Source organism: Homo sapiens, chromosome 6, assembly GCF_000001405.40.
Source record: "Homo sapiens chromosome 6, GRCh38.p14 Primary Assembly".
NCBI lineage: Eukaryota > Metazoa > Chordata > Mammalia > Primates > Hominidae > Homo > Homo sapiens.
The window spans coordinates 22641724-22785902 of record NC_000006.12 but is presented as its reverse complement, the minus strand read 5'-3'; the positions used below and the strand labels follow the sequence as shown (position 1 = coordinate 22785902).

Here is a 144179-nt window from a genome sequence, read left to right as displayed (position 1 = left end):
AGAATCTACTCAGAATTTATATGATTCTTTGTTCCTTGCTAGTTGATTTATAAAATCATTATACTTAATGCAATGTTTATATTTTTAGAACACCCCCTGAATGATGTATATACTCTGTGTGTGTGTGTGGTGGGGGGTGGTATATACACCCCTCTATCTAAACACATATAATTATAAGCAAACTGTAATAAAATGGAGATGTCCAGCTTTTCATGCCCAGCACCCTGTCCAGGAAAAAACAGGTTACCAATTAAAAAAAAAAAAAAAAAAAAAACCTTCACACTTCCCATTGTACCTCTGCCATCAATATCTGTTCCTGTAAGAAATGCTAATCAGGATACAAATGAAGAGGAAAATGGAGACAAAAGCTCATTTTATTTTTTGTGAGTAAATAACACTATTACTTCCTTTCCCTAAATCTCATCTAAGAGGAGTGAAAGATGAAGAGAGACAAATATGTTTTCATATATCAGAACCACTGAAAACACAGGAGCAAGGATAAAATCTGTTTTTATCTTTTCAGCACACTTGTGTGTAAAATCCTGGGCTTCCGTGACTGGAGGTTTTTCTTTCTCTCTAGCGGAGGGTGACGGCCCCTTTTCTCCAGGCCTTTTCTGTCTTCCTCCAGGGTCTGCTGACTTCCCTCCATACCATTGGTACCCAGAGAAGAATAGCTCCTCTGTTTTCCTGCCTGCCTGCAGATTCATCCTGTGCTCCATTCAGCTGGCGTTAAGGTCTGCTAACTGCTGCTGTACAACTTAGCTTTTATGCTCTACTGACGGGTTTTCTGAAGCCAGACGGTTTCTGAAAAGAGGGCCTATTTGCATAAACAATGCCATGTGAAGAGGTCTACTGGAAACAAAATCAAAATTCACTCAAGCAAATCTTCCCGATCAACTCATTTTTTTTTTTTTTTGCAACTAACACCTCCTATAGTTACCATCTGTATGTTAAAATGTGACTGAGAGTTGGAACAATTTTTTTCCCTCCATTTCCTTTGTGTCCGGTTTTATGAAACAAGCCAAAAACATATTTTATTTTCTGACTTAGTCCGAGCAGAATCCATAAATAGGCTGTGGTATGTGGAATGAGGAATGCGTTGTGTGTTAAAGGAGGGCAGGGGGCCAGCTATGCATCAGCTAGCCAGAGCCTTCCATTAGATTTGCCATAGGAGCTGCATCAAAATGCACATCCCAGCCAGGAGCCACCCATCCACAGGCTCTGTGATTTCAGGTCACCAAATGCAGAGCTGCGTCAGCACTGGGGATCACAGTGGGGAACGCACATCTCTGCTCCTTCCAGTACTTTCCTTAGTTTCCGATCCACAGAAATAGACCAAAAGATGGTAGCAAGCTTAAAACAGGCTAGAGCGGGCATTTTGAACGAGGCTGCATAAACAAACTAAAGAGGAACATTATTAAACCAGTCACATCCATAGAAAACCATGAATGATTTCTTAAACATCTTAAAGCACATTCAGTTTTAAAGGGGGTGCTTAATGGCAATACTAAGAATTTTTCACTTAATAAACATCCTCAGGTTAAAAGCATGTGCTTAATCAAGCAGGAACTGCTAGACTCTCCTATCTGAAACAATGGATGTAATTTGATTTAAATCTTTCTTTTGCCTTTTGGAGAGGGTTAATATTATGACTTGGTGGATACAGAGAAAAAGCAGAAATTCTTCCAGCATCTTTTTTCCTTTTGTTTTCCCTTGTCTAGTATCAAACATAATCCATTTGGCTTCCTGGATTGCCCAATCTAGAGTGCTTCGTTTCTCTCCTTAAAAATGTCATGATTGTGGCCTATTAATAGTACTTCCCATAAAAAAGATACGACTTCTTCGAAAAACGGCTGACTCCAGGTCTAGGGCAGGAAGCATACAAAATGAACATGGATATCTTGTCACACAAAAAGATTTAGCAGCCAAACTGGGTAAACTCTCTCAAGCCAAAGATGAAATAAATTTCACCATCAGTAAAGCCAAAATCTACCTTGGCATAAAGATCAAATATGCTTAAATTTGTGCATTTATAATGATACTTAAAAAAAACTAATTGATCACCTTTGGAGGATGCTAAGAAACCATTTCATCCTTATGAGAACTAACTAGTAAGTAAAAAGAAAGATGAAAACAATTTTCTCACCTTTTCTATATAATCGGTAACCCAGGGGAACTGAAGAGTTGAAGAGCGGAAGTTCTCGTTACGGAAATAATGAATTTAAAATGTGTTGCCCTTATGAAACAAGAAGTCTGGCACAGATCTGGAGTTGTTGATGTATTACCTCCTAATGACACTCTTGAGTGAAAGCACCTTTGAGGGTCATCTAGTCAAAACAAACCAACGAATAAAAAGCAAACCTGAAAGTGAATCTTCCCAGGTCTTTAGATGTAAGAGATGCAAGGGACCGAGGAATATGACAAATTACACCATAGGGATAAAATGAGGAAAATCTGGGCTATGCAAAACTCCATAGGGCAAATGATCTAAGTTTTCAACCAAAAAAGTTGCAATTAGGGCCAAATGTATCCAAAAGAGGCTTAAGAGACATAGGTTCCTATCTCCACACAGGGACCTTACTTGGATCTCAACTGACATGTGTCTGTTAATGAATTAATTGGTCAAATGGAACTAAATGAAAATAAAAATTAAAGTAAATTAATAATAAGACAATCAGGCAAATGTGAACTTGACTCGATATTTGGTGATATTAAGAAATTATAAGTGTGATTAAGATATTGTGGCTATGAATTTAAACAATGATCCTTAAGTTTTGGAAAAATTTACTGAAATATATACAGATGAAATAATATTCTGTCTGGGCTTGGCTGAAAAATAATCAGGGAGGCAGCAGGATGTTTGCATGAACAGGGTTGAAACAAGGTGAGCCATGAATTGATAATTATTGAAGTTGAGTGATGAAAAAACCAACTTCATCATACTATTTGCTCTACTTGTGTGTATGTTTAAATTTTTACTTAATGAAAACTATTTTCAAAAATGGATAGTAAGGTTCACTTACAAAGTGGTCCTACAAAAACAGGTACTGTTTTCCCCACCAAAAATTTAGAAAACATTAAGTCCCCATGACTAAGATATGGAATTGGGTTAGAAATGGGGGAAGCAGATGGTCTAGACAAATAATTGCCAAACTTGGGGCCGGGCGCGGTGGCTCACGCCTGTAATCCCAGCACTTTGGGAGGCCGAGGCGGGCGGATCACGAGGTCAGGAGATCGAGACCATCCCGGCTAAAAACGGTGAAACCCCGTCTCTACTAAAAATACAAAAAATTAGCCGGGCGTAGTGGCGGGCGCCTGTAGTCCCAGCTACTTGGGAGGCTGAGGCAGGAGAATGGCGTGAACCCGGGAGGCGGAGCTTGCAGTGAGCCGAGATCCCGCCACTGCACTCCAGCCTGGGCGACAGAGCGAGACTCCGTCTCAAAAAAAAAAAAAAAAAAAAAAAAAATAATTGCCAAACTTGGAAAAACCACATATTTATAACATATACAAAAGACTAATACATACAAGGCCATTAAAAACACCACTTAGGCTCTGGAAACAAAAAGCATATTTATCTGCTCTCTTAAGCAAAACATTTGTTAATTATTATATTAATTATCTATTTATTAACTTAAAGCATTCAATTGGAACTGTTATGACTGTGGCAAAACTTAACCATATTAAAATGCATAAACCCATTTAGTATAAGATTTCAGGAACTGCTTTTTATTTATTTAGATCATGTTTAGAATTTTCTGTGTACTAGGACATGAATCTTATTTTTGTATTTTTAGGCATATATAGTTCTTTTGGCTTTCACAACATTGCATGTGTGCATAGTCATATTTCTTTTACGAAAGACTATAGAACAGTAAATTAATATATGTTTAAATCAACTCCATTTTTTAAAGTAAATCTTCCTCTATAAAAATAACATCAGTTAGAATGATAACTAATATTAATTAATTAAATGTTTCATAATCATCTTATCTCATTTAATCGTCCCAATAGCACTATGAATTAGATATAAAGGAGACAATTCTCCATGGATCACTTATATATCTGCACATCTTGAGGGCAGAGTAACTGTATTCGTCCATTTTCATGCCACTGATAAACGCATACCTGAGACTGGGCAATTTACAAAGGAAAGAGGTTTAATGAATAACTCCCAGTTTCATGTGGCTGGGGAAGCCTCACAATCAAGACGGAAGGCAAGGAGGAGCAAGTCGCATCTTAGGTGGATGGTGTCAGGCAAAGAGAGAGCTTGTGCATGGAAACTCCCGTTTTTAAAAACTATCAGATCTCATGAGACCCATTCACTATCTCAAGAATAGCACAGGAAAGACCTGCCCCCATGATTCAGTCATCTCCCACCAGGTCCCTCCCACAACACATGGGAATTATGCGAGCTACATGATGAGATTTGGGGGGGACACAGAGCCAAACAATATTAGTAACCGATAGTGCTTTTACAATGATCTATTTTAACAAAGCTATTTGTATAATGAACAATTTTGGAAGACAGAGGTTGTGTTTCCCTTTGCAACAGAGAGTAAGTTTGCACTCCAGCATAATAAAGATAATGTCTCTTTCTTGAGCAATGATTGCACAGTTTCGCTTGCACCTCCTTATAAGAGATTGGAGTTTCCTAAATCCTGGGTCCCTCAGCTGTGACACAAACCCACTGTATGCACAGCAATCACCTGGGCCCCTCTGTGTCACTTCCGTGGGACACCAGGGGCATAAGGCACCAATGTGAACATGAAGCTTATGCTAACTGCTGTGCCATGAGTAATAAAGTTGTTTTCTCTGACCTAGGAGTCTCATGTCTCCTGCTAATATTGATAAAACTATACTAGGCTAAATTGTTTAAAATGATAAAATTTCAGACCCTTTAGAGTGTGTGAATGTTTCTGGCAACACGGACAGGATGTGGCAAATGCATAACCTTTGGGAAAGGGGAAAGTGCTTTGTAGGTAAGGTTGGGAGATAAGAGAAGACTCTGTGGAATCCAGAAGCAAATGCTTTTGTCCAAGTAGTGAGCCAAGGGGTTGAAGGAGTAAGGATCCCCTGCTACCCTATTGTTGATAAATGGTTAAAATTTGAGCAATAAGAGTTGGATTAAAAATTAAAAAAACAAAAACTGAATGATGCTGTAGTTGTTGCCCCTCTCTTCCAAGCAGAAGGAGGAAGGGTCAAGAAATCCTCAAAACCCAAATCAGGCTTTGGGAGGACGAAACACATGGCAGCTCCTTGGGTTGAGCCATAAGCAGCCATTGTGCCTTGCTTCCTGGCCTGGATCTGGTCTCCCCCTCAGTACCTCTGATCACCTTCTTCCCTTTCCCCTGACTTTAGCTTTTTAAGGAAAAAGATGATTAGGGATTTGTATTAGTCTGTTTTCATGCTGCTGACAGAGACATACCCAAAACTGGGTAATTTATAAAGAAGAATAGGTTTAATGAACTCACAGTTCTATGTGGCTGGGGAGGCCTCACAATCATGGCAGAAGGTGAAAAGCACATCTTATGTGGCAGCAGGTTAGAGAGCCAAGCAAAAAGGAAAACCCCTTATTAAAACATCAGGTCTTGTGAGACTTATTCACTACCATGGGAACAGTATGAGGGAAATCACCCCCATGGTTCAGTTCTCTCCCACCACATTCCTGCACAACATGTGGGAATTATGGGAGATACAATTTGAGATGAAAGATAAGATTTGGGTGGGGACACAGCCAAACCATACCATTCTGCCCCCGGCGCCTCCCAAATCTCATTTCAAATCATATTTCATTTGAAATTACATTTCAAAACCAATCACGCCTTCCCAACAGTACGCTAAAGTCTTAACTCATTTCAGCATTAACTCAAAAGTACACAGTCCAAAGACAAGGCAAGTCCATCCTGCCTATGATCCTGTAAAATCAAAAGCAAGTCAGTTACTTCCAAGATACAATGGGGATACAGGCATTGGGGAAATACTCCCATTAAAAATGGGAGAAATTGTCCAAAACAAAAGGGCTACAGGACCCATGGAAGTACAAAATCCAACAGGGCAGTCATTAAACCTTCCAAAATGATCTCCTTTGACTTCATGTCTCACCTCCAGGTTACGCTGATGCAAAAGGTAGGCTCCCACAGCCTTGGGCAACTCTGCCTCTGTAGCTTTCCAGGGTACAGGCCCCCTCTCAGCTGCTTTCACAGCCTGGCATTGAGTGTCTGTGGATTTTCTAGGTGCATGGTGCAAGCTGTCAGTGAATCTACCATTCTTGGGTGTAGAGAATGGTAGCCCTCCTCTCACAGTTTCACTAGGCAGTGCCCCAGTGGGGACTCTGTAAGGAGGCTTCAACTCCACATTTCCCTTTCGCACTGCCCTAGCAGAGGCACCCTGCAGCAAATTTCTGCCTGGACATCCAAGTGTTTCCATACATCCTCTGAAATCTAGGTGGAGGTTCCCAAACCTAATTCTTGACTTCTGTGTACCCACAAGCTCAATACCACAAGAAAACTGCCAAGGTGTGGGGCTTACACCCTCTGGAGCCACAGTCTGAGCTGTTCCTTGACCCTTTTAGCCACAGCTGGAGGAACTGGGATGCAGGGCACCAAGTCCCTAGACTGCACACAGTAGCGGGGCCCTGGGCCTGGCCCACAAAACCATTTTTCCTCCTAGACCCCCCAGGCCTGTGGTGAGAGGGGCTGCTGCAAAAGTCTCTGACATGCCCGGGAGACATTTTCCCCACTTTCTTGGTGATTAACACTGGGCTCCTCATTACTTATGCAAATTTCTGCAGCAAGCTTGAATTTCTTCCCAAAAAATGGGTTTTTCTTTTATATTGCCTCAGTAGGCTGCAAATTTTCCAAACTTTTATGCTCTTCTTCCTCTTGAAAAGTTTACCAATAAGAAATTTCTTCCACAAGATACACTAAATTATCTCACAGATATCTAGGACAGGGGCAAAATGCCACCAGTCTCGTTATATAGCAAGAGCGACCTTTACTCCAGTTCTCAACAAGTTCCTCATCTCTGTCTGAGACCACCTCAGCCTGGATCTTATTGTCCAAATCACCATCAACATTTTGGTCAAAGCCATTCAACAAGTCATTAGGAAGTTCCAAACTTTCCCACATCTTCCTATCTTCTGAGCCCTCCAAGTCTCTAGGAAGTTCCAAACGTTCCCACATTTTCCTACCTTCTTCTGAGCCTTCCAAACTGTTCCAAACTCTACCTGTAACCCAGTTGCAAAGTCACTTTCACATTTTTGGCTATCTTTACAGCAGCACCCCACTTCTGGTACCAATTTACTGTATTAGTCTGTTTTCACACTGCTGATAAAGACATACTGGAGACTGGGTAATTTATAAAGCAAAAGAAGTGTAATAAACTCACAGTTCCACATGTCTGGGGAGGCCTCATGATCATGGCAGAAGGTGGAAAGGCATGTCTTACATGGCAGCAGGCAAGAGAGAATGAGAGCTAAGTGATAACGGAAACCTCTTATAAAAACATCAGTTCTCATGAGACTTATTCACTACCACGAGAACAGTATGGGGGAAACTGCCCCTCATGATTCATTTATCTCCCTCCAGTTCCCTCCCACAACACACGGGAATTATGGGACCTACAATTCAAGATGAGATTTGAGAGGGGACACAGCCAAACCATATCAGGATTGGACCAAGGTTTCCTTGTCTCCAATGGGGACTGAAAAAAAAATCTTTCTGAGTATGCAGGGAAACTCTAAGAAGTACAGAGAATCAAAGTTATATGGATCCATCAGATACAGGCACTGAAATTAAAATCAGCTATGTGCCCTAATCCCTGAGAGAAGAACTATTCTGATTACCTTGTGGGGGTTTAGGTGTTGAGTGTTGAGAGGCTAATGTGACCTTATGAGTGAGTCCTTTGTGTCCATTCAATATGCCTTTAAAATTGCTTCACTGTATAAATGTATAGATGAATTGATGAGTTAAAAGCTTGTACTTCCTTGCCCTGTAAGGGTCATAGGAGATTCTTCTAATGGGGAAGAGAAGCATGTAGAGGAGCGAGTATAAGGTCAACATCCCTGCCATTTGCCACCAGTAGCTGGTTCAGAATTTAGCACAATTGCCTCTACTCTGTAATGTCCAGAACTTCCACTGTGTACATATAATGTCCTGTTGAGTGGCAATCCAGAAGCCTCAGCCTCTATGGCTTAACTACAGTGTTGTCACAAATGTAGGGAGCTGCTCACCCAGTAAAGATTCTTGGAACTATGTGATTGGCTTCACAATGCTCATTCTCTTCAGCAAGCAAAGCATCCTCTACTAGCCCGAGCACCATGAAGCAGGCCCAGCTTATTGGAATCATAGAGCAGTGTATTCCTCACCTGTGCATGCTACTTGGTCCCTCATACTGGCTAACCCATAAATTAGCATCCTTGAGTGGGAACCAAACCAATAGGCTGCACTGGAAACTGTCCAACAAGATGGAGTATGCTCTCTACCTTTGAGGTCCCACAACCCTAATGATTTCTTTGAGATTCAAGTCTCTGTGACTAATGAATTTTTCTAACAGAGCCCCTGGAAAAGGAAGGCAACCTCCATCTGGAGGGCCACTTGGGGTTTTGGACTTGTCACCTTCCCAACATGGCTACCAGCTACACTGCTTAAAAAGCAGATCTTGTTTTGCTGCTGGGCTCTTGTTGAAATGAAATGTCTGACCCATGGAGATCTTGTGGCTCCGCAGTCTGTTATTCCCATTTGGGGTTTGGTTAACTCAGACTCCATGACTAATGAGATGGAAAAGGCCAAATAAAACTTTATTTGTCCAATAAAAATGGTGTATTCGAGGATATATATGGTCTGTCACAGATGCATTTTTGCTTTATGTGACAATGTAACAGCTGTTCCAATGGGGGGAATTTTCTCCTCTACTCTGCAACTGAGGAAAAGCTGGAAGCTCCACAGGGCCCTTTCCTTGAAGAAACCAACCGGAATCAAGATGCTGATTAAGCCTGTTGCCTCCATGGTTGTCTTTATCCATTGTCATGCCAGATATGCTACATAGCCACCATCATAGACTGGCTATGGAGTAAAGGACACTACATTTCTGATGCAGAGGCATGCACTGAATGACAAACTTGTGATTCCTGCCAAAAGTTGACCCATCTCTTTTATAGTGAGTAAGGCTAAATCACATTGGCCATTGTTCATGCCTACATCTGACTTCCAGCCCCTTCTGAAAGCTATGGATGGTGCCTGACCACTGTTGAACTTTTTCGGGTTATAGTTTTGCCATTCCAGTCCAATAAGCTAGCTCCCACTACAACACTGTGGCTGTCAAAATGAATCTGTGTTTTGTTTTTGGCTTTGTGGGCCATTTGCAATCTGACAGTGAAGTACCCTTCATTACAAGATCAGCTCAACAGTCAGCTGAGAGTTAAGGTATGTAATGGACTTTCAATGCTCCCTACCACTTAGAGGCATCTGGTATTATTGAGTAGTAAATCAGCCTCCTTGAAAATTGGCTTGAAAAGATTTCTCTCTGCCTCCCTCATCACACTCTGGCCCATACAAAATAGGAAGACAATTTGGTCACTGACCTCATGAAAGGATCACCCTTTCTCAGCTGCTTCTTAGGTAATGATCAAGATGAAAGGAGTTAGAAATTACATAGACATATTTTGAAAATTCAGGATTCCGCCTTGACCATGCTAAGCATTATGTGTCTTTCTTTCCCCAAAGAGCAACCCTAGCTCAGGCTGGTTGATACATTCTCCAAGTGGAAGCCTGGCCAAAAGAGGGCCAGCCTAGAGGATTCAAAATGAATCCTAGTTAAGTTTTATAAAAATACCTTTGTTCTTCTTGTAACTAACCCTTCCAGACAAAAGGTTTGTGTGTGGGTTGGGGATAATCAGAAATAAAGGCAATGTGATAGATACTGGAATAGAACACTCCCATTCTGTGGCAATGGAAAGACAGCAACAAGGAGCATTTTAGATTTCGGACATATAGAAGATAGAGGATCATTAATAATATGTTGTCTTTCAAAATTATCCCCGGGCCCTTTCTCCTGCAGGAAGATGCCCTCATGTGGAGCTCCCAAACTTCTACAAGTGCCTCACGTTTAACCCACGTACAGTCTGTCATCCCCTACCAGAGGATTCTGATCATGATTTGATTGCCTTTTTTCTTAACCTTGCTGAGAGTCTATTGGAAAAAGCAGATGGCCTCAGTTCCTGCTCCTCCCATGCAAGAGACCTCCACATGTCCCCCACCCCCCGCCTAGCCATTCTCAGTCATTCCAAGGGACAGATGAATGCCACCTGGATAGTGGTGTGGATAAACAGGACAGATGGGACCAAGCGCCTTCAAAATGCAAGGACTAGACTCAATTATTTGAACAGAACTAGGAATCCCAAAGCCTACCAACCAGCCAGGAAGCTACCTCAGAGGCTCTGCCAACCTCTGCCCTTTGAATAATGTAGGTCCCACTTGGGAGACCCCAACATTTGTAAACAATACTTTCTTTTCAGAGTCACCGTGTGTGTGCTTGGAATTGTACCTCTTGTGTGGGAGTGAGGCATTAATTTACTACCTTCCCCCAAACTGTGATGCTATCCTTCTGGTTACAAAAGGTGGTACAAAATCTGTCCTTCCTTGACTTTAGTTAAATTGATCAATTATACTACATTGGCCCTGGAAGGAATCCAGGTCAGCCTCAATTTACTGGCCAAGCTGTTTATAAGTAATGCATAGACTTCTTCCTTGCAGGCAAAGGCAGTCTATGCGATCACTAATATATCATGCTGTACTTAGATTATTGCCTTGGATCTAAAGGAAAAGTTAATATAGGAACTTATAAAGAAAGTTACCTGGCTTTATAAGGTAGACCTTAATGGTCCCTGGGATTTGTTCAGATGGTTGAGTCCAGGACCAGGACTAAGGGCCATCGTTCAGGTCATTCTTGAATAGGCTTCATTCTGCTGCTTGGACCCTGTTGACAGTAGCCTCATTCAATGTTGTATAGACAAATTGAACAGATTTGATCCCAAACATTGTCAATCAGACTAATCAGAATGACTGATCAAGTAGAATACTCATGGGAAAATATGCTAGAAATCAAAACTGTGTAAAAATGAAAGGTGGATATTGGGGGGTAGGAGCAGGGGTGCACTGGCAGAAAGCATTGAAGAGTATCTGCTGAAACATAGGTTTATGTGAAGGGATCGCCCTGCTTTCAGAAAGTTTGTGTTTTAAACATTTATTGGTAAGTTGATGATTTGAACAACAAAATGCCTTTGCTTATAGAAAATGTGACAAATAAAGGGTTAGATTCCTAGACTAGAACACGAATGCTTATTTAACCCTGGCTATGATTTCAATAGGACATTCCTATTTGATTTTAAGTAGTTTTCTGACTTTTTTTTTCATGTGTTTCTACATATAAACACATGCTTTTTTATTTCAGTGACATTATGTGCTAAATAGACTGAAAAATGACTGTTGGGAGCTGACCACAATTTACCTCATTTTTTTTTCTGTGAAATTGTATGCACCAAGGCATGCACTGTATAGCTTTATCACAACTACAGAACTCAAACCACAGATGAGACAGTGCATAGGCTTAAGAAACACTCACGGCCCCCACCATGGTTCTGGGCATCAGGGAAGTGTCAAAGAGAAAAAGAAAACTCAACTCAGAGGAATACTTCTCCCATTAGCATTTTGGAAAGCTCTCTTCCAGCATGTACCAGCCATTGACACGCTCAAATGCACAAGTCTGGTTATTATTGGTGGGAAGTGCTCTGTATTTTAGAGTTCATAGAAGGTTACCAGAGTTGGAATTCAGTAGAAAATTCTATTAAACCCTCAACAGACAGAACCTTTTTAAAAAGCCATAATTGCTTTAACTGAAGATTATTTCAAAAATTCTATTTAAACTAACTATAATTTTTTTCTCCTTCATGATAGATAATTCTATGTCGGAAGTAGATTTCAAGGTTAAGTCATTTTTTACTATTTTTACTGGAACAAAATCTTTAATATGACACTGAAAAAAATTAATAACAAAAGAAAGTAAGAAGTTAGCAGTAGTGATTCCAAAACAAGGTCAGAATACTGAATATATCATCAGAGAGGAAATAACATGCAGATTGATATGTTAATTACCTCGACAGGTTAGTCTATTGCCACTTTAAAAGATAATCCTTCCTGTGGTACTCAGTCTTTTTTTTTATTTTCTTTTTTTCTTTTTCTTTTTTTTTTTTTTAACTTTCTTTATTGGAATGAAGGGTAAGGGGGTTTTGCACGGACTTTCTTCCCAGAAACATTCACGTAATGACAAGCGATACTTACACAGTATGCTTTTTATGTTCCAGAAACTGTACTATATGCTTTTCTATGCATTGAATCATTTAAGCATCAAAACAATTCTATCAGGTAGGTAATATTATTATATCCATTTTTCAAAAGAAGTGATACCGGTACAGATAAGAAACTTGTCAAAGGTCACATGCTAAGGAGAGGAAGAGCAGAGGGATCTGGACCCAGGCAGTGTGGCTCCAGCATCTACCGGAATCTACAGCCCACTACACTCTAGTGTTTCACACTCACAGATGCACAGGGATGTACAGAATCGTATATGCAATCTCAGAAGGTTTCACTAACTCTCAAAGCCTAGATTTAAAAATCCTTATTCTAAAAGCTTTTTGGCAACATTCACTCTTTTAGAATATTTAAAAAATATGAGGTCATAATCATATGTCCCTTCTACCTAAAGAGAAAGAGGTGGGAGAAATAAGATGAACAGACTTCTGGTTGACATTCTGTTTCTGTTTCAGAAAATTCTAGAACCTCATTTTCCCTCTGCTCTTAACACCATAACAATCAACATGGAAGACTCCTATAACCAAATGTAGGTTTGTTTGTTTTTCCCACCAAGAAGCACTGGATGCTGGCTGGGTGTCCTTGGATTCAATTCCAACACCGTCTACCGGGAGATAGCTTTAGATCCCACAGGTTGATGGCTCAGACCCCAAGATTGGCCCCCTCCCTTCAAATGCCAGTCACAAGTCCAGGCCTCCAGAGCTTCTGGCCAAATGTTTTCAAGTTGGAGTTTCCATAATTTCCTCTTTACATTTGATTAACTTGCTGGAGCAGTTCACAGAACTCAGGGAAACACTTAACTGTGTTTATGGGTTTCTTATAAAGGACATTGCAAAGGATACAGATGAAGAAATGCATAGGGTGAGGTATGGGGAAAGGGGCATGGAGTTTCCATGCCCTCCCTGGGCGTGCCATCCTCCAGTAACCTCCACGTGGTGAGCTATGAGGAAACGCTCTGAGCCTAGTCAGTCCTCTTGGCTATTTTGGAGACCTCGTTATGTAGGCATGATTGACAACTGTGTAGAACAGTGATTGGACAAAAAGGGTATGATCTCATACTAATAGTCGGAATGGGGAAACCCAGCAAGGAGCGGCCATTCAGATTCTTCTTGGCACCTCTGAGCAGCGTTTCTTCCTCCAGAATACAAGGCAGGACCCCATCTGGAATGAGGTTCTTTTGACCCACAATCAGATTAGATTCCTGCCTTGGGTGGGTAAGAGGAGGAGGAGAAAGTCAGAGAGATTCTGTTTCCTGAGTCCTGCTCTTGAGGCCTAAAGTGCCCCAGCATCACGACAGAGGACTATAACAAGGGTTGTAGGCATTGTGAGCTCTTAGCCATGGATGAAAACCCATATATGTAATAATAATACCACAGTCTCTGACACAGACAATTTTTTAGATGAATGAAGTGGTTTCTCCCTAAGACCTAAATCTAGATATCTAGTTTCTCCCTAAGAACGAAATCTAGATACCATTTATTTCTGCTGTGTTAGAGGACATAAAATTTTTAATTTCCCTTTATGTTAGAATGTTTGCAATATTTTTGGCCTGCAGATCAGGTGACCCTTCTTTCCTTAAGTTTCATCAATCATCCAGCAGAATAGTGTCTATCAGGCAGGGTCATGCTACTCCTTTGTTCATTTTCATCTTCGGGTAATGTCAGACTAGCTGGTCAAAGCATGCTGGTAATATACTTGTGACATCATGAGTTGTTCATCGTTTTAAATTTTTACTATTTTTTTCACGTGTATTTTTAAAGTGCAAAAACAACTAGACTGACGCTCAGTTCTCTCTGACCTCATCTTATGCCACTCTCCCCCTTACTCTCATACTTCGGCCGTGGCCAGGTTGGCTTTCGTTTAGTATCTCAAATATGCCAACCTCATTTCTTCCTCTCGGACTTTGTACTTGTTGATCTCTCTGCCCAGCAACTCCTCCTTCTTATTGTCCAGGATTCAGTTCCCATGTCGCCTCCCCAGAGAAAGTTTTCTTTACTGTCTGCATAGTAAATGTAAGTCCCATTACAACAGGGACTTTGGGAACTGTGCTTGTCTCCCAAATTCCACATCACCTGTGTGTAGAACAGAGCCTGATACACAGTATTTGCTGAATAAATATCTTTTTTTTTTTTTTGAGACAGAGTCTCGCTTTGTCGCCTAGGCTAGGGTGCAGTGGTGCAATCTCAGCTCACCCCAACCTCTGCCCCGCCAGGTTCAAGCGATTCTCCTGCCTTAGCCTCCTGAGTAACTGGGATTACAGGTACCTGCCACCTTGCCCGGCTAATTTTTTTTTTTTTTTTTTGTATTTTTAGTAGAGATGGTGTTTCACCATGTTGGTCAGGCTGGTCTTGAACTCCTGACCCCAGGTGATCCACCTGCCCTCGCCTCCCAAAGTGTTGGGATTACAGGCATGAGCCAAGGTGCCTGTTCAAATTTATCTGTTGAACAAATAAAGAATCTTCATGCTTTGCCAGATCTCTAGTTCCAAACCTAAGTGGTCCAAATAGGCAGCTTGAATTTCAGAGGAGGATAAATAAATACATAAATAAATAATCAACAACATTCTTCACTTCTTTGTGGCACCTTCAAGCAAAAAGTTTGGGAATTAGACTATAGGATAGTATAACATACCTTTCTCCATCATTTCTCTTTCTCAAAAAAGTCAATAATGCACACACTGGCACCTAATGATCTAATTTTATTGGCCAAAACTATAAAATGTTCATATCTGTGGACAGCTTGAACTGTTGAAAATTAAAGGCACATCAGTTAGGTAACTTTTTCTTCCTCAAGAGCAGCTTTTCCTCAGGCACGGTTTTTCGAAAACAGCCTCAGAAATTTCTCTATTGTTATAAAACAGCAGCAAATTATAAAACTTAGATTTGTGTTGATTACAACCAGTTGTGGGGAAAAGAAGATTGTTTGCAGCCTGATTATTAGGACCTATGCAGGAGCAAAAGTGAACTTTGCATCACTGCCACCTAATCTTCATAACTTGGAAATCAATAAGAGACATGAAGGAGAACTGAAAAGTCAATGGGCACAGCCATTAAGTTTAAATCACATGTCCCTGGATGCAAAAATACACTTTTAAAAATTATAACATGCAGACTTTTTTCAGTTTGCAACTGGTCAATTGCCATAATTGTTTTTATTCTGTTTTATTTTAAATAGTAGTCTCATCACCTAATGCATCTGGCATCCAACAGCAAGCTGACAAAGTATACATAATGACTCTTAAAATGGCTCTCAAGAAAAATTCTGTCATCCTATAATCACCTTATTCATGCTGAAGGCATACTACTGTCTTTCGGGAATATTCAAATTTGTGAAACATGCAAAAAAGGGAATGAAATGACACCTTTGAGAAGCTGCTACTCAGAGAACAATTACTTATTACAGCATTTATCCTGATGGCAAATGACAAAGGATTTTACTTTTTTTTTTTAATTAACCAAGCAGAGTGTTTTCCCAGCAATAATATTCCCAGCCTTGTTACTCTATCAAAATAGGAATTTGACAAGGGTCGACTTGCTTGGATAATTTATATTTTTCCAGATTGCAACAAGAGTTTGTGAGTTCTTGATTTCAACATTCTAAAAATTCATTTATAGCTTTCATTTATGTTTTTACTAAAAATTCCATAACCATGCCTTAAGATTAGAAACATCTCAAGAATCATTAAAATAGATATGCAATCTTGTAACATCTGAGAGGTTATTAAAAAAATAGATCTGCGATCTATAAAATTGCTCACTTTCCTAACCCATTTCTTCCTAATTATCACAATTCAATCTTAGACATCTATTAACAGGATTATACTTCCCTCTCCTGCTTGTTTTACTTCCTGAAGTCTCAGGTCTTAAATCTCTAAGCACATGATGAGTCTTCAGAAAAACATGACCACAAATTAGAAATGTTGCCACCAACCAGACAGGACTCTAAATAGGGTTTTTCTTTGTTTACCCTTATCACTAAAAGAGTTGGAGAGAAGATGAAAATGATGATCTGTTTTAAATCCATCATTTGTTCAAGAGTGGCCATGAGATCTAGCAAAACTGGAAGAAAAACTGATAGTGATGCCTTTCATTTATGCACCAGCACATTAGAATGTACAAAGTCCTTGGCATACCTTTGTGTATTTAAATATTATGACATTCCCATAAGATACGCAGGGCACACATTATTATCACCATTTCAAGGACAGAGAAATTGAAGTATGAAATGTTTAAATACTCTGCAAACGGCCACACATCTTAAAACACTGTGAAGCCTGCGCTAGGACCCAAGAGTTCTCTTTCAAATTCTCATGTGGTTTCCGCTCAGTAACTCTGGTACCACATACGTAAGGCATTTTTTTCTATTTATAAACTTTAATAAGTTAAATACCAATAAGTACCTTATTTTCTACAAAATTTAATAAAAATCTATACAATCAAATCTATGCAATCAAATAATACTAGAGGTCCAGTTTTAGTAATAATTTTAGTTTTAGTTTTTTGCAATTTTGTTGCTTATAAATTTGATGATCTTTCTAAGACAAAGAATTGAAAATGACCTTTAAAAATGTTAAACCTTTTGGAATATATGGTTAGTCATTTACAAATGTATTGATTTAAAGTTATGAGATTCATTAGCATTGCTTAATTTATCTATATTGCAATATGGATAGCGTTCGAACTGCAAAATATTATGTGCTGGATAAGATATCTTTTTAAAACATCTTACTGAGATTCTATTGGGACTGGCAAATAATTGAAAACACTTAGTAGAATATTTCAGGGAATGTTGCCAAGGAGTGAATAAGAGAATCGCATTTCATTTTTAAATGCCAGACAAAAGTCACCTAAAATGATGGTAACAGTGGTTAGAAGAAGGAAGGAAATTGGGCTGGGGGAAGGCCTAATTTACATAAGGTGCTTTATCTAAAATTTTCTTTCTTTTGTTGAATTTGACAATTTACCAGAGCCTTTTCAGAAGTGTCTGACATCCCTTTTAATTAAGCAGCAAGCAGTAAGAAGTGACAGGCAATGTGTTTCTAGAGTATTAATGCATACCTTGAGTGAATTCGCCACCTCAAGAAGAGCTCTAATTCTGAAGAAAGCATTTAGTCTGTCTCATATAGAATGTTAACGTTGAATAAAACCACAAAGGTGTATTTATTCATTTAGGTTAAATCTCTCTCATTTCCTGCTTATATAAGCAATGTATTTTTTTATTTGTATCTTTTAATTGAAACAGAGTCTTACTGTGTCACCCATGCTGGAGTGCAGTGGCACAGTCTTGGCTCACTGCAATCTCCACCTCCCAGGTTCAAGTGACCCTCCGCCCTCAGCCTCCCGAGTAACTGGGACTACAGGCGTGCGCCACCATGCCCGGCTAATTTTTGTATTTTTAGTAGAGATGGAGTTTAACCATGTTAGGCAGGCTGGTCTCAAACTCCTGACCTCAAGTGATCCACCTGCCTCAGCCTCCCAAAGTGCTGGGATTACAGCTGTGAGCCACTGTGCCCAGCCACATAAGCAATTTATTTTTATGCTGCAGGAGAGTCTGATATTTTTTTAAAAGTTAGGGGGAATGTCATGTGGTTTCTACTACAATTACTTGGAAGGAGCACTCAGTCATTTTATGAAGACCAGCAAATTCTTATGCCTAAATAGGAATGTCAACTCTGAAAAGTGAGACTGCATTGCTAAGGTTATATATGGGACTGGAAAAGTTTTCTCTGGGTTCGGTAAAGTATGCTAGGTTATATGTGGAAGGAAAACCCCATGGATTTTCTATGCTTGTGTAATTTGTTATAGAACTGCCCCTGTCGTAGCTCATTCTATCTCTTAACCAGGCCATTGACAGTTCTCATTTGTTCATAGGGTTCTTCTCAGTGTCCACTGCTCCCAGATTATCACTTCAATTGGCTTCCCCTGGCTCTTGCCTTTGAGCTTTGTTTTCTACACACAGATCAATATCTCTTTCCACTGGTATATTCAGAGAGAAGGAAAAAAGAAGCATAGTGGAGAGAAAGCATCAGAACCCCAATGAACAGACAGGGAGCAAAACATTTAGTCCTGAAATTCGGAAAGAAAAGTAGTTGTTTCAGTGTCTTCTCATATTAAGTTCCCATGTTGACTCCCCATATATAATTATTTTCCATGTCTTTTTTATTATTATAATATCCTCCCCTAGTGGTGGTATTTTGAGTGGATTTCTTGTCACCAGAAAATATTGACTAAGAGACGATACTGGCTATTTCAAACAGGTTTGTTAAGTGATCGACCTAGATGTTGGGAACTATCTCAACGTGGTCAAGCTAGAGTAGCCACTGCCTTTGAAGTTATTCACTGACCTATCACTATTTTGGTTATTCTTCAAGCTTCAGAGGACAGAGGTTTTCTGATGAGTGAGACCATGAATCATTATTGACATTGGGTAATTCCATTGAGTAGTAGTTCATCCAGAAGTTTGAAATATACTCTAATTTAAATGAACTCCACTAGTTTAGACTTTGTGGAAAAAGGCCGCCATTTATAGAGCCCTGTCCCAATTTGTCAAATTGTCATTGTCCTCGACCACAATGAATCCCAGTTCTAATATGAAGCCCATGACACAAAAGTGGCAAGAATTTCTGAGCAGAAGCCTTCACCTCTGCCTATTCCTATGGACATTTGCCAGGGATATTTTGGCCGCTACACGGCTTCATGTATTGGTTTCACAATGGCTCACAAAATTTGTAGCTTTCCTGAATATAATGCAGACACAAGAGTTAAATAAGTTGCACTGCTCCCTGTCCTTAAGTGAGTCATTCCTCTCATAATAAGGATAACAGGTATATGCCTGATCAAAGCCATATACCCAGCCATTCTAGGTACATATAGGAAGAACCTAGGGGTTCACCCATTTGTCAGAGTCTGCAGCAGAGATCCTTCTTGCTATTTGTAGAGAAAAGTCAAAAACACAATGTCTTTCATTTAGTCATTTTAGTTCTTTATGTCACGTATTCCTTAAGTGGAAAACCATCAAGCCCTACTTTTCATATCTGTTGCAGAATTCACCCACCAACTTATTGTCATTAATGAAAATTTAGGTTGCATGTGGCAAAGAAAGGGATAAACTTTTCAAGGAAAAGAGACTTACAAAATGAGATATAACTGGTGATGGGTAAACAAAATGTGGTATATGCATAAGCTGGAATGCCATTCAGCAATGGAAGGAATGAATTGCTGCTCATCCCACACTACAACATGAAGGAGGCCAAATCTGGGAGACCACATGCTTATGAAATGTACAAACAAAGCAAATTTAAAGAACAGTAAGTAGATTAGTGGTTGTCTATGGCTGGGATGGGAAGAAGAATTAACTGTAAAAGGGCATGGAGGATCTTGTGGGGGGATGATAATGCCCTAAAGCTTGCTATGGTGACTGCTGCACCACTTAGTAGAGATATTAAATACCACTGAATTGTAGATCTAAAATGGGTGAATTTTGTGATGTGGAAAACATACTTCAATAGTTATTTAAAAATGAAAAAATCAAAAGAAGAGGCTTCTTTAAGCATGACACAGAATGAAGCACTAAGAATCTAAGCACTGAGAATAGAAATGATTTTTTTAAAACACCTACTATGTACCCACAAAAATTAAAAATAAAAAAAAACTTTTTAAATAATTTAAGCACTCAGAATCTAAGTACTGAGAATGACCTGCTAAGTGCTAACATCATGGTTGCTGCTGTTTTTCTGATTGTCATTGCCAGGACATACGAGGAAGCTAATGGCTAAAGTGCAATATTATCTTGCCAAAAGTTTGTCTAATCTTTCTGCCCACATAAGAGAAGGCCTAACTACAGACCAACTCCTGAGAACTCCTGAGGCAAAGGGAAAATTCTGCCTTCTCCTGGATGTGGCAGTAATGCCACAGGGTCACCCTTGGATGGTGAGGAAAGGCCAGGTTGGTCCCTGACTTTATCCCAACTCTGCTTTGGGCATGTGACATGTTGAGATTGTGGAGGGTCTATGTTTCTGGTCGGGGATGGAGAATTCCCTAACCTGGTTGAGTTACCTGTAACCTGCTTATCTCAAACTGATGGGTTTTTTGAAAAGATTATTTTACAATTGGAGAATAGACTGAGGAGAATCAAAAATGGAAATACAAAATCTTTCTAGGACTCTTGCAATATTCTAGGTTGGAAACTAGGACCTTGACCAAGATGGTGACCATGATGACATACATTTCAGACACAAAATCAAGAGAACTTGACGATATGGTGAAAGAAGAACGGCTAAGGGAAATAGAAATCAAATCTGCCATGTTCTGAAACAGGGAAGCATTGTTTAGGCAGATATTTTACTGATGAATCACATCTACCACAGTAGATATTCTTAAGAATTATTATTCAGTTTACCAGAATATACTTTACTTGAAAAAGAAAAGTGTGTGTGTGCATAGATATACATAAAATATGTACTTTAAAATCTATATTAATATATAATGATGTATGTAATATTGTTATATACGTAAACTTACGTAGACTAAAATATATAATACTAACACATATGGTGCATATATATTAATACATATACTAAATACATATATTTACAACTGAACTGGTGAAGTGTCAGATCATTCTTTGTCATTAGTTCCTTTACCAGCCTGGATAATGTTTTGACTCAACCAAAGTCTTTCAGACACCACTAAAATGGCCTCACCCTAAGAGTCAGTTCTTTTTAGGGAATTGCAGCTGGAAGGTGGTTTGGTATTTGATCTTTCTGTAGTTGTGTCAAGCTACAAAGAAATGGTAGTCTGACTCAGTTGGCTGTGCACTTAATGGGGAGGAAGTGCTTGGTATGTTCTTGTTTATTTAGATAATTCTGCATAATCCAGTAAAGATCAAGTACACAGTGTAGCAGATGTACAAACTTCCTGCCTTTGAAGAGAAATACCACAATTCTCCAATGATCAAAGACAAGGAAAGAAAGGTAAGAGGGAAGAGCTGATGGTGGGCTGGCTCCTGGCCTTGGACCTCCTGAATTTGTCCTAGTTAAGGACAGGTGTTCCACTCAGAGTGGGCAAGTTATTTACATCAGATCCCAACTGCTTTAAAAGAGTAATGCTTCTACTTGCCATTTACAACTGAAAGGGAAAGATGAATTAATAGTTATTGCATTTCTATGCACTAAATGATATAGTAGAATTATCAGACGTGTGTTACCTATTTCTTGTAATATCCTTCCTAATAAATTATTTCCATACCAAATTTACAAATATGAATGCCAAGCTTCTGATTAAGAAGTTTACCTAATTTCATATAGCTAGTAAGTGGAAGAAATGGAAATTAAGATCCGTCAGCTCTACAGATTACTTTTCCCTCCCAATTACACTACGCAGCAAGGAAACGATTAGCCACAGTGTCAGAGGGTAGGAGGAGAGAGAGTGATTTGGAAACATTAGAAATTTCTATTGTTTTAAAGCTATATCTTTAATGATCTGAAAGCTTTATATTCAGATGCTTTTGCTTAAATCCTTAAAAGCTACAAAGAAGTAGTAATATAGAAGGCACAACTCTTCTGGGGTATCTTACCTATTCTTAAAGACATGAATTTCTCTGAATTGTAGGTGACCACCTTTGTTATATTTATGCTTTCTAAATATCTTACTGTACAAATAAGGAAAGCATGGAAGATGGGCACTAGTCTGACCCCAGGAAACAGCTTAAATATTATCACTCAGCATGTTACTACACTTATGGGCCAGAAAACGTATCTGGAAGCAAGACATGCATTATAGATCAATGATGAATTTGATGAATATACGTTTGGTCCTTTTACTGAACCTTTGAAGAAATCTACTTCAATAGAGACTTGAAGACACAGATTTCCACTGATACTCTTTGCCTACTGAAATTCTGTCAAGGCAAGCATCTTCCTTTTCCAAGTACTTATATTTTAGCTTGAGAAAGAATTTTGGCTTTGCAGTAGGAGCTAGGAGTTGTGTTCCACAAAGCTTGTTATTTTGCCACATATTTTAGTGGCTTTGCATATATGCTGTATTTAATAGGTTGCTAATCTAAGAGTTCAAGTATCTACAGGGACAAAGACTAAGAATGACACCAACCCTCAAAGTGGCTGAGTACAAAGCTAAGTGACTCTATAGTCTAGAATGGCGCAAAAGTGACTCACTGGAAACCCATCTGAGACAAAGGAGCCAATCTCCCTTTAAGATCAAAGAAGGTCCTGGAGTGTAGTCAACCATAAGTCAAATTAGTGAGTTTGGTTTCATAAAACTCATGTATGAAGCATCAGAAAAGATGCAGGACACAAAGAAGTGTCTATGTTGCTGACAAAGACAACTTCTTTTGTAATAATATTTTGATCTTGATGAGAGTAAAATCATTTGGGTAGTGGCTGAGAGAATGTTGGTGAAATCGCATAGATTTCTCCCTCACATGAAGAAAATGCCCAATCAATTCCAATTGGCTTTGAAAGAAGTTACACTTGCTCTATGTAACAGAAAATTTTTCAGTCCTGGAAATAGTTAGGATACTCACATAATACTTTAATCATATACAGACACAGATAAAAGATAAACATCATCTCTCATTTCTCAGGATCTTTAATTAGATTAGGGTTTAAGATAGCTTCTCAAAAAAAAGTTTAAGAAACATTTCTTTGTGATACAAGAAATCACCATGGCACATTTTACCTATGTAACACAACCACATCCTGCACATGTGCCCCGGATTTTGAAATTTAAAAAAAAAAAAAAGAAAGAAAGAAAACTTCAGGCCAATATCCCTGATGAACATCAGTGCAAAATTCTCAGTAAAATACAGGCAAACCAGATCCCACGGCAAATCAAAGAGCTTATCCGATCAAGTCGGCTTCATCACCAGGATGCAAGACTGGTTCAACATATGAAAATCAATAAATGTAACTCATCACATAAACAGAACTGAAGACAAAAACCACATAATTATCTCAATAGATGCAGAAAAAGCCTTCGATAAAATTCTACATCCCTTCATGCTAAAAACTCTCAATAAACTACGTAATGAAGGAACATACCTCAAAATAATAAGAGCCATTTATGACAAACCCACAGGCAATATCAGACTGAATGGGCAAAAGCTGGAAGCATTCCCCTTGAAAACTAGCACAAGACAACGATGCCCTCTTTCACCACTCCTATTCAACATAGTATTAGAATTTCTGGCTAGGGCAATCAGGCAAGAGAAAGAAATAAAGGGCATTAAAATAGGAAGAGATGGAATCAAATTGTCTCTGCAGATGACATGATCCTATATTTAGAAAACCCGATTGTCTCAGCCCAAAGGTTTCTTAAGATGACAAACAACTTCAGCAAAGTCTCAGGATACAAAATTAATGTGCACAAATCTCAAGCATTCCTATACACCAACAACAGACAAGCAGAGAGCCAAATCATGAATGAACTCCCATTCACAATTGCTACAAAAAGAATAGAATGCCTAGGAATTACAGCTAACAAGGGAAGTGAAGGCACTCTTCAAAAAGAACCACAAACCACTGCTCAAGGAAATCCAACAGGACACAAACAAATGGAAAAACATTCCATTTTCATGGATAGGAAAAATCAATATCGTGAAAATGGCCATACTGCCCAAAGCAATTTATAGATTCAATGCTATTCCCATTAAACTACCATTAACATTCTTCACAGAATTAGAAAAAACTGGCCAGGTGTGGTGGCTCGAGCCTATAATCCCAGCCTTTGGGAGGCCGAGGCAGGCGGATCCCTTGAGGTCAGGAGTTCGAGACCAACTTGGCCAACATGGTGAAACCATGTCTCTAAATTGGCCAGGCATGGGGGTGCATGCCTGTAAACCCAGCTACTCAGGAGGCTAGGGCATGAGAATTGCCTGAACCTGAGAGTTGGATATTGCAGTGAGCCAAGATAGCACCACTGCACTCCAGCGTGGGTGATAAATCGAGACTCTGTCTCAAAAAGAAAAAAAAAAAGAATTAGAAAAAAGCTATTTCAAACTTCATATGGAACCAGAAAAAGAGCCTGTATAGCCAAGAAAATTCTAAGCAAAGAGAACAAAGCTGGAAGCATCATGGTCCCCGACTTCAAACTATGCTGTAAGGCTACAGTAACCAAAACAGCATGGTACTGGTATAAAAACAGACACACAGACCAATGGAACAGAAGAGAGAACTCAGAAATAAGACCACACATCTATAACCATTTGATCTTCAACAAACCCGACAAAAACAAGCAATGGGAAAAGATTCCCTAGTTAATAATTGATGCTGGGAAACCTAGCTGGCTATATGCAGAAAGTTGAAACTGGACCCCTTCCTTATACCTTATACAAAAATTAACTCAAGATGTATTAAAGACTTAAATGTAAAACCTAAAACTATAAAAACTCCAGAAGAAAATCCAGGCAATACCGTTCAGGACATAGGCACAGGCAAAGATTTCATGATGAAAATGTCAAAAGCAACTGCAACAAAAGCAAGAAGTGACAAATAGGATCTAATTTCACTAAAGAGCTTCTGCACAGCAAAAGAAACTATCATCAAGTGAACAGACAACCTACAGAATGGAAGAAAAGTTTTGCAATCTATCCATCTGACAAAGGTCTAATATCCAAAGTCTACAAGAAACTTAACAAGAAAAAAACAAACAACCCCATTAAAAAGTGGTCAAAGGACATGGATATACACTTCTGAAAAGAAGACATTTTCATGCGTCCCACAAACATATCTTTAAAAAGCACAACCTGACTGATCATTAGAGCAATGCAAGTCAAAACAACAAAGAGATACCATCTCACACCAGTTAGAATGGCAATGATTAAAAATTCAAGAAACAACAGATGCTGGCAAGGATGCGGAGAAAGGGGAACAGTTTTACACTGTTTTGGGGAATGTAAATTAGTTCAACCATTGTGGAAGACAATTTAGTGATTCCTTAAAGATCTAGAAGCAGAAATACCATTTGACCCAGCAATCCCATTACTGGGTATATACCCAAAGGAATATAAATCATTCTATTATAAAGATACATGCACTCATACATTCATTGCAGCCCTATTCACAATAACAAAGACATGGAACCAACCCAAATGCCCATCACTGATAGACTGGCTAAAGAAAATGTGGTACATATAAACCATGGAATACAATGCAGCCATAAAAAGGAATGTGATCATATCCTTTGCAGAAACATGGAAGGAGCTGGAAGTCATTATCTTCAGCAAACTAACACAGGAACAGAAAACCAAACACCGCATGTTCTCACTTATAAGTGGGAGTGGAACAATGTGAACATATAGACACAGAGAGGGGAACATCATACACTGGGGCCTGTCAGGGGGCATGGAGGGAGGGAGAGCATCAGGAAAAATAGCTAATGCATGCTGGGCTTAATACCTGGGTGATGGTTTGATACAGGCAGCAAATCACCATGGCACACATTTACCTACGTAACAAACCTGCACATCCTGCACATGTACCCAGGAACTTAAAATAAAATTAAAAAAGAAAATTGGTGAAAAACCACTAGCCCTTTCATCTCTATTAGTACAGCCACTGAATTCATAAGTAATATATCAATCAAAAAGTAACTCACCAAATTGTCTGGATCACTTTCCTAGTGCTTCTCTTATCCTTTTTTTTTTTCTTTATTTTCCTCACCCTGGAGAAGAATCAAAGGTGAATGGCATGGCAGGTAAGTAAGGCAGGAATGCTGCAGAAAATGTTCTAGTGCTATAAAAAATTAATCAGCTGCTTCTTTAATTAATATCAACACTGTGCACAATTTATGCTGTGTATTCCCAGGATATCTCACTACTTTCACTCTGGATAAGTCCATTATCCATGGGGTTAAGAGCAGGGCATGAGGAGACAGAGGTTGGAATCCAGCCTCACAGCTTACTAGCTGTGTGACTCTATACAAATTACTTAACCTCTTTGGGCTGCAGTGAAAGGGGGCTAACCATAGTCCTACCACACAGGGTAGTTAGGATAATAAAATGAGTTTATATTCATAAAGTTGTTAGAACAATGTCAGAAATACAGTAAGCACTAAGCAAACATTTCTCTCTTTTTTTTGGTATAAATTTAAAGGGTACAAAGGCAGTCTTGTCACATGAATATTTTGTGTAGTGGTGAAGTCTGGACTGTTAGTGTAACCTATATAAAATAAATAAGGTTTACTTATTTGTATATTTTCCAACTATTGGATTTTGGCAATTGTTCCTATAATTTGACTTTCTTTACCCTATTCTTCTCCATCCAACTTTCAATACATACACACGTATAAGTGATACATATTATTCCAGTGAAAATCATGCCACTGTATCTCACATTCGTTGTCCATGTCTATGAAAACATATAAATAATAATCCCTGTTATAGTTTCCTTTAGCCCTTATTTTATCACTCCAGTTTCATGGAACACAGCTCTTTCCATAGAATTAGAGGGGGAAAAAGAGCCCTGGAAAGGTCATTAATTTTTTTTCTTTACCTTTGCCACCCACTTTCAAGCCAAACCACACACATAAATCACCTCAGACTCTTTCTTCATCACAGTGTGGTTTCCATTCACGTCTACTCTGCCCTAAGGAAAAAATTTTTGTTACAGGTGGGCAAATTCAGCACTAATGGCATTACCCTATGTTTTCAGGAAAACTTTTGAGGACAAAATAGCCCCATTAAAGTTGCCAGTTTCACTGGTTTCTTGTCACTGATCAAGTTTAATTATTTCCATTGTTGAAAACCCAGAAACCAATTTCTCACTCACAATTCATAATCAGACTCAATAAATTCATGGCAAAACTCTTAAACTGCTCCCATAATGGACTCCCTCAATTTCTTTTTTTAGACAGTAACTACAAGGTGAAAATCTGCTATTTCATTGTTACTAGGTCATAAGTTCTCATTAAACCCTATGATTTCATGAGAATAACATAGCTAGTCGATCCAGTTTAAAAAAAAAAAGATGTGTGGAAGCTGGTTGTGTGAAATTTTCACTATTAATTGATTGATTTAACCACTACACATAGAGACAAAACCTCTTGTTAAATATTAAAAATCCTATAGGTTCAAAATACTGGCTTGAGACTGGCTATCTGCTTTTTAAACACTATATTTTCAGCACCTTGTGGGTGCAGGATTAAAAAGAATGAGGCATTGTGCTTTATTTTAGACAGCCTCCCAAACTATTCTTGAAAAACCTTTCTGCTTATATCTGACATCTGCTGTTTCTTCAGAGTTCATATAAATGAGGCTGTGTAACCTTATAGATTCTCCAGTAATCTTCCTCAATTTGTCACTCTATCCATACGGAATAGAGAACAGAGACTTCTCAGTTGCCATAGGACATGGTTGAATACAAATAATACTAGAAAAGCTGCTGCCCCAAAACACTTCTCCTACTGAAGAATCAAATGACATCATTTGGGAATTTATTTATTTAAAGTAAGGTTCTTCATCTCTCAATGTTTTGAGAGACATAGAATTCAACTCGTGACTCTCGGCTGTGAGTGAAGCTTCTTCCCTGTTTTACTGTTTGGGAGGAGAAGATATAGCGGAGTTAAACATCAATGTTTTCTCTGACTTGTTGAAATAGCAAAAAGAGATTCAGTCATTCAGCAAGTAATTATTTGGCACCCACTAGATGACAGGTGGAGTCCCAGGCACTATAAATGTAAAGAAGAAGGAAAAAAAAAAAACATTTGAGGTCCTCTAGGTGGAAGACAATATGGTAATCAAATATTGTGCACACAGGTTATAAGGGAAGGGTGTGGGGTTCTACAGGGTATTTGGGGAGAACAGGGAAGGATGTGTATAACTCTGTCTGGAGAGATCAGAAAAGGCTTCCCTTGAATACGAGTTGTCTAAGCCCAATCTTGAAGGATAAATAGGAGTCCATCAAGCTGAGGAAGAGCATCACAGGCAGAGGAAGCAGCAGGCCAAGTACAGAGTGGTAAAGTCTAAGGGACAGCAAGGAACCACCGTAAATCATCACAGGCAGAAGGACTCTGTGATGAATTGATGGGAGATTCCATGGAGAAGGTTGTCATGGGTGTCAGATCATTACAGTCTCAGACTCTATGCCTTCTCCTGCAGATCACCAATTCTCATAAAAACATTATGTTTCCACATGTTCCGCTCTTCCGTGGATGTATCCAGATTCATGCATAATTCCAGGTGAACTTCCTCCAACTTTATCCCATTCTCTCCTTCTTTAGAAAAATGTGTCGGAATCCCAAGGAGAAAAGGTAAATAGAAGGATAATTGTAATGTTTATATTTTCATTTTCTCTATATTATGATGTCTTGATACTTAAATTTTGTTCTGGGTTGGGAGCGACTGCTTTCCCTGAGCCAGCCAGTCCTTAGAGACAGCACAGGGCTCAGCCAGGAGCTTATGTTTGATAATTCAAACTAACCAATCCAGAGTCATATCTCTGGTCAGTATGCTCCAGGAGATAATATTTCTCTGCCTCAGTCATCCCAGTGCCAGGTACCAGGCAACCAGGGACCAGCCCGTATCATAGAGCCCACCAAAATTATTTAAACTAGCCAGTCCTAAGATGTTCACCCTGCCCTGCCTTTTCTTTCTCTCCAAAACCCCAATAAAGGCTCTCACCTAGACCTTTCGAACTCCTGCTTTCTGCCCCCTGACCACAGTGAGACCTCCCCATGTGTCTGTGAGGAGTGTCATGTCTCCTATTTTTAGGACTGATGAGGATAATAAACTTTGTTTTCCTGAGCCTCTCCTGTGTCTCCTCTTGTGGCTACACCTGACTGATCATCCCATAAAAGAATGCAGAACAATAACCTATCCCGTCTTATTCATCAAAACACAACCACCTCAAAATCCAGTTCTTTTATTTCAGTTAGGGGTGTGTGTGTGTGTGTGTGTGTGCACATTGTGTGTGTGTGTGTGTGTGTAAAACTGTCATATAGCAGCTCTCCTCATACCAATGTTCTGTGATCACAAGGTTAAGATGTACTCTTAGAGATGATGAAAAACAATAAAGTGGTTGCATAAAGAGAGTGACACATTCAATTTGCATTCTGGCAAGATTGCTCTATTTATAATGAGGGAAATGGATTGAAGAAGCAAAGAATGGAAGTAGCGTGTATTGGAGGTTATTTCAATCGTCTAGAAAAGGAGTGGAAGTTGTGCCAGTTTTAATGGAGAAGACTTGTTCATCAAGGAGTGTGGGTGGTGAAGGAGAGGGAGGGAATGAGGATGCTTAGATGTCCAGACAGGCGGCAAGAGAGGAGGATCAGAAATGGAATGAAAGGGAATGCATCATTGCAGAAATGTTGAGACTTGGAAAGACATACATTTATATGTTCCCATTTTTGGTTCTTTGAAGACTAGTGAGAGAAGGGAGTATAAAATTTAGAGGTCAAATAATATAATTAAAAATACTTGATTTATATAGAGCAGGGTTCTGCAAACTTTTTCTGCAAAGGGTAAAGGAGTAAATATTTTAGCATTTGAAATCTGCCACGGTAGTATGACAGCAGCATAGATAGTATGTAAACAAATGAGCCTGGCTGTGTTCCAATAAAACTTTATTTACAGGCAGAGGGCCAGATTTGGTCCACCAACCATCGTATGCCAACCCCTCATATAGAGACAGCCTTGGTGCAGAAAGGATACCATAAAAAATATTTTCTCTGGGATTTCGCAGGAAGCTCAGATTTACTATCATTAAATTAGATATTTTTCAGTTGTCTGAATACCAAGGACATGTTCAAAGCTTCCTTCAATTGTTACTTTTTTTTCTACTGCAGATTCTTATCATACATGTATATTTTTTTCATAATCGAAGGCGCTGGCAAGTTTCAAATACAAAGCAGTTGCCAATTTGCATTAAGCATGTATTAAGAAACATCAGAGTAAGGAGGAATAATTGTTTTCAGTTAAGTGTGTTTGTGTGTGTGTAAAGTAATAAGCTCTTAGAAAATATAAAAGACTCATCTACCAATTCTGGTGGAAAATATCTGTAGGTTAGCTGGCTCATCTCTTCTAAGATTTAGAGGCCACAAATATTATAAAGTTTTAATGTCTTATAAAAGTGATTTCCAATGAAAAGAAATGTTGCTAACAAAATCTCCAGAGATGGTAGTCAAAACTGTGATCTCTCTGTAGTATATTTGAAAGCCAGGAAAGCATTTCTTATGTACCAGGTAGGAAAACTGTGATTTTTGTCCTTACAACATTGCATTAGGCAACACTTCTTAACAAGCAGCCAAAAATAAGTTACCTAATGGAATATCATGCTGCAATTCTATTGCCACTAGTTATATCATTAACGGGTTCCTGTCAAAAGATGGAATAAAAATAATGAGCAGATACTTATACTTCTTTTCTCATCCTTACATAGCTTTATACTTTTTTATAACCAAAACAAGTGCCACGTAAAGAAAGGAACGTAGAACTGTATGAAGAGGTCATTTGAGCCCACCTTTCCAAATGTCACATGATCTATTGAAAATTATTAGAGCGGAGTGAAGGAAAATGCCAAATAGACTTATAGTTATCTTTCTTTCCCTGAGATACAGTTTGGGTTCAAAGATATAATTTTGATCTGTTCTTGGTATCTGTCTCCATGGCAATGATATTTGTTCATAAATATTCTTGCTGCAGGTTGACCTGATTTTAGTTTACGCAATTAAAAAGTTCCTCTTGACCATTTATCATTTTTCCCTGGTGTAAAACTTTTTGTTTCATTTTGTTTTCTTTAGCCTTGGGAATGTGGCAATTCCAGGGTCTGGTTGATTTGCTGACTCTTTAGGGAGGTCCTTCCCATCTATGATTGTTTTCTTTGTTTTCACTTTCGCAGTGTGTGTTTTGCAGTTCTCTTATTTGTCAATTTTTTGTTAATTTGTGAATCTTTCACGTTATATCAGTGTGAAAACAGAAGCTTCACCTGGTTATTTGAAAAGAGAATTTAATATTTTAAAACACAGTTAACCAGATATGAAGTTTTTAACTAGGTAACTGAAAGCGTAAAAAGAGAACTCTTAGTTAGAGATCAGGAAATTTTTTCTGCAAAGGGCCAGATAGAAATACTTTTAGTTTTGTGAGCCATCATGCTACTCAGTTCCACATGGAAGCAAGAAAACAGCGACCTCAGACATAAGAAGTGGGCCTGAGTGTGTTCCAATAAGTCTTTATTTACAAAAACACAGGCAGCAGGGAAGATTCAGCCTACAAACTGTAGTTTGCTGTATTAGTCAGCATTCCCCCAGATAAACAGAACCAATAGGATATATGTAGATCTGGAATTTATTATGGGAGTTGAAACATGAGATTATAAAGGCCAAGAAGTCTCATGATCTGCCGTCTGCAAGCTGGGGACCCAGAAAAGGCAGAGGTGTAATTCAATCTGAGTCCAAAGGCCTGAGGACCAGGGGGAACACTGGTATAAGTCCTGCAGTCTGAAGATTCAAGAACCAGGAGCTCAGATTCCCAAGGGCAGGAGAAATTGAATGATCCAGTTCAAGGATGGAGAATTTGCCCTTCCTCTATCTTTTTGCTTTATTTGGGCCCTAAATGGTTTGGATGACATTCACATTGGTGAGAACAGATCTTCTTTATTCAGCCCACTGATCCAAATGCTAATCTCTTCTGGAAGCACTTTCCTAGATACACCCAGAAGTAATGTTCTACCAGCTATCTGGGCATCCCTTAGCCCAGTCAACAAATAAAATTACTCATTTGCCAACCCTTGCTCTAAATTATCACTGAGGTAGCAACTGCAGAAAGCAACTTCCATCCTTAGGGCCAAGGGAACAAAAAGAAAAGATTGGATTTATAAAATTTGGAAACTTGAAAGCATTGTTTCATGAGCCTGGGATCTAGACCTTTGAGGAAAGGGCACTAGTTGGCTAGTGCTGAGATCTTTGCAGGGTATGAACAAGTTGGTTTTACAAATGTTGGAGAAAGTTCCCACTGGATTCCACTAAAAGGTGCTACCACTTCCCAGTGAAAATGCATTGCTAGGCTGATATTCTGGCAGGCAGTCAGCAAACAGGCTCTAAACTCATGAAAGAATCAATAAGAAGGCACTAGTTTTTTTTTTTTTTCTTCTACTTCTTCTTCTGTAGCCTTGCAGTCTTCCCTTATCATCCTCTATTGACTAAGCAAACTGGCAAATCAGAAATGCAGTTTGCAGAGACTCAGCATCAGCATCACAAAGGGTAGACGGGCAGGTTTGGAGCTGAAAGACAGTAAATTAATAATTGATGTCTACATCAAAATCCAAGATTCTCTTTCAGCTAATGTTTTAGAATTAAATTATGACTGGAAATTCTTCCTATTACTAAGATTATCTGCCAATGATCATATAAAAGACTATGCCAGTTTGGAGTTATGCTAAGGCCTCCCTCTTTGCCCAAAATCTACCAAATGTTGATAAAATAAAGAAAAATTTGTAGTTTAAATTAATAAAATAAAAGGACAATTACATATATGTATGCATGTATGTTTGTAACTCTGTGTGTATGGATATACATATATATCAGGAAGGTTCTAGCTCTTTATTTATGAAAAGAGCTATACCTTGTTCTAAAATATATTTTTATTTCTTTTTGATGTTAAAATATAATATCTCTTTTTAAACACTGTGATAGCATATGGTACTGATAGTTTCTGTTATTTAAGTTCTTATCTGGAAAATAAAATGTTTGCAACAACATGTCAATTCCTATTTTCCCCCCCTAAACTTCACTGGTTGATGAAATGAAAAAGCTCTAGAATGGTTGTTTATGAGAATACTTAGTTTTGATGGATTGATTGATTGATTGGATGACTTATTGATTGACAAGTGATGAAGGATGATGGAGTGAATCAGGCTGGGCTATTTTGAGAAACATCCTTTGAAGATATTTTAAAAGTTAGACAGTGTGTCGCTCAAGAAAAAAATCCTCTAGGTTGGCGCACTGAATTTTAGTGCTCTGGACTGTCAGAATGGCTTTATTTGTAGATGACCCTAAGTGTGTGTATATAGTAGATAATAAATAATATATGACATATAAACTACTTTGATTTCAGTATGTAAATACCTGCTAGCCTTGCATAAGAGCACATCTTCCTGTCAGCTCTACCACCTGCCTATACTTTATATTTTTGAAATTCTTTTCCTAAATAGTTCGTTATTTCAGTGTCTTGCACACTACTTGGACTTTAGCCCTTTTGTGAATAATGTTTTCTTGATGCAGAAAAACTGTACAGCACAATTAGCAGTCTAACTGTCACTACAGCAGGGAAAAAGCCAGAGATGGACTAAAACAAATTTTCCGGCCATCTACAATATTATGTGCCTAGTGATGGCTTACAGGTACCTATTTATATCTCCCTCTAAATATTTCATATCCTCTCTATTACTGATAAGAGTTAATCTACAAGTCTCCTGAGGGCTTTTTATAAGTGTACTTAGGATATCATTTCTGGTGTTTGGAATCACCACACATTATTTTTATTATATAAGTTAGTTGGATTCTCAAGAAATGTTACCTGGTGAAAAAAACAATCAAGAAGATTCATAATGAGTCATTGAGTACAATTCTGCACAAGGTACTTTATCATGGCAGCCACTGTGCCCTCATGTTGTGCATGGTCCTAGTACATTGACTCTGAGTTTTTGAAATAGAATGCTTCCAACTTGCTGGCCCTGAGGAGACTGAAGACATTAATGGCTTAATATTTGCAAATCACTATATATTCTCACAGCAAAGAATAGTGTGTCTCATTTGTAAAAACATAACCCCAGGCAATAGAGCTATATGTAAAATAAGCCATGCCAAAATTACATTTCACTCGGTACTATAAGAAACCAATTTGCATTATTAACCAGCATCCAAATTGTTGATTTTCATTAACTCTTTTATTGCTTGGCCACAGAAAGCATTAAGAAGACATTTTGATCACAATGTCTTCTGTCAAGAAAAGCCAAGGGCTTCTTCCATGGGTAAGTGGTTTTAAAATCCCACAAAACTGACACATTTTTAGATGTCTGCTCTGCAAACATAAGTGCTCAAAATTAAGATTTTGAAGGCCATAATTTTCCCAGCTGGGTGAAGTGGATAGCGCTAAGAGGCCTCATAGATCATACCATGTTGTCATTTATTATAATGTTTTAACATACTACAGAATTTGTGTTGTCAAGAACATTGGGTGAGGTGATTTATTAGCTAGGATTGATTATGTTGCTAATAGCCCAGATGGCTTGAATTTTGGAAGGGGGAAATTTCATGTTGCTGAGCGTGAAGAAATAAATGCTAAGTTGCCAAGAGACAAAGGGTCCTTGGCTTAGAAAAGACTCATTTACCTGCCACGTGCAGACATACAAGAGGCAGTTTTTGTTTTCCTTCAGACACATACTTTAAACTCTATTTTTTTTTTTTTGCCTCGGGGAACAGTGGACATTTTATGTGTGTTGAATGTTTTTCTGCAGTGGAGCAAACTTTTGTCAACTCTCCCTCTGGGACAATGTGGGCAGTGCTTTCAGAATTTCTCTTCGGTTCCTGCTACAAGTACCAAAAACATGACCTTGCCTGCATGGCTTTTGCAACTCAATGTCTAGAGCTTTGACATTTGCATTGACTTTCAGCAATTTTCATGGGCTAACACCTGGAGCCATCATCTGCAGATGCCCAGCTGACGTACTCTTGTACCTTGCACAGCAGCACAGGCATTTGCTAAGAGGCACTGATCTACCAGGTGACATGAACGAGACAGACACCAGATTGTCTCATGCAAAAATGACACTGCCTGTCCAGATCTGATCATCATGATTATTCAAAAATTCAAATGAGAGTGTAGGAATAAAAGGAGCAAAAAATAATTCATGAATAATAAATAACTCTTAATTTTACTTTTTCCTTCTAGGTGATATATATTTAAGCTGACATTTTTCCTCAGAACCCAATAATAAGTCACTCTTTACCTCTTTGGACCTGCATCCTGCCAATCCAAAGGCAGGGTTTTAGAAGCCAGGACTTCGGGCTTTACCATGCTCTAACAATCACCATGATATGTTGGGTCTTTTACTCTTATTCTCTGCTCTCACATTACAATTAGAACATCTAAATACAAAGTAGCAGTGATAATGCTTCGGGAGAGCAGGATAGGAACCCTACTTTGAAGAAGGCTTGATATGTTCTCAAGTTCAAGGTTGGCTTCATGAAATATTTTGTTTATAGCACTGAGTCACCTATAGACTAGAGATTTATCCTTCAAGTTCATTAACAGAAATATAATGAAGGCCTCATTGTCTAAAAACCTTAAGTGCTGATTAATTAAAAATGGATATGTCACTTGGAGTGTCTCCTCACCAGAACAAGAGCACTCATCCCTAAGGAGAGATACAGAACTGGAGAAATTTCTATAATTGAGAGCACCTGCCTTTAAACAAATGGGATTTTACAGATCTGTTCTTGTACACAATCAGTCTTCTATACAATGATATGTAGTCTCTGTAAATTTGCAATGCTCCATTTAAAAGCTTTTTATTCTTCTTCTATGCACAACCAGGTTAATAAACATACACCTCTCTTTGAAGTAGAATGTAGAGTGATTTCATGAAGTCAAGGGGTATTGTGAAGGAATGTAAAGAAAAAGGTGAAAAACTTGACTAACAACTATTTGGGGATGAAAATGTGTTTTAGTAGGGAGTCCATTAACGGATCAAAGAGGCCTGTATGTGCGCACAACACGTTTATGCAGGCTCTTAAACTAGAAAGTTAAATTTGTCTTTCCATGTGCTTTATCAAATGGGGTTGACCAACATCTTATTGACACCAGCACCTCAATGTCACATCAAAGCAGATTTGTTCAATGCATCTCTGTAATTCATTACCTGACTTTCCTCTCTCATATGCAGTTCCATTTGTTCACTAGCTGATGTTTATTCCTTCCTAAGAGGGGCATTCCATGTGAAGAAGGAACAGACTGGCTCATTCAGATGTGGACAATCATTTCCATTGGTGAAACCAGACAGAAAAGGGTTTCCTCCTCAAGGCAAAAGAAGTTTGTCTGCAGATTCACCAGGCAGCTGAATCTGGTTCTAGAGATTTTAAGTGTTTTGAATGAGCCTAAAGTCTGGGTCTACCTGACTTGATGCTCACAATTACAACAGCAAACAATTATTATCGTTGAGTAACATTGCTGGAATGTTAGATGGTGTGATAATAATTAATGAACATTGGAGCCCCTGCCATGTACCATTTGCTGTGTTAGATACTGCAGCAGTAGTGACAAACAGAGTAGACATAGTCCCTGCCCTCATGATTCATTCTAGATGGTAAGACAGGCATCTATTTGTTCTCAGATCTCCCCATTTAGACATACTAGCAATAACTCAAGGTTTTTCTGACTTCAGCCAGACGTGTGCACTGCCCCACATTCAAGGTGGGGATGGGGGCAGCGTGAAGGATGCAGAGGAAAAGATCAATAGGCCTAAAGCGATTTCTGATATTCCCTACTAATTTTATAACCTTTTCTATTTAACGACACCATTCTCCTGCTAATCCTAACTGAACTAAAATCAACAGTGTTGCATTCCTTCTACTGCCCATGTGTCAGTGTCAGCAAAGGCCTCTTACATCAAGACCTCGTAGCCTCCATCAGAGCAACCTGTGTGACCCATCCTCTGATTAAAGGACACCATAGGGAGAGCACAAATGGTGTTTTTCACCACCAAACCCAGAGTGCTGAGATATACTTGTTTACCCTAGCAGTGTTTATCTTTGAACGGTGTTAGGTTGATTTGGGATACAGGTTTCCTTTCTTCCCTCCTTTGATCAGCTAGGGAAAAAAAATGGATTTTGGTCAAGATAATAAGCTAGGTAAATTCTATAAAACAGAGTAAAACATTCAGTGTGTAAACATGATTATAGACCCAATATTTTGGATCCAAAAAGAAAAAGAAAAAAAAAAGAATGGTTTAATTTGTTTCTGTTTCTGTGACTTTATACATGGGGTCTTTTGGGATCTCCATTTATAAGAGTAATGAATCAAAAATTTCTCAGTGCTCTACTGCAGTGAAGCCTTCGTATGGTGGGTGTTATCTAGAGACCCAGATATTTTCGGTGAGCATTTCAATATGTGAAATAGAAGGTGATCAGTGAGCAATGAGGACTGTTATAATGAAAACATCATTTAAAATGAAGGCTTTAACATCTGTTTCACTTTCTAATTACAAATCCAACACTCTCTCCTGACACCCAATCTCGTCATTACCACTATAAATCACAATCATAAAAAAGTTAAAAAACCAAGTGATTTACATGGTTTTATGTGCTTTGTGTTCAGAATCACATGCATGCTTTAATTATGTTCCTATTATGTACCAGATGAAGTCAGGTAGAGTGGAAGAAAAAAATATATAGCTCTTAAACTAACCATGCTTTGGTTTCTCCCATAGATTTTCACCAAAGTCTCATGTAAACAGAAGTGGTCTTGGGAGGAGGGAAACAAACAAACAAACAAATAAAACCCAGAAAAGAAGAAATCAACTTCAGAAATGTCTTTCAGATATTTACCAATAAATATTTACGGAAAACCTATTATGCGGCAAGCCTGATACTGGCTTCAGATGACAAAGTATTAAACTAAACAGATACTCATAGAGCTAACAGCCTAAAACTTGAAAAAGATATTTTTTAAATGATTGCACACATAAATATATAATTACCACCATGATGCTTCCATGAAGAAACACTGCAACATTCTGTGATGATGAAATTTTCAGCAAAAATTGCAAGAATATGAGAAAACCCTTAGGAGACAGTAAAAAGACCACTTGAAGCATTCTTTGACAGACTTTTACAAACACAAGCAAGGTCATATTTCCAGGGTTTTTCACTTTCTAAAAAATTGGTAATTAAAAACAGAAAACATCTAGGGTAATTTAAAAAGAATGTTAAAGATGTAATTTATGATTTAAATTTCTAAAATTTCTAAGAAATGAGAAAAATCTGTAATTCATATGTCAGCTTTTATACCAAGAAATGATATGTCTAATGTTGACTACTACAGAAGAGTCTGATGTGCAGAAACAGAGCCATGGATTGTCTCGAACTTGATGATACAATGAGGATTCAGACAAGAACTGGAGCAAATACATCTCAAATCCAGTACAGGGTTACACTAATTTCTTGGAGAGAAGGAAATTATCATCAAAATAACATGATAGGGATATGTTTATATTTTATGTCATAGTTTGACATTTTGTGTACATTTATAAATACATGTATGCTACATATATTACATATTGTATTAAACATACTGCTTAGCCTAAGTCTATAATATGCTGTATTGTTATAAGATAGGCTATGTTACTGTAACAAACAATTCCAGAGTCTAACTCGTTGAAGACACACTTATGCAACGTGTTTACTTTGGTTCAGGGAGCCTTAGTTCCACGTTGTCCTCACTTAAGAACTCACAATGATGGAGGCTCCACAGGCTGAAATTTTTCGGATGGCCATGGTAGTGGGAAGGCTGATGACGAATCCCTCACTGTTTCTCAAATATTTCCATTTAGATGTTCACAGCATTTCATTTGCTAGAGCAATTTATGTTCACTCAAATTTCATTGATTAAAACAAGTGATATGACCATTACTGGACTAATCCTTCCCTTTGCCCAAAAATAGAGGCACCAGCTCTTTTTTTTTTCTACTTCATAAAACACATATGGAATATTTAATATACATAACATCATATACAACATGAGCATATTCTATTTTATCATCTGTTTCATGTTATTAGATATTAATACCTGCACTAGGTTCACCTGAGATCTATGATTAAGCTATTGATGCTTAAATCAGTCAAATACCATAAAGAGCCTTTGCCTTCCACCTGTTTCATAAGTGGTATCTAAACAGGTGAACATTGCTCACTTCTATGTGAAAACATAAGGCCTTATGCCTACTAAGTAGAAATGGAAATATTGAAGACATTTTTGAAAGAGTGGAATGGTTCCCAAAAACTCCATTCATGCCAGTCACTGGGACGTGACATATTGTGAGTTTGCAAGATGGAGTTACTGATTGAGAGTCTGCCATTACAGAAATCTAAAAGAGCAGCATTGGATGTGAGGTTAAGCCAAACCAATGAAGTCTGATTAACATTAACTCAATCTGTGTTCATTAAAAATGGTGGTTTCCCTAAAAATAGTATGTTATGAAGGTATTAATCAATGGTCAGTCAGAAACAAATATTTTCTCAATGTGTTTTACAAAGAATAAAGCATTTTAGCTTTCGTTTGCAAGGAGTTAAAAATTCTTTTCATAGAGGACTTCTTTCATGTATACAAAATATTTTTGCTTATAAATCTATATTTTAAAGATTACATATTGTGCCCAATAGCTCTTGCCCCCTTCTTCTTCAAAGCACACATAAACAATACCGGTCCTAGGAAATGACAAAAGGCATCATTTTAATACTATAGCATAAATATTGAAACAATAGCTAGCTAAATGAGCACTTCAAAGAGAGTCTGAAAATTCATATTTTTATATAGTGATGTATTTTTCTGTCATTGCAAGATATGACCCATGAATACATTTTTATTATTCTCTATTCCTTGTCCTCCCTCTGTTTCCAGAGCTATTTGTAAAGCAACTAGTATCTTATAGCACGGAAGAAGCCACAGTGTAGGAGCGTTCATTGTTACCTAATTAGAGTTAGGCATCTTTTCATTGTATTTCCTGAACCAGCTAAAAAAGTTACCTGCCTGTCTGATCTTATGACTCATAAAATCCCTTTCATACACATTAAAATTTTTATTGTGGTAAAACACACATAACCTAAAATTTACCATCTTAACCATTTTAAAGGATAAATTCAGAGACATCAAAAAATTTGCAATGTTGTGAAACCATCATTCCTCTTCGTTTCATATTTTTTTATTGTGAAAGGAAGCCCCATATCCATGAAGCAGTCACTCCCATGCCTCCTACCCCCGGTCCCTGGCAACCACTAATCTTTCTGTCTCCATCAATTTGCCTATTCTGGATATTTCACATAAATGGAATGATATAATATGTGGCCTCTTGTGTCTGGCTTCTTTCAGTTACCATACTGTTTTCAAGGTTTTTCAATGTGGATATATCAGAAACTCATTCTTTTTATGGCTGAATAATATATCAAATTTTGTTTATCCATTCATTGCTAATGGACTTTTGGGTTATTTCCACTTTTGGTAATTATAAATAGTGCTGCTATGAACATTTATGTAAAACTTGTTTGAACACCTGTATTTAATGATTTGGGGTATAACCTAGGAGCGAGACCATTTAATCATAAGGTAATTCTGTTTAACTTTTTGAGGAACTACCAAACTGTTTTTCACAGCACATGCACAATTTTATATTCCACCAACAATATATGAGGATTTCAGTTTCTCCACATCCTAACCAACACTCATTTTTTTTTCTTTTTTTTCTAGTCTAGTCATCCCAGCAAGAGTGAAGTGGCCTCTCCTGTGGTTTTGATTTGCATTTCTCTAATGACTATGTTGAACATCTTTTCATGTCCTTGTTAGCCATTTGTATATCCTCTTTGGAGAAATGTCTGTTAAAGTATTCTGCTCATTTTTTCCCTTCAGTTGTTTGTCTTTTTGTTATTGAGTTGTCAGAGTTCTTTATATAATCTGGATAGTAGACATTTTTTGGATATATGATTTGAAAATATTTTCTGTCATTCTATAGGTAGTCTTTTCACTCCCTTGATGCATGAAAGTTTTAATTTGATAAAGTACAATTGATGTACAAAAGTTTTAATTTGATAAAGTACAATTAATTTTTTATTTCGTTGCTTCTACTTTTTGTGTCATATCTAAGAAACAATTGCTGAATACAAGGTTATGAATATTTCCCCCTAAGTTTTTTTCTAAGACTTTTATAGTTTTAGCTTTTATATTTATGTCTCATATCCATTTTGAGGTAAGGGCTCAACTTTATTTTTTTGCATATGGATACCCCGTTGTCTCAGCATCATTTGTGGAAGACACTATTCTTTCGCCATTGAATGCTTTTGGAACACTGGTCAAAAGTTAAACATGAATTGGCCAAAGATAAATGGGCTGATTTCTAGATTCTCAATTCTATTCCATTGATCTGTATGTCTAGCCTTATATCATTATCACACTTTTCATTGCTAAAGGCTTTGTTGTAAGTTTTGAAAAAGCAAAGTGGGAGTTCACCAACTCTGTTCAAGATGATTTTGGTTTTGGAGGGTTTCTTAAAATTCCATAAAAATTTTAAGACCAGCTTTTCTATACCTGCAGAAAAGCCCATTGAAATTGTGATTGTTATTGCATTAAATCTATAGATTGATTCAAGTATTGTCCTCTTAAAAATACTAAGTCTTTCAATCTATCAACATAAAATGCTTTTTCCATCACTTTCATTTTTGTTACATCAAAGAAGTTTATTTTCAAAATATTTCAAGAACTGATAGTATTATTTCTTACACAGGACAGTGTTAGATATTTTGGTTTTTTATATTTTATTAGCATGTAAGTATATAATAAATACATAAAACATAATAAAATTTCTACCGAGACCATATAAATGAATTTAGATGGTTATTCCTTTTAGATAATCAAAATTTTAAAAACAATCCTTATGTTTTAATAAGAGATATAAATGAAAATGCATCTTAAGAAACTTCTGAAGCCACAAGTTTATGAATATATTTATCACATTTTATTTCTGTGATCAGGGGTGTTGTTTATTCACTTCCAAAGTGCCAACACATTTCCCTTGGCAAACTTAAAAAAAAAAAGATAGACATAAAGAAATAAAAAATAGAGTCAAAATATCAGTTTAATTAACACTATAACCTGGAACTGGGGAAATGCCTCCAATGATTATGCCTCCTAATAAGTTTCCTAAATAAAATGTATCTCCCAGAAGTTCAGAGAAACAATCCAGATTAGATGTTGCCTTTTTGCAGGCAGGCAGATGCAAGTAAAAGGGAGGAAGAGAAGAAGGGAGACAGGAAGAGAGGGAAGGAGAGGGAGAAAAAGACAAGGAGAGAGAGATCTCTAGAGATCATCATGCTCAGTTCTTTTCCATAATTCAGTGATCAAATTAGTTCTTCTACCAGACATGAAGATTTGTTGTTGAGGGGCACAAAGAAACTTTATATCATATTTTCCTCCCCTGAGAGTTCAGTATACCTTCTCTTTCTTCTGTGGAAATATGAGGAATGGAAAATAAGTGCTTCCTTTATATTCCCCACAGTGTTCACACATCATGTAAACCAGTCATTTTTTTGATCTTGCATTGACATTTTGTTTTAATCAATGAATAAGTGCTGCACAAATATGCACTCAATCGGTTTGTAATTGGTTTTTCTTATTTTATATAAGATTATATTTGATGCATTTAAGGCTAAGATCAAGCCATCACCAATTCAAATCTATGTTCTGTAACTTCTAATTTGGGCCTAGGAAATGTTCATATTCTCACAATTCTTCACTGTTCCTCACCTCATTGTTCCCATATAAGAAATACCTCAAACTTTAGAACATGGTTTATTGGTTTTGAAATATGGGTACAATGCCCAAATGGTCATGTCTAGTAGGTAATCAGATACATCTTTCTGGAGCTCAGAAGAGAGAACAGAAATACAGATCAAATTTTAAGAGGCATTGGCTACCATGTTGTTACTGACGTCAAGACTGGAAAAGATGATTAAGTACACTGCAAGAAGGAAAGGAGAAGGAAGGAAACCAAAGAAAGAACTTTGAGATAACTCCAAAATCTAGAGGAAAGTGGAGGAAAAGGACCTGAAATTAGAGATAAGGAACAGCCAGAAATGTTGGAAACAAATAAGAAAATAGAACCATGGAAACCATGTTTCTAAAAGAAAGGAGTGTCAAATACCAGAGAGGAATCATGTCAGATTAAGGCTTAAAAGCGGATGTTAGATTGGACATCTACTGATACTCATAAAGGAATAGTTTCAGTGATTAATGAGAAAATAATCCAGATTATGTTAAACTGATATCAGGTGAATGAAAGAGAAGATAGTGGGAACAATAAAAAAGTTGGAAGCTTGGCTAAAAGAGAAAAACAAAGAGTGGAAGAAGGAGGTCTTTAAAAAACATATGAGTGATGCTTCACCATACTTATACGCCAGGAGAAAAGAGAAATGGAGATTGAGGAGTTGAAGATGTAGGAAAGAATGGGGTTATTTGCTGGAACAAGTTCTCTGAGGAAAAAGGCAGTTATGGATTCGATGCCCAGGCGGAGGGATCAATTTTAGAGAAGACACAGGTCACTCTTTGGAGATTAAAAAAGATAAGACCTTTGCAGATATAAATTTGGAGGCTCAAAGTTGAAGGGCTTCGGATAGGCTTGAGAGCCTGTTTTATTTTACTTTTTTGGTCAAATGAGATACAAACAGTTATCTAGTGAGAGAGGGTAGCCAGGGCAAGGCTATCAGAGTTGTGCAAGTTTTCAGTAGCGATTGAGGACAATTAAAAAAGGAAGCCTATTAAGTACATTGTTCTGAGCAATGTTAAGATGCTAATGATCTTGGAAATAATTTGGTTGATCAATTTATGCACTTGGAATCCTAATCAAGGGCAACTTTTGAGGTCCTAGCAGACTGGTTGCCAAGTGAGCAGGATAATCAAACATTAGGACACTAGATTCCATTTTTCAGTATATTTTCTTTCAAGTGAGACAGGAGGCAGATCCAGGGGAAATTATAAAAATCACATGCAAGCCAATGGAAATGAGATGTGTGAAGATTCCAGGCTCTTCGGAACTCGACTAAAGCTCCCTGATGTGGAGAGATGGGCCCAGCAAGAATTCAGAAGAATTTATTTGTTCTTGGGTCATTCCTACAGACTCTTCTTTCGGTTTTATCCATATATTTTCAGATATCCTCACATAACATTTCTTGGCTCTGGCTGCTTGACCTCACACCCTGGATTCAATTTGACCAGAGGCTTTCCATTATTTGCTCTGATTCTTCAACTTGGATTTATGGTAGGATTTGCTCTGATTCCACACAGGACAACTGCAGATTCAAGGAATGAGGTCAGGATGGAAAAGCATCGTGACTTATAGTTTGGAATAAACACCTGCACATTGCACCGTGAGGCCTAGCTGATGCCAAACCCAGGTTCTTGGGGCGTCTCCTGAAAGGCCTGCCGGATTCTTCCCAGGAGAGAGCTAAGAAAACTATGAGTATTAGTAAATGGCTGCGACTACTGGCTACTTATCGATAGCCATTTTAGTGTGCATGCAGTCCAAAACATTATTCATGCTGTCATCCACATTGTGTACACATATACTTCAAGGGGTTAGGACTTACCTAACATAAATTATGGTGAAACAGTGAACTTGTAGACAACATTTCTGATGTTGCATCTCTTATTTATTTCTCTTTTTATCACAGAATTACCTACCATGAATCAAATTCTCAAATAGTCATCTATACAAATCCATGTAAACCTTCAAGCAAAGTTATAGGCAGCTTGAATTTAGCCTCTTAGGTCTTGTATAAGAAGGTGACATTGACTTTCTCCCTCTCTCTTTTTTCTTTTTTTGGAACAGGGTCTTTCTTTGTCACCCAGGCTGTAGGGCAGTGGCACAATTATGGATTACTGCAGCCTTGACCCCCTGGGCCCAATTGATCCTCCCACCTCAGCCTGCCAAGTAGCTGGAACTACAGGCACATGCCACCATGCCCAGATAATTTTTTAATTTTTTAAATTTTCTGTAGAGTCGAGGTCTTGCTCGGTTGCCTAGGCTGGTCTCAAACTCCTGGGCTCAAGCTATCCTCCCACTTTGGCCTCCCAAAGTGTTGGGATCACAGGCATGAGCCACCACACCTAGCTGAGATTGACTTTCAGGAACTTAATGTACATAATATCTTTCTAAGCCAACTTCTTCCCATTCTTACACACTTTCATAAAGCACCCCAGGGCCCTTTTATTACAGACCCTGTCCATCAAGACCTATGCATTTGATATTATATTCTGCTTTCCACCTTTTGTCCTCAGCAGCAGAATCAGTGTAACAAGTCAAGGCAAGGTGAGGGGTGGTAGTGAAGATCCCTGAGAACCCAGACTGCAACTCCCAAAACAACATGGAACCACTACATTAGACTCTTCATTCTTCAGTAAGATCACACTTGCCTCCCTGTGTCAAGAAAGAGCAAAGTCAGTTCTTGGTTTAAATTTCTTTTGGTCTCTATAGTACAGTTAATCTGCATTGTATATTATTATTGAGGAACAAACTCAAATAAACACTAACTGACCTACACTGAAACAGTGCAACAAGAGAAATTGTACATTACGGTGGTCAAGTGCTTGGCTTTTGAAGTCAGGCAGATCTGAGTTTGAAAACTGACTCCACTAAATACTGATGGTAGTTAATATCTATAAACCGTATTTTTCACATCTATAAATTGTTGATAAAATTATATTTCTCAGAAAGCGCATATGAAAATTAAATGTCATGATGCCTAAATAGTCCCCAGTATGGTAAGTGGCCCATCATAATAATTTAATAAGGGTTAATATTATTAGTTACATATTGGTAAAGTGTCTTTTAGGAAACTACCTTTTTGACCTAATTAAATGGTAACTGCAATCATGGAACAAAACCATCAGGATAAGAAAACCATTCCCCATATCTAAAATAAATTCTTGCAACTACAGCATAAGAACACTTTCTCTCCTTCCTTCCTTGCTGGCAAAGGAAACTAGCTGATCACCTTCATCTATCTGTCGAATAACACTGCACACAAGGGAATTGACTATTAACCCTACTTACTCTACTCCATGCTGTTAACTCTACTTACTCTACTCCATGCTTTACAAAATAAATAAATAAATAAATCCCGTCTCATTTAACCTTTCCAGACTGGGTTTGTTTTTTAACTCCTTGATAATCTTAAGGGCTCACTTTTGAACATTCCACATTGTCTGTCTTCACTGTAAGGGTTCAAATAGATTCAGTGCCTTGCACCTGCCTGGCATTGTCATACTGTGAGAATGGCCAGGGTGGAAAATGAAGATAGGGAAGAGCTTGGGTTTTCCAGTCAGATATTTTGCTGCCTTGAAAGATAGTAATATGTTGCTGATGACAGCTCTTAGATGCTACCAATTTGACTCTAAGATCCCTTTCATCGGCATGTAAATATCTAATTTCTATTCTTACTAGCGACTTTTTTTTCTCCTCCTTAAGTTTCTTTATCCTTGAAAAGCAACATGTGGAAAATCAAGGAAAAAAATTATTTGCTGTGATGTTGTGAAAATGTAAAATAAGGCTATTATGGCCCAAAGTACATGGTTAATTCCATCTATCTTCCATTTCAAACTGTCTCTTTTTATAGCCCATCTTCTGAACAGGTACTTATATAATTTGACGTCTGGACAAGATACTAACAAACAATAATCAATATCAATATTTTCATAGTAACGTGGAGAAAATGGTGGCGTGGTCAAAAAGATTGGAAACACTATGTTATGTCCACCTCTTGGGAACCCCTGATGTGCAATGGTTTATGAAAGCCTAAGAAGTCCAGCAGTAAATAAGACTGTTCAATTTGACTAAACATGTCTTCCTCAAACTTGTATCATGATGGAATTATTTTGGGGGATGCGTACTTACATGCGATAGAATTTGCATTCCTGTGGAACACACATTGATATGTTGCTATTACTCAACTTTATTACTGTACACAAGGAAACTGAGAGCCAAACTGAGGCCCTTTATTTTTATTCCTTTCAAATGTTATATTCTTTCTCATGTTTGTGGAGGGGGGAAAACAGCTATCTATAGAGCATTTATGCTACCTTTGCCCCACTGATATTTCTTATTGCATTTTCAGCCAAAATGACTGAGCATGCTTTCATCTGCCTTTAACAAAGAGAAATAGCAAAAGTGTAGGCTTCTGTTTAGAGATCGTTTATACCCTATTCCCTAATTTTCCCCTCCATATACTTCCTCAAGACATGTTAATGCAAATGTGTCTAGGAGAAATGTGTACTCTTTAGTAATAAGCTAGAGACTTAGTCTTTCATCCACCTTTGAACAAGTAGTTACATAGCCACATTTACTAGTTCCAAGTCGTGCTAATATATGAGGAAATGACAAAGCATTAGGTCACCATGAAGTCATAAAATATCTGAGGAGTTGATCAATATTAATTTATGAATGCACGTATAATGTGCATATCTCATTTTTCAGCTGATGACTTCTATTACCCGGAAAGAGCCTCATGGAAGAGAATTATAAAAGTTCTTTCATGTCAGCCTTGAAATCGAAGGCCGTAGAAAGCATTCATTGGAAGAAAGAGGTTACTTTTTATTATTGTGTATGACCCAGAGCAAGTGTCTTCAGTGTCTTCATTTCTTCTCTAAAGAACAACTCATTGGAAAATCACTTGGAGACCCTCACATAACAGATGAGAGCAATGTACTATCAAAAACCTGAATAAGAGAAAGCTCGAGAATTGATTTTCTATGTTGCTGTGACCAATCTGCTTTTCATTAGTTCCACTGACATCAGTACTAAATATATAAAAACAAGAGTTGTGTGTGTATATTGTTTTGTATTATTTTTTGTTTTATCATAAAAGCTCCACCCTCCGTTCCCCACCCCCCACCCCACCACACACAAGCTGTAGCCTTCCAATGAAGGGGGAAGAAAAGAAATAATTCTCATATTCTCCTATTTGCCCCAGACCTGAATTACTCCATTTCCTCAAGTCAGCAAATCCCCTGTACATCTGAAGCACTAAACTCAGTTCCTGAAAATATTGCCTGCTTGTTAAAGCACCCACACTGGATAGGCCCTTAAAGAGCCAGACATGCCTTGAAATTTACTGCCTCAAGCCCATCCGTCTTTCCAAGGCCTGCAATTTTCTTGAGTCTTTTCCCCAGACAAAAAGCTTCGGATGTTTGTCCCTGCAGAGGGCAACCAAGAGCTATGCTGCCAGTCGAACCCATCCTTGTACCCTGAAGAAACAGTGAGCAAGGATTCCTGGCTTTGGCCTTTGCGGGAACTTGACAGCTAATCCAAGTCATGCGAATGGCTTTAAGCTGACCCATCTTTTCTTTTTTAATTTAACAGTATGTGCAACTGTTTGGGAAAGACCAATTAGGCTGACCCATCATTTCTTCAAAGGCCTGATTGTTCTGATGTTTGGTCAAGCACACATACTACACGTAGATATGCCGTAGAAGCCAGATTTAGATACAAATCTACAGGCGTTCTGAGTTTCTCTGCCATCCAGCCAGCTTCCCCTCTTTTTAGGTGGATGTAGTCTCATTTGGCACCTCAAAGCTTGACGCAACACACCAGACTTCCTTCAGACCGTTTTACAACTGGTTTGTTTCGTTAATTAACCTCCTTTTGTGAGGTCTAATAGCCATCAGCCAGAATGATATTGGCTTCGTAGCAAAGAGTTTTATAGCTGTGTCACAGCATATTTTGATTTTCCAGCTAAAATTATCTACTATGCTCTCCGCATTACCATTTAAAGCACAGAAAATTTTCTTTGAAGCTGACAGTGTCCTGTTCCTCTTCATTAGAGTAAGCCAGAACTGTGCCATTAAACATGCTGCAGCAGAGAGGCCTGCAGGAGGCCCCTTCTCAGTTGTCCCTTCTTAGGCTTCAATTAAAAGATAATACTGACTACTTTCATAGCCCAGAAAAGTAAATTAACTCATCATCCAAGGAAACACAAGGTCTAAAATATAATTTCTTAGAAATTTGTGGCGCTTCCTCAGGTGAAATCTGTTTTCAGCTGCTTCTAGCTCCTATTTGGTAGGCACTTTCTGGAGACCTACGCTCCTGGTCATTTCAAATTCCTCTTAGCACCTTTATGTTCCTAATGGCATCTCTGAATTTTAGATCTAAGGGAATCACAGAGAGCAGATGCAAACTGTGAGATTAGACCATTTTATAATAATGCCTTAGACCAATGTTCTCAACCACTGATACTGCCATCAGCAGCATTAACATGAAAATGCCCGGGTACCACGGACCCAGTGAAGAAGAAATTCTGAGAGTGAGGTCCAGCAAGCTGCGTTTTAACAAGTCCTCCAGGTGAGTCTGATGCAAGCTAAAACTGAGAACCACTGCCTTGGGTATTTTTGAGGCTTTGGAGATTTCCAACTTATTGTGACATCCAGTAGTTTTGCTTCTTTACATTATAACTTCATTAAGTAGGCAGAATAGATAATACCTTTTCCAAATCTCTGTAGAGGAAACTATAGTTTAGAAACGGTGTTTGTTCAAGAGCAGCCTGTTGCTAAATGTTAAAGCAAGTCTAGATCACGAGGTTTCCAGTCCAACACTCATTTCCGCTGCAGTCTGCAGCCTGTGGAACAGAGTTGCTACCGCATGGACATAGAAGCCAGAAAGTCTCACCTGGCTCTAGTGACAGCATCGGCTGGGCCAACCAGGTAGAGCCCCTAATGGCTGATCCCCAGGAAAGTAAGCAAAAAAAGAAAGAGAGGAAAAGAGGAAGGGAGGAAGAGAAGACGGAAGGAAAAGGAAGAAAGGAAGGGAAGGAGGAAAAAAGAAAAGTTAGAAAATTGGATTAAGGATACGGAACAAAGATAAGGAATGAAGAGAGTCTATAGCACCAACAAATACAGTATGGGTATGAGAGAAAAGCAAACATTTCATGAAAGGGTAGAAAAAAAGGAAAGGAGAGCCTGCTTAAAAGGTAGAAGAAGAACCACCTTAAATATTTTTCTTAGGATTTCTGATGGGAGAAAACCACTCAAATTTAGCACAATGTCTTATAACAAACAAATATGGAAGCCACAAAAAATTGTTTTGGTTCAAAACACATTCAAGGCATGTTTTACTTCCTCATTTCTCTTTACATCTTTATTGCCAAAGTCAGTGTGTCTAAAAGTGACAAGACAGGTGCATTGGCTCACACCTGTAATCCCAGCACTTTAGGAGGCTGAGTTGGGAGGATTGCTTGAGCCCAGGAGTTCAAGACCAGCCTGGGCAACATGGTGAAATCCCATCTCTACAGAAAAATACAAAAATTAGCCAAATGTGGTGGGGCACACCTGTAGTCCCAGGTACTCGGGAGGCCGAAGTGAGAGGATCACCTGAGCCAGGGAGTTCTAGACTGCAGTATGCTATGACCACATTTCTGCACTCCAGCCTGAGTGAAAGAGCTAAACCCTGTCTCAAAAAAAAAAAAAAGTGACAACAAACCAAATCAGAACAAACAGATATTTGTTTACAACGAAGACTTCTGAGCAACATGTTAAATTTACCAAATCTGGATGTGGCACGTGGAATCACTATCTTTATCCTGTATCTCAGATGAGCTTCCGTACTTGTCACTAGCTAGACCAGTAAGAGTTCACAGTCTGCAACTGTTGTATTTTGTTTTTAACTAAATAGAATTTTGTAACTAAAAAGGAAAATTAAAAACCTGCCTCTTCAACATCCAAGAAAAGGCCAAAAAAAAAAAAATCTCTGTTTTGAACCCAGTGTAGTGGGAAAAGGTGTGACCCAGGACATAACAGAAAAGCTCATTTTATATGGTATGTGGTCCCTATCTGAATTGAGTAGCAAAGAAATAGTGTATTTCCCATAATTGATATATGTGGTATGTAATGCCTCTTTAGACACATATAGTGATAAAAATGAATATTTGTGCTCTAAGTATAAATATTGTACAAATATATTGTGCTATAGTAAAAATGTTGCTAAGGGACATGATTCTATGGGAAAAAAAATGAAGAAAAATTTATGGACCCAAAGATGTAGTCTCTGGAAAGTCATCCTTTCTGCCCAATCTCCTACTTATACTAGCTGGACAGAAACTGCCCACGCAGTGAACAAAACTGAGTAGATTCTTATCTTGTTAAGAGATCTTGACCCTGTTTCAACAACCATTCTCCATCACTTAAAAACTAGGAAGTTTAAGAGTTGTGAAAAATGCATATGCAAAAAAAATAAATAACTGGCACACCCTTCTCAAGTCAATTCCATCTGCTCCAAATAACACTCCCTTTTAAACTTTGTTCATTAAGCCATTGGTTCCCAACATATATCCCCAGAGATCATAACTTAATTGGCTTGGGATGTGGTCTGGGTTTTGGAATTTTCAAGAGATCCCAGAGGATTCTAATGTGCAGATAAGTCTGGGAAACATTGCCTTAAACTAATCACTTAAAGCAGAATAAAAGCCAGTGTTGATTATAGTACTGTATTAGTCTGCTCTCAAGCTGCTATGAAGAAATACCTGAGGTTGGGTAATTTATAAATGAAGGAGGTTTAATTGACTCACAGTTCCGCATGGCTGGGGAGGCCTCAGGAAACTTACAATCATGGTGAAAGGCACCTCTTCACAGGGTGGCAGGAAAGAGAATAAGTGCCAGCAGAGGAAATGCCAGGCGCTTATAAAACCATCGGATCTCATTAGAACTCACTATCATGAGAACAGCATGAGGGAAACCACCCCCATGATTCAATTACCTCCCACCGGGTCCCTCCCATGACACATGGGGATTATGGGGATTACAATTGAAGATGAGATTTGGGTGGGGACACAGCCAAATCATATCAAGTACTTAAATTCAATCAATTTCCCTGGTTAAAGCCCTCAGTGACTCCCCTTTGCCTATACCATCCATTAGGTCCTATATTCTAGCTCTCAAGTCTTTAGCAGGAAAAGGTAGGCATCCTATTATCTGACCATTGCCTGTCTTTTCAGTTTAATTTCTATCTTCCTGCCCAACAAATTTACAAATGTGAAACTTTCTATAAGGATTAAAGAAAACAGCTTGTGCTATACCTTTTTAAAAAAAAATTTTTTTTCCTTAGCCTTCCCACAATGAGTCCCTGTTTCCTGGAATATTCTCCCTTACTCCTTTGTTCTTTCATTGGCATGACTCTTGCATAGCCATAAAATTTTCACATTGCTCTTCTTGCTACTCTTTATCTTGTAAGTAAAACTTTTTAGTGTTCCCATAATATCCTGTGCACAGCTCTAATATTGCATGTATCTGTCTCTCCCAGCAGAATGTGAACTCTTAAACGCAACAAACTATACCTTACTCATCTCTGTACTTCCACACTAAGCACAGACATTGGCAGTAGCAAGTTCCCAAACAATGTCTACTGAATCAATGGATAAATAAGGACAAGAAAGTATTTCCAAATGGGCTTCTAGAGCCATTCTAGTATTCAAAATCAGAACTTCTTTGTGGGTTTTGGGAGAAGGGAAATATTTATTTATTATTTATTAGGTAGTTGGCTCTCATTTTCAATGATGGATTCTCAAATATTCCAAAGACTTCACACTTTGTTTTCAACCTTAGTTCCTGTTGAAGCTAAAAAGATGGAAGACATGATGATTCTCCTTCCAGTTGTATTTCATTTCGATTAATCCTTTATGGTTTTCCTCCCTTCTGGTTTCTGCAGCCTGTGGTCACATTTGTGAGTATACTGCCATGAGAGATGCATCTTCAGTGGAAAGTATTATATCTCACTCATTGATATAATGAATTTCAAAGCTGAACAAGAGATACTGGTTAAAATCATATGTCCTTTCCCTTGGCCTTGTATGCACACCTTCACAGCTGAAGATTTCAAATCTACAGGGATACAAGAACTGTCCTCTAAATGAAGGTTATGCCTTTCTATCATGCCCTTTTCTTGTTTGGTTGCTTTTCCTGGGAAGCCACGTCTTTGTCACACCCACTCATATCCTGTCCAGCCCTTACATAAATCTCAGAATAGCCACCCACAGATATCTAAAATAACAGCTGAGAAATATCATTCTCCATGCACTGAGCAGCAACTCCAAGCAAACACCTGATCACTGTCTCGCCCATATTCTCCCTGACCTCTCCTTTTGGTTTTGTTCTGCTTCCCCCGGCACCCATCCACCCCTGCTGCCCCTGGCTCCTACTCTTAATGAAAATCCAGTTCAATCTTTGCAAATAAGATTGGATTGTAGGCAACTGAGCTGAATTATTCCAACCTCCACTAGACAAACATTGTTACTCCAAAAAAGTATGTGAGTGTTTTGAATTCTACAACAGAAATTTATTGCTGACTCTTTAACTTAATAAAGTTACTTTAAGGTCAAAATAAACAGACTAGGGGAAAAGCATCAGAAATTGCAACCTCCATGGAGAGCTGGCAGCCAGCCCTCTTGCCTATCCAAATATACAATTGCCATTGCCAAATACAAGATAGCACATTTATATTAAATCCATAGGCTTTTTCTCAACTGACTCAATTGCAATAATCAACTCAAATGTGTGGCAAAATGTGGGTTTAAAATTGGATGAACACCTCCAACCACTGAATATTATGCCACATAGAAAAACGGATACAAAATATACCAAAATTGAAATACATAATATGGGCAAGCTGGAGTTATGCCATGTCATTTGACGTTATCCAAGGGGGCTCAGAAGTTAATGCATTTGCTCCTGGTGACACTTAGGGATAATGTATTCATCCTTAATGAAGACATTAAAGAATGATCTGGACCTGGTACTTCAGAAGTTGAAGTGGTTTATTCTGGAACTTCAGAAGTTGAAGTGGTTTATTATGATGGTTTAAGAAAGATGTTTTTAGTTTTGCAGTAAAAAGAACCGATACCAAAAATGAACAGGCTTTTGTTTAGATGCAAGATAAGCAAGCATACTGAGACAACTCTGATATTTAAAAGTATCTGGACAAGGAAAAATATGACAAATCAAACAAGGATGTTTGGGTATCTGTTACGTACCCAGCTTTGTGTGAAATGTTGAAAGCATAAACCTCCATATATTCACTTGACCTAGCCAGTTTACCTTCATCATTCTTCAGAACCATACAGGAAAGTCTTTGGTTAATATTCAGTGTGTGTTTTAATATTTTAAAAAAATATTTAAATGTCTTTTTTTAGTAAAGTTTTTTCTTCTTTTTTGTTTTGGGGTTTTGTTTTGTTTTGTTTTGGGTTGTAGGGGCAAGAGAGGAAGAGAAAATAGAGATGTAGGAAATTTCTTACCCAATAATAACATCAGTGACCTCATCAACAAACTTAAACACTCCCTCCTAAGGTACCACATAAACTTCTTTGTGAGATTAGGAAGATGATTGATATTCCTCTCAAGTTATTTTATATCCACTATCTTTTTCTTAAATAGGCTAATTATGTCCATAAGACTAAGTATAAATATGAGAATTTTTTTTTGTAAAAGGAAAACCCGAAATAAGGGAGAATTTCTGAAATTAAAAAGAATAATGAAGATACTTGATTTCTTCAGAGTTAGGACTAGACTATTTATTAATTTAAAGCTGCAAGCCGAGATGCCTTTGAAAATAAGTAATAAAGCAAACAGGTCATTGATTACCCTCTCATAATACAATTTGAGAAGGCAAGAACCTGGTTTCTCATTTAGCCAGGAGGAAGGAAGAGATTTTTTTCCCTAAAATGGAAATAACTCTACAGTTTTTTTTTTCAATTACAAAGGAAATAGAGATTTATTGTGAAAATTCAAAAACCAAAAACCATAGAGAAAACCATCCCACCTGATGATGTTAGATTGCTAATAGGTTAAGGAAATATTATCAAGAAGCCATAGCAATAACCATCATTCTCCATAAATAAGGAAACACATTAATCTCCAACTTACATGAGGATAATGGAGAATCAAGGCATATCAGGGTATAGAAGGAGGAGAGAGATTAGATAACTGAATGAACTCTATTCATAAACTTACGAATTTTATAGCCATTAAAAACACCACATATGTCCATTAAAAGAATTAATTGAGATGGCATATCTAAAGTTCTCACAACATGATAGGCACTAAATAAACTTTAGTTTTGTTTTCTCACCTTTGTTTTCACTGCCAAGAAACTGATATGATCCCCAGGCCTCTTGGAGTAAATTTTTAAGCTGAACTTCTATGTCGGTTCGTTCTTGCACTGCTATAAAGAAATACCTTAGACTGGGTAACTCATAAAGAACAGAGGTTTAATTGGCTCACAGGTGTACAGGCTGTACAGGAAGCATGGTGGCATCTGCTTCTGGGGAGGCTTCAGGTGGCTTTTACTCATGGTGGAAGTCAAAGCAGGAGCAAGCGGTTCACACAGCAAGAGCAGGGACAAGAGAGAGTGAGTGGGGAGTTGCTATGCACTTTTAAACAACCAGATCTCACTCACTCTCCTGAGATCAGCACCAAGGGGATGGTGCCAAACCATTCATGAGAAATCCACCCTCATGATCCAACCTGGCCCCAGCTCCAACACTGGGGATTAAAATTTCACGTGAGATTTGGGCAGGGACACAGATTCAAATCACATAAACTCCCAAATTTTATATTTTAAAAACAGTTGGGGCAATAAACATATAAAAAGATGCTCAACATGATTATTCATCAGAAAAATATAAATTAAGATATACTAACAAGTAGCAGCATGGCTACAATTAAGAATATAGAGTGTTGGGTAGAATGTGGAGCAACAAAAACTCTTGAATTGCTGATGAGAGTGTCAATTGGTATGATGACTTTAGAAAACTCTTTGGCAGCACCTAATAAATCAATATACTCTATAACCTGTAATTTCACTGTTGGGTATGTACCTGTCCAAAATGAGTGCTTTGTCCTCCAAAGGGTATATACAATAGTGTTCATAGCAGCTTTATTTATCATAGCCCCATACTGGAATATATAAATATAAATATATATAAATTTATATACATATAAAAGAATGAACTACTGGAATATATATATATTCCAATATGGGGATATGGTAAATAAATTAGAGATATATAATTTAATTTATATATCTATAAAAGAATCAACTACTCATATACTTCCCAGTTGTATCAACTGGGATGAATTTGACAGATATATGATGAGTAAAAGACATTAGGTACAAATACGTGAACTCCATATCTTTTATTTTGTGTGACATTCAAAACCAGGTGATACAGAATAATGGCTCCCTTTGGGGTGCACATTTGCCATGCAAGGTGAGCTGGAAGCCTCCTAAGGGGCAAGAAATGTTCTGTATCTTGATCTGTGCATGGTTAAAAATGTTTCTACAACACGTAAACATTCAAGATCTTCATTTAAGATCTGTGCACCTTCAAATATATCACTGAATTAACGAAATAATTTCAATTTTTAGATTTTTTTCAACATGCATGTACATTTGGATCAGCATTCTTAATGTTTATATCTCATCTGATCATTTCTTAAATTATTTATGTTCAGCAGCTCTACCTTTCTGAAAAGCTTCAATACATAAAGATTATTTTCAAGGGAAATCTAGTACCCTTTTCACAGAGCATACTTATAACAGGTGATTTTCCCCAAAGGTGAAACAAATTAGGGTAGGTCTATTCATAGCTCTAGGAGCCAAGGTGGCACAATTTAATTTAATTTAACTAGTGGCAGTCAGTGAGTTGCAGGCTTCCTGTGGGCCACCAATAACAGAGTCTGACAGTATCACAGCAACAAGTACTCAATGGAGCCAGAGTTCACACTGAGAGTTTTCTCTTTTCTGTCTCAGGAATATGACAGCATTTTTTCCCTCCTCCAGTTTTCACTTCTAAATGATCTTTAAAGGCAGGAAATTTTTATGCATTTTACATCTTCTTATGCAACCCAGGCCTCCTTTAAAGGATACATTGCTCTCCTTTTTGCTTTCCTTTTCTAATCATTGAACCACGAACTTCACTAGTATGAACCGCAATTCGTGGCCCGTGTTTATTTTCACCATGTTAAGTGCAAACATTTCATATATTTCTCTGAGGGAATTAATTCAATATGAAGATTTAAAAGAAGACAATCTCAATTCTGGCAAAAACAACATTTAAGATGCAAAAGTAAATAAAACAGAAATAATTAAGGAATAAAGCACAATGGAAGACAACCTGTTTTCCTGGTTTGTATAGCTCAGATCCCTTGGACTTGAGCATTAACTCAGTAGGGGCCTTTTCTGCGGGTGGAACATGCTGTTATTCTTTACAAAAAGTACTCAACATCCAGGAGGAAGCAATGATTGCAACCTCACTTTAAAAATAAAATTTAAAAAAAGACTCACGCAGCAGAAACAAAGCCAATCAATACTACATGGAATTAAGGGTTGTTAGTTTTATTTTTGAAGCACAATCCCAGGATCTTGGTAAGCTCTGACCACGACCATCAAGCATAGCAGCTTGCTAAGGGAATAGCACTTCTGCTCTCCAGGCTCTTTCATTCTCTTCTAGATCTCAGGTTCATGCAAGGACAGAATGTCAAGACTCCATTTTCTCTAACACCATGAACCATAAACAGTTTAGCCTAGGATGGTTAGAAGACTTCCGAAGCTTTTCATAAATGAAAGTGAATGGCCATTTAGGTTTCAAAGTAGGCTTATAGCCTTCTTCACTTTATTTTTTATTTTGTTTTGTTTTAACGGGTCTAAGTCTGCCAAATACATTAGTCTACTCAGTCCTTCAGGTTGAACTGTGGCCTGTGACCGCACTTCACTTTAAAACAGACCACTCTCATTTGGGAGACGTCCAGAGCAGAGCGGTCTCTAGCTTGCAGCCTAAACACTCTGACCTCCTTCTCACTCTGTGCCTACTACTGTCCATGTGCAAGTTACACAAGCCAGAGCAATCTCAGCCTCCATCAAGAGCAGAGCTCCAATTGAAGAGTAATGGCTGGAGTAGGTGTTATTTGTACTCCGTGTCAAGCAGTGATTGTTCACATCTGGCTGCAAGCTGAACAGAGCTTTAGATTATTCAGAGCAGTTCAAAACGCTGGTGGTAAGAGAAGGGAGAAGGGTCTTGACTTATCTTGTGGTTTTCAGACAAACAAAGAAGTCACCTTATTAGTAAAGGAACATAATCAAATATGTTCCTTTTAATGATAAGTGATCATGTGTATCATGTGTACATATATCCATACGCACCAAGGCTGCAAATTAAGAAAAAAATCACAATTGAAGTATCAAAGTAGAATAGGCATTCTTGCTAATAAGCTTTTTTGAAAATGGTGTTGATTATGAGTCAACAAAGAGGTTGCAACACACAAATGTACACACACACACACATGCACACATGTAAATTTTGGCTATCGTTTTACACCTAATTTCTTCACATCAGGGCAGCAATCATATTTTAAAATCTTATTTCTACATTCTTTTCCCCCCTTTTCCTCTTCCTTGGCCATTTTATATAATGTAAACAGAGAGTACACATTTAGAGCTCCAATTCTTATGCCCGAGGATTAAAATGAAGCCACAAATAAAAGCTGTGTGAATACTGATAAAGAAATGCTGAGACATCCTGGCCATTGCTTTTTCTTGAAAGAAATCTCCTGGGGTGAAAAGCACACACAACATCAGTTGCGATTCAAATATTTCATCTCATGCACAGCTGCAGAGCTGCATAAAAATGTATTTTGAGTCTATATGGCAGGAAAATAGAAACTGGGACTATAATTAGAGCGAACCTAGAGTAAATTACTACACGTGAGGTTAGACACAAATTTGAAATGTTAAAATAATATAAAAAAATAGAAAATAGAATTTAAAGTTAAGAAAACAAATTATTCTGTAAGGAACTTGAAGTCGTGTTTTAGATTTTCTTTTCCCCTGCAATGTTTTTGCTACCTATTCCAACTTTCATTTGTAAAAGTGAGTTAGTCCTAGAGCAACAGATAGTGAAACATACAAAAAATAAGTATGAATTGCCCTGTCATTCTTTTAATATCTTACAATGAGTTAATGTAAATTAACCAGATAAGATGATTAAACATGTCTTTTTTTAAACTACACAGTTGAGCATCCCAGAAGCAGTGCAGAAAAGATTATTTTTAAGCTATCATCTTGACAGTTGCCCTTTAATTCATTTTTAGGCATGACCTTGTACGACATGCAAGAAAACAGAACAAAAGATGTAAATGGTGGTGTTCCCGTGTTTAAAATCTCTTTGGATACTTGTTTACCCCTGTAAAGCTGCAGCCCGCAGCTAAAATACATAAGATTCAGTTAAAGTAGTGTTCTCCTTACTTTCTCTTATTTTATAATTTTTTATGACAAAGCACCAAGGATAAAAATTTTGCGGGAAAACACACATTCCTTAAATAGAGAATACTTTTACGGAGTCTGATTTTTCTAGAGTATAATTTACAACACTATGGTAAAATTCATTCTGTTCTCTGATATTGAAAAGGATGATTTCAATCAAAACAATTAATGTTCAAGATGACAAATGAAATAGTCTCTCATTCTCCAGCGCATTTTTTTCCCTACTTATTCCATTCTTGGGAGACTTAGCATCAGTCACTCTATGATGATCTTCTCTTCTTGCCATCTAAACATTTTGCAGGAGTCAAATGCATGTTTTGCAACTTTGGTTTTAGACTTTGGGCTCCAGTTAGCCGGTCTAAATACTGTATTTTGGTTTTCTGTTATGTTGGAATGCCACAATGGCCTATTCCTTCTGGTATTCACATCTTCGTGTAGTACACTATTCTTGAATATGAGGTGGGCCTGAAACTTGCTTTAATTGATACAATGCAGTGGAAATATTGCTGCCCTATTTCAGACCTAAAGCTTAAGAAGCCCTGGCAGCTTCTGCTTTTGCATTCCTGGGAGCCCCAGCTTCTGTGTAAGAAGTGTGGCATCCCTGCTAGAGACATGTGTGTTAAGGCCACGTGAAGAGAACCTATAGAGAAACAGAAACCCTTAGACTACTGGAAGACAGCCAATGAGCCCAACTAAAAGAGAAAATTTAAGTCCCAGACACATGACCCAGGCTGAGCCATTTTGAGCCACATACATGTCTGAAGCATGTGAGTGAAAAAGCCATTTGGACATTGTAACATCAGCATACCACTCCCCTATGACATCATGAGAAATGATGCAAGAGTAGTTCTTTTAAGCCCTTACATTTTAGGGTAATTTGTTACACAGCCACATGTAATCAAAATATTTCTATTCCCTTTACCGTCTTTGCATGTTAAAGAATCATATAGGATTTATTTTTCACAACTAATAATACATGGGGCCCTCTCCAATCCTGATACTCTGTTTTTCTCTAACAGTTCTGGCCTCTACTCAGTCTTTCAAATTGAGACTTACTAAAAGACAGGTTAGTATAAATTCCAAGAAAATAACTCTTCCTCTGTTAGTGGCTTCAAGTCTTTTTTTTTCTTTTAAGAAGGGTTTTATATGATTATCTGGAAGCATTGGCTATTCTTTCTCGAAGCAAAGATGCTTTTTCGTATTTCTCTTATTTTTCTCTTATTTTTGACTTCCTGGTGAAGGAGAACAATATACAGATTCTAAAAGTTCCTAAGTGAGGCTGAGAGAAAGATAAAAGAACTTGAACTAGGCAAAACATGCCCCAATTTAGAAAACAGAATTTCCTTGGCATCCTTTGATCTTCCTAGGTTTTAGGTAAGCACTCAGATGATACTCCATTTATTCATCTCATTTATTCATTCACTGAGGTTTCAACAAACTTGCAGAGAACTCTACGATGTGTCAAAATACTATTTAAATATCTGTTTCTTTTTTTAAAGCCTTTTAGTAACTACTTAAATATAAAGTAATCAAGTTCAAGAACCATCTATTTCTCCAAGATCCCTTAAAGTGAAATGGATTTCTTTCAATCCATGAAAGTCATGACATTACTTTTTATTTTGTGTGTTTATTTCAATCCTTAATATAGAGCTATTCAGAAAAAAAATGACCATGAAATATTGATGGCTGGATAGACATATATATAAGTGAATAAATGAAAGAAGCAGAACTAAGTAGACCATAGGAACGTTCAGTGCTGCAATATATCACATATTGAATATTTATTGATATTTATCATTAGAAGATAAAATAGAGCCATATTTGGAAGGCAAGAAGAATATTAACTTAGCCTTGACATTTTCCAAAGGTGAAGAATTTATCTCACGCCTTTGAACATCTTACAATTTCTCAAAAAATAAAATCCTGTCTGTATCAAATTTAATCCTCCAAAATAAAATATTAATGAGTCAACCACTTGACTTTAAAGGAAAACTGGAAGTTTGGTAGGCTTTAAAATAAAGCAATCTGAGCAAAATAATTTCTTGGTTGTTCAGGACTGGAGATGGTTGGACAGATAGAGTCCAGATGTGCTTGTACCCTGTAGGCACTGCACAATCACCTGTGAGCACCATTTATGCATCCTCTGAGCCTAGGAAAGTAACCAGAGGGAACTCAGAGGCTGAGAAGATTTCCTAACCCCATCCCTACCAAACAGATTCCAGCACTACTCAGTAGGATTTATTTCAATGGTTTCTGTGAGGATAAGATTTTAAAATTGAATGCTAGATACAGTATATGAAAGCAGAAAAAAAACTAATTAATGACTGTGAATGTATCCACTGGTTACCATAACAAGTGATGAATGCGAAGTAGAAGAGGGGGGAAGAAGATTAATGTGGAAAGAAAACTGGGGCTGTGTTTTCTAGAAAAACTCATAAATGAGCAAAACCTAATAGGAATCCCAGGAGTCAAGCTATGGAAAAGGGATGAGATGGTAGTTTTAAGAAAATACTCTAATCTGTCTTTGTGCCAGAGACAAAACATTTTAAATATCTCTTGTTGCATAAGAAAGTACTCTAAAATTTACTGGGCTAAATGGGTTAAAACAACAATAATTTCTTTGTTGATAATTATGCAATTTGGGTTGAAATGATCTTTGCAATGGTGTCAGTTAAGGTGGTTCAACTCAGGCTGGAGGGTCTACTTCCACAATGGCTGATTCTCTTGGCTGACAAGTCCAATGCCAGTTGTCAGCCAGAAGCTCAGGGGCTGCCACACATGGCCTTTTCCTGCAGTTAAGTTTATCTGTCCTCTGGCCTTCCATGATTTGAGTCCCTTCCATATGGAAAATATATTTACTCTTTCCTGAGACCAATAAAACCTCATCTTATTAGAGCATTGCCTTAGGCTTGAAGTCCAGATTCTCATCACCTAGGTCATATCCAGGTGCAGATGAGATTCTTAAGGCCTAGCTTCTCTTGATCTGAAGATCTGTGAGCATGTGAGACAAGTTAATCTGTCCCTCATATCCACAACATGCAATTGTAAACCAGGGACAGGAAAATTACAATAAATTCTCCCATTCAAAAACAGAAAATATGAGAGGCACGTAGTAATCATTGGTCCAAAAAATTCTAAAATTTATCCAGGTATAAATAAATAGTTCCTCAACTAGGGCTCAATTCTAATGTCTGGAAATTTTTTTAGTGGTTTTTGGTTCTATTCTCTGATCTATCCTTCCTTTTCCATAATAATTGACTCATATTTGCAGATGGGTTGCTTTCTTAGTACTTCCTGTCAATAGGAAGTTAACATCCAAAGGCCCCTGTTTATTTTAACCTGTGTCTGTCCCTCTTAATCCAAATTGGTAGTGCTTCTGCTAATACAATTACCTTAAAGGCTTTGTAGGTTTCCAATGAATCTTTTGAAAGTCTACCCTATTAAAATAAAATACACAAAAGTCATAACAATACATCTATTTAAAAAAACCCTCTTGAATCTCAGCTGTAGAACAATGTCTTATGATTCTTAGAAGTCCTTTTTTTTCTTGCTGAGGAGTTCCACGAGTCATGCCTTTATGATCTTAGGAACCCTGTAGTCTAGTAGAGAAAATCTAGGAAGTATTGCCTAAAGTGTTTCAAAGAAATTAGCAAAGGGTTTTGAAACCTGACCTTACCCCAAATGCCACAACCAGATTTCATCTTTGTCCTCAGGCCATTTGTTACTGTGAGAATTATCGACAATTGGAATAGCTGAGAATGAGAAACAGGTTAATTTTCATTTATTTATATTTTTGAGACAGGGTCTCATTTTGTCACTTGGGTTAAAGTGCAAGGGTACGGCCATAGTTCACTGCAGCCTCACTCTTTGCTCAAGGGATCCTCCTACCTTGGCCTTCAGAGTAGCTGGGACTACAGGCATGCCACCATACCCCACTAATTTATTTTTTATTTTCTGTAGTGAGGGGAGTCTCTCTGTGTTGCCCAGGCTGGTCTCAAACTCCTGGCCTCAAGTAATCCTCCTACCTTGGCCTCTCAAAGTGCTGGGATTCAACGTGTGAACCACCACCCCTGGCCAAGAACCAGATTTATATTTGAATGAAGCAAATCCTGGCTTTTTCACATTGATTATTAATTTTGTTCAAAAACTAAAATTTCCTTTGTAATTTATTTTGTTCTTCCTGTCTTTGTCATAAATAGGTAAAGTCAAAATAGATAGCTTCAACGTTCTGCCCGGAAATCACAATACCCGAGCCACAAGGTCATTAAGTATCATTTCTATCATCAGCCTTACTGCAGATGGAAGCCTCACTCATTTTTCCACCAGCCCCATTCCCTCTAGCCACCAAGAACAATTTCCCAAATATTGTTCCAGTGTATAGTAAAAGTTTCTTTGAAGCCCTTCAGGCTTCAGGGCCCTTCAGCCCTTCAGGGACTGCCACCTAGTCCCCAAACCCACTAATTTCACATGATTCATTTACAGACACATTGTACTTGCAGATACAAATTTTGTTTTAACTTTCTAACACTGCCTTAAAAAGTCACCTCAAAAACTGAATGGCTTAAACAAAAACAGTTTATTATTTCTCATGATCATGGGTTGAGCTGGCAGTTTTTCTGCTTTACTTAGTGCTGACTGATGGCTAGCTGGTTTACAGTGGCCTCACCCGTAAGATAAATTTATGCTGTCTGGATGATGGGAGCCATCAGGCAGGGGCTGTCTGCCTGGGACCTGTTCTCCCTGCTGGCTTGGTTCTTCAATTCTCTGCTATGTGGCCTCTCCATGCACTTATCTTGAACTTTCTCAAACATAAGGGTCTCAAAGTAGTTAGATTTTTTTCATGTGCTGGCTGCTTTCTACTAGCACAAAAGTAAAAGCTACCAGACCATCTCAAAGCTCAGGTCCACAACTAGGACAGCATCATTTCTGCCTCATTCTATTGTTTAAAACAAGCCACCAGCCCATCCCATATTCGTGCAAAGGGCATTGGTACCCAGAGGATGTGATTCACAGGAAGCCAAATAAGTTAACAGCCTAGCACAATAAAAATCAATTACCTTACAATGAATTGCTTGAAAAGAAACTATTGGACAGCAGTTCTTGAAGTGTGGTTCCCAAACCAGCAGCATCAGCATAACTGTGAAACTTTTTTTTTTTTTTTTTTTTGAGACGGAGTCTCGCTCTTTCGCCCAGGCCGGTCCGGACTGCCGTGGAGCGATCTCGGCTCACTGCAAGCCCCGCCTCCCGGGTTCACGCCATTTTCCTCTCTCATCCTCCCCAGCAGCTGGGACTATAGGCGCCCGCCACCACGTCCGGCTAATTTTTTTTTCTGTATTTTTAGTGGAGACGGGGTTTCACCGTGTTAGCCAGGATGGTCTCGATCTCCTGACCTCATGATCCACCCGCCTCGGCCTCCCAAAGTGCTGGGAATACAGGCGTCAGCCACTGCGCCCGGCCATAACTGTGAAACTTTTTGCAAATACGAATCCTTGACCTGTACCCCATACCTACTCAATGAGAAACTCTGGGGACGGACCTACAAATCTGTGTTTGTCAAGCCTTCCAGGTGATTCTAATGTAGACGAAAGTCTGAGAATTCAAGGGCAAAGAAATGTGTTCAATTGAATTTGTGTCTTACGTGGAAAATGTTAAAGCATAGCCAACCAGTTAATTCTTATTATGAATTAGTTAACTCTTACTTTTAACATATCAGTTATAAAAAGGTTAATTTTGCTAACAATGTTCTATGACTATTGCTATAAACCATTCTTTATAATATAGGTAGTAAATAAATGTATTGGTCAAATTAATCAGCAATCCAAAAACCTAAATGAAATGTCTAAGAATCAATTAACAATTATCTTTCTTATCTATCTACATACATACCCACACACACAGACACACACGCACTCACACACCTCCTTTTTTTCTCTTTCTTTTGCTCTTTGGTTGTTGCTATTGTTGTTTTTATGGTCACTTTGATAGTATTTTATGTTATGTTTGAATGATAATTTTTTTTGTCATGAATAGTTGTTTATTTCCAGGAATCAACAATGCAGGTACGGTAAAGAAGGAAGCTAGCATACATGATAAATATAGCCAGGGCACGAACAATTTTTCAGAACAATTATTTTTTAAAACAACCTGGCAATGTATATTTAAGATGAAGATCCTGCTTCAGTGGGGAATTAGCAACTTGTCCAAGGACGTTTGGTAGAGAAAAGGTTTCACTTATATATTGATCCCTTTCTTTTCAGTCCACTGAGATTAGGCATCTACTCAGTAATTTCAGGCTGTTCTATAATCTTCCAAAGTATTCAGGTGTTTGCAAAATTAACCTCTCAAAATATTGCAACTGGAAATGGCCTATTGAACTCCATTAATTGATTAAATTCTACATGCCATTAGAGCAGCACTTGTTTGATTGCAATAAAAATGAATCATGGGAAGTGGTTTGTTAGGGAAGAGAAGGTAAAAATAGAAAGGATTCAAATATTATCAGCAGCATAAGAAACTTGTGGTGCTGATTTCTGTGTAAAAGTTCTAAAATCAAATGGTATTTGCAGCCTTCGACACTTGATTAGACTATCAATGACAGTAGTTGTGCAAATAAAATCCTGGAGCAGGTCACAGTTTATCTTACATTATTTCTCTTAATTCAGTAAATGTTATGGATCATTATGCATCACAGAATCCTCATATCATTCCTATGTTGTAGGCAGTATTATTATCCACATTTCACCAATGGGGGAAAAAACACCAAATTAGCCAAGTTGGGATTTAAACAGTCTGGCTACAAAGTTCATGCTTCTAGTCACCAGGCGAAACAGACTCTTTATACTGATCTCAGGTTCTCACTTTGAAAATATATGGGTATATGCCAATATGGTGATTTCTAAAGAAGTTAAAAGAATCTCTTACAGGTTAGACATCTGAAATTGTAGTAATGGCTACTGTCATAGAATAGATGATAGTCTTCTCTATTCACAGTTGCTTAATTGTAAAAGGTCTTGAACACATTTCATCTCATTTGACTCACTCAATTCTCAAAAGGAATTTATTCCAATTTTGTCACTATGAAAAAGAAAAATAGAAATAAAACAGGCTTAGAGAAGCAAAGTAATGTAGATAGTTCATGCAACTGGTAGATGCCTCAGCTGGAACAGTAAGGCCAGTATCCTGATGTCAAATCTTACACTTTTCCTGGAAACCCCATAAATTCTCAAAGATCAAGTAACAATCCACAAAGAAAGGGAAGCCTGCTCAGCCTCATTTATACATCTGAATAGCAAGATTTCTGAGAAGCAGAACCTTTAAAATGCAGTATGAATTTAGATCTTGCTTTATTTAAAATAAATTTCATTGTTATACTCCCAATACAACTTCTACTCTTGTATTTGATCTCCTTCTTAGACTGAGAGAGACAGGTCTGGAGTGAGAGCTAGAAAGCTGGGAAGTAACCCCATCCAGTTTTATGGGTATTCACAGACAAGCGTACATTGCTTAGCAAAGTGACCTATCCTAAGTACTTCCAGCAGACAATCGGTTGATAGTCATAACTTTAGTGACATAGCATAGCTTTTGTTTCTTTAGAATACATGGACTGGCACCTATAGAGAGGGGTCATTTGGTGGCTTTGCTTCTTGAATATGTCTCTATTTTTAATAAATACTTAAACCCTATGACCCCATTCTTATTCTGCCTCCCTTTAATATGCTTTCTGAGAAGGTGCTATGTGTAAGGGACTTTCAAGGAAAAATAAAATAGAAGGGAAGAAAAGAGTGCACGAAAATAAAGTTTTGAATATTTGGAGAGGGCACATAGCAAAAAGGAAAGCAAAAATCAGGAAGAAATGTGATAGAGGAGTACAAACTGGTAGGTGGTGTAGGAAAAAAGGAGAGGACTTCAAAAGATTCATATGAGATGGTGTCAAAGAAGGGGACACACCTAAGTCCCTATTCTCCTTTGACTCAATTATCTGCTTATTGGCACAACCAACTACAGTCAGCTTAAATCTTTGCTGAAACTAAATGGAGACTTAGCACCATTTGTTGTGTGAATCTGCGTCTGTAATTTCTGTGACCTGGGCATTCAGGGCAAAAATTGTTCCCATTTTTTTCCATTTCATGCATCGTTTCAGAGCTATGTAGTCTCTATGTAGAAGCTGTGGGTGCCGATTTAAATGAGTAGAAAAACAAGCATTGTAAAGCCTGCATTGCCAGCATCTGCTTCTCTCATTTACAACCAGAGAATGAAAGGTAACAAGAGCAACTCAATTTAACAACAGTGGATCCTGTGTTTGCATAAGTGTCCCGTTTTAACTAGGAGGCAACTGTGTATGATCCCTTCAGAGAATCAGGTTGCTGGCTGGCAGGCCTCCAGGAGCAGAAACACCTGCACAGTGGAGACGCACGATCCTCTGTGAAGGGTGCCAGCCATGGCCATTCCACATCACATGCTTAGCATCTGACTAAGGATGTCAGTTGTTTTCGAGGGCCAGTTGGTTACAGAAAATAACTACAGCTCTGTTGAGACCCTTTCTCTCTTTGCTTTTCTCTCTGATCTGACTAACCTCTTTCATTCTTTGCCCTATGTTATATGGCTTAGACCAAAGCCTGAGACATTTAACCAATTTATAAATATTAAATGCAGAAGGCATACTTTATCAGTTCCTGGAAACATCAAAGAAGCTGGAAGGGGAATGGAAATTGGATGGCACTTTGTGGAGGTCACTTTGCTGACAGTCAAGTATTCAAAGGTAGGGTTTTGCCCATGGTTTTAAACCATTGCCTTATATGGTAAGAGTCTTTTCTATCATTCTTCCGGCTCTTAGCACAAGCTTGGAAGAATGAATGAATGACAACTAACAAATGACTGAAAAAGAACTTAATGCTAATTTGTGTAAATGTGACTAGATCTGGACATTTATTTTGCTTTTATAATTAACTTACTTGGATAACTTTCAAAAAGTAGCTTATTCTTAATTACTCTCTGCCTTTATTTCTTCCTTTTTTCTTCATTCTTTCCTTCCTTCTTTCAGTTTTTCTTTTTGTCTTTCCTAAGAATCTGCCTTCTTATACTACATTAAAGAGAACGAAGGAAAGAAGAAGGGAATTCTTGGCCTGATAAAATTCTTTCCTTTTTCCTTCCTTCTTTTCTTTCTTCTCTTTGATGTAGTATAAGAAGGCAGATTCTTAGGTCATGAACCTGATTCTGCCTTTAAGAAGAGAGTTCTTACTTTTTGAAGGCATATTGGGCCACTGCATCCTAACAGACATGCATTTTTTTTTAAATGTGAATTTCCTTGCTAATGGCAATTTACTTTCTCTTCAATTTATTGAACTTCTAGAGAAAGAAGATAGCATCATGCTGATTCTTTGCTCTGGATTTAAACTGAAATTATAGCCACCAGAGATCATGAATAAATAATTCTCAAAAAGTTTTAGAGACTCTTCTAACTATAAACCAGCCTGAGATAAGGATCCAGACAGAACAATACCCATGAAGATTGCTAAAGCCAGCACCCATCGTTAAACATTAACTGGGTGGCAGTATAGCTGGCCAATCAGCTATGCATTCTCACATCCTCTATCAAACTGACCTTGAGTATGAGACAGGAAAATGGTGCTAGCTATTGTATGCCAGACTGAGTGAAATATATTTCTTTCTGGAAAATTCTCAATAGAGAAAAATTCATCAGATCTGGAAAACAGCTCAATTTACACACCCATTATCAATGTAATTTCAGGTTATTCTTCCAGTTGCAGGTGCTCTCAAAATAAAGTTTATAGTGCATTCAACCCAAAATGTTATTATTAAACTAATTAAGAAGAAAACTTCTAGGCTTAATAAATAAACCTGTCAGCCCATGTAACAGTGAAATTAGCCGACATTTTATGAAGAATACAATATTTAAAATTCAAAAGGATCCCTTTTATAGTTTTTGACTGATCTTTGGAAAGTATGACAAATTCATGTGACCCACAAGTTGCACTATCATCCCTCTTGGAAATACCTATTTCCATCATCACTGCCATATAACATCTACATTTTCCTCCATTTCCCATCCAATCACTTATTGACTTTTATTGATCTTATTTATTACAACACCATGTTTAATATCATAACATCATAAAACATATGATGAGTCAAAATGAGGGAAAAAATGCCTGAGCTTCCTTTTTTTTTTTTTTTTTTTTGAAACACTGGGTCCATTTTCCCTGTGAAAAAAAGAGGTTAGGAAGTTATGGTAGATCTTGTACTGAAACACAACTCATTATGTTAGTTTCCCAAGAATAGTTGGAAAATCTTACCAGCAACCTACACAACGTTACCTTCAACTATTTCCCACTTGGAGAGGGTATTAAAAGGTTTGTTGTATATGATAGAATAGCAAAGAAGTTTAGGTCATAAGGACTGAAATGACAGGAGAGTCATTGTTCCAAATCTCCTTGTCATCTCTCTGATCCAAAGCAAGATTTTATGTTACAGTTTTAAATATAAGATTAGTGCTAGGAGATATTTTTTAAACTCAGCAGCTTCTACATCACATGAATATTTTTCAAGGCACACTGGTTCAAGGGATATTTCATTAGAAACAGCAGCTACCAGAACAATCATGAATATTAGCTATATATTATTATTTTGATGTTTTAGCTATAAACAGTAAGAGGCAAAACCTTTAATTTCTATGGCATTTCCTATTCTGAATAAAATTTGGTAAACTTGGCATCTGGAATACTAATCAGAATATTTGCTATCCATGAAAACAGCAAGTCAGCCATGGAAATGCCTGTCTTATTAACTGTGAAAACTGAAACACAGAAGGAAAATATAATCTGTTTTAAATATATTCTAGCATGCTGAGAAGTGGAATGTATTTGGAAGGTCATAACTGGCATACCTACTTGGTGTTTTCTAGAATATGTTTTAGAATAAACGCAGTGCCAAGACGAGGCACCAAAAGAACCATTGGCCTGATACTACTGTTTGGAGGGTCTGGAAGAGAGATATTTAAACACAGTATTTTATATGTATTTCTAGGTGCTAAAGCAATATTTATTTTCTTAAAGAGGTTTTCTCCAAAACATATGCAAAAGGGTTACAAGTAAACCTCCTTACTTATATAAGTGTGTAAAATTTTCCACCCTTGAAGCCACAGCACATGTATTTCTAAAAAAGAAAAAATATATATATATATTAGCAAACCACTAACATATGTGCATACACTAGGAAAATTGGATTACTTTACTTGACTGAATGAAGAGATGCATTTATTTACTTCTGAACCCTTATTTGAATATAAACTTGTAAGAACTGATCACTTATATTTAGAATGAACAAAAACCTACAGAAAAGGGAGTGGATAGGACCACAGGCCAGGTCAGGTCCTCCTGCTGTTGTCTGCCTTAAGTGGGGTAATTTATTTTGATCTGTGGTCTTAGAGACGTGAAATTGCGTAGTGTATTCCTGCCCACTGACTGGCATGGGTATCTTTCTATTGTGAGTTATTTTTCTTTTATTAGGATAGAAACGTTGGTGATAATGAAATTTTAGCACAAGTTTTCATAAATATAAGAATGTGAGAAGGATGATAGCTCAGTGCATGCAATCTTTTTGGCTTATACATTTGAGTTTTCATTGACATAGAAATCATCTAGCAAAGATGACCTCAGGCTTTGAACTTTTATAATACTCTATAATACTATATTAATGTTAAGTATGAACTGCTACATACCTGTATGATTATTTAAGAGCTCCATTTTGTCCATCATAATCATTGAAATATCTTCAGAGCTTTATAATGACATAAACTTAAATTCCTCTGTGAAGGTCAGGAAACATGTGTTGTATTTCTACTTGGAAAATTCTCTTTTCTCTTTTTGTGATCATTACTTGTCAGTCTCTTTTTCGCTTTTCGTCCCTTCATCATTGTTATTAATAGACACTCTGCAAATCCATCCCACCATGCTCAATCCCTCCTGCCGTGGACAAATACTTGTTCAAGTAATTCATGGAAAAGTAGATGCAAGTGGATGCAAGCATTTCCCTCCCAAAGTTGTGTTTTAAAGGAGCTGAGAGCTTCCCATGTTAGGAGTAAAGCAATAATACCTTAATGATAGACAAAACGAACACAAGTGAGGAGTAAAAAATTTGCTGGAAAGGAGTTTTTAGAAAACTAAAACCTAAAATCATAGAGTAATTAAATCGAATTAGTATAGTCAGAGTTACATTATCAGAAGTAAGTCTGAGGCCGGGCTTGGTGGCACACACCTGAAAATCCAACACTTTGGGAGGCCAAGGTGGGAGGATCGCTTGAGCCCAGGATCAAAGGTGACAGTGAGTCATAATCACGCCACTGCATTCTAGCCTGGGCAAAAGAGCGAGACTCTAGCTCAGAAAAAAAAAAAAAAAAGGAAGGAAGTTTTAGTATATTTGGGCTGCCATAAGAGGGAATGGGTAGGTGGACATTTAGAAACCAAAGCAACATTTGACAAGGTATATGTTCAGAAAATCAGATTATAAGCTAGCTCTAGAAATTTGACTTGTTAAGGTGACAGGGCTAGTGTGGTTAGACCCAACTGAATTCTAGGTTTCCTAACTCCAATCCAGAACTTCCTTTTAAGATTTGCTGTTTTATGACCTCAGTTTTCTATCATATAGTAGATACCAATAAATATTTGACTAAATGAATCATTTTCACTATTCATACTCTTATTCTCCACATTATTCCAGATACGAGGATTTCTCTACACAATGAGTATCCTAAATCATGTATTAGAGGAGGCCAGCCTGTCTCAGTGATTACTTAGAGAGGAATATGTATACATTAATAGTTTTTAAACAGAGAACACTTACTTCACTCCAAACTGAACTGTACATAAGACAGGAATATATAAAACATACAAAAATAGAGCTTCTATAGTTCAAAATTAAATGTGCACAGGACATACACTCCCTTCTATTGGTACTTCCTACAGAACTGTTTTGGCCCAATTAAATCTATTTGTGAATAAAGGGCACTGAGGCTTAGGGGCAGTTCACCTAAATCCACATGGGAATTCCAAAGCTGGACTAGGAATTCATGCCCCCCTTACCTTGACCTAGTGTTTTTTCTGGTAATTTATACTGCTTGTATGCATACGTCTGGATTTAGCGCTCTTGCTTTTTCTTTCTGTTTGTTTACTTGTTTGCGTTCAGTTTTTTAGGTATTTTCAAGCTCTAACATTGATAAGCTACAGCAGTACACTTTCCCACTTAGTATTTTGACCAGTTTTTATTACTGTCTCTAAAATCTAGATGACGCTAATACTAACAAACTTTTGGTCAAATATAGAATAAAATAAATATATTTAGCTAATTTGATCAAAACTCCAAATGAACACGGTTTAATTAATTACAACAAACCATGGAGCCACAGTCAATTCTGAAAAGAGAAATCCCATAAAAGCAATTTACTTAAAATAGTTTATACTTGGTTTCATTGTTTTATAAGATTGAACAATGACAAAGTTATCTTTTTATAATTAACTAAAAGTTACAATAAGTTGGTGGTTTTCTAATGCAGGATCCACTGTAAAAAAAAAAAAAAAAGAAAGAAAAAAAGAAAAGAAAAAGAAAAAGTCAGGAGGCTGAGGCAGGAGAATCACTTGAAGCCGGTAGGCGGAGGCTGCAGGGAGCCGAGATCGCGCCACTGCACTCCAACCTGGGCAATAGAGCGAGACTCTGTCAAAAAAAAAAAAGGCACTCAGACATCTAAAGTGAATTTCAAAGAGAGAAAATCACAGACTTGGAAAACATGGAAGTTTTAAAACTATGGTAGTAACTAAGACAACATAAAGATCTGGTCTTTTGTTGCTGTTGTTTAAAAAAACACACTTTTTAATTTTTAAAACTAGCCTCCAAAACAGTTCATCTTCACATTTCCAAAATAAAGTTTTAACTAACATTCCCTCACTAAATGAATAAAAATGTAATACCCCAAATAGTGTTCAAATTACTGGAGATATAGATAGATAGATAGATAGATAGATAGATAGATAGATAGATAGATGATAGAGAGAGATACATGATAACAATATAAAAATCATATAATATATGTGTATATGTATGTTTGTGACAAACTAGTTACTTCAGATAGCAATATAGTAATGGTAATATAATTTCCAAAATAACAATTAATACCTATAAAATAAGCTATAAGATATTAAGCACTTTTGCTCAATCATTTAATTTCAAAACAATCCATGAAGGAGTATGATAGAGTATATATACTTTGTAGGTATTTTATATGTATTTTATTTTTTTGACTGAAGAGTATTGGTGCATATGAAGAGTAAATAATATGAATTATTCATTGTGAAGACCTGCCCAAAAGCCTTTTAATGTTGTTGTTGTCACTAGTGTGTGCAAGTATGCATGTGTGTGCGTAGGAAAAATTACAGAAAATCCAGAGACACGGAAGACCAGATTCTCCTAAAATCCCACTCCACTAACATCACCACTGCTATGATTTTATTATATTAAATTCCATCTCTTTCTATATGCATAGAATTATTACAAATAAATAACTGTCCTAATCAGGTTAGATGGTATCATTGCTTTCTTCTAACAGAATCTAGAGGCTCAAAGAGAATGAGGACCTTGCTCGAGGGCACATCATTCCTTGGTGGTCTCCCTGGTCCAGTTTCTATTCACATGCCACCCTCCCTCATCCATCCAGGGCCAAGTGATTGCAGAGGTACAGGTCCAAGGTTGAGAGTCAGGCATAGAAACACATATGTTAACCTAGACAGCAAGAAAACATTGTTAGGATTAGATTTCCTCCCATCCATTAGATATGTCTTTAGTAAATACCTGAAAGAGATGGAACTCAGCTCCCACATGCTTGGAAATGGAGCGTATCTGTCTGTGCTTTTGCCCAACAGTGTGAGCGTAGCCAGGCACAACCTTGAGCCATTACTTCCAAAGAGAGCAACACGAAGCCTGCCCGCCCATCGCGGAGGCAACATTTTTAAAAAGGCTACTGCTGTGTAAACTGGATATGAGAGCAGGAACATTTTTATTTTTGAGGAAAATAGCTCAGTAAACATTCCATCACATTTCACAGCAAATGCGTTCCACCCACTGACACAAAACCCCTGGCCTACTCTCCTCTGGGTTACTTCTAGCTTTTCAAACATCCGGTAAAAATAAAAGCAAACATAGCTCCCTTTTTTAATTCCTTCTTTCTTTGAAATTGCCATATGGCAAGGGTTTCTCTTAATATCTCTTAATAAAACCCAGTAATATTTAACAGAAAAGCAGCCACTCCCACTGCAGGAAAAGGTAAAACTCAATCCACTAAATAATGTGTTCAAGCCATGAGGAAAAAAAATGAAGCTTATTGCTAGAAAGTCAGGCAAGTCCCTTTGTATTCATTCCAACAGCTGCTTAGCATGAATGGAGGCCAAGTAAGGAAAATTCAGGTAAATATTCCAGTTTAATACATTTACCCAGGGGTCAAAAAGACACTGTGCTTTTTGAGGGTGTGGTGTTATACTTATCCTTAAAAGGCAATTTTTAATATAAAAAGTGAAGCATTTTGATTTACAGACCTTAATGTATTTCAGACACACACAAAATGTGACAACCTCATGCTTGTGTGACGCTGGAGAACGCACGGGTAAGTTAAGATCCTTGCCTAGGTCCCAGCTGTCCAGAGAAATCATCAAAATCAGAGGCCTAGCCCCATTTGCTAACACTTTCACCCTCGCCTTCCTAAACCTGTGAGTCCACTTGCAGAGCTGAAATTCTAAGTAGCTAAATAATATGTTTCCTAGTGCAGTGACACTACATCGATTGTACTGATCCTCCATAGCTATTTACCCTTCCCTACTTAAGAATCATCCTATTGGCCTATTTAGGAATTGGATTTTGGAGACACATGAAGTGATGTATAAATGTAACAACAGATCTCCTCCTCCGCCGCCCCAATACATACAATTTTAGACAACCAAAGCAATCATTACCTGAGAAGGTCTTGTTTCTGGCAGAAAAAAAAATCAATTTAATTATACAAGATGTGTCTTACGTTTTAATTGTTCAGTATAGTGCCTCATTGACAGTGTCTCCCTGAATCTCAGTTTATGAGCTTTTACATTACTCAGATAACTTGCTGAGGAGAAAGAAAAAAGTTCATCATTTTCCTTAAAAGAACTGAAGAGGCATTGTGCCCAAGTCATTAGAACCCTTGACTGTGCTCATAATGATGAATGCATCATTTTTCTTGCATGAAACTTTGGTAACAAATTGCACAGCCAAGTCTTTTCCAGCACTGTTATTCTGTTTTAAAAAACACTGACATTTTCTTAAACAGACATAATTTACAATTTTAAGGAGCACAACAGTGCCTTGGTGTTTGAGGGCCAGAAAGCAAACAACACTCCTTTCAGTTAGATGTTTTAAAGGGGAGTCTCGTGCTTAGTGAGTTCACTACAGCTTAAGGCCAGAGAGACAGAGCAGAGGGAGAACAGAGCACCAGTGCAGCATGTGAAGGTCATGACTAACTGGTCACATTACATTAAGAGTCAGAGCAAGATGGAGGAGCTAGAGGAATGAGAGGGGTGAGCAGGACAGCCGAGCCATGCTCAGCACAATACACGGTGAGGCACCACAGTGGTGCTATTCCCTTGCCCAGATAGAAGTGGCCGCAGATTTCTTTCTATCAGACCTATGAGGGAAGCAGCAGTCTTGTGGATGCTTCTGTACTTAGAATGCCCTCTCCAGCAGGCCCTTCTGTAAATTTCACACAAAGGGAGCCTCGCCAGTGTCCATGTGCCTGGATCAATATCTGCAGCAATGTTCGATTTCCAGTGGGGTCAGCTCAGCCCAAGTAGATAAATAGAAGTCTGTGTAAGATGCTGCAGGTCTGTTGTTTGGATGAGACTGTAGAAGTGAAGGTTATGTGTAAAGAATAAAAATACCAAGGTTTTATTTCTATAACCACCTATGTGTTTCAGTGCCCTTGGTAAAGTTTCTCTTCCTGTATTTCCTAATAATCCTTAATTAAATAGCAGTGTCTCATGGCTGGGGAAAATTATTTTTGTGAGGGAATAAGCATAAGCTTGTGTGTGTGTGTGTGCATTTGTGTGTGTCCTTTTATATACTGAAACTATACATGTGTGTATTATGTATTTATAGATGTATATACAGATACATGTACATATGTATTTATGTGTATATATATACACATACCTTATACATCTCATTTTCCTATGAGAACATTTTTGCCTTTTTTTGATGTATATATGTTAACTAACCTAAGATACCTTCACCAGCAGAAGTTCAGAATCCAGATGATGTTACTACCATATGAAATGTGACCATTCGCCTGTTCTACAAACATCATTTAAGCTCCTACCCTGTTCCACGCATAACCCAAAACTCATTACACAGATTCCTTCCATGAAATCTCTCATAAATTTTAAAACGCATTAGACCCACAAACACAGTTACAAACCAGTATGATGAATGCAACCAAAATGCAAATGAGGTGAACAAAGCATAGTGTAGAATGATGAAGGGAGTGATTCCCTTTATTGGACAAGAGTCAGTGAAGAATCCTCCTTGGGGAGAGGCATCTCTTCTGAGTTTGAAAAGATGGGGGAAAACAGTTTACCAGGCAAGCAAGGGGAGGAAAATGACTCTAGGCAGAGGAATGGGCAACTGCAAAGGCACAGAGGACTACAACACTGTGGTGTGTGCCTTGTTCAGGTAGAAGGTAACAGAGAAAGGCATCAAGGGGTGGGAAGCCAGGCTAATAAGGAGACTGAAAATAACCCGTCACAATGTGTCCCGTGCTATCAGTTAAGCAGCTTGGCTTTTATTCTAGAAAGCATTACCCAATGTGTCTTTGTGGAAACTAGTACTACAGATATTGAATAGGTAAAACTTGAAAAAGAAATTCCATGCTTAAATACATTAAGAGAATTCTGGATTGAACTAGTTTATTCAGGCCATCACTGCTCCAAATCAATGCCTTTGAAGCCTCCAGGAGGAGGTTTCACTGCCCAAGTTTTCTAAATCATATTTTGCCATTTATTAACTTGCTGAAGTTTTTCTCTGGTTCCTGTCCCTTAGGAGATACTGATGTAAGTACTGGATAGGCAGTGAAATATTTTAAACAGTGGAGCAAGAGAGGCCTTATCAGTCTCCTATTTTTACATTTTTGACATCATTTTCTAATGACAGTAAATGGACTAATTAAGAGGTTATTAGTAATTAAGAATAAGGTCCTTATCTAAGGCAGAGGGAATGGAAGCAGAAAGGAAAGAATAATTTCAGAAAATAATAGGTTGTAGAATCGTACTTTCCCAGATCACTGGATGATATATATTTTCTTAGCTGTGAATTTTGGATCAAATGAGTAGCAACTTAGAAAACCATAATGTGTCCCTAACGTATCTCAAAGATCAGTGATAAAATCTACTTATTGTTAGTTTGTGCTTTGTCAACTTTTCTCCTGGAGAAATTGGATTTTTGGCCAAGAAAGTCTATCCCATATTATTTCTCCAAAAGCAACTCATGAAGTAGCTAGAAGGTAGATGAAAGTCAGCCCCAGTCATGGTGGAAAGACCAGTGAGCCTAGACTAGAGGAAATTCTGGAGCTGAGTCCAGTCCTGACTTATTCCAGAATAAGTCCAGAACTGAGTTCACAGAATAAGTCAAGGTCACTCTACTCAAGTGGTTAGCTAAGAAGCCTTCTACTGCAGATACAGAGTGATCAAAAATTACCAAATTCATAGTGGAGTGAGTTAGGGGTTGGGGGTGGTGGTGGAGGGCTCAATGTAAAACCAGAAGTAACCATATTGTATACCAAAGAAGGCAAATGGGAGATCAGGCCCTCTTCCCTGGGGCAAGAGAGGAAAGGCAGAAAAGTGATTGTATATTTCCTGCACGACATCCTTGAAAAAGTGTGAATCTTCTGTCAGTTCATATAAATTCCAAATACCTCCCTGCATCTTTAAGGTTGGTAAGATTCCTCAAATTACCAAGAACAAGGGACGATCTTTGATTGTAAACTTGGAGGAGGCTGTGGGGATAGAGGTGGAAAAAGTAAAATCTACCAATAAACTTTCAGGAATGCCCATGAAACGAACCCAAGCAAATGATGCTTCTTTCTGTAAACACTGCACACTACATCAAGCCTTTTATTTCTATTTTAACCAAAAATATGGCATAAAACATTCAGAGATCTTAAAGGGAGCTTTCATAAATACATTGCTGTTTGATGTGAGCCGAGTGTCAGTCAGAAGCCCTGGTCTAGGAGGTACATGGCCCACATCAAGTATTTTGCTATTTTCTTCTGGGATCTCTACACCCTCCCTGCTGCCTAGGTGCATCTATTTGATCTGAGGGCTGTGTGGACACATGAGAGGCATCTCGCTTTCTTGCTCTTCGTCTACCTCTCGCCTGTTAAGATTAGGGGGAATTTGAATTTAAATGAGAATTTTAAAAGTGGCTGAAGCTGGTCTGAGCTGGGGTTTTTCATGGGAACGTCAGTACTGAAGAAGTTGGCCAGATCAAAGCCACAGTCTGTGTTCCACAGGAGCTTTTGAAAACTATTTAGAATAAAACAAGTGGAGGAAAAATCCTCCTTGTGCCAGACTGCAGGCTGCTGCTGCTTAAACACACATCAAGGCAGAGCCGTAAAGCTACAGTTAGCCCAGATACCAGGCCAAGAACTGCAGCCTCTCTTTGATTTTTTTTATCCATTTCTTCCCAAAGGAATGAGGTCGCCAACCAAAAAGTTGCACCTGATCCTCTCAGCTCTCTTTGAAGATGCTTGCTTGCCCAGTTCACGTTGCTATCGTCCACAGAAGCTGTATCGTGGGATGAGGAGAGGTGGCTTAGGAATAGGTTTAAACTAGGAGAAAATGCTTCATAACTGAGCTCAGTCTTCATCTATGAGGAGAGCACCATAAGATGGAGGATGTAAGGGAGATATTTAACTAATACCTTCTGCTTCTGGCTGTTTTGCCCCTTTGCTTTTATTCCTCAAGAGTTTGCAAAGTTTTCTCCACCACGGTAACCTAGATCATCTTCTATTCATCTGGATATCAGAGAATCCAAGAGGGTTAGAGGAAATATTCCTTCTCAGTGCCTTCCAGATAAGATGTAGACTACAAAACCCAGGACATTCTGTTCTGCTGCAGTTACTAAACTTAGTAACTAGTTTGGCAATGTCAAGGGGAATGATTTGGTGAAATGCAGGAGTCAGGTTGGTTTATATTTGATTTTGATTCCTGGCCTCCTCACCCCTCAGGCAAGGAAAGGTGCAAAATAGCAAGAGTGGAATTACCATCTTCAGGAGGAAACACAAAAGCATCTGTTTAGCTGTCTCTTCAATTATGTTGGAAGGAATGTAAGAGCCCAGGCCAGTTCTATAGGGCTTGGAACTCCAGGTATCTCACCTTGCTCACTCTTTTGCCCATCTTAAGGGAAGCCTTACTACTGCAGACTCTCCACATCCACCTATGCTGCTCTAATTAAAGGACTGTCAATATTTTGACTGTATTCACTTTTGCTGAGTTTTAATATCCACTGAGGCAGCTTTTAACAATGCTGAACTATCTGCCTGGGCCATCTAAATTAATTCTCCAGGTATGCGTCATCATAACATCATAATCATCTTTTTTGTTGTTTGTTTTTTAGTGCTTTGATTACAAGGGTTAATTGGAGTGGTCTGTTTGCCTAAACTCTATTATTTTGAATGTGCAATTTCTCAGGAAACACATTGCTTTATGGGAGAAAATGTCTGTATTCTCATTCCATTTAATTTCTCATCACCACCTTTACATACGTTGCCATTGAAATTATCAATAGCCATAACTTTTGAATGAATGTTTTATGTCAGGTACTACTCTCAGCACAGTACGTACATTATTTCATTTAATTCTTGTATATTCATCTCATGAAGGAACCAGAAATTTTAGGGAATGTTTTCAACATCACAGAGCTTGAGTAAATGCTATAGTGAGGATTCAGAGTAGGCCAGGGGACTAGGCTATAAATTATCAATGGAAACAGTATCAGCTCTAGGTTTGGATACAAATGAGACACAATAAAACAGACTTTAAACCTGGAAGATACTTGATGGACACTCAAAATATGATGCAAATCTCCAGCATCAGCCACCTTGGAGCCTGTTCAAATGCAGATTCTCAGGCCCTATGCAGCCCTAGTGAATCATAATTTTATTATCTTGTTCAGTTTTCAATGTGGACCCTGGAAACATTTGAGAATACAAAATTATTTCAGAGAGTTGTGAATTCAAAGAAGCAGCAGATATTTTCTGAGGAATAAATATGTCTTGAGAATTCTATTTTTGTAAAAGTATAAAGATACATTTGAGTCATTTCAATAATACTTATATGACAATAGTTCTGGACCCAAATAAAATGTTTTTTACTATTACTCTATATATTTTCTTATGTAATGGATACTAGAAGTATTAGTATACAGAGACTTGGGTTTTTTTGTTTGTTTTTTTTTTAGACGGAGTCTCACTTTTGTTGCCCAGGCTGGAGTGCAATGGCACAATTTCGGCTGGCTGCAACCTCCGCCTCCTAGGTTCAAGCTATTCTCCTTCCTCAGCCTCCCGAGTAGCTGGGATTACAGACGCTTGCCACCACTCCCAGCTAATTTTTGCATTTTTAGTAGAGATGGGGGTATCACCATGTTGGCCAGGCTGGTCTCGAACTCCCAAAGTACTGGGATTACAGGCGTAAGCCACCACACACGGCTTTTTTTTTCTTAATTAAAATGGATATTCACGTTTAAAATGTAGGAAAAACCGATGTATTTCAAACTCCTACCTGATGTTGGCACTTCCTTTTCAATATCCCTAACAAAGTGTCACTTAGTTTGTATTTGAGGATTGTTATTGAGAACCATATTTCTCATCAGGCAGCTGATTAATTTTATTAGAAGATCTATTTTTTAAAGTTATTTTAATGTTGTGTTTAACTATACCATAATGGGGTTCAGGATACACTATGCCAAAATATGGCACCGTGACATACTGAAAAACGGCAGAAGCAGATGGACTCTCTGACCTCCTATCCTTCTTCCCTGATATGGGTCATAAAACCTAGGAAGGATTTTCTGCTCTTGCCCTGAAGGAGTTCAAAAGACCTTTGTGTGAGAGGTGTCCTCCCTATACCCTGAGAAAAGGACCATAGTCTGATGTCTGATCTCTGAAGATGAACTGACGACACAGAAGAAACTGAATGCAGGGGCCTTTCAAAGCTTCTCCTAATACGTTACTATTAAACCATACACTTTACCCTATCATATTTCTCCAACACTCTCTACTCTCCATCAAACTGCCATAATATATACTCAGGTTTAACTGTTTCTTTGGGCCTTCATTTCCTTATGAAGATTCCCAGGATATGTAAATATTATAGTAAATAAATCTGTCTCCTTTTCTCTTGTTAATCTGTCTTGATGTATATATATATATATATATAATATTATATCTATCATATCAATATATATTATATATATAAATTATTATTATTACAGGGATCTTAGCCATGAACCTAGGATAGGTAGAGCAACAGATATTTTTTTCTCTCCTACAACCTCATTGTAGTAATTTCAGCTTCTAGAGCTAAAGATAATTAGGAACCCAATCTCATATTATGTCTTCAAATACTCAAAGACATAATATGTCTCTTTTGGCCTAAGCATTATAATTAGCTCCTTCAACTTCTAATCATTTGACATGATTTCCATATACTGAGAGTTTCCTTTCTTTTAGTTTTTGCCCCCTTTAAGTACAATACATAAAAGACCACTCAATACTCAAAATGGGACTTTTGCCAGGAGAGCTACAGCTGTTATCTTTCTTGTTTGAGGTGATACGTGTCTATACTAGGTTACAATTTGAGATATCCTCTTGAAAGGTACAATTAACCAAATAGCCTAGATCTTTTAACTTTAACTGTTATAATGCTGGATCCTCAATATCTTCCAACTGGCATAGTTGATTTGATTCTTTTCAACCTAAGCATAAGATTTTACATTTGGCCCTGTACATTTCAACATGTTGATTTGGTTCTATTATTTCAAAACTGAAATATTTATTTCATTTTGTTCCTGTTCCAATTTGTTAGCTTTCCCTAAACATTTATTCCCTGAAAAAAGAAAATATAAATGAAATGAATTCCTATTAATGTGTTTTTGTTAACCCCTTCTTGTGGCCATCTTCTTAACACTAAAAATTGAGTACTCCGTTCTAGAATTTGCCAGGAGTCAAGCAGAAGATTACCAACCTGTAACCTCCTGATGATTGCATCCTTACCATGTAGACACCAGTCTTCTGGCACTTCACCTGTTCATAACTGATATAGTTTGAATATGTGCCCCCACCCAAATCTCATGTTGAATTGCAATCCCCAGTATTGGAGGTGGGGCCTGGTGGTAGGTAATTGGATCATAGGGGAGGATTTCTCATGAAATGTTTAAGCTTCATCCCCTTGGTGCTGTCTTTGCCATAGTGAGTGACTTCTCATGATATCTGGCTGTTTAAAACTGTGTGGCACCTCGTTCTCTCTCTCTCTCTCTTGCTCCTGCTTTTGCCACATGAGAGCCTGCTCCCCTTTTGCCTTCTGCCATGATTGGAAGCTTCCTAAAGCCTACCCAGAAGCAGATGACACTATACCTCCTGCACAGCCTGCAGAACCATGAGCCGATTAAGCCTCTTTTCTTTATAAATTACCCAGTCTCAGGTGTTTCTTTGTAGCAATGCAATAATGGCCTAGTACAATAACTACTCAGAGATTATGAGTAATGATGCTTGTGATAACATCTGGAAATTATTTTGGTATCCTGGACCCCCTAATCTCAGTCTAAAGACAGGAACACATTTAAAAAAAACAGATGTTATTTAAGTATCTCTCTCTTTGGATCTCCTTGGATCCAATTTCCTCTTTACCATGTTTGTTATACCCATTTTTAATCTGAGGATCATTCTCTTGAAGAAAGAAGAAAAACCACTGTAATCTTCGCTTGCTCAGTGTCATTTTCAAATATTATATACAGCCTGCCTTTCACCTACCTTCTCTTTGTTCTAAATGTACATTAGAAAGTGCTTTAGTTATCCTTAACATTTTTGTGCATTCCTTGGCTTTCTCCCTCATGACATTATTCATCATGCTCTGTGCCATGTCTCCTTTCCCATCCTTGTTCATGGACCCCTTCTGTACATGTCATCCCATTCCCAAAGAACCTCTTCATTCAACTGGACTAAGATTACAATTTGGGGGATTTTCTCTAGGCTTAAAATCAACAAAATAACCCAGATCTCTTCACTTTCATTGTTGTAAAGATGGATTCTCAACATCCTCCCACAAGCACTTTAAGTCGTTATATCCAGGATGAAGCAATTTTCTTTTTCTCCTTCACTACTTAACCTCTTGTAACTCTTATCCTGGTTAATGCTATTTCCATCTAACTAGTTACCCCAGGCAGGAACCAGAAGGGATCTTTGACTGATTTTCCCTCCTAGGCTTTATATCCAATCACTCAGCAAATCCTTCCATTGCTCTCAAATCCATCTCTCCCCCTCCATCCTCACTGCCCCTGACTCAGTTTAGGTCAGTACCATTCTTTTTTCCTGGAGGATTGCAATCATCTCCTTGGTAAGGTGCTCAATGCCAGGTAAGTTTCTCTATAAACTCCCCTCTACATTGTCAGTATAATATAACCTTCCTAACACACATACTGCATATGATGCCTATACTGTTCAAAAACTATACATGGTTTCTTATCAAACACAATATAAAAATGAATGAACTATCAATCCTTGCTTCTGCTCAGCCTTCCAACCTCTAGGCTCCTCATACTACTGTCCTGTACCCTGTACTTTTATCTTTTCCTTGAATCCCCATCCACCGGACATCTTTGCAGAAATTTTATCATTCTTCAAAATTTCAGTAAATTCTCTGGTTTTCTTTTAAATTGTTTATGATTCACAAAGTTAAATTTGGCACTTCTTCCTTTACCAGTGGACCATGTAGATGCTTCTATTATTACTACTCATTAAACTGTATGACAGGTATTTGTTTGCATGTCCATTTCCTGGGATAGGCTATGAAATCATGGAAGGTAGGACATAGCTTGATCATATCTGAATCCACTCCTGATACACATGTGCCAGGGTGGCAGGTAGAATAATGCACATTCCCCTACCTCCAAAAATTTCCATATCCTAATCCCCACAGCAAGTGAATATGTTGCACCACATGGCACATGGGAATTGCAGATAGAATGAAGGTTGCTAATCACCTGATTTTTAAGAATAGGGAGATTATCTCAAATTATCTAGGGGAGACAATGTAATCACTATGCTCCTTAGACGTGAAAGAGAGAGGCAGAAGAGAAGGTCAGAGTCCCTCAGAGGAACTCAACAGGCTCTTGCTGTCTTGGAAGACAGAGGAAGGGGCCACAAGCCCAGGAATACAGGTGGGTCCTAGAAGGTGGAAAAAGCAAGGGCCCGAATTATCCTCTACGGCCTCTAGAAAGGACTGAAGCCCTGCCGACACCTTGAGTTTTGCCAGTGAGATCTGTGTTGAATTTCTGACCTCCAAAGTGGTGTCTGAGATAAGAAATGTGTGTTGTTTGAAGCTACTAAGTTTGTAGTAATGTGTTACAGCAGCTGTGGGAAAGAAACTACAACATAAATTTCATGAGTAAGTTGGTAAATTGGTTTCAAGTGGATTTTTCGCCTAATTCAGGTAATTTTCAGGCAAGCATCTACTGATAAAGTATGTATTTAGTATAATGGGGCAAAAGTATTTTAGGGGGCTAAAGTCCTATTAGCATATTGAATACACACACATGACTTATTTAGTTAAATAAGGAAAATCAGATATTTTTCAAGCAGGTAGATTTCACATTCACTTTATGTCCTTTTATGAATGTTGTTGCTTTTTTTTCATTCCCTTAGGATTTTTTTTTTAGAATTAAAAAGAAAATTATATTCTGTTGAGTTCACTGTAAGAAAAAATCCTTGATATTGAAGTGCATTTCTGGGAGAAATATTATTTGCATTTCCCAAGTATGCTGAGAATTCTTGGCTCCTTTTACCCAGATTTTCAGTGTGGCTGACTTCTGAACCCCATTATCCCAGTCGGGGGCACTTATTTTCAGAGGAGCGTTAGGTGGGTACCACACTTCCGAAGTTTCTAGGGAGAAAAGTATTTGTTTTCCTTGAGGCTAAAGACTCAATTTGTTACTTAGTTTTTCACTAACTTCATGAATCTAAGACCTAGGGTGGAGAACAGAAAAAGTGATTCCATTCAGTGAAATAGACAAATACACCAGAATAAGAAATAGTGTTAAAATGTTGGATGTGATCCCCAAAGCAAGCAATGCTGTCATTATCATAATAGTCTACCTCTCTCACATTGCTGTGAAGTATAAAACACAGCAAAGTACCTACCTTTAATTAGCCATATTTAGTATTTTTTATGGCCACTGAACATGGTACTCATATTACCATATATTAGCGTATAATTTGCATATATACCTTAAGGTATTTGGTTTTATTGCTGTTACCTTTTGTGGCCCTATTTCAGTAATGACTCTAATGGAATACAACGATATTTCTGACTCAATACACTTTACAAGCTTGGGAGTTTTACAATGGAAAGTTCTGTTTAAATATAAAATTCTTCCAAAAAATGTCTGTGCATTCTGAATATGGTCAATGGGCATAGGTACTTATCTGGCAAATCTCTAATAGGTGCCCAAGTAAAAGTATTTACCTTCATTCTGAGCTCAATAAAGATATATTTTATAAGTAAAGCTTGAGGTACACATTGTTTCATGTTTGCTTAAAAGAAAGTCACACACACAATTTAAGGAATCTTACCAGTCTATCAGCAGCTAAAGGTCCCAAGAAAGAAAAATAACAGCTGCAGCTAGAGAATTTGGAGAAAGGTCAGAGGTCAGTGCCTGCATCTGCATTCACTGGGAGACAGAGAGGAAAAATAAAGGGGCTCTCTTTGTGGCAAGTCAGCACTATTTTAGAAAGTGCAGATACTGACTTAATTACCAATGTTCCCTTTTGCTCTGGGGTGCTGCGGCAGGCTATAAATCAATACCTAAGGTCACATTGCTAAAAGCATGAAAAAACTCACTCTTTCTCGCACTTGGGAGCATTGTTTTCTGCTTCCTTCTCAGTGTTACTAGCGTTCGATATCAGATGGAAACAGAGGGCCGCAGTCATTACAGAGGGAATCAGAACTATGAAAGCAGATGCGCAAAGCAGGCCTTCTGAACTCCAGACAACTCTTTAACTGTGTCCAGTCTCCCGTCATTACTTGATTGTTTGTTGTTGATTAGTTTATTTGTAATCCTTACACCCTATTCTTAAGCCTAATTCAATAAATAAATGTTACCATGAATTCTGTGCTAATTTGAAACTAAAGTAAACCTTCTTTTTTTTTTTGTAATTCAAAAATAATTTCAATGTAATGTGTTTGGGACTGCTTATATATTTTTATTCATTTCTCTGTCCACATGCTATGAAATTTCCTACATCTGATTTTATAAAGGAAGGAAATGTTGCAAAAACAGTTGCTAGTCCTTTTATTGGCAACTGTCTTTGTAAACCTAGAGAGACTATAATATCTGAATAAGGTAAGATACCAAATGAGAAAATAGTCATTGCTAGGTAAAACATTCTTAAAATAGCTTACCTTGATGATCTGAAGAGTCAGAAAGGATTTCTGATGTGTATGCATCAAAGCAATCTATTTGAGATGCCACTGAGGTTTGGTTCACAGGGCACTTTGACAACATCTGCATGGGATAGCCACATCAGAATGTGGACCATTCCAATAATTGATGCTGGAATCCGATCCATCATGGATCAGATCAACCATGCATCAGGGTAATTTGGTTGTTGAGACAAATGAAATAACTACATTGATTTTGCCGGGGGAAAAATGGACCACATAATAGATGTAACATCTTTAAGTATTGAAGCTTTAGGGCTTGGTCTACACATTTAGTGTATCTATAATAGTTTACTTTTCTATGTGTATTATATGCTTTTAAATAGTTTTTGGAACTGAAAAAGGTAAAAATTATGCATATATAAAAATAATGTCAATAATTCCTGCAGAACATCCCTACTTCTCTATGTTTTTCTTCACAGTTAAAAAAAAACTGATATTTTTTCAGAGCTCTTTAACTTGGTCCAACATCCTATGTTTCTTGTACTATCTAGGCTGATACATATGAAAGGTACTTTCTTCCAAAGATCTCCAATGTAAAGATTTTACAATATGTATAAATGTCACTTGATAATTATTTTACTGAATCATATATTGTCAAGCAGTAATATCCCTTAACAGTCATCTGGTTTTGTGAAAAAAAGACAGAGGACATCACATTTTGCTGCAAAGGCTCAGCAGAAGAGAGTACTACAATTTAGTAACTAATTTGTTTGGAGGGAAAATTTCTAATAATTAAGAGGCACTACTTCCTTAGGGTGGCAAGTGTTTATTTATCTAATTATCACTGCAAAGTGTTCCACTGATAATATAAAATCTGCTACCTTTCCCAGAGTCGACAAAAGGAGATTTAACTTAAAATGAAATAATAACATATAGTAGCAACCAATATTTTCCCAGACTTCATCAGGAAAATGTGAAGTTGAAAGAAGAAATTCATTTGCTATTCTCCAATGAAAATGGGAAATAGACAGAAAATGCTGTTCGTTCTGTTGCCACAATGAGTTCTCCAGAATGAACACACATATTATTATAACTGCCCTGATTATAAAACACAAGTCATAATTGAAGGTAGTGTCTACCCTAAATACTGAGGGCAATCTGCCCTGGCATCTAGCTCCCCATTCTGCCTTTAGGGAACCATTGAGCATATGCACATTCCATCAGCCAGAGTCTGCCAGCATCTAATGCCTCTCTAGGGCTTCACCATTACCCGAATTTGAATGCTGAGAAGATGCTCATAATTGCTTATTATGACATTAGACAAGAGAATTCAAGTCCCATTTGATTGTAATGAGTTTGTGGAGTCTCTGCTTTCTGTGGTCCAATCACATACAGAAGTGAATGTGAGGCAAGTTTGATGAAACAGAATTATGCTTGAAGAGGTGAGCATGAGGCTCGGACCTTTTTCACTTAAATTTTTTTTTCTTATAACTTTCAGCATTCTGTTGATGGAAATAAAAGTAATATCAATTATAAAATCTTTCAGCAGGAAAACTCAAAATTCTTTCCAAACTAAATTATTTTCCCAGGTTACCACTGAAATAATTCAGACTTACTGTCTCCACATTGCAGATAAGCACATTAAATGGTAAAGAAATAAAATTTTTTATTTAAAAAGATGTACACGGTGAGTGGCAGAATCAGTTAGTATTGCATGCAGCATAAAACTTAATAAAAAGGAAAAAATGTGTACATCTTACACAGATACGTGCATTGAAGCTACCTACATAGAATTAGGTGAAACATCTCTGTGATTATTTGAGTATGAGAAGTGTTTAAGAAATTACCTCTATCTTATTTTTACAAGCTAGAAAGTCAAAGAAAGCCTGTTAAGATAACATGTGGCACGGCTATGAGGAAAGGGGCAAAAAGAGGGAATGGATTGCTTGTGATTTCTAAGTGGAAAAGCTAGGAACCATTTGAGGTGCTTGGGATTTCATCATTCTGTGCTTTGATAAAGCATCCCAATTCCCATTTACTCACAGTAGTAACCAGATGGCTGAAGGAGGGAAACAAAGATGAATTGGATTCTAATGGAAAGCACACTGAGACCCCAGGGCTTTCCATTCAAAGCTAAAGCTGAAACTGGCCAAAATGTGAAAGCACAATGGGTAGGTGTTACAGCGAAACAGCCTTCAACGCACAGGTGCATTCGCTATCTTACAGTATGCAGGCATATATAATATTAATTGCTTGCCCAATCAAGTATTTTTTTCTTATAAAATAAAGAATATGCTGCTGTGGCCATTCTAAAGACAGCACTAAATTGCTTTCATCTCAAGCTGGCTCTGTGTTATTAAATAAATATCTGATTGCCAGAAAAGAAAAGCTGTGAGTTGTGATTCTCTTTTTGAAGGAAACCTCACAAGCCATTTTAAAAAATTAGTAGACACTATCGGTTTCTCTATCCTACAAACTTTACTAGGTGACTTCACTCATAAATGGAGCATTTAGATGTAAAAGTAAAGTAACTGGACTAGAAATGGAATAAAGTCCTAGTGTTTTTGTTTTGTTTTGCTGTTAAATTGGTCACCAGTTAACTGGGTCGCTTTAGGCAAACAGTTCAATCTCTTAATTTGGCTTGATTCAAACATCTATGAAGCACCCTGCTTTCAAGTTCAACAAAATGTTTACTGATATGCTATATGCTCCCTGTAGCTAAACTACTTTGGGATGCTAGGTTGAATACGTCGCGGTTACTTATCCAGTATCTCTTTATTTCTTAAAAGAAAATAACGATGGTTAAAACTAATCAGCATCAAGTCAATAGTGTACTGAACACCAACTCTTTGCCAGGCTAGAATTTTAGCATCAAAGATGAATAAATGGACCTGCCATATAAGAATTCAAAATATGATAAGGGAACAATTCATACCCTGCAACCCCCAAGAAATTACATAGTACCTGCAATACCGATTTCATAGGGCTGCTTTGCAGGCAAAGGGCCTGGACTACAATCTGGTCTCTCCACTAAGCAGTCATGTAACTTTACAAGTCAACAAACAACTCTTAATCTCAGTTTTCTCACCAGTGCAATAGGAATAATAGCAGTAGCTGGCTCTTATGGTCACTACGAGGCTTAAATGCCATAATTAATATAAAATCATTATTGTTACACCAGATGGTAAGCTTTAAATATTAACTGCTAGTTATTGTTACAGTCAAATAAGTAAGTGTAAAATGTTAGAATAATCTAAAGAGGAATATATAAAGTGTCCTTTAATAATAATATAAAAGGATATACATATTCTGTTGTAAATAAGATAATAAAAATTGCTACGGGTTATATTATGTCCCTCCCTAGTTTTTGTGTTACCTCCAAATTTATATGTTGAAGTCCTAACCCTCAGAACCTCAGAATGTGACTGCATGTGGACAGATAGACTTTAAAGAGGTGAGTCAGGCTAAGTGAGGTTGTTAGAGTTGGTGCTAATCCTATCCGATTGATGTCCTTATAAGAAGAGGAAATTTGGACACATGAACAGCCACCAGGGATGTGCACACACCATGTGAGGACACAGAGAGATGGCAGCTATCCGCAAGCCAAAAAGAGAGGCCTCAGGAGAAACCAAACCTGCCAACACCTTGATCTTGGACACTCAACCTCCAGAACTGTGAGAAATTAAATCTCTATTGTTTAAAAGCTCTCCAGTCTGTGACATTTTATGGCAGCCCTAGAAAATCAATACAAAAATAAAAGTATATTATATAATATAAATAAATGCTCATATAATAATAATTTCAAAAGATATACACAGATCTTAAATATGTTAGCTTCTGAAAACATACACTTTTTAAACTTATTTTTTAATATAAATAAATGTACAGAATAAAGAAATATTCACATAACTAAAGAGTATAAAATAAAATGTAGGTCCCTCTTAAGTTCTATTTGAAATGGATAAACAGTATTATCAATATATTTCTGGGCAAAATATATAAAGCAGGAATATGTTTTGTTTGATACATGGATGGCCAATGATTCACATACCTTCGAGCACAACATTTAATCAAGGGCTCTCATTCATTATTATTACCACCTAAGTAAAATATCCACATAGTTCCAGAAATCTAAGCCAGTGAACAGAAGTTATCCACTGTTTTTTCAGATGGAACATGTGATACAGCATCCAACACAGAGCCTCTTGCACAGTATGAGCTCAACAAATATCTGTCTGTTAATTTAATATGCTTGATTAATTATGCCTTGGATAATAAGTTTTATAAACCAGATACATATGGTTTCACTGAATGTAATGAATTTTAATTTTTGGCCAGGTCTATATGTGTGCAGCTAGAAAGTGAAATAATATTTATGCTAGTTCCAAGCCTTTTGCTAAATACTTCTTAATGTTATCTGATTTAGTTCATTTGACACACATTCATTCCTACAGTCAGTGCCAAATAAAAATTTGCATTTAATTTTCTACAAGAGTCAGAGAATCTAAAAATAAGGATTGACTTTACCTGACAGATAAAATCTTTGGGCCAAAGGGTTCATCTCAATCCAATTACAGTTTTCCTTAATATTCTGAAGATTCTCTGCAGCTTCCTAACATACAGCAGAAAAGGCAAAGAATTACAGAGATTTTGTTTAAAATCATGGTGCCTGCCTGTAGTGATTGTATTATGCTGGGCAACCCATTTATGCTCAGCATCCTTTCTGCATGTGTACATGGGAATGATACTGTCTCAGATTCCAAATAATATAGGAGTATTTGTTTCAGTTCTTTGTATTGACCAATTGATTCTTTTGCTCATCTTGCCTGTGCTCTTTCTGGAGGCTATGTTCAACTGGGGGGGGGGGGTCCCCTGGGGGCTGGGCCCACCTGGGCATAGCTGGGCTCACCTGGACCTTATTCTGGGTGTGTGACAGTTGAGTGGGCCTTTTGGCCCAGTGACTTGCTTCTCTTCCTCGTGGCTTCCCAGCTCCAAAACTGTTTTATGAGAGTACAGGCTTTATTTAAAAATATCTTATTTAATATTGTGATATTCCCTTATTAGAATTTATTTATTTGCATTTTAATTATAATAGATAACTTTAATGTTTTTGGAGAAAAGTCTTCTTTGAAAAGACATATGAAAAATAATTTTCATTTTTTACATTTACTTTAGCATAAATAATGAAAATATATTCAAAATTAATTTTGTACATTTTTAGTATTTATAATTTATATCATTGTTGTCACTTGAACAAATTATTAATATGTGAACATTTTGATTAGAATACCTACCACAATTAGTGATTTTCCTAAGATTAATATTACAGAATTAATATCTAACAAGCTATACATTTTGTGTTTTCATTTTCTTAGCCTAAAATCATTGAACTATATCAGAATACTCAGACATGCATGAAGCAAACACACTTCAGCTGTTTTTATTATTCCTCTGACTTCATATAAAAACCTTAGCTTAAATGTATGTTTAGATTTTGTCAACAGGAAGGCATCTTCTTACAAAATGATTTATTCTATTTAGAGTTTGTTAAATTGTTGTATAACTTTTCTATTTTTATCCATATCTATGTGGATTTACATTTGTTCTCTTGGCCTAAACCATTGCAAATATTAGGGGTGGATCCGGTTATTGAAATATCTAAAGCAAAGGAATAGCATCTCAATACTATGTTTGAGAAAGATTATTTTAGTGTATTCAATAAAACCACTTAGAAGGCTGGTCTCCTTCTATGTAAGTGGTGTTTCACCCTGTAGCCTAAACTTCTGAGTTAACAGTCACATTTTCCCATATTGTATCCTTGGAGCCCTCCCACTATAGGTTTTCCAAACAGAAAGTTCCCAGCCATGGGCCTGTCCCTTTTCAGAACAGATATTTTTGACAACTCAGCCACAGGTATGGAAGGATAAGGGCAGAAGCCACATGGGGTCTTCAGGCTTAAGCTCTAGAACTTATGCAATTTCACTTTCCATACAGTCTATCTGTGGAAGCCAGTCACAGGTACTTCATATTCAAAGGGTAGATTAATAGGTTCCCTCCTGGATGGGTAAGGGAACAAAGTCTAATACACAGGGACACGAGAAGAACGAGAGGCTGTTAGCAAACTACCACAAAGATCTATGTCAGAATATTGTGTCCCTATCATGGTCTAGCCATCAGCATGCTAGGGACGCAGCCTCCCCTAACTGCATGCCCCAGCATATGTAATCTGAGAGGAATCATCAATTGAAAGGAAAATAGACATGCTAGGAGTAGACTCCAACTCTAAAATAATCACCGAGTACCCATACATTCCTTGGCCATAGTTTTAATTTAAAATAGCTTGAATTACAAACAGCCAATACTTGAAAATTCACTGAAAGTAATGTTTTCTGAATTTCCCCCCCCGATTTCACTAAATATACATGCGATTGCCAGGTCTCCATGTTAGCGTATTATTTTATAGCATACCACTATCGGAATAATATGCCTGGGATGAGGTGATTCTCCTGTTTGACGTAAGTAATAAAAGTTTGGATCTACAGGACTGTTCATAGCAAAAACCTCATAAATGATTATAGCAACTACTAAGTTCAGTTTATTATCTCTGTCCACCAACAGAGGCCTGTGTAGCCCATTTGAAGCACCTGTTACTCAGAGAGTGGACTGCACTGTATCTCATGTTGATACAACCCTTTTTTAGGGAGGAAGCATATCTTTCTGGAGAGTCGTTATCTCTCCATCAGATGAGATGGAAATTTAAAATGTGAATTCATCCTCTTTTAGGATTTAGAAAAAAATATTGCCTAAGACATACTTACATACTCAAACATTTTGTTGTTCATTTGAAATTAAATTTAACTGGCTCTTGGGTTTTTATTTGGAATCCTACCCTCTACGAATTTGAAGACAGAGAATTTATTCGTCTATTTTTTTAATATGTATTGTAGCCTTATGCATAATTGCTGAAACCTGGGAATATCCAAATATCCATCAGCTGGTGAATGGATAAACAAATTGTAGTAAATCCTCATAATGGAATACTATTCAGCAATAGAAATAAATTGACTACTAATACATGCCTATTTATAAATCTTTTCTTTGTTATTATTTTTAAATTTATACATAATTGTTGTAGACATTAATGGGGTACATGTGATATTTCCTACATGCATACAATGTGTAATAATCAAATCGGGGTAATTAGGATATCCCTCACCTCAAATATTTGTTATATCTTTGTGTTGGGAAAATTTCAAATCTTCTCTTCTACCTTCTACTTTGAAGCCAGGGGATTTAAAAACAAACATTATTACTTCCCTTTTATTATTAATAGTACCCTTGATATAAATCTCTGAAACTTTATTTCCTTTCCATTTGCAACCAGTATCTTAGTTCATCCCTTATCATTTTTCACACAGGTAAACTGACCACCTACTAACTTCTTCATTTTTCCCCCAGTCTCTTTCTCCTCTAGTGCCCTGTGCAGAAAGCCATAGGAAGGACCTTTCCAAAACTGCTTCTTCCCAGGCTCAGGTTGCTTGAGAATCCAACCCAAAGCTGTGGTAAACCCCACTCAAGGCTAACCATCTACATGAGACCCACAGTGAACAGGCATCTTAAGGGAAGTTAAAAAAAAAAAAACTTTGAAGAAAGAGTTTTAGTTTTTAAAACTAAACACTTTCGAGGCTATTTTCCCATTTAAAAACTCAAAACTCCTCATTACCCATAAGAAAAATTTCAAACTTCTTAGTATGTCCTTCTAACTCCTGTCCCCAGCCTATCTCTGCCCTTTCTCCATTCTCATTTCTGTGAACTACCCTTCTCCAGCATTTCCCAAAATAGTGGGTCTAGGAGATATTTAAAAGTCTTGGATGAACAAATTCTATGACAACATAGAGGTTTCGAAAATACTGAGTTAAAAAGTTAGACTTCTCAACCGGGAAAAATTTAAGTAACTATAAAAATATGAACATCTTCAATGCTGCCATTGCCACTATGGGCATTTTTAATGCCTTTCATTCTTCCACTCTAATGTACAAAGCAAATACTGTACTTATTCATGTTTCAAGACAGGAGCTCAACTGGGTTTGTATAGCCACATTCATAATCTTTCCTCAGCCCTCCAGACAGAGTTCTTCCATTCCTCATTGTTTCCTAGTTAGGGTGAGCAACTTGGCCCAGTGCTCCCAGGGCTTTCCTGGTTTTAGCACTGAAAGTTGCACATCTAAGGTGCTCCCCACAAATGCACTCCCAGCCCCAGACAAATCAGGATGGTTGGCTTCCAATCATCTACTTGATTAACTCTGACGCTTCAAAGACAGTGCCTGTATTTCCATTATCATTATTTTTATTTATTTATTTATATCCCCAATGTTAGTCCAGTGTCAGATAGTTTTAAAATACGTAATAAATGTTTCTTTTGTTGTTGTTGTTCTCTAGGCCTTTTATTATTATTATTATTTTCACTTTTGGAAATTTTTTTAAATTATACTTTAAGTTCTGGGATACATGTGCAGAACATGCAGGTTTGTTACCTAGGCATACACGTGTCATGGTGGTTTGCTGCACCCATCAACCCGTCATCTACATTAGGTATTTATCCTAAGGCTACCCCTCCCCTAGCCCCCTACCCTCCGACAGGCCATGGTGTGTGATGTTCCCCTCTCTGTGTCCACAGGTTCTCATTGTTCAACTACCACTTATGAGTGAGAACATGCGGTGTTTGGTTTTCTGTTCTTGTGTTAGTTTGCTGAGAATGATGGTTTCCAGCTTCATCCATGTCCCTGCAAAGGACATGAACTCATCCTTTTTTATGGCTGCATAGTATTCCATGGTGTATCTGTGCCATATTTTCTTTATCTAATCTATCACTGATGGGCTTTGGGGTTGGTTCCAAGTCTTTGCTATTGTGAACAGTGCTGCAATAAACATATGTGTGCATGTAATAAATGTTTCTTGAATGACGATGAAATAGAGCATAAGAGAGGTTTACTGAAAGGAAGAGTGAAGGGAGAGGAGAGGATAAGGGCCACCCAAGGGGAGAAATACACTGTAGAACATTGGAAGAGCAGTGTAATGTTAGTCATGGCTCAGAGGAGTGACCTCAACCCTGCTACACATCATAGTCCTCTGCAAAGCCATTTAGAAATACTAATGCTTGGACTCTACCAATCGGACAAAATCTCTAGACATATGGCCCTGCTAAAGCATTTTTTAAAAGCTCTCCCAGGTATTTCTAAAGTGCAACCAGAGTATAGAACCACTAGCTTGAGGCCTCCCAAAGGCAGGCAAAAAACTTGCAGTGGAAGGAATCTGAAACAAAAATCAAACAAAACATAAAATTAAAAGATATTCCGAGGAGGTGTGAGTCTAATGCACTTCTCTAATAACCTCACTTTGGAGGGTCTCCTATTGCTATGGTTGTTCCTGTTGCTGCTTCTTACGCATAATTATCTTCTCAATTACATGAGTTCCTGGCTAATTTCTAGAGTGAAGAAACTGAAAGTCAGAGGAATACTGTGGTTGAGTGTCCCTACGATCTAGGTAGGTATGATGAATCTGTCTTAAAACTCATTGTTTGGAAAAATAAGTAGCATCCAAATGCCGGGTAAAGAAAATTGTTAATGTTAGCAATTTTGTTAACATATCCAGGAAGCAGACTTACTACTGGCAGGCTAAATAAATGTGTACCACACATGACCTTCAAAACCATTGATCATAAAAGTTATAAACAGTACCCAACTGACCCATTGGTCTATGTCCTCGGATTAAGAGATCTTTCGATGTCTAGTCCACTTTGTAGTACATTGCTGCCAATGAGGAAGCCTACTTTAAAAATATAAATATTGAACCAGGTTATATGTGATCATTAATCACAGACTCTCCCCAGGACAACCATCGTAAATACTGCATCTGCATAAAATTCCCTGCTGAAATTGCCTTGCCATCTTTTCTGCCTTCTATGAAAAAGCAGATGCATTTGGAGGAAAAAGGAATCAAAAGAGCAGGGAAATAAAACAAAGAATAGGAAACATGCTGCCCTTTAATATTTCTCTTAAATTACTAAAAGAAATTAAATGTTTGAAAATCATTTTTAAAGTTATTTTCAGCTATATTTAAAGTTATTTTAAAAGAATTTTAAATGTGCTGGCATTGTCTCATAGCACTGTTTGATGGCAATACTAAGCAAGATACTCTAACTGAATTGTTTATATTTTGGTATTTTTCTGTTACCAACTATGTCTTCATAGGGCAATTACATTTTTTTGTGGGGCCAGAAGCTTATACAAAATGACAAATCCAAAATTATAATAAGTACAAGTTCTTGGAAGGGTCTCTGAAGCTTAAGCTTCCTCAGATATATGAAAATCTGCCCTGGTCCACCAGCAACATATTTGGAGATGTAAATGATATTTCTTTCCCTCTGTTTATTGTTTCTAAAAGGATATCAAATTATATAGCCTTGTATAGAATGCAGAATTGTGAAAATAAAAATTGGAAGATCTTTTTCATGGTCCCTTGTTTTCCCTTCTGGAGTTCATTGCTTTCAGCAGCTAGTAGGCAAAATGTACCCATTTTTAAATGGTGCTTTCAAAGAGTTATTTAAATTTATTTTCTTTCTAAGTTCTCAGGTACATGTATTTTCAAGTGCTCAGATAAGTACATGTATACTGTCAACTCTTGTTTACCAAAGGCTATTGTTTCAACTTGTGGGGTCTCCAAGTCCTTCTCATATTGATCTTTTTCTGTAAGTGTGCACTTGATTTGGGGAGCTTAGATGTATTAATACCACTGACCAATGACTAAATGGGCAACTCTGGAGTCAGACCTGGTTTGACTTCCTGTTCAGCCATGAAATGCATGTATGGCATTGGGCCAACTACTCAACTATTTTGATGTTCCCCATATTCGAAATCAGGATACTAATGATAAGCAGCTAAGGAGATTGTTGCAAGGATAAAATGAAATGGTGCATGCAAACAACCCAGCAATGTTCTTGGGTATCATATATGCAAAAAACATGAAAAACCATCACATCACTTCATGGTCATCATAATCATTACTAGCTTCATTTTCAGTGTCACCAAGTGGCTAAAGGAATGGAGGTTATAAAAATTAATTTTTTTTATTACTTATTAGTAGCTTGGTAGTAGGAGAACTTGAAATTACTGACTATAGTGAAATTTAGGGCATCCTGTGGAAAATGAAATTCCAAGTAACTGCCAAGTATACCAATATTTAAGCTATCCCAGAGGTCACAGAACAGACAGGCTCACAGAGCAAATTATCACACTGGTTATTAAATTAATTTAAAAAATACAGTAAGAGTAAGGAGAATAAATAGGGTGTTAATAATCTAGGGGTAACATCCTAGTGGGGTGGGAGGACAACATTACCTGAATCCTGGGGTACACAATGTTCACATGTCCCATCTCTGTACCATATCAGAATTCCCTGTGGGTGATGGAGTTGTAAAGGTCAGAGCAGAAATTTGAGCCAGGGGTCTCAGCAGATGGAAGACACCTGGAGTCAACACACAGTTGCACGCTCTGAAGCACACAGGATAAGTCTATCTGGCCAATACCTGTAGCTTGCCAGTTAGCCTGATGAGCAGCTACAGTTTTATCTGTATTTCCAGACACAGGATATATGGGCCAGAATGGGTGTCACCCATGAATGGCTCAGGTAAAGCCTCAGGAATATTCATTGCCCACTTGGCCCTTCCATTCCATCCTACCCATCTTCTGAACACATAGGATCTGTTCACTTTATGCCCAGCCTATCTCCCAAGTTACTTTCACCTTTATCCAGTTTTATCTATCCTTCTTTTCTTATTTGCTACAGCAGAATTGAATATTATTAAATCATAGGATTATTTGATTTATACTTATCACGGTAGAGTGGAGTTGTTACAGCTCTGCTTTCAAACCAGCACACCTGGATTCAAATTCCAGTGCCGTAACTTCCAAGCTATGTAAGCGTAGGTATATTACTCAATCTTTCCATGCTTCCGTTTCCTTCTCTGAAAAATGCAGATGATGATGATACTGATATTACCTACCTGGTAGGGTTGTTGTGCTGATTAAATGAGTTATTCAACTGAAGTGTTCAGAACAGTACCTGGCACTTACTGAGGACTTGTTAAGCCACAGCTTTTCTGATTTCTAGCCTTTTGGATAGTGAGCTCTTGGCTGGAAGCAGAGGCATCCTGGGAGGAGATGTCAATGTGTTTACAGATAGAAAAATAGGTCTTTGTGTTTACAGAGAGCTTACAACTTACAAAGAATTGTAAAGTAAGCAATTATTTAAAAATTTCAACATAACCCTCTAAAGTAGGTACATGACAACTATTTTACAGATCATGAACCTGAACCTGAAGCTCAGGGAGTGAAATGACTTACCCAGAGGCATACACTTATTGTCAATACATGACTTGAATCCAGGCTATTCATCTTTGCTTTGTGCTTCTCTGTGTCAATATAGCTGCTGCACCCAAGGGGCTGGGAATAATCTTCCCTGCCTGAAAAATAAAGGGCTTCTCTTCCGACGTCCTCTTTATACTACACACTTAAACTAATGTTGTGAAACTCTTCATACAATCAAAGGGAAGACTTAAAAATTGCTTCTCCCCAACTCTTAACAGTGATTAATTGACACTATTTCATAAATGCCTTGGAACTGATTATTTCAGATCATTTCCTGGAGTAAAGTGTTTATAGTTGAGAAAGTTTGTAAGATTGGAAGGGTGGAGAACCTCCAAGGATTGATTCCAGCAAGAGTAGGCAGATTTTATCATTTGGCCTAAGATTGATGCAAATGATAATATTTACAAGTACAGATTTACCTTATTTCTAGGTGTAACCTATAGCGCTGAATGTTGCTATCTTTAATACGTCATTGTAGTTCAATCTCTTTCATTCAAAATAGAGCTTAACAACGTGAGTAAAATATAGGCACAAAGGAGAAGGTATTTCATTAATCCATTTGCACAAATCTAAGTGTGGGCCTTGGTGAAATCTCAAGAGTTCACCTTCTTCCGCCACTTGCCCTCTATGGAGGAATTGCATTGAGTCAATTGTCAGCAACTGCTATTAATGGGAAGAATACATTAATGTAAAGATGTTCTGAGCAGGTCAAAGAAAACCAAGTGGAAAGAAAGGAAATGATTCTCAACAGAACAGAATATGCTTACCACACACACACATACGTACACACAGAGTGCTGAGCAAAATTAAGCCAGCTGTCAAACCATAGTTCCACACTGTCACATTTGTGACCAACTTGGAAAATGACCCCATATTAGAAGAATCCTCTTTTCTGTAATGGTAGAGTGCATTTTTCAACCATCCTGGTGGATTCAAGAATTACCCACTTTTCAAATTCTAAGTAGTCAAGCATACCCTGGCAGACAGAGCCCCACACCAACCAGGTTTTATGACCATGCCCCAATCATAAAAAAAAAAAAATCCACTCTGTATGAGGAGATAAGATGGAATTTTTTCTCAAGAATTTCAAAAGGCTGGGCACGGTTGGCTTACACCTGTAATCCTAACACTTCCGGAGGCCGAGGCAGGAGGATCACCTGAGGTCAGGAGGTCGAGACCAGCCTGGCCAGCATGGAGAAACCCTGTGTGTACTAAAAATACAAAAATTAGCCAGCCTGGTGGGGGGTGCCTGTAGTCTCAGCTACTTGGGAGGCTGAGGCAGGAGAATTGCTTGAACCTGGGAGGTGGAGGTTGTAGTGAGCCAAGATCATACCACTGCACTCCAGCCTGGACAAGAGAGCAAGACTCCATCTAAAAAAAAAATTCAAGGCCTTTACAATTAAATCAGGTAGTTAAATAGAAAAAAAAATAAGCATTTTGTAGTTTGTTGAAAACTATACTACAATTTTTAAAATCACAAAGATAACTCTTGAGGTCTTGTGAGGAATGATTCATTGCCCCCAGAGTTTCTTCTCATATGGGAAGGATGGTTCGGGGTGAGGCCAGGACTGACTGAGGGAGAAAGATGCCCAACCCTTGGTCTCATGGTGGGATAAGAATTTAAGAACCTGCTCATTGGCTCTCTCAGTTACTAGGAACTAGCTTCCCTTCAGATATTTTTGTGTGTGCCTTCCTATTCCTGAGCAGACTTTAGGCCTTATCTGCTCTTCTGTTAACTCAGGTAAAGTGCTCACCTAAAATAATCGTATTTTTTTTTGTGCTGTATTTTACAGTGCTATATGGGTGTGTCAGTCAGCATTCAACCAGAGAAGCAAAGAAGACATATAGAGTGAGAGATTTGTTGCAAAATACTGGCTTATGTGATGGTGGCAAGTTCAAAAATCCACAGGGCAGGCCATCAGGGAAGGCAGGCTGGAACTCAGCCATGAGCAGAAGTTGCTATCCACAGGTAGAATTTCTTCTGTTTCAGATAATCTTCAGTTCTGCTTTTAAAGCCTTTCAACTGATCAAATCAAACTCACCAGGTTATCTAGGACTATCTCCCTTACTTAAAAATCAACTTATTATGGACTTTAATCACATCTACAAAGGCCCTTCACAGCAACACCTAGATTAGTGTTTGATTGAACAACTAGAGATTGCAGCTTAGTCAAGTTGACATATCAAAAAGACCAATACATTGTGTATGTGCCAGGTGCTATTCTAAGGACTTCATGTATTTAAGCCTCTCAACAACCCTATGAGGAAACTGAGGCACAAGATAGTGAAGTAAATTGCTCAAGATTGTGTAACAAATAAATATTGAATGAACATCCCAGCCCAGTGGGTCTGGTTCCAGAGATTATGTTTCAACCATGATTTTACTGATTTTCTTTGGATTCAAGCTTCTCAAGTGCATTTCAAAATACTTTCTAGAATGTTCGTGTTGTTTTTGTCAGTGTAAAATTGCTTTTTTAAATCAAAATTTCTCTTACTCCAGTAGACATTCTGACTGCTTTGTTTGCAGTGTTGTTTTTATTTAAGGTCATGATGTTTCTGAGAGATAGGATTGTAATTACTCTCATAACTAATGACAAATATATAGATATGTACATAATTTCTGTATTTGGTATTAACTTACTTTGTTTAATCTTCATCGAAAACAATTGCATTTATAGTCTGTTTTATATATCTATTTTATAATGAATTCTATTTATTAATTTGAGGATCTGCCTTAGCTGAGAGACCTAGTGGCAGATTTAGAAATGTTATCTCATGTATTCCAAAAGGAAATGTTCTACGACCCAGCTAAAGTCTCTGTTTGCTGTTTGGGAATAGAAGTGGGCAATGGAAACAAGAACAGTAAGAACAGTTTGGAAGGCAAAAAAGAAAAAAAAAAGGCAACCAGGGCCCAAGTTCACAAAATAGTCTGGAAATTATGTGAGAACTTAATTATTTTATATACAATATTTTGATGAATAATCACCAAGGAGAAGAAAAAGCTATCATTTGTGTCAGGACTTTGTGGTGGTTTAACGAACATGTTGACGACCACACTTGGCATGTTTCTACAAGCTGTCAAGGTTGGGAGGAGATGAGTACTCGCCCATCCTGCTGACCTTCACAAGCCCATAAGGAAAAGACCTGAACAGGCAAGTGTGAGCACTCTTGAATATGTTTGCCAACCAGAGGGAACTGCTCTTACGAGCCTGCCAAGGTGACTTCTGCTAAAAATGCCAGCAATATCCCAGCTGTCCTGACCTAGGGGTGCAGCCACAACGAAGGAGGCTTGAGAGATGTCACCTCCCCCTACCCCACCCCAACCTGTCACTTTGAAGACGTGTCGCCTTCCCCCTCCTTCATTGAAATCTCACAGGGAAACATTTTATTCTCCAGATTACTGCTTTAGGAGATAGAAGGATAAAATAAAACTGCCATGGGGAAGGTACAGGTTTATTACTTATAAAATTTCTTCCAGCAAATTGCCTCTTTCTTTCCTGCTTGCCTCCTTTTTCTTTCTTTTAAAATTGTTAAATATTTTCAATACATAAAAACAAAGTAACAGATATCTATGTACCTACCACTGAGATTAAGCAGATGTTAACATGGTTTGAATTATTTGCTTTAGATCTTTCTTAAAAGACATAAAACATTATAGAATTAGCTACAGCCTTACTCCCTATTTTTCTAATCTCTTGTTCCCTAGACAAACTACTATTTTGAAGTTGCTGTGTATCATTCCTATCCATTTTTCTGTGCTCAGACTCTTATCTTTTATTCAGTCAATCTATCATCTATTTATCTAGCCACATGATTCTAAGTGTTGATCATTATATGCGTTTGGCATCTTATTGTATATCTCTTTTGGCAATTGACTTTTCTTATTCAATTTTGTGTTCTTGAAATTTTTACATGATAACACTCGTAGATCTAGTTCATTCATTTCCTTTTTAAAATCTGTTTTGGTTTTTGTTTGCTATCACACACAACACTGCAATAAGCATTATTGTATGACTTTCTATGAACATGTGTTACAGTTTGAACAGAAAGAACACCCACCAGTAGGATAGTACAGTTATGTGGTGTGTGTATTGTGAACTTACATGATGTAACCAGATTGATTTCCAAAAGAATGGTGCTGATTTCATCTATCTCTTTCAATGTAGGCTGGACTACCACCTATCACATGACTGCAAGGTGATACCTTTCCATGGTACAGTACCACAGTTTGTTTAACCATTCACCCACGGCAGGACAATTGTGTTGTTTCCAGTTTGGAGTTATTTTGAATAAAGCCACTTCAAACATTTGCATAAAGGTTTTTTGTGGAACATAAGTTTTCATTTATCTGGGAGAAACGCCCAGGCATGCAACTGCTTGGTCACATGGTAGTTACATATGTAGTTTTGTAAGAAACTTTCATATTCTTTTTAGAGTGACTATACCATTTGACATTTCTATTAGCCATGCATGAGAGATTCTCTGCATCCTCACCAGCATTTACTATTTTCACTATTTTTCTTAATTTTCGTCATGTTGATATCTCATGGTTATATTTCATTGTGGTTTTAGATTGCATTTTTCTAATGGCTAATGATGTTGAATATCTTCTCATGTGCTTGGTTGCAGATTATACATCCTCTCAGGTGAAATAATCTATTCATGCCTTTTAAATGTTTTCTAATTACATTTTTTGTTCATTACTATTTAGATTTGAGAGTTCTTTATATATTCTAGATATGCAGTCATTTGTAGTATATGTGGTTTCCAAATATTTCCACCCATTCTTTTACTACATCCTCTTCAAAAGGTCTTTCACTATCCAAAAGTTATTTAGTTTTTTTTTTTAATTCGATGATCTCTAATTTAATGAAATTTTCTCTTATGAATCACACTTTCGGTGTCAAGTCTGAAAACTGATTGCTTAGCTCTAGGTCTCAAAGATTTTCTTCTGTTTTTCTCTAAAAGTTTTACACACTTTGAGAAGCCAAGGTGGGAAGATCGCTTGAGCTCAGAATTTCCAGACCAGCCTGGGCAACATAGCAAAATTCCACCTCTACAAAAAAACACAAAAAAAAAAAAAATAGTTGGGCATGGTGGCAGGCACCTGTAGTCCCAGCTACTCAGGAGGCCGAGCCAAGAGGACTGCTTGAGCCCGGGAGGTGGAGGTCACAGTAAGCCGAGATCGCGCCACTGCACTGCAACCTGGGGGACAGAGCCAGACCCTGTCTTAAAAACAAATTACAGTTTTACGTTTTTAATTTAAGCCTATGATCCATTTTGAATTAATTTTTTATAAGGTATGAGTTTAATTTGAGGTATTTTTTTTTCTTTCTTCTGAACTCCACCTGCTTTAGCACTATTGGTTGAAAAAGTAGTCTTTCCTCCATTGAATTTCTTATGAACCTGTGTGAAAAATATCAGGTGTATTTCTTGTGGGTCTATTTCTGGGTTCTCTTATGTTAGCATCCAACACCAAGAGCTCTCTCTTTCTCTCTGTCTCTCTCACCATACTTGTGAATTGAATAAATTACTGCCACAGGCTTTACACTGTCACTTTATTTACATGTCTATGCTGTTATTAGAGAGACTGGGCTTCCTAATTACCCCAAATACTGTTGGCAGGTCCCTATGTATTATGGAGTACCCAAAGTAAATCTCATATCGTAGCATCCTATATTGCTTGTGTGGCATCCATTTTATCAGCTCAGATGATTAAGTTCAAGATGAGAAATGGTGTGTTGCTGGAGATTCACTCACAAACTTTAGTCCTTCCATTTCCACTGACACCAAATGCAACACACTCTCCTGGAATATCATCAGGTTTCCTTTCCCAGTGGAATGTCTCAGCAACACAGCTATAGTCATGCTTTTCAAAGCCAACCATTGAATTCAGGTTCTATGCTCCTGCCAACTAAATGCCTCCTTGATTTTCCTTTATTGTTTCCAAATACATTGTGTAGATAAATGAGTGGTGGACAGGATTTAAAAGTTTGTATAAGGATTTAATGAAGATAAAAACCCAAATGTTTGGGTATTCATACATTGCTTATCCACTGTCTTTGGAAGCCAGTGGGAAAACATCCAAAAGGAGTCTTCTATTCTTTCCAACATTTGCTGCTCTAAGTTGGGTGGAAATAGCATTTGGTCCTGTTTGAATACTTATATGTTTTCAATTTTGGTCATAGCCAGAAACTGCCTCACTAAGCAATTCTGGGAAACACATAGGTACATCAAATTATACTTGGATTTCCAAGAAGTTGGTGTGATGGGTTATAAATATGAGTATGCTCCATTTTGTTCAAAAGGGTCTGTATGACCAAAGTGATGAGAGTGGGAATTAAAGCAGTGGCTCAAAAGTTGTGAGGCTTAGCTTTGCAAAGATTTGCTTTGTAAATCTGTGTGGATACTTTGGTTCCCTGGTTCTTTCATTGGCAAAATTTACAAATTCTAGCTAACAGGTTTCTCAAGAAAAAAAAGTTTAGTGCTTTAGAAATACACAAGAACATCACACACTGGGGCCTGCCATGGGGTGGGGGGCTAGGGGAGGGATAGCATTAGGAGGAATACCTAATGTAGATGATGGGTTGATGGGTGCAGCAAACCACCATGGCACGTGTATACCTATGTAACAAACCTGCATGTTCTGCACGTGTAGCCCAGAACTTAAAGTATAATAGAAAAGGAAAGAAATACACAAGAAAATTATAAAATTGTTGATAGTTCATGACTTTCTCTGAGACCATACATGGTATGCAGAAGAATCCCAAAGGATTCACATTGTTAATACATGGCATCTAGAAGAGGGCCATTATCTCTGTAAGTCAATATCTCTAAGGACCTACACTGGCCAGTCTAAAGGAAAATTAGGTCCATAATGTCAGAAAATAAGACTCTATTACTTGTGTAAACTTCTCAATTGGAGATTCTTATTTCTTACCCTCCTAGATTCTGCTGACCATCAAACAACCATCAGGAAAGTCTTCCTCGAGCCCCATCTTACACCACTCAATTGATCATACACCTGTAGGGAGGTTCCTAGTTTTTATGGCATCAAAATGGCACTTCAAATCCAACACCAGCAGCATTCCTTCTTCCTTAAAGCCTAATGACATGTTTTTATATATAATGGTTAATGTGGTGTTCAGTATGTTCCCATAAATTTCAGCCTTCTGTGATTTTCAGAACATTTTCCCAAATGTCAACTGGGTGTTATTTATTGGCTAATCCCTCCATAATGAATATGCTGCTATCTGATAATCACAGAAATTCATGTCAAGCCAAACTTTGGACATAGATACCTCTGAATAAGTAAATAGATGCTTTACATAGCCTACAAAGGGAAATAAAATAGCTATAATGTAATAGCTACCATTTATTGAGTCCTTACTCTACAACTGACACTGAACTAAACATTTATAACTTTATATTATTCTTACAACAACCCTAAAAGGCAACAACTATTATTCCTGTTTTAACGGTAAGTAAAATAAGATTTAGAGTGGTTAAGAGTCTTATCCAAAGTTACAGAACCTGTAAGGAATAGGGTGAGATAAAAGGATTGGGGCTCAAGTTGAGGGTCCTGTTTCCAGAAACATTTTCCATAGGGTTGTGCTATCACCAATCCCTCTCACTACGTAAAGCCAGGGGTTTGGAGATAGTGGTGTAACTTCTGAATACCCTCATGCCCTGACCACCCCACCTCCTGCTTGTCTTTCTATAAACTTGCTGCGTTCTAAACACTGACATCCCAGACTGACAACTAGGGCTTTGTGAATCTAGACACGCCCACTACAAACACAAGCCACTAACCTGAGGACCTCTGAGTGTCCCCAGTCCTACAGAGGAAACAGGAGAGTGTTGAGATTATTTGAAGATTCCAGAAAGCCACCTTTACTTTCAGCTATCTGTATAAATTCTTTGGTTACTTCTTTCAAGAGTCCAGTTGTATATTTTTTCATATAATTTTTTCATATATATATACATATATATGTATATTTTTTCAAATAATTGCACCAGTAATTCAATGCCTAAGCAGAAAATGGTAATATGAAAAAACATTTGGATAAATTTCTAAGTACAGTAATCACCGGAATAATTTAAAACAAGTCAGTCGTGGCTATTTTTTATAAAGTATAAACTTCTGAGAATATGTTACTTTAAATACATTATTCAAAAAAATTTAATTTCTACAATAAAAATGTGTGTTGATTCTACAATATAAATTTGTATTAATTTTTTGAACTTAAGAATACAGAATAATTTATAAAGTATGTAAGTGTTTTTGCATTTGTTACAGGGATGGCTTATGTTGGAATCTGCTTATAATTTTCAACATCTTATAGGCTATGCCATGTTGCTGTTTCAAAATCCAAACAATGAATTCATTTTTTTATCTGAAAAGAAGTCTGATACTTGTGCTTAAGACAATAGGTATGAATAAATATATAATATTTATCAGCTAATTACTAATAACTATATTATTAAGATCTGCTAGATTCTGGGTATAGCCAGTTTTTCATTATTAACTTACATAAAGCACACAAATGAAGCAAGAAATTTTATTTTATTTACTCATTTTATTCACAGGCATGACTTGGGCTTTTGATAAAACAATCTCTCTCCTCTTTAGACCAAACAACTCTTTCTCCTTCTTTAAACTAAAATTTTGAAGTTAGCTAGTGATTGAAACTTCACCCAGCAAAAAATGATTGTTGAATATCATTTGTAATTTTGATAGTACAAATATGGGTTTTGTGCTTATAAATTAATTGCTTGTCAGTGAGAGGACTTTCTCTTTACACTGTTTTGTAGGAACCCACTTAACTAGTTTTCATGTTGTTCCTAATTTTAACTAGGACATGCAGAATCACTTAGTGTGAGCTAAGCTGTATTTAGTTAAAATGCTAAGAATTATCTGGGTGCAAAATTAAGATTTTTGTGTAGTCAGTATTGGTCATGAATTTCATACACTCTATAGCCTTTTATGGAATTTGTATTGTAGTCTTTCTTCATGCTTGCTTTACCCAGAAATATACTCATTATAAATGTTGGCCTGTGCAAAGCAGAAAAATGATGACACACAAAAACGGTTTCTTACAAGGACCTTGCTTCAGTTTTATGTTTTTGTTATTTACACACAGCATGTGTATGAGCTGTTCTCTTCCACAAGTCCAAAGAGAACTCAGAGGGTGCAAGGTAGGGAACTTATCTCGTCACTGCCTCTCTTCACCTATTTTTCCTTCAATGTTCTGTGGCCCATGGTAGTCCTTGTAGTCTATGTAGGACCATGGTAGCATAGCCCTTTATCCCTGTATGTAATCAGGGACTAAATGCCAGCTTTCATAGCAATTCACAGACTGTGGCACATAATAGGCCAAATTATCCAGCTTTACATTTTTAACAAGTTCCAATAATATCGGAAAATAATTTAAAGTGGAATTATTGTATCTTTCTCCTTTCCTTCTCATTTCTGCTCATGTGCACTCTTACTAATTTTGCTTTTGAAGAAAAATGTTAATTTTACATATATATGTTCATTAAACTGTTATGTATAACTTGAAAAGAAAAATGATTCTTACATATCAGTATGTCAAGGATGCTCCAAAGAGAGCTCTGGTTAAAATGTTTAAGGAAATATTTAAACATACTGAAAAAACCATAAGGACATACTCATATTGAAATGGGAATATTGCAGCAATTTACTCTTATTTCACTCTAGCAAATATGGGAAAAATTCAACTTATTCTCAGGTAATAAAGTCTGGTGTACCAAAATGTTGAAAAAAATGAAATCGATAAAGAAGTCACAAATGTGTAAAGCAAACATGAGAAATAGTTGCTCAAACAACTCAATTATATAGAAGAGAATGTCAGAAACCAGGGGTTTATTATCTATACCTCACAGCATTTGAAATGACTAGATTCAAAATACATTTATGAAACAATAATATTCAGTTTCTAAAAGATTTTAAGAACACACAAAGGGAATACTGACTTCCTTGTTATGCTCTGTAAAATACAAAACTCAAAACCAAAGGCAGTGAATCAACTTCACAAAATTAAGCAACAATGCGCTTTTCTGAAAAACTTAATTTTTCCTAAAGAATTATTTTAAATTATTTCATTAATGTTTCAAATTCTATTTGATTTGATTCCTCAGAAAATACCTATTTTCAAAAAAACCCACCAGTTTAATGGTAAGATGAACAAATGACTAGCCTGGTATTTTTTTTTTTTTTTGGTTATTTTTTTGAATTTTATTTTTGTGGACAAATACTAACTGTATATATTTATGAGGTACAATGTGATGTTTTGATATATGTTTACAATCAGGCTAGTTAACAAATCCATCACTTCACATACTTGTCATTTTTGTGTGTGTTGAAACATTCAAAATGTATGCCTTTAACAACTCTATGATTATTATAGTCTCAATTCTATGTGATAGATCTCTAAAGCTTATTCCTCCTGTCTAACTGAAACTTTGTACCCTCTGATCAACAACTCCCTTTTTTCCAACCACTCCCTTTCCCCAGCTTCTAGTAACATCATTCTACTCTCTACTTCTACAATTTCAACGTTTTTAGATTCCTCATACGTGTGAGATGATGCAGTATTTGCCTTTCTGTGCCTGGCTTATTTCACTTAGCATAATGTCCTCCAGGTTTATCCATGTTGTTAAAAATGAGAGGATTTTCCGTGGTTTTTTTTTTTTTTTTTGAGACAGAGTCTCGCTCTGTCCCCCAGCCTGGAGTGCAGTGGCCCGATCTCTGCTCACTGCAAGCTCCACCTTCCCAGGTTCACGCCATTCTCCTCCCTCAGCCTCCCTAGTAGCTGGGACTCCAGGCGCCCACCACCACGCCCGCCTAATTTTTTGTATTTTTAGTAGAGACAGGGTTTCACCGTGTTAGCCAGGGTGGTCTTGATCTCCTGACCTCATGATCCGCCTCCTCGGCCTCCCAAGGTGCTGGGATCACAGGGATTTTCCCTTTTTTTAAGGCTGAATAGTATTTCATTGTGCATATATACCACATTTTCCTGATCCATTCATTCCTTGATGGACACAGAGTGCTTCCATATCTTACCCATTATGAATAATGCTTCAATGAACATGAGAGTGCAGGTATCTTTGGAATACGGATTTCAATTCCTTTGACTATATACTGCCAGTGGGATTGAAGGATCATATGGTAGATACATTTTTAGTTTTCTGAGGAGTCTCCATACCGTTTTCCATAACGGCTGTATTAATTGACATTTCCACCAACATTGCATAAGGGTTCCCTTGTCGGCACTCCCTCGCCAACATTTATCTTTTGTCTTTTTGATGATAGCCATTCTAACAGGTGTGGGGTGATATCTCATTGTGGTATTAATTTGCATTTTCTTGATGATAGTGATGATGAACATTTTTTAATATATCTGGCAGCCACGTATGTCTTCTTTTGATAAGTGTCTATTGAGGTCCTTTGCCCAATTTTTATTGGATTATTTGTTTTCTTGCTATTGCATTGAGTTCCTTATATGTTTTGGGTATTAGCCACTTATATGGTTTGCAAATATTTTCTCCCACTCCACGAACTATCTCTTAGCTCTATTGTTTCCTTTGCTGTGCAGAAGCTGTTTAGTTTGATGCAATCTGATTTGTTTATTTTTCTTTGTTGACTATGGTTTTGTGATCCTATCTAAGAAATCTTTGCTCAGATGAATGTAGTAAAGTATATCCTCTTTGTTTTCTTTTAGTAGTTTCACAGTTCATGTCTTACATTTAAGTGTTTAATTTGTTTTGTGTTGATATTTGCATATGGTGTTAGATAAGACTCCAATTTCATTTTTCTGCTTGTGGATATCTAGTTTTCCAATACCACTTATCAGACAAACTGTCCTTTTTTATTGTATGTTTTTGGCATCTTTGTTGAGAATCAATCGACCATAAATGCACAGGTTTGTTTCTAGGTTCTCTATCCTGTTCCATGATTAATGTGTCTATTTTTATGTCCATATCTGCATGGTATATTTTACACACTGCAAGCTGCACCCCATATGTTATGTACCTATCAGGATGGAGGAAGAATGTGCTTTGATGTCAGTAATGACCAAGACAGGGTGCCACCAAAAAGACAGTTATCAGTTTGCAGGCTCAACTGCAGTGTGTCCTCCACAGTATCAAAAGATCCAAAATTTGTGTCACAGACAAAAGTAGAACATATTCTAAAACTTCAGGAAAAGTACCAAAACAAGAAAAAAAATGAATTTTCCATGAGATAACTCTATTTGTACATGACTGAATGGGTACAGTATTCTTTTGTGTACACAGAGTAAGCTTCAGTTTCCTCTATTCTGGAAATAAATAGCACACTAATTGCAGATAACCAAAAAACAGAACCAAGTAATTCAAATTGGCACAAACAAGAAAGACAGTATCAAACTATGGTAGATTAAACACTCCAGAGTGGTGTTCTTCCTTCTCTGTCAAAGTATACATATATATTATCTATAATATCTACAGATAATATAGACATAAATAAATATGAGTCCCATGATATTTGACTGTTGCTTTCCTTGTAATGAATGTCAGATACCTATAATTTATGACACACAGCAATTGTTTCACCAGTTGCGTTTTCTTTCAAACTGAAGTGAAACTTCTGAAGAGGAAAGGTTGATACGCTCATGGTGAGTTTCTATCTCCGGTTAAGCATTGCAATAATAATTCATGGATAAACAACAGCTGCAAAAAACATTAAGATATTATGAGTATATGAGTGTGGGAGTGTGTGTGTTTTAGTAATTGGGAATTGTTGGCCACATTAAAAGCCCATGTTATTACAAACAAGAATTTCACTACAACGCACCGTAATGCAAAGGTATGAAGAAAACCTGTCCAAGAAAAGAGAATCAGACGTGCCCACTTGTTAAATCAGAAAGAAATTCTCTAAGAGAATTCCAAGGAAATTTCCTTGGAAAGATAATTCCCCAGGAAAATGTTGTATTTTCTGGAAGAACCAAGAGAACTAAAAAAATTATTGTAAATGGAAGTATTTATGCCAAGAGAATCTTGTTACTTAGAACACAAGCCTGCCATCAAAACTCTATTTTTGTTTAAGTAACAGTTAAGAGTGCAATCCACAATGGGGTGCCAGCAGCCAGAGTTGTCTGAGGGGATGGCCATGGGCTTCAGAGCATGGGCCAAGAGAGAACAAAAACACAATGTACAAAGAAAAGGTGTTATCAAGAACCAAGAAGATGGTCCAAATGAACATCAGACTAAAAAGGTAGGCACAAAGGCAGATTCCATCCCAAGACAGTAGGGTGCAAACTAAAGAAACTAGAGAAATACTATCAGGTTCAGAACGTGTTTGCTGATCTGGTGGCTTTTATAGGCTGCTTTTAACTTCAAGCCTGGGTGGGGAAGAAGTTATTAAGGCCACTCTGGTTCATCCAACATGATGAACACATCATCTGATCTTATTTTAGTTTTACGTATGTGGAAAAACAGAATAAAATAAATAGAAGCTGTGCATGTGTGTGTATGTGTAGCATGTGCACAAATACACATATGCATATTTGCAACCATAGCTAAAATCATAGCCCGAGGGCACCTAAGTGCAAACCCCTTCAGGCCAGAGTCTGCAGTGTGTGTTGTTGTTTTTAATCTTTATATTTCTAGCCTCTAACACATTTTATATATTACAGTATATATTTAACAAATGAATGAGGAAGAACTTTTGTCTCTTTCATTAAAATGTGTTTTGCAGTTCTATTTATCAGGGATAAAGAGTTGTACTTAAATACCTGGATGTCAAAATACTAAAAATTGATTGCGATATTATCAAAAGTCATCACCATCTTTTTAACCTTAAATCTACTTTTATAAATTAAAAAATTCTATACAAGTTATCCTGTGGAATGGGGGAGTGCTGAAGAGAGATATGAGAGAGCCATCTGGGGAGTCAGAAATATTCTACTTCTTGATCTGAGAGGTCGTTACATGGGTATATACATAAGTACAGTTCATCAAGTCAAACACCAGATCTGCGCATTTGATTGCATGTAAGTCATACTTCCAACAATAACATTGTGTAAACCAAATAGAACGTATCTTTTGGGCAAACCTAGAAAAAAAATCTGCTTTTATCAAAAGAATTCACTGCAGGAATAATTTGGCTTCGCTGAAAGAGTATTGCAGAGGTAGATTCCCGAATAAGTATCTGGGGATGGAAAGCAGAAAAAGGCTTTTGGAACTAAAAGCTTAATTGCATTCTGCATAAGCATGAACATAATGAACACATCATATAATAGTCACTTTGCAAAAGAGCTATCAGTATGCTTTCTGGAATCTTCACTGATGTAACATGAGCTCACCCCATGCTCACTCTCTCACCTTCTTGAGATTTACCCAGGTCTTCTGTTCACTCCATGGCAGGGAATAATTTCAGAGGTTATTTTGCTGCAGTTGAGCACAAAAGGACTGAGCTTGGCTGTTACGGAGACTGGCCCTCTGCACCTATTTGTTAGCTTCAGTACCCATTTCCTGTTTATTTTTTGTTAGCTTGCTTCCCAAAGCATTTGGTATTTTCAGAGTGATCTAGAACCAAGGTTTTGAGGACTAGCTCCATGTCTGTGTGAGAGTATACAGCACCGTCCCTAAGACTGAGCAGTCCTGGGGCAAAAGCCCTGTTGAGCATCTTTCACTGCCACAGGTAGGAATGGGGAATGATTTGTTTAGCATTCAAATGAGTCACATAATACCAGCAGCACAGAAACTTATCATTTCTTAGTTCACTTGCATAGCATTAAGAAAAAAAATTAAATAAACAAATACGGATTATTTTTATAATGAATGCAATCTTCTTAGACTAATAGCCAGAGAAGAGCTATGATTGTTGTATGTCTAAAAATCCCAAATGGCAAAATGTAATTAAACTTAGAACTGTTGAACAAATAAACCTGTTAAAATACATAATATTACCAGGCAAAATAGCTATGTGTTTATCATTTTGCCACTGTAATTACATTCACTACAACTCTTCATGCATATATTAATATCTAACATTATAGAGGCTAAAATATAAATTGCAGAGCACTGAGCGTAGTTCCAGCCAAAAAGTTGGAAATGCATGGTAAAAATGCTTGTCATTAAAAAACAAAAATAAAAAGGCCTTGGATTTAATGTTGCTACTAATTGCTTTACGGAGAAGTAAAAGATTCTTATAACTACATGTGTACTGGTTTCAAATGAAGAATCATTATGTACCTCTACATGGGTATCTGGTTTGAAAAATTATGAAATTATTTATTGTGGGTCTCTTGGAGCATAAGGCACAGAACTTGTTCAATTTGACCTGAAAAAAGAAATACCCGGAAATGTGCCTAAGTTGCTATTCCTACGTTAATAATAGACAAATATTTTTAAGTAATCTCAACTAATTTCCAAGATTATGAATAGACTGTAACTGGATAGATGTCGGTTAGAGTGGGTGTGTTAGTTATTAAAAGTCAGGAGAGGTCAGGAAATTAATTCCCATGGGGTGAAACTCTGTATCCAAAAATAAGCAAGAAGAGGCGTTTGTCCAAAAGCTTGACAAAAATCAGTGCCAAAGATTGTATGGGGGTAAAAAAAGATTACATGTAATGAATAGTAAAAGAAGAAAGAGGTAGAAAAAGAGGAAGGGAAGGAAAAGGAGAAAGAAAACCAAATAATTTGTGAGTACAGAACATACAATGAATCTTCATTGCTGAATTAATAAAATACTGTCTTTAGCACCAATAAATTACAGAAACAGGGGTTGGAAAAATTTAATAGAAATCACAAGCCTTTAAAAATAACACTGGCAATAATTAAAAACCTTTCCCTTAAAAGCTTCCTATTGTTAATTGGTTTACTTTCATTTAGATATAAATTAATTTCCATAAATTAATTTTTACCATCAGAATAGCTAAAAAATATGGAAAGCCTAGAAATTGACAGAGCAGAGTCAATATATTGAGCAAAGTAATGTGATGGTCCATAATCTCTATCATGATTAATATCTAATCCTAATCATCATTATTTTTGGAGGGCCATTTTTCATCATGATGGCTGCATTTTATTTTGAAATTATTTAAGGGAATTAAATATTTTGTTAAGTGAAAATTAATGTGTCTTTATTCATGACTGAGTGAGCCATTACAAGTGTTTTTCAAATTCAGTTCTTTTAAAATAAATGCCATGAATGGTCATTTAAGTTAGTCACCACACCTATTTGTCCCATGACATAATGACTACAACTGCCCTAATGAGTCCAATTGAATGGCTATTGTGCTTGTGGTTTGGGAGTGTGAAGTTCTATTTCCTCACATTTGGATTTTAATCAAATCACTAATTCAAGCCAGGCCACTGAAACACCTACCAATTTTAAGAAATTCAAATTACTCTCATTTTATGATGGATTAAAACTTCAATCACCTTGAAGGACATCACCGAACCAGTTAATTTATATATTTGAGGATAGAGAGTACAAATGGATCATCTCAAAATGAAAAATATTATATGGCAATTGGTCCCCACAACCCACAGGCATGCACACATGCAAGACACAGATTTGATCTCTCCTTAAACAAGTCATTGTTTAAGCCTTGGATAAAGACTAAGATTTTTCATATCACTGGTGAGGGCCCTGACCATCATTCTAGCCTCATTCCCGGCCCTGTCTCTCCAATACATTGTGCTGCTGCAATGCCAGCTGATTTAGGTTCCCAAATACTTAATGCTGTGTTATCCACGAGCGTTTGTATGCACCATTTTCTTTTAATGGGAACAATTTCTTCTTCAACTTGTTATCTCCTGCATCCTTTCCTTCAAACCTCATTTGAAATATCAACTCATCCAGGAAGACTTGTCTGATGCTAACAGCTCATTTAGATGCCCTTGTCAGGGTGTTCACAGGGTAATCACTGGTTTGGTGGGTCTCTATGATGGGGTTATAAGCTATTGAAGAATAGAGAGCTGTGTTATTAATCTTCAATTCCCAGGACTTGCCATATACCTGATGTATAGCTGGATGTCACTAATTCAAGCAAGTTGAAAAAAGGGATGAGCCAGCAGAAATAAAAAGAAGGAGAGGAAAGACAGACAAAATGAAAAGCAATGACTGTTCTATAACTGCCGTATACCACTCTATGTCAAAAACTACTCTATACTTGTACTAATCTGCCTTTTAAAATGTTTTTAAACACTCTTACATATATTGCCCACACAGTACACTGGACATCTCCTTGAGCTTGATATGAGGAACCTGCAGTTTAAAGAGATTTTAAAGATTTACCTAAATGCAAACGGGGAGTTAAATACAGGATTGGAACTAGGCCTTATCACACCTCATTACAGCTTCCTTCTGACATGTTGCAGTGTTACAGTGTGCTGTGTGCTTCAGAGCAGACGTGCACCAGGAAGGGGAAGGGGTAGCAGGAAAGTGTGTCCCCAGGACATGTCTTCGGCCACAATACTTTCATCTAATAAATACAGAGGGAAAATATCTCTTCTTACTTTGAGTACATTTAACCTCAGAACAAAACTAGATGACCTGGCAAAATGAGTTGGGAGATCAATTTTCAGGAAAACAGGCAGAGATGTACAAGCCTTGGTGGTGGTAACCAGGATTCCATGTAGCATTTTCAAATAGAGCAGTACTGAGTGAGAGCTATCCTGAACTTGTGGAATTCCCTGTGGAATGCACAAGATGCAAAAATAGGCAATCAGAATAGGTTTAACTTTATCAGCAAAGAATGAGTTCAGGCATGGAACAAAAATCCGGGCCAGATCACTTGGCTGCTGTCACAGAGAGACCATGTAAACTCAGGTCATTGCTGAAAAGATGTGGTTTGAAGTCCTTCCAAGGTGCTGGCAGATTCTGAAGAGCCATATCCACAGAGATACCGATAGAGAGGACTGTGAGATCACCCAGTGCAGAGTGCAAGTATTTTCGATTATTCTTTGAGGATAAGGCCCAAACTCCCAGCTCCCTTTCACAGAGTACCTGAGCTCAGCAGCCCAGTGGACATGTGTTTCTCTCTGCAAGAAATACTTGGGAATAGGAATTCTCTTCTCCTTTAGGAACAGTGGATTTCTTCCCTTATATACTTGAAACAAAAAAACAAACAAACAAACAAACAAAAACCCTCTGCTTCCCACCCATTTTGGAGGAAAGACTCCAGTAGGATACTGGGTCACCTAACACAGAGGAAGCTATCCCAACCGGAAGAGCATTGTGCAATATGCACAAAGTCCTTCAATAGACATTGGATGTCAGCACAAGCCTTAATTGAAACCAAGTCCATGTTCACTCCCTAATGACCACAAGAAGGAAGGAACTCAGAGGGTTCCTCTGCTCACTAACTGCCTATGTGATATTGGCCACCTTGTTTCATTCCCCTGTGCCTCTAAAATCTCACCCTTCAACCCAGCATGACATCCTATAGCAATACAGTGCTGAGACTACAATGCTGTGAATAATTTTGAGGTATTTACCTACAGATCATTCAGAGAAGGAATGGAGGGAAGAAGTGAATACAGGCAGACGTGAAAAACAACCAGAAGCTCTCAAGGGGCCACAGATACGTCCTGGGAGGTTTCTTCTTATCAGAAAAAAAAAAAGAAAGTAGAATTTTTCTGCTATTGCTGTGTATGAGTGCATAAACATTTTGTTACCTGACCATAAACCTACCTTGAAATGTGATCAGTGTCAATTCCACCCAAGGATAGTGTCTCAATGGGCTGTTATATCCAATATTAACATGAATTTAGTATCTTTAGGGACACAGAATTATCGTTCATCAGAATATTAATTAGAAATGTTTGAACCATGTCATGGTTTACTCTTTTATTTTCTAATTGGAATTCATTCCAATAAATCCAAATTGTTTTATCCCTCCACATGGCCACAATACTCGAACAAGTCGGAACAATCCCCCACTTACTTGCTTGTTACCAAGGACCTAATGTTAAATATTGCAAGTGCAGAGTGCCCAGACACAATGCTGTTAGCTATTTAAAGGCTATGTGCTAGATACATCTTGCAAATAAGTGAATAAATAATATATTAATGCCTGGGCCCCTTTTTCACCGGATTTATAAGCACAAAAGTGATATGGAGAACTGACAGTAACTTTAATATATGTAAATATCTCAATTGGATAATCCAGGCACAAAAATACATTGTAGCTTGGTGCTTATTAAGTTTATGTTTTATGCATTTCCATTACAGGAGTTAATATGTTTCTTGGTTTCTATGTTCTCAGATCTCCTAAGATACCCGGTCTTTAAAGTATTATACAAAATATCAGGTATGCATTAATCTATAAAGTTAAAACGTTGTGTTTGTTTATACCAACCACCCCAAAGCAGAGTTCCTTCTCATAATGAGGTGTTTCCTAACAGTGTGATAGAATATTTTTAAATTGGCTTTGACAAGCACATTCTGAGGCTGATTTCTCACAAATGCATGCTGTCTATATCCACACACACTGTGGACCCCACCATGAGCTCTGGGTGGAATGCTCAAAATTTCCTCTCATTTGATCCCAATGACCAATGACCTAAGCTGTGGAAAATGTTCCTTAAGCTTGCTGAGGAGAGTTATTTTTGATTTCTTTGGTTGGCGTGCTCTATTTTCTCACTTAATGGAAAGGGATGAGAAATGAAGCATCTTTGTTTAGCTCTACAATGGACAATTTTCCAGCTACTTTAATGCATTCTGTTTAGAAAGAGAGTCCTGGAAATCATTTCTTCCTGAATTTATAACTTGCTCTGTGTTTTCAGAGTTTTTTATTCAATGCAGATTTAAAATTAAAATGCGTGAGCTCACTTCTTATTTTCCTAAGACAAATATAACGACTTCCATCTTGGTCACTGAATCCTTTATGCAGGCAATCAACCAGAGGTCAGGTTTATGATCATGTGGCAAGTATTTGACTAATGAAAAACATGGACACTTTCTAATCACTTAGGTTTGAAGAGCTTGTGCAATTGTCCCAAGACCTATCAGCTCTAATTTACCTGATTCTGTCTTTCTGCCTCTCTTCTTTGGTAAAGGATGATCTATTTTAGTTATTGCATCACATCTGGAAATTATAGAGGTAATAGTATTAGCATGACTCCTCTCTAAAGGGTTCCAGGTTGAGACGATGTCACTGCATACATTTGGGAGAGAAGGTACTAGGTAGTGGTGTTTTTGTGTAAAAACCTTACATTCTAAAGAATGGTTTATAATTACATTTTGAAAGACATTTCTGTGAATAGTTCATTTATCAATTCTCACCTTACTTCTGGCTCTGCCTCTGATGATCATTCAGTTTCCTCTCCTCTTCCTTTATACTGAGCCTCCCTTCTACACAGACCTGTCCCAGAAATCTTTAAGGAACTCAGATATTTAGATAGAGTCAGTAATATCTAATAGAAGAGTTCTTTTATCCAGAAATGCTATTTCCATTTATTTTATTGAGGCTACTCCTGCAACTGTCTCTGTGGCAAACAATTTCCTAGTCTGTGTGTGAACACGTCCAATAACAGCTGTTGCATGAAATGAAGAGTTGAATAAAGAAGAAGTGCTGAAACAAAGAAGATGGAAAGAATTGAATGGTGAATGTGCCAATAATGAAATGCATAAGCAATTCCACAGGTGAAGAGTGGTGGAGCAGAAATGGCGGTTTTGTTTTTGTGACTGTTTCTAATTTAATTGAATCAAAATAACATACAGGACATATTCCTTGCCTGAAGCTCACAATTTCAATTCGTCAGAGAGATTGGATAGTTACACATAAAAAGATGAAAATAAGGTAGGTAGGGTATAGGACAGAGGGAGGAGATAAAAAAGGCTCAAGTAAAAAGAATCCAAAGGTGAATGGGTCATTGGTGGCAATTGTTAACAGAAGTTTATTTGGAATATTTCACTTGCACCCTGCACCATTCAGAATGATTTTTGCAATTCCTATCGTTGAGCTGGATCAATCTGTTGTTTTTCCCTTTATCCTCATACATTGCTTTCTGCTTTACTTGTAGCTTACTAAGTGTGTATTCTGTGTTGATTCATTATGTTTATGTAGAAGGCTGGGAAGGCCTGTCAGAATTCCATTTAGGTTGCTTGTCATGAGCTCATCAACACCTGGCAGGTTTGTTCTTCTGTTGTGTGATCCAGGCAGATCTTTGATGCAGGGAGACAGGCTCTATGTCAATAACCAGGACCAAAGGTAAACCCAAGGGTGTCATTGTGGTGTGATTTGCAGGTAGCAGGGCAGGGGAAAGGAGAATGCCAATTAAGTACATTACAAGTGTACTGTGTATACATATTCCTAGTGAGGTTCGTAATTCTCAGGGCTTTTAGATTGTGAATAATTGACACCCCTGCAAGGTGGATCACTATCATTGTCCCCATCACTGAGGAGGAAATTGTCTTGCACTCTGGAAAGGCTCATTTATGCTCTGTGTAGCTTTGCTGCCTACCCAGTACTTCCCAGGGGTGCTGTGAGGACCAATTACTAATTACCTGGAAGAGCTCTTATGCTCTGATGAGATCCTTTGGAATGTAGGCATCTGTGAAACGATGATGATACCTTCTCCCTGTTTTCTATCACACTTGGCAAAGGGCCGGGCACTTTTGGTCATCTAATCAACGTTCTCTGAAAAAGGAAAGAGGATTCAGGAGACAGGGCGCTCCACCCAACCATGATTAGAAAAACAAGACCAAATTAGTAGAGAAGCTAATTTCATGTGACCCTTCCATTTAAATGATTTTTTAAAACCTGAGAATGTTAAGGAAAAAAAAAAGACAGAGAGAAATTTGAGAGAGGCCTTACGTCCACCAGGTACGCAAACAAGGATAATAAACATTCGGCAGGATATCCACATGAAAAACTAAAAACACTATATAGCAACATCCAACAAAAACAATACATATGATCAAAAGGAAGCATAATGGCATGGTAAACCAGAGCCTTGGGATGGTTGGAGTTAATCTGGGAACAATTTCAAGGGAAGAGTGTTGGTTAAGGTTCCACCATGAAATGATAATGGACTAAGGTACATCTGCTGTTTTATTATGTATTCCTATTGTGTAGGTAGCATGGTGGTTATGAGCATGTTTTAGAGTCTGTGGGCCTGATGGATGCAGCCATGAACCTCTAGTTGGCATTTTAAATCTCTCTCAATTTTTCTTATTGCTCAGCCAAAGAAATAATAGTATATGTCCAATAAGGATTTGAGACAGATTAAGTGAGACAATACCTGTCAAAAAGTGAGGAGAGTGTCTGCACATAGTAAATTACCAATAAGTCCATTGTCGCCACAGTTGTTGCTTAGGTCCCAGCATGAAGTAAGCGTTCAGTGAAAAATGAATGATTTCACTCATACCTGGGAGGACAATGATAGACAGAGGGAAAAGAAAGTGGTTACTAGGCTCTTCCTCTGATGGTCCCTTGATGACTCAATCCTGTGTATCCAAATTCAACACCCATTCAATCACAAGGCCCCAAGTTGTGCAATAAGTTAACAAGGAGAATCCAATAACACCTTCTGACTCGTGTGTCCATTTCTAAAGGGTATCAGATGGGCTGGGCATGGTGGCTCACGCCTGTAATCCCAGCACTTTGGGAGGCCAAGGCAGGCAGATCACCAGAGATCATGAGTTCGAGACCAGCCTGGCCAACATGGTGAAACCGTGTCTCTACTAAAAATACAAAAAATCAGCTGGGCGTGCTGGTGCACACCTATAGTACCAGGCTGAGGCATGATAATCACTTGAACCTGGGAGGTGAAGGCTGCAGTGAGCCGAGATCACACCACTGCACTCCAGCCTGGGAGACAGAGTGAGACTCCGTCTCAAAAAAAAAAAAAAAAAAAAAAAAAAAAAAGGACCAGATGTATCGTTTTCTGTAACAGAGTTGAAGAGAGAACAGAGAACAGTGGGAATATGAAGTTTAGAGATGTGCTAGTATCCCACGATTAAAAACAAAAATAAAATAAAAGAGCAAACAACTCTCACCAACGTTATGGTGTACTTCTCTTTTTGTAGGAACGTCACCTTCCTTCACTTCCCAACAGACAGCTTTCTTTAAAACACCTTCTGTTCTTCAAGCTTCATTTGTTTTTCCACTGCTACGATTTGGTTTCTACCTCTTCTCTCACAACTGTGCTCACCAAGGCCTCAACGCTGCCTTCATTAATTGATCCCACAGCCACTTTTTAGCCTTTTCAGCCTTGACTTCCTTGCTGTAGTTGACACATTGTTGGCCCTTTTCACAAAGTGAATTTTCCCTCACTAGTTGTCTTGTATGTCATTACTCATTTCTGGTTTTTATTCTGCATTTCTGACTGCCCCTTCCCAGGTTCCTTCCAAGATCTCTTGCTGTCTACTAACATCATTAGTATCCCTGGCTCTGTGTGTCCCTTGATCCCTTAATCCACCCTGCAGAGAAGTCCCTAGACCCTCTAACTTCATGTCCTTCCTCTCTTCCTCTCCACATATGGTCCAAATCTCTCTTAGCTCCACGACTTTCCCTGAGGGCCTCACCTCTGTACTTTCAAATGTATCCTACTTTCTGCCTGGAATACCCACCCACATTCCCATTGGTCTAATTCCTGGTGATCCTTCAGTTCCCAGCTTAGATGTCATTACTTCAGAGACATTCCTGATCTTTAAGCAACCAAGTCCCCTCACATGAGTTTCTTCCCTTATAACATTCTCATTTTATTTTAAGTACTTGTAAATGTCTGCTTTCCCTGACGGGGTAAATTGTGACATCCCCACTTATGACTTTGTATGATTTGTACTACAAAAAGTTTCAGGGCAGAGAGGGTAAAGAGGCATAGAAATCTCAACCGGGCACAGTGGGTCACGCCTGTAATCCCAGCACTTTGGGAGGCCGAGGAGGGTGGATCACGAGGTCAGGAGTTTGAGGCCAGCCTGGCCAACATGGTGAAACCCCATCTCTACTAAAAATACAAAAATGAGGCAGGCGTGGTGGTGTGCACCTGTAATCCCAGCTACTTGGGAGGCTGAGGCAGCAGAACCGCTTGAACCAGGAGGCGGAGGTTGCAGTGAGCCGAGATCACACTACTGCAGACTGGACAACAGAGAGAGACTGCATCTCCAAACAAACAAACAAACAAAAAAAGAGGCACAGAAATCTCATGTGTGCTCTGTGATACTTGGTTTGGGACAACTCTGCCCAGTGACTTCACTGTTATTTAATTTGCACAGAAAGAACATTAAGGCCAGCAGAACTGCTATTCCCTAATAACTTGAAAGTTTAGTGAAGGAGAAAATGTGTCTGTGTTACACATCACTGAATTCTTGCTCCTAGCACAGTGTCTGCAGTCTTTCAACTGACCATTGCTAAATGTATAAATCCTCCCCATTACCATATTCTGGAACCGCACTGTCCCATACGGTAGTCCCCAAGCCACATACGGCTACCGAGCATCTGACATATGGCTTGAGATGTGCTAAGTATAAAATTACACACCAAGTTTAAGATCTGGCAAGAAAACATCTTAATAACTTTGTATTGATTACAAGATGAAATAACATTTTAGATATATTGTGTTAAATAAAACGTAATTAATGTACTAAATAATTTGCATTTGAGGGTCACAGTAGGTTTCTATTGGACAGCACTATTTCTAGACTTTCTTCTGAGACATTGCTCTATATCCAGACATTCATTGAATACCTCCAGCTGATGTCCCACAGACACTGTAAATGCAATGAAATTAAATTTATCATATTTCCCAATAACGCACTTCCTCTTCAGATGTTGCCTCAGATGTTAATGGTTGCAATTCATCTGGTTACCTAAGGCAAAATTTTGGACTATTCCTCCACTCTTATTTTTTTATGAAAAGACTCTTCCAATTTTCCCTTTTCCTTCCTGCCACAATGCCATTAATATGGCCACCGGACTCTCCAGCATAAATCCCCATCGGCACATCTAGGAGACCTTTTTTGACAAGGCATAAGACAGCCTCTGGTTGTCATCAGATTACAATCTACCTCTTTAGTGTCTCCTCGCTCTATTGTCTCACTAACCCCCTCTACTTGATACTCAAGAAAATAGCTCATATTGACTGAGTATGTTTCAAAAATATATCCTTACAATACCTTATCATTCTCATACTGCAAATGAAGAAACTGAAGCAGAGAGGTCAAATAATTAGCCCAGCATGTGCACCTAAGTGATGGAGCTGGTATTTGAACCTAGACCATTTGACTTTGGTATCTGGTCTCTTAACCGATGCTCTTTATTTCACATCCACAGTAATTTCTATTCTCTGACTATATCAAGATTTCTCACACCTTTGTATCTTTACAATTGTTTTTTTTCCTTTGCATGAGAACTTCCACTGTCTCCTCATTACTTTATCCACCAGATCAATTCTTTGACATCCTTTAAGGCGCATCTCCAAAGAAACCCGCGTGTCAATTTATCAGACCTTACCAGAAATATTTAGTAGTTTTTCTGTGTGCTTGCCTAGCATTTAAGACAATGTAAATATGACATGTCTTCCTCATTAGAAAATGTATTTTATATCTTAAATTTCTACCGTCAAGTGCAGTGCGTGACAACAGCTGGCTCCCAGTGAATGTCTATTGGATTTTTGGCTGCAGGGGGTGGAGGAGACAGGGCCATATGAACAGGACAACTTTTGGTCAGGAGGTCTTGAGATTGCTGATTGAGCTGAAATTGTCTGGACTCTTGAGATTTCCCATTCTAATTTGAGAAACATTGATCTATACAAGAATGAAGTTCATTGTAGTTATCTTAGGTTATCATTCATGGAGCTATTGTTGACAAAGAGTCATGAGACTTCACAGCAGTGTTAGAGCTGAGACCAGTTAATAGGTAAAGCCCTAGTTGCACAAAGAAGTAAACTGAGATTAGAAAGATTAAGTAACTTATCCACAATGACACTGCAAGTTAGTATCAGAGCTCTGCTTAAACCTGCATTTTCTGACTTCTAATCTATCCATAGTTCCTGGCTCTTTCCTATGAACATACAAATGCCAAAACGATTTTATGTGTTTATACACATATACATATACATATATCTTCACTGCTAATGAACTGATTCAATAAATGCATGTATTTGCCTCACATAAAGCCTGGATGTATTTGTGGGAATGATTAGAACTAATATGAATTCAGTGATTTATACATGAGATCGTCTCATTTACTTCTGAAATGTACAAAGAAATTCACAACTTCACTTTTCCCCCAGGAGAGGAAAAAAATCTATCCAGTCAACAGTTTTCCAACAAAAAAGGCAGTGCAAAGGAATCAAGTTTATTGAGTTCTGCTGACTTACTTTTCCCAGTTTTCAATGCTTCTATAACTACCATCATGATAGCATAAAAGCGCTAACATTTTTGTAATAATTGTCCTTTACCACAATTTCTGAAAAATGCTTTACATGCTTTATCACATTCAATATATAAAACAACCCTATGAGATAGATCACAATTACAATTTCCTATTTTATAGTTGGGGATACTAAAGCCCAATTTAATAAATGCCACAGGGTCATAGAACTTTAAAGTGGCAGAAGCCGCACTTGTATTTAAAATGAATCTGACACCAAAGCTTATGCTTGTAACCATGAATCCAGTCCATATGTCTTTAACAGTATATTTAATTTCCATCCAAAATGATGGAATCATAGAATTAAAGACCTAGAAATGATATTGGATGCCACCAGATCCCTATACGTCACTTAATAGAAACACAAAGTGAGGTTCTGGAAAATAGGTGAATCAACCTCTCCTGGACTTAGTGTGCTTACAATTTTTCCATATTTTTCTATATCACACAATAAAGTGCTTTGCATAGTGTACATACTTAATAAATATGGATGATTGACTCTCATGGATTCTTCCATAACTGTATACAGCCATATAAACACATGCATATGCATATATGTGTATCAATGTCTAGTCTGTGTGTTTCCAATAATACAGAAAGTTAGAATAACAGCCAGCTTGTCAAAACATAGCAAAAAGGACCACATTTTGGAAAGAATTACAGTATCATTACTGTTGACATGGGTAGAATAGATGAGTGTCCCCTAACTACTGCCTGTCAGGGCCTACTCCCATCTCAGCACTGAGTTTAAATAGTACTCAGCCAGCTGCCTGTGGATTTAGCCAACATTGCATGTCAATGCAAAAGTCTGATTGCCCAGATGGTTATTTCTAGGCCCACGATCAAAAATAGTAACTGAGCATGGCTGTAAGGCATATCACCCTGCACATAGGCTAGTGGTTTCTTGCTTTCTTCATATATCCTTCCTCTGTGCAGAATAGGCATGTTGATGTTAGCTATTTTAACAACTCTCACTAGGAACAAAAAGAGAGAAACAGAAGGATTTGGGCAGCAATCCTCTAAATCTGTGAAAATCTCTGTATTACTCTGCCCCTCATATCTTCAACTGCATTCTTTCTTTCCTCACTGTTATTATTGGATATAGAGTATCCACTCTGTGAACTTCCTTGAGCATGTATTTTCCCCCTTTATGTATCCCCTCTATCATCTCCAGCACAGTAGTTTTGCACTTGAAAAGCAAAATAGAGAAATGTAACAGACACAAAGCAAACAGACAAAACAAAAAAACTTCAAATGCTCTGAGGGAAAAAAATGGAAGAAGTTCCAATTTTAAAGTTTGACTAGCCCTTTGCCTGCCCCAAGGTAAGAAAATGCTAGCGCAATGCGGAAAATCAGATCTGTGATGCAGTGCTTTTGAACAATTCAACTTGTGACAAGAAACAGAACAACCCTCAAAATTTCATCAGAGCAAGTTTGATTAACAATTCTGAATCCCTAAATGGTGAATTAGGAACTCTCTCTGAGGCAAAAAGTGGGGAGGCTGTAAAGATCTGGAATACCATCTTTGCCCTGACATGCCTTGGGTTTATAGGGAGCCACTCCTGGTTACATATTTGGAAAGAGATCACTTCATTGCCTTGGAGGGGAGCCTCTCTTCTTATAAATTACATTAATTCAGACCTTCATCGGTCCTTCCTGGTTCTATTTCAGTAAACAAACATAGGAATAAATTGTTCTGAGCTTGCTTTGTTTATTCTAGTTCTTTCCTCCACCAGCTCCCTTTTCTGATCTTTCTATTCCCCTAGGCAGAGAATCTTTACAGGGGAAAATTGCTCATTTCAATGTTAGCATTTTTTCTTACACTGGAATAACGTGGCTCAGCTACTCTGACCTTGAAGTGCAATCCCCCTCTCCCCCACTATAAGAAATCATCAGGGGCTGTAAGGTGAACAGCACCACGTTTCCATTTCTTTGCAATCCATATTTACATGGTGAAGGTTATGCTGGTTCCAAAGGAAAAAGGACAGCCCATCATCCTAAAAGAATGACAGATAAGGATTAGGGTTAATACTGGCAAACATTTAGAAACTGAAAGAAAGACTGCATTCATGACAGAAATAAAAGGGGCCATTCTTTGGCAAAACATAAAACAGCATCTGTTGAAACAACTCAAGTTCTGAGCTGCTTTGCATGGCATCCTTTGTTGCCCAAGGATGGCAGCTTCTCTCAGGCCTTTGAGGACATGAAATGATGACAGATACGGGTCCTGTGCCAAGAAGCAAGAAAAAAAATCACATTTTGATGTGCAACTACTTGATTCTTAGCCATCTAAAAATACAGAGAGGAAGCTGTCAATTGCATGTAATGAACTGCTCTGGTAGCACTGGGTGATTAATTTCCAGCTTTACCCTGCTCTATCATGTACTGTGGAGAGCACATTACCAGAGCTTTTTGGCTTCAAGGGAAAGATCAACCCCATGTGTGTAATCTACTCCAGGTGTACCAAAGTGGGCTCTTTGCCCTTTTCCTTTGGCTCAGTACTCTATCCCACTGACATTCTGGTGTGATGCATTGGCTTTTTCTTTGTGCAATGTTCATAATAACAAAGTCCAGAAAATTCCCATTTGATTCACATATTTATAGCAACAACTCGTTTTTGTCAGTATTTTTAACATCATACTTTTTAGCTGTAAAATGGGGAAAACAAAAACACAATCTTGGTCATGCTTTAAACCACAGAACTAAATGCTGAGGTCACCTACCACTTGTAGATTATTAACAAAGCTTTTAATACACACAACTGATTGTAGGTATTATTAGAAACAGAGAGGATGAATGTTTTAAACCACCAAGGTCATTCTCATTTGTATAGTGTAAAAAATAGAAAACATCAAATACATACACTCTTCGCTATTTCATATTTATTCCCAAAACATTTCAGATATATCTGATTAAAGGACTGGTAACTTTTCTTTCTCCACATATGAGGTAGCTAATAGATACCAGCCTTGTTGAGGAAAAATGGACTTTGTTTTACTGCAAGTAGATTTTATGACTTTTTCTTTTGATGTCTAAATCATGAAACATGCCAGAGGCACTTTGTTGTCTGTTTATAGTACCTATGTACACTCTTAATGAGTTGCCAATTTTTACTTCCTTTAAGAAACCCTAATGGTAAAACATTTATCTACATATTGAAAAATTCATTTAAGCATGTTCTGTGCTTCCAATGAGGCACCGTCTAATGGTCTTTTTAATTAAATGTTGGTTCCAAGGATTTCTCTGTTGTTTAAGGCTGTAGTTCAGCTTGTTCATCATGGATTGCAGGTTGGGAGACATGAGATTTAATTCAAACCATTATTTTTAAGGGAGGATTTGGCTTAAGTTGTTTTAAAGATAACTCAAAAGCGGTATACGTACTTAACCCTGAGAACTTACTGATGACAATCTTAATTTTAATTTTGTTTTGGCCTCTCTGTTATAATACCAGAGGTGGAAAGACTTACTAAGTAAGAAAATCTTTGCCAACAAGTTGCCTTTATGAAAGAAGTTTATTTTTGTTAATTGACCAGAGGCAGCAGTTGGGTAACAAGTTGCAGCAGCTGATGCACTGCACACCTATAGGTTGGTAGGGTCACGGGATCTCAGTTCTATGACACTATGAGGTGGTGTTACCCAATTTGAGGCTCAGCTATTCTCAAGAATAGTTGAATGTTGTTACTAAAGTGGAAATTATTGGTAGTGGGCGAGGACAATGTTGAGACAATGTTAGGCTGGAGTGAAATTTGTAAAAGAAAGCCACAGAATCGATTCAAACCCAAATCTAGTCTCCGGAGTATGCGGGAAGACATGGGTACCTGCAGCGTAAACTCCATTCTCAAATGCCTTCTTACCTTAATATACTTGGAAGCCTCTATAGCTGCACCTGGGGTTAAAGAAGCAATATTGCCTACCTGAGTGAAGCATGTCCCTTCTCTTCTTTTGTGAGCTTTCTCCATTACTGAAGGGAAAAACAAACAAAAAGTATTACCTACTTTCTTTCCCTTACTGCTAAGAAAGAATCTGGTCTTTGATTAGGCAAATCTGTTTCCCTACTCAAGAAGAAACAATAAAAGTCCTTTGTTGCAGTATCCAGTGGACCCTAAGTTGACTTTGTATCAGGGCCCATTTTTACTAATTAATCACCTGCACTGCAGATCCTTAAAAGTGAAAGTTCTATTAGTTGGTTAAGGATGTCTTTCCTGCCTCCTTCCAGAAGCTATACATAAATGTTCAAGACAATTTTTATTGTCACACTCTCCAAGGATTACAATAGATGGTCACTTTAGGCATGGTTTCCAGAAACTCCCCTTTCTGCATGAGCTAAAATATTAAATGTATAAAAACAATTATGTGGGAAATGCTGTATTTCAATGCTTAGATTTACTCATATTAAAACTAAAAGATCATTGGGTTGGAAAGTGAAGAAAACCATCTTGGTCCTGGGTGAGACTGTGTCAGAACCTGGAACAATCTTCTCAGAGGCTCATCAACAGAATAAAAACATGTAAAACATCTATCTTTTTTGTTTCTTTGTTTCTTTAGCCTACGGGATGACTACTGAAAAGTTCCCCCCAATATGTTCCACTTTATATAAGAAATTGTTTTCAATATAAAAAAGATTTACTGAAACATTAATAACATTTTAGAGAAAAGGAAAAATAAAGAGTAATTATGTAAACAGTAGAGCCAACAAGAGGCAGGAAAGCATCTCTAAAAACCCAGCAAGACCCTTAGGCTAAATTAAATAGTACTAATATTTATTGAATGTTTTGTGCCATGTACTTTACATATTCAATCTCAATTAGCATTCTTAACAATCCTGTGAGGTAGATATTATTATTCTAAATTTTAGAGATAAGGGTCTGGGACTCAAAGAGTATAGGAAACTAACCTCAGCAGTTGTTCAATGGCAGAAGGTGAAATCAAGCTCAAGTCTTCCTAATTCCAGAATTCACATTCTCCTCCCTCTACCGTTTGGGCTCCTGGGCAACAGAACTGAGTAAGCAAATGCTCTGTGCAACTATTCCACAAAATTCTTTTTCTATGACTTGGGATTATTTAAGGGTCAGGTCCCATCAAATATCAATGTGTGGAAAGCCATGGGCAAAGCTAATCTCAGATTCTGTACTTACAAATACTCAAGTTCAGGAGACTAGTATGTTGCAGGGTTAAAACCGGGATCCAGGTTTACCTTCATCTCTAACCCTCTTCTCCCTCAGGATGAAGGCTCAGATCAGTTTCATCTATATGCTATGCCTGCCTGACCTGGAGAACTTGGTGTTAAAGGAAATGTGTTTATCAAATGTGTCATGTTATCCTTGGAGGGCAACTGAGGATCAGAGCACAGCTGCCTTGAATTGTTCCATCGAGTTATTCCACTGCAGTTAAGTGGAACATCAAAAAACGTCAAGAAGCCTAAAACATGGAAACTTGTTTAATTTTCTCAAACAATGGCACTAACCAAAGCAAACGAAACTTTGACAAGAAAGAAGCAATTGTTTAGCCTTGTCATGTCCTCACAGTTAATAATACAAAGGGTATATTCACAGTGCAAAGATACTTTCCCTTTCTCTCAAAATAGAAGACAACGTATTGTAAGATATTTTACAGATGTCCTTCCTCATAGAACTCTGTAAACTTTACTAGCTCAAGAACAAAATCAAAGTTTCAATTCACGGGACTGATTCATCTTGCATTTTAGGTATTCTAATGGTATATTTGTACTGTGTGTTGCAACCTATAGAATAAATGTACTTCTTCTTCATGTTTCCTGTTTGCTGATGACAGATACCAGTGGCTCACCTTTCGGCCTATGAAACAATGATTTCTTTTCAAATTTGAAATCTGAATAACTATGCACCACAATAGCTGCCTTTGACCCAGAATTTTTCTCTAGTCATTATCTTCCAAAGAATTTTTCTGCAGTTCGTTATCCTCTAAGTTCTGAATCTTATCCAAAACCTGTTACAACTTAAACTTCTGGCTCCCACTCTTAAGGACTTGCTGTTTCATCAGATCTTCCTTCTCCATTTTTCCATCAGTGAAACCTAAAATAAATTCAAAATCATAAGAATGTAAGAGCAAACCTAATGTTCTGTATCATGGCATAATTTTACTTAGAGAAACCAAAATATCTGAAGGTGAGTTGTTCAAATCTTAAGTGACAACAGTTAACTTACTATGAGCAATAGAAAAAAAATTTAAATATTAGAACAAGTGCTACAAAAGAATGGACATTTTGGGACAGAAACTTTCTGTATTGGTAAATCTGCCACCCTTCTGAATAATAAATGATTTGATTTTACTTCCACAAGAATCACTATTGTGCTCCTCTTTGGCGACTTTTGGGGAATTGTTACAGTTTTGGTTAGAGTGGAAAGCACTTATACATAAATGAATTCTTTGATTAATAAAAGTATTTTATAATTTTATATGTATGCTTACCTGAGATGTTACATTACAAAACATCATTACTGGCTGGGCGCAGTGGCTCATGCCTGTAATCGCAGCACTTTGGGAGGCCAAAGCAGTCAGATCACCTGAGGTCGAGAGTTTGAGACCAGCCTGACCAACATGGAGAAACCCCATCTCTACTAAAAATACAAAATTAGCCAGGCGTGGTGGCACATGCCCGTAATTCCAGCTACTCGGGAGGCTGAGGCAGAAGAATCACTTGAACCTGGGAGGCAGAGGTTGTGGTGAGCTGAGATCGCACCATTGCACTCCAGCCTGGGCAACAAGAGTGAAACTCCGCCTCAAAAAAAAAAAAAAAAAATCATTACTTCATAATAAAGTTTCAAAATAAGCAGAAGTATGTATTTGCCTCACTTTGACAGGTCTCATTAGTTCAGGGACTCCTTTTTATATTAACTTTCAGATATGATTCCTTGTCAGGATAGAATGTTTGTGTAAAAATCTAACTCCAAAACTCAAGTAGAAATACTATTTTTACAAACTATACTCCACATCAAGATATATGTATTGTGTCCCAATGCATGGTAGAGTTCCTTATTACTTTTGACTATGTTTATACATGTGAAATCCACCCCACCATTGCCTCTTTCTTCATTCTGACCATCCTAACCCTAACCATCGGTGTGTTCTGCTGTGTGATTGATTTGGCTTCCATAATTGATTGTTATTGATTGGCCAGAATGAATGGCTCAAGCTCACATTGTGTTCCAACTCATCAACAGAGTATAGTTAACATCTACTTTGGAGCACAATTTGACTTAATTATTAAATATTGCATTTTAGCAATTGGCCGGAAAGGGGTTTATTTCTACAAGCTCAAATCTACTGCTAATTTTAAAGAAAAACTTCAGACTATAGAAACTTCAGATCCATGTCTAAACACAGCAAATAAGCCAGTCATGGTGCCTCATGCCTATAATTCCAGCACTTTAGGAGGCTGAGGCAGGTGGACCACTTGAGCTTGGGAGTTCGAGACCACCCTGGGCAACATAGTGAAACCTCATCTCTACCAAAAATACAAAAAATTAGCCAGGTGTGGTGGCATGTATCTGTAGTCCCAGCTAGTCAAGAGCCTGAGGTAGGAGGATCACTTGAGCCCGGGGGGTCCAGGCTGCAGTGAGCCGAGAGATCACGCCACTGCACTCCAGCCTGGGTGAGAGAATGAGATCTTGTCTCAAAAACAAAAGCAGAAGTAATAACAACAACAACAACAACAAAAAGGAATAAATGCACCTGATCAAAAAAAGGAGAAAAAAAGAAAAAGTTATTAATTTAAAATGCATTTATTTACCCTACTTTGTTATAGTTTGCTCTATGTTAATGTATATATATTTTAAGTCATTCTTTAGCATTCACCATCTTTACGAACATACTTTTGAAAATGGGTAACAAACTCTCTTAAAACTGCTAATGGAAGATGCCAAAGAAGAAGAGGACTCCTTGCCTCCAAACGTGGGAGAAGGCCTTAGAGTCTCCTTCGGTAACTGAGAAGCAGAATACTCCCATTGTATGAGGTTGCTTGGCAGTTGCAGCTGTCACTCAGACTTCTTATCCACACCAAGCACTTCCAAATACAGGAAAGAAATTAGACTTTGTTTCTCTACCCTATTTGGATAATAATTAAATGTTTCAACTAGAAACCTCTTCACTCTGGCATCTGAAGCATCATCTTAGTGTCAACTTCTCTTGAAAAGGGCACACACACATACACATGCATGTACTCATACTTGCTATTTTCTTTGCCAAAATGTTTACTATGTTATGGGAAAAAACTTTTTCTCTTTTCTTGAAATAAAATTAATTTCTTTTGTTTGTGCTTTCCTTCAAAATGTCAATTTGAACATTTTTCACTACTCTTCTGAAACAATTATTCTCTTTAAATCACAATTTTTACTAAAAAGCCTCTTTGCTTGAGAGATTTGGACACTAAAAGGGAAAATAATTACTTCAAAAGCTACGTGTAAATAGAAGACGATTTGTAAGCATCCCACGTGAAATTAAAAGCCCCCATGCCTATCAGACCTTGGGAAAACTAAAGGACCTTCACACCCCATAATAGAACTTAGAAACAGTAAGTGCCTCTTACTACTTTTGAGCCTGCATTTCAGCCACAATAAAGTCAACTAGTCAAACGAGTATTAACAACACATTTAAAAGCATTGCAAAAATTATAAATATCTACTATTTCGTTGGCTATTCCAACCTAGACACTATTTTCAAAATTGTGAAAGAGTAGTGTTGCCATTACTAATTTGATCAATATACCCACCTCTGCAGATTATTAAAAATAAAAAAAAAATGAGTCCAGGTAGACTGGTTAATAGGAAAGTATTAAACTGTTAATTACAGGACAATACATAAGAAACATTGTGTTTTTATTAAGCCAAACATAGATGCTTATAGTTACATATACATCTAACACTTTCTGTCTGTCTCAATTTATCTGATGCTCAAATCACCTTGTGTGCACTGTACACCATATTGTAGCTTCTCAAGTGTTGGAGTACTTGAGACTGTCATGTGCTTTCATTTAAATTTTTTAAAATTCATGGACATTTAATATATATAAAATATACCAATGCTAGGCAGGAGTCACCTGGTATTTGAAAATCATAATCAACCAGGCACAGTGGCTCACATCTGTAATCCCAGCACTTTGGGAGGTCAAGGTGGGCAGCACTTTGGGAGGTCGAGGTGGGCAGGTCACCTGAAATAAGGAGTTCGATACCGTCTGGCCAACATGATGATACCCCGTCTCTACCAAAAATACACAAATTAGCCAGGCGTGGTGGCATGTGCCTGTAATCCCAGCTACTCAGGAGGCTGAGGCAGGAGAATCACTTGAATCCAGGAGGCGGAGGTTGGCAGTGAGCCAAGATCACGCCACTGCACTCCAGCCTGGGCAACAAGAGCAAAACTTTGTCTCAAAAAAAAAAAAAAAAAGCGAAAATCATAATCAATACGTTGAAATGCTGAAGCTCAAATTCAGAGAATAGTAGATGAAAACAAGCTAAAACATATAGCATAACAAAAGATTAACTTGGCAGTGGATTTACCCTATACCAGTGGTTCTCAAAGCACGGCCAGAGAACCACAGGGTTTCCTAAGACTCTTTAAAGGTTTCAAAAGATCCAAACTATTTTTATAATAAACCAAGATGCTAATTTCTCTGTTTCACTCTCATTCTCTCACAAGTGTACAACAGAGTTTTCCAGAGTTTAATGTGTAAGATTATAACAGAATGTTTAGAGAAACAAACCTAAGAATCTAGCTTTCTATTAAGCCACACAATAAAGAAATTCATACAAATTTAAAACAATGCTGTATTAGTACCTTTTGTGTTGCTTATAGCAGAATACCTAAAAACTTATTTTAAAGGAAGTTTATTTAGCTCATGGTTCCACAGACTGAGAAATTCGAGGGCATGGCCCTGGCTTCTGGACAGGACTTTCATGCCACATCACAACATGGTGGAGAAGGGCAATGGGAAAGTAGACATGTGTGAAGAGGAGAAAACCGAAGGGCATCCTGGCTTTATAACAACCCACTACCACAGGAACTAATTCATTTACATGAGAACTAAATCAATCTTTCAAGATTGAGAACTCAGCCAGGCGTGGTGGTGTATGCCTGTAATCCGAGCTACTCAGAGGGGGATGAACTGGAAGGATCCTTTGAGCCCAGGAGTTCAAGGTTGCAGTGAGCTATGATTGTACCCCCATGCTCCAGCATGGATGAGAGAGTGAGACCCTGTGTTTAAAAAAAAAAAATGGAGTGAGAACGCACTACTACCAGAACAGCACAGAACCATTAACGGGGAATCCACCTTCATAACCCAAATACCTCCCACTAGGCCCACTTCCCAACACTGGCACATTGAGGATCAAATTTCAACATGAGTTTTGGTGGGGACAAACAAATTTTATCCAAACCATAGCAAATGTCGCTCATTTTTTTGTTGTTTTGAAAAAGTTATTTCTTATTAAAATATGCCATTTGTGTCAAGATGCAATGGGATTATTACTGTCACTTTAGAGTGAATTAGTAATTAAATACTTTAAAAATTTTCTATTTTAATTTCTAATATAAATATTGAGAGCTATGACCCACATTAACAAAAGCTTTCTTTTTTGGCGGGGGGTGGGGGGTTATTCTCAAAAATTTCCTAGCATGTAAAGAAATCCTGAGACCAAAACATTTGAGAGTGTTATTTTATAGCATTGGAATCTCAATTTATTTCTAAAGCCTCAGTTACTAGTGCTACCAGAATAAACATTAGAGTGGCACTTCTTATAAAATTCTCCCAAATTACAATTTGGAAAGATTAGATCCATATTTCTTGTATTGATTATCAACAAAATACAGTGAACAGAGTAATTTTAAATATAGGATTTAATATGATTAATTCCACCTGGTCCATTCCTGGACAGCCACTCTTCCTGAGGACCTAGCTTTGCCATTCAATGCCATTCTGCTAGGAGGCATATTGCTTGGTGTATATTACGTGCCCAAAAAGTGTTTACTGACCATTTGTTTTAAACCTGCTTCCTCATTAAAGTCTATTTGACTAAATTACTAAGTTTATTCCTTGTTTTGACTTCATAATTATCATGATGGTCAGCAAATCAAGGTTAACAGGCATTGGTGTAGTGGTCAACCTAGTACCCCCCAGAACTATCCTGGTTAAGCTTAAATCCTTACTCTAACACTTGCTCTTGTGTGAATGTGAACAAGTGCTTAAACTTCTCTGCACCTAAATTACCTCATCTGAAAATTATGAATACAAATAATACCTTCTAACGACTTTGTTATGCAGATTAAATAAACTAACACTTGTAAAAAAAACTGAAAACTGAGCTTAATAAATAATAAATGCTATATAAGGATCACTAAGTAAAATATCACCTAACTTCAACTGCTGCTCAGAACAAGTGCATGGATAAATGTGATTTGGTTATCAGAGAAGCTTCCCAGAGTTTTGATATTTAAATAGATTCAGATGCCTGAACTCTTAATTCCCACTGCTAAAAGTTAAGAGTAGCAGGTTAAACATGAGCAGCAACCATAAACACACTGAAATACTGAAAGGAGAAAGGCCATAAAGCCTCACAATGTGGACACAAAATCTTATTAGATGCACCATAGAGAAACCCAAACATATTCAACTAACAAAAATGAAATTAAACAATCAATTTCAGCAAGAAAATAGAAAGTTGGGCCAAGTCTTATACCTGAGTTTATTTTTAATTGATATGAATGACAGCATAGTTTTTAAATTATCACCTTAGTAGTGTCTTTACAATTCTAGCTACTCTTTAGAAAGTGTCCAAAAATAATGAACACATAGAATCATGTAATGCAGCCTAGCTAAAAGCAAAGAAAGAATTAGACACTTTCTAGAACACTCACCCCTTGGCTTCTGCAATTTCATGTGGGTTGATTTTCCAACTTATATTTTCCAACAAGATGAAATCCCTCTTCTACTTGCCAGACTCTAAGTCCCAAAGACGCAGACATATGCAGAATGGATGGACCGTCCTCACCAACATTGGAGTGTGCTCAATTTCCTGCAGTTTCATTGTCATCGTGCCAAATATCCCAGCCTCTGAGCTTGTTTATGATGAATGACAATGAATAACTTCCAATTTTCTTTATAGCTTTGTTTTGTTCTTTTCCTTTAAGCTTATCTGAATTCAAATAACTAAATAGGATGAAACATGTTACCAGAAAAGTTTTGTTTAATGAGCTCTGATACCACATCTCTTCATCTATTCACATTTCACTCAAATGGAATAAGATCCAGAAAATATAAGTTAAAAGACATAATTGAAAAAAAAACAGAAATGGGAATTTCTCTTGAAATGGATTACGGACTAAAACTTGCTAGAACTTTGTCACAGAAACATATTCTAGCAATGGGATGGAAAATCCTCTGGTCTGTTCCATCTCAAATGGTCACACTAGAAGGAAAGGTGCATCTATTCCACAGAGCTCACTGTTGAAGAAGCTAATTTAACTTCACGATAATATTCATCTGATGTTATCAGTAGGAAGCAACATATTGGTCTTTAGATAAATAAAATACAATAATAAATAAAGAGCTAAACATTGTTCTTCAGATGTAGTTCTTTAAAGCAATGAATTTTAAAAATCTGAAATGGAAATACAAATATTGAAGTACCTGCAAACTTAGAAAAAAAATCAAGCTTTGAGATTTGCAAACAAAATGCTTGAAATGAATTATGAAGTCCCAACATGTAGCTTTTCCCTGTGGATGTTTAGGCAGGAAAATTCCAAGTAAGGAAAGTCCATTTCTGTGATAACCATCAAATGTCTTTCGGCTTATCTTATTTATGACCAGAGGCCTTGCCATTCAACACTGAGTGTCATTCTATTTAGGGTTCCACAGTGGTGAGCTGCCATGCTTGGGGAGACGCAGCCCATAATAGCTGCTGGAGCAATAAAGGGACATCTTATGGAGAAGTTTCTCATCCCTTAGCTCTGGTACTGTTGCCCGCACAGCATCTGTCTCCTCCTTAGTCTTGTTACCACACTGAAATTGCTTTGCTTTGTTTCCATGCCAAACTGGAAAAGCTCTCAATCATTTCTCCTGCCATGTCTATAGGAAAATAGAAGCAGGCCAATCATGCCATTATGACATTGCATGACAGGCAAGGTCCATTTTACAAAGCAGTACCATAAAATGAAAAGCTTTGAACCCCCTTCCGCCTCTTACTCTTATCCTTAAAGCCAAACTAAAGTAAACCTGCAGCATTTCTGCATTTTACTCACTTTTATCAATATTATGGAAAACAGGCTTCAACACCAAATATGACCAAAGATGAAAGAAAGCTATCATTTATTGAGGGGAAAAGAAAAACTGTTTAAGTTAACAGTGATGGGCAAATTAAAGAGAATTTATTTAGCTATAGAATAATTAACCAAAATGTCTTATTAAATATCTGAAATAAAAATACTGAGGGCCGGCCGAGCACAGTGGCCCACGCCTGTAATCCCGGCACTTTGGGAGGCTGAGGCGGGCCGGATCACCTGAGGTCAGGTATCGATACCAGCCGGGCCAACATGGTGAAAGCCCGTCTCTACTAAAAATACAAAAATTAGTCGGGTGTGGTGGCGGGCGCCTATAATCCCAGCTACTCTACTCGGGAGGCTGAGGCAGAAGAATCGCTCGAACCCGGGAGGCAGAAGTTGCAGTGAGCCGAGGTCGTGCCACCACACTCCAGCATGGGCAAAAAGAGTGAGACTCCGTCTCAAAAACAAACAAACAAACAAAAAACAAACAAACAAATAAACAAAAACACTGAGGGCATGGATATGAACTAACCAAGAAAATTATAAAAAGAGTAGAAATGTTCTCATATTTCAGTTTAGCAGCAGGTTCGCATTCCCTTGTTAAAGAAGCATTTGCACTTCTGGGCTTGTGAATTAAGTGTGGAGAGGCCAGGATCTGCAGCTGAACATTTCTGGATTGGGCAGCTATATAGGAAAAAAAAGATTTCCTTCAAGCTCAACAATTTCTGTCCTCTGAATAGGGCAAATGTGTCTGAGCACATTCAAAATGTCCCTTTGCCTTAAAATGTGAGAAAATCACATTGTAATAGCAGAGAGAGGAATCTGGAGCATATTCACACATGGAATAATATCATTTGCTGACGTCAAGGTCGTGTCTAAGAGCCTACTACTTAGAATACTTGGAAGAGAACAAGTAGAAAGGTAAAGATTATCCAATGGAAAGGATGTTCCTCAAACTCTTTATGTATTCATTTCTCTTCTTGGGGAAGGAAAAATCAGTAATTTATTACGAATGCAGCATTCTCAGAGGTTTCTCCAGTTTTCTGAAGAAACAGAAATTTTCCAAAGCACTGCAGTTTATTTAAATTCTATTAAATGTCTGGTAAAATCATGAATAATATAAATATAAATAATATGCATGTGCAATAATATCTATATAATGTATCAAGAAAAAAGATTTGTGAGTATTTTCAAAGAAGTCAGGATGGTAACTTAAATTTCGAATATTGTATGTGGGAAGATATAACCAGGTGGACATACACTTTAATTAGCTAATAATATCTGTGAAAAAATTACTAGTTGATAAAATGGAGATTTGTTTTTATTGAACGTATAATAGTCAATTTAATATATAAACAGTGTAAATTGTGTAATAATACAAAAGCCTCTATTTTATACTTTCTCAATTTTTCACAACTGTACTAACACATGATAAGAAAAAATTACGCTTTTCACTTTACCAGTAAAGAAACTGAATATCCAAGAAAATAAAGTAACTTATTTAGAGTAACAGAAGTCGTAAATCACCAAATCAAGAGGAACATTTGGGACTTTAGCTTCCATTTAGAAGCTCTGCTAAATTATACCTTTTGATGTTGCTTCCCTATGTTAAATTTAAAAGATGTTTTGATCACTTAAGACAATAGTTTGTATGTATATATCTAAGTATTTATATATTCATACATAAAATTTACATATATTTATATACATAAGTGTATATACGATAGTTTGTAAGTATATAAGTATTTTTATATATAACTGTAGATTTATAGGTAATGTATTTTTTACATAGTACTATCGATTTATATACAATTTATATTATATATATATATATAAATCCTAATGGAATAAGTCACGTGTTGTTTTCTATTGGTCATATGTTAGCACAAGAATAAAACTCTACAAGGGAAAAATAGGAACACAAACTGAACCTTCAAATATAAGGAAACTTTATTACGCAGATTTTTTTGGCGCTCCTGAGATGTCTGCAGTGTTAATACCCTCCAGGTCAGGTATATTTAATGGCCGTTGGGATCAAGTGCCCTTAGTCTTGCCTGAGGCCCTCAGTTCTTCACCCAGACATTAACTGACAGAGACTGAGCAGCTCAGAAAACACTTTTACATGATAGAAGTGCTCAGTCAATAGAAGCTTCTCTACTAATGGATATACAGCACATTAGTGAGATATCCACCTACAGTTTTAATGACCTGAATCCAATCTTCTCACACTGTAAACCTATTTGAACTCTGAAAATAAACATGGGGTCAGATTTTGTTGCATGTATCAACACCAAACTTTGATTTAACAAAATCGTATTGAATAGCTACTTAGTTCTCTATATAAGGCTATATGAGGACACATAGAATGAGAATGTTTATATTTTGTTGTTCTGTAGAATGTATATCTTACCTTCTGTTATTTTCTCCAGAAACGTTTCTATCTTGGATAAAAAAGAAGGGACATAAAGTGTAAATAATATTTCTAAAGTAGCTTTTAACTCTATTTGTTTATATCAATTTCATCATCCCAACTTAGTGTATAACAATCTTAATATCATACTGTAAATTCTCCCCGGGGCCTGAAAGCTTAAGGAGATGAATAACTCCTCCCTTCTCAGGCCCAGTCCCAAGGCGCAACTTGTGCCAGCAGCCCGCGCCAGCAGCCTGCACCAGCAAAATAGCAGTAGCAAGAAGAGAGCCAGCAGAAGACACCTACCCTGGCCGGAAGACGCGTACCCCTGAAGATTGAGGAAGAGGCCATCCGGGTACAACGTAGCAGTTACGTCAGACTAAGACACTTCCTGTTTATAGGAGACTATAAAACCTTTGCCCTGTCCTCACTAGGGGCTGACACCATTTTAGTCCTCAGACCGCCTGCACCCAGGCGCTCATTAAAACAGCATGTTGCTTCCACCGCCTCATGTTGTCTGTTGGCGCGCTCTCGGGGTTCGAACCAGTACAAGAACCTTAGATATATGATACTGCACCTAATAAAAATAGTCTAAAATAACAACAGCCAATATAGGCACAAACCTGAAAGTGTCTGCATAGAAGTAACACATCCATGTACTTGATAAACTAAAGTGTAGATATTTTATGCGGAATAAACTTTGAAGTGAGGAATACCACTTGAATGTCAGCCTGTTCTTTGTGAGAAAACAATTATCCCTTCTCTTCAAAGAGTCAGGAAGGATTTACTAACAAAATAGTATACCAAGGACTGTGTGAACAGTGAAATTCAGAGGACGTGAGACCGTGGTCCTGGGAATAAATTGAAATGCATGCAATTTTGAGCAGATTTGAGAACGGTGTCCTCATTTCTTGTATATCCCCACATGACTGGTTGCACCAGCTGTACCATTTCTGTCACTGGTTTACTCATCTCCCTTTACACTATCTTGCTCCATGCTTTGCAGTGCCTGAGGCTGAAGCTCATGACTGATCATGTGCCTCTATTCCCTAGGAGTTTTACCAATGAATGCCATCTCTCCTGTTTTAAAGATGTGCAAGTAAAATCAACCAACGTAACACCTGAAGACAATAGATTCTCTAAAATGAATCTTTTAAAACAAGAGAAGTGATGTGAAGATGGAATGAGGAACGGATGGAGGCACTGTGCTCTGATCCTGTATTTTTATGTATAGAGCAAAGCTACACTGGTTGCTCAACCTAATTTCAAGGTAATGTTGCTTGCAGCTTGCTGAATTCAGCAAAACCAAATAAATAGAAACCTTTTCCTGACCCATAGGGAAAGAAACGGCACCACTGACTACATTCTCAGTGTTAATTATTTTCCACATATATTTATCTTTAATCCCTTGGTATCTGTTACTGCATATCCTCCAGGAAACATTGGTGTTAGTAAAATTCACAGAGATCTTATAAAAATAACAATAGCAAACCCTCATAATATTAATTCTAACATTTGTTGAGAACTTTCTCTTTTCCATGCTCTACATGCATTAGCTCATCTAGAACACTCATAATTATTGAACATATATAGAAAATATAAATACATTTATCTTCATTATATCAGTGAGAAAAGCTGAAGTTTAATGACTACAGTAGTTAAAGTAACACTAGCTGCTAGAACAGATAAGCCCCGAAATCTGAGCAGCTAAAATATACATTTATTTATTTTTCTTACACATAACTGTTCGATGAGAGTGCTGAGTGGATGGTCTGCCATGTAATGATTCAAGACTCAAGCTCTTTATTGTCATAGCTCCATTATCTTTAGCACTTGGCTTCCAAGGTCACTGTGGAAGAGGAAGAAAGAGGAAAGGAGGCACACTTACTTCTTAATCATGTGAACCAAGAAATAACACACTTTATTCCTGCTCACCTTCCATTAGTGAGAGCTGGTCACATAGCTCCCTAGAGATGCAAAGATGATTAGGAAATTGAGTCCATGACTGGGAAGCCTGTGCTTAGCAACATCTCCACACAATGGGTGATGATACAAATTTTGATGAACAGTTGGCCATTTCTGCCAGAGAGAGAATGAGCTACTTTCCTAACAGCCCCCTTTAGTAAGCAGTAAAATTGGAATTTGAACTCACCTCTGAATCCAGATTTGAGCTCCTACTCAGAATGCCACGCTTCTGAAAAGACCGCTCATGGTTCATGGGCTCCTCTACTGCCCTGCACATAAGCCTTTGTGATTGTGACTGTGTATAGTATAGTGAAACTACAATGTATATTTCATGGCATTCTACAAAGAGCCTCATTACTTTCTAAAATTCTGCCACCAAGAAGTTCTGGAGAACTTGGCCAGGTGCCATGGCTCATGCCTGTAATCCCAGCACTTTGGGAGGCCAAGGCGGGTGGATCACAAGGTCAGGAGATCGAGACCATCCTGGCTAACATGGTGAAACTCCGTCTCTACTAAAAATACAAAAAATTAGCCAGGC

The 144179-nt window shown here is 37.6% G+C and overlaps 3 long non-coding RNA genes across 8 annotated transcripts; 1 reads left to right on the top strand and 2 right to left on the bottom strand.

Moving 5' to 3' along the window:
* Window positions 1–67978: 67978 nt before the first annotated feature.
* LINC03005 (long intergenic non-protein coding RNA 3005) lies at window positions 67979–142393 on the top strand. Of its 2 annotated transcripts, NR_134614.1 has the most exons (3): window positions 67979–68182; window positions 118864–118908; window positions 141885–142393. It is a non-coding gene; the product is annotated as a long intergenic non-protein coding RNA 3005 (long non-coding RNA). The 2 variants fall into 2 exon arrangements; NR_134613.1 differs by lacking the exons at window positions 118864–118908; window positions 141885–142393 and adding an exon at window positions 131199–131743.
* On the bottom strand, window positions 111838–123509 carry LOC102724736 (uncharacterized). Of its 2 annotated transcripts, none has more exons than XR_427895.4 (4): window positions 122601–123509; window positions 121844–121969; window positions 121107–121239; window positions 111838–112315 (listed from the first exon to the last, which is right to left on the bottom strand). It is a non-coding gene; the product is annotated as an uncharacterized LOC102724736 (long non-coding RNA). The 2 variants fall into 2 exon arrangements; XR_926578.2 differs by having other exon boundaries at window positions 121885–121969.
* On the bottom strand, window positions 125881–141883 carry LOC105374973 (uncharacterized). 4 transcript variants are annotated; one of them, XR_007059497.1, is made up of 5 exons: window positions 141677–141883; window positions 137863–139072; window positions 130871–132026; window positions 129891–129937; window positions 125881–127973 (listed from the first exon to the last, which is right to left on the bottom strand). It is a non-coding gene; the product is annotated as an uncharacterized LOC105374973 (long non-coding RNA). The 4 variants fall into 4 exon arrangements; XR_001744026.2 differs by having other exon boundaries at window positions 125881–129937; window positions 130871–130961; window positions 131782–132026; XR_007059495.1 differs by having other exon boundaries at window positions 125881–129937.
* Window positions 142394–144179: the final 1786 nt, after the last annotated feature.